The following is a 142,226-nucleotide window of genomic DNA, read 5'->3' as shown; positions in this document are numbered from 1 at the left end:
ATTCACTCAGGACTGGATGATTTCTAAGATCACCTAGAACACAAACCTTTCACCTACCTTTCATAATACACCAGGGGGAGAAGATATCTCTTTTTTTTAAAGTTAGGCCATAAACATTTATCACAATTACTAGTCCCATTATAGACATCTAATGTAGTAAAAACAGTTCAAACAAACAAACAGACTTGAAATGCAGAAACTAATCTGATTTATTTTTCTTGTTCCCAACTAGATGGAGAGTGGCTATCAATAAAAAGTAATTGACAGACAGAAATTGGGAAATTAATTTTTAAAATTGAAGTAATCATGTTAATTTAAATAATCCTGATTATTTAAACATCCATATCAGATTTCAAGTTCATATTAACACCATTGCTTTGTATTCCTTTGCCCCCACTGCTGCTATTCAGTATCTATTCAATGATGTTGTTTGGATGGTTAGCATAGAATGTTGTCATAGTATGTAGAACAGCTGCTTTAAAATTCCAACACTATATAATTGTATTACTTCCATTGTATTATAGAGTTGACTTTTGAACACTCTGATTAATGGTGAGTAAAACTACCACACAAAGCAGGGTGGATTCTTTCCTTATCCCTACTGCAAACACAATAACAAAAACAACAACCACTTATTCACCAAACAAACCTGTATGTAGCGCCCAATCCTGTAACTCTTTTTAAAACTGGCAGTTCAACTGAAGTCTACTCCTGATGGCTTCAGCCTTTAATTATGCAATTATTCTGCTTTTATTATTTCTTAGTGTTTGACTACTGGCATGAGTAAGAATTACTATTCCATATGTAAGGGTTGCAGGATAAATCCCATAGTTCAGAAAATCTGCTAAAATATTTTGTGAAATTATATGGTTCAAATACTTCTAGTTGAATTAGAGATTGAAAGTATGACCTGAATTACTCAACGCCCTCCACCGCGCATATATATATATATTAATTGGATTGTAGAACTATCCAGCATGCTTTATGCTTTTTTTCCCACATATATACTGTGTATGTGCTGGACACCTGTATTTGTGGAATCAAAGCTCTTTCAGTGTCCTTCTTATTGTGAACATGCTGAACTATTCTATAATTTGTTATATAGGAAAAATCAATGTCTTTGCAAACATCGTGCAAACTGAGACTTATGCATGGGCTTAACTTTAAACTGAGACTATTCATGAGTTTAAAACTAAGCATTTGCACAAGTCTTCACAGGATATGGGTGTACCAACTCAATAAAGATAGAAAACATTCCTCACATAAAAATGGGTATCAAATTGGTGAACATTATAGTTTGTAAATTTAAATTGCATAGGCATATACATATTTATATTGTCCCTGGCGTGTGTATACGTATGTGTATAATATGTAGTGTGTAGGCAAGGGAGTGTGTGTGTAATGATTCTAACCCATTTGTCCAGGAAAACTTAAATATATACAATACTAAACATGGATTTTTTATAATAGTATTTTTATATCAGATGAATTGCGGAAACTAGTTAATGTTTGTTCAGGATGTTTACAGATGCTAATGAATATTTTAAATATTTATAATTTATATGATGCAATACCAGGGTTTTTGATTGTTGCCATCTAAAGAATTCTTTAAAATTCTTGGTGAAATCCTGGCCCCATTCAAGTCAGTGGAAATTTTTCCATTGCCTTGAATGGGGCCAGGATTTGACCCCCTCTGAATGTATTGTTTACGAGCTGCTTTCCTAAAGGGACTTTTTTTTTTTTAATAAGTGAAATATATTTATTTTTCTGAATGTGAATTTTGCAGTTATTTTTTGGATTTTTCTATAGAACCTGAAAATACAGCACAGGTGGGAATGTCTGCATTGTAGAGCATTCACAATTTGCATTGTTCTGTTCCTATGATAAATTAATAATGAATTCTAAAATATTTTTTCTAAAATTTGTAAAAATTAATGTAGGATCTGCACTTAAAAAGATCACATTTCTTATTCTTCCCCCTACATAACTGGCCTGCAATTTTAAGAAACACCTTAAAATTATTTCTGTATTAGAGGTTTTTGTCTAATTTCATTTTCATACTCACAGATTTCATATCGTTCACTTTGTTTCTTGTTTTTTTTTATATTTTCTATTAGACACTTTAAAAACTCTTTTTGGATCAAAAATACACTAATTTAAAACTATAATTCAGACATGGGGTGTGTTGAAAGTCCTTGAGTGGAATTTTTTCTTTTCATTTCAGATAAATAAAAATGTATTACATAAATATGCAGTGGTTGGGCCAAATGTGGCAACCAACTAAAATGAATATAACTACTCACAATGACTGAAGGATCAGGTCCTTGATATACACCAGTAGAAGAGAAATACAATAATGTAGTGCTTCCTGAATCCCTTCTAAGGGGATATATGAACCTGTGTGTACATTAGGCGGATGCCTCACACTACTTGCTATGAAAAGATATTATATTGTGAAACATCTACATAAATACACCATAATACATTTAATGGAACCACTGTGCACATTGACATCTGCTCATTTAAAACAGATCAGTGTTCATTTGTCACAGATGATCATTGGTGAAGAACCTACAAGAGAGACAATAGGGTTCTTAAAATTATGCATCTATACCTATGTTATCAAAAGCTGAAATAATGTTATCAAAAGCTGAACTGAGAAACTAAACATTTTCCTTTGACAGGGATGTTCTAAAGGTATCTATACAGACTGTCAACTATTCACTGATGTTTATTTTAGAAGGAAAAATACTTAGGTTCATACTTTTTTAGGTTTTTTGCTTGTTCCCTCCAATCTTTTGATAGAAATGACGTTGGAAAACAGCCTGATCTGCAGCCCTGATAGAACGTACTGGGAGTTTTTTCTGCTTGTTGCTTGCAGGATCAGACCCAAAAAGACTAAACATAAAGGCCCTGATTCTGCAATCAGGCCTGCAAGGATGACCACTGGGCTAGTGCAGAGACTTATTGAAGCTTTCCATGGGCACACCAGTCTGCCTAGATTCGATCACGCCCCCACTGTTGTCAATAGAAAAATTCCCATTGCCTTCAATGGGAGCAGATTCAGGTCTAACTGAGCAGATAACTGTGCTACACATGTTCATTATCTTTCTGTAATTATACTTGGGAATTGAGAGTGTAGGACTCCATACTCATCATCCTAAAGGATAAGACAAATCAAATCTCAAACTAGGAATAGAGTGAATGAGGAAGTATAGTCCAGTGGATAAAGCACCAGGCTGGGAGTCGGGAGCCCAGGATTATATGAGTAGCTCTCTTCCACTGACTTCCTGTGTGACCTTGGGTAAATCACCTAATTCCTCTGTGCCTCAGTTTCCTCATCTGTAAAATGGGGGTAATAATACTTAACCATCTTTGTAAAGCACTCTGAGATCTATGGATGAACAGTGCTAAATAGGTGGCTAAGTTTTATTGACACTCTTATATTTAATACAATTCAGCTACTTTGTCCATAACCCTGCAAAAATTGCTTTTCTTAAGTTTCAGTTCTGACAATCTTGTTAATAATTAAGGACCTACTGCATTTCAGGTGGTCAGTTTCGAAGCATAGTAATGCTGTAGTGCTTATTTCTAAGAGTAAAACACACAGTGGGCTCTGTTTGCTGCAGAAAAGAGTACAACTTTAAACTGCCTGAAAAACTTGCCAATGAAATATATCTAACAGAGCAGGGTTGTAACTTTTGGCTTTATTTACTTTTAATAATGGTAAGGAACAGTGAGTTTTGTTTGTTTACATACTGTTTACAATGGCACAGTTTTATTTTTAATATATAAAACAATTGAGGTATTTATTGCATATACTATTTTAAAGATGGTTTATGTGTTTTCACCTTTGGAATATATTGTTACATTTCCTTGTACAGATAATTTGGGTGGCTTTGTTAATATAGTTAGTAATTTTTATGACTACTAAGTGACCAGTTTTCCGTGCCTTTTTATTGTCGGATGCATGATTACATATTTATTATTGTATGGAAGTCACTGAGATGTGTATTTTTGTATTCTGCTGGAAGCAATGGTTAAATTTATTGTACATTATCAGAGATGCCTCCTGTAATGGGCACTCACTTGAGATCTTCCTTCTCAAATAAACAGAATGCATTCAATGTATGTAATAAGTCTTTGGGTTCTTTATGTGTGTGGGATAGTGACTGAAGTCCTAAACAAAGTAATAATTTCCTGAGATTTAAATGTTAGTGGGAATGCATTTTTAGTTGCTCAGCTGTGAAATTGAGAACTTGGGACCTTATCAATGCCATCTCTTTTGAAGCAAAATCCCCTATTTAAATCAGTAGGACATTCTGCTTCAAGGCTGTTGTTGGCACAATGTGAACCTTTGTAGTTTAAAAGAAAACTCTGTAAATTCAAATGGAATAAAATTTGCATGTGTGGCTATCATGCATCACCTCCCTGCAGTATGCCACACAAAGCCCTAAAGTTATTGTAAATTACAGTCTTTAATTGTGACTTTTTAAAAAACTGGGTTTTATGCCTACGTGCAAGCCAGCATGTAATTTCTAAGTAGGTCACTGGTTGTGTAGGTGTTTACATTTACAGGGATCTTGTGCTAGATGTTGCTGACATACAGCAAATTAAATGTAAAAAAAGGATGCAAGTGTAAATCTAAAGTAACAACAGACTTTAAATTAGAACATACGAGAATGCCCATTTTTCCAAGGTAAGTGACAGTAGTACAAACAGATTTCTTCTAGAGATACATATTGAACATCTGAAACGCCAGCCCAGCTAAACTGATGAATGACCTGATCTCTTGTCAAGATTCAAAGGAGACTTCAGCAGACTATGACTAGCTTTTGCTTTCTGTGTTAGTGGGCTACTGGTTTAGTATTCACAAGGGACATGATGTGAAAGTAGCTACACTGACCATGGTGTATGCAGAAAAGAGTCTAGAAGTATATTATACTTCTTTTTTTCCATGAAAGTTCAAGAAAGGCCAACGAAACATTAACCAGAGTCAGTTCTTGGATTTACGGGCTTGCTCCTGAGGTTGTGAGCAATTCCCATTGTCTCCAATTTGACAGCCTTTGCTGGGCATAACTGAAATCATGAAAGGAATTAGGAATGTATGGAATCAGCATGTATGGAATCAGAAAGGCATAATCTCAGGTAACTCAGATCCTTTAAAGGTCAGAACTGGCAGCCTGAATACAATGGGAGCTCCAGGTGCTCACCTCCTCTTGGGATACTTTTCATGTATTTATTTATTTTTGTGTATTTTTGAAGTAACACAAAATGATTTGTTCTAATATTCAAAGTTTAACTTAAATCCCAATGAACAATTAGCCTGAAATGGCAATAATGAAAGAAAATATGAGACATTAGATCCTAGACAGCATAAGAGTCGATAGATCATTATGATAGTATAGCTCACTCCTCAAGATACTTTGGGAAGGCATCAGTAACAATAAGCCTTACTAACATGTAGGTTTCACAAAAAAAATCTCACCATCACCTTCTTTTACGTGTGTCTGAATAAGAAACGAAAGAGTGTGAATAAGATTAATAGTTTAATTATAACACTCTCCTCTTGCGATATGCAGGTAGCTCTCTGCAATTGCCATTTAAAAAAATCTGCTTTAAGTATATATGATTTTCAATATAAGTTGAAAACACTGTAAAAGATATTTTAGTGCTTCTGACAAGATAAATGTTCTCTTGACTGTCTGTCTAGTTATTTATCTCATTCTTATCATCATGGTATTGAAAACAGTAAATACCACTAAAGGACCTGAAATTATGCTAACATATAGTTCTGACAACAAAATTCACCAAAATCCAAAAACAACATGAATTAACGGACATTGAGAAGCAGGAACTAAAATTATTGCACAAATAGAACTTTCATGAACAAATCTAAATATTCCCACATTTTCATTAGTGCTGTTTAGCGAAAATGGTGATAAGGCATCTGGTCTAAAGTTGAAACCAAATGGGGATTGTTGGGGTAGGATAACAAAAATATAATAGGAAAGGCAAAACCAATGGCACTATGCACGTCAGTCATTTCACATTAATGTTATGAGTGGGTGTACTGCAAAAATGAGAAACAAAATTATATTAAAGTGACGCCATTCAAACCACTAAAACAGAGTCTGCCTGTGCGTAGGTTAAAAATCTGCCACTGTTCTGGAAATAGATGTGGGAGTGTTGTCTAGTTATGCATTTAACTACTTGTTTCCTTTGGAGCTATTACAGTCTATTTTCTAATTACATAATTGCAGCTTTGAACATATATATAAGTACACCCTTAGAAACAAAAAACCTTTAAGAAATAAATAAATGTACTCAACTGCTGTGGCCGTCTGATGGCAATGCAGGCCTATGGCTCAGAGTTTGTATTCCGAGCACATCAAGGTGTAAGGGACTTGGAATCTGACTTTACAGATTCCAACACTTGAGGGAAGGCAGTACATCATGGGACTCTTAAGCTGTAGACATGACATATCTTGATTTTAGTAAGGCTTTTGACACAGTCCCATATGACATTCTCAAAACAAACTAGGGAAGTGTGGTCTAGATGAAGTTATTATAAAGTGGATGCCAAGCTGGATGTGCACTCAGAGTTATCAATGATTTGCTGTCAAACCGGGAGAGAGCCTCTACTGAGGTCCCACAGAGTTCTGTTCTGGGTCCAGTACTATTCCATATTTTCATTAATGATTTGGATAATGGAGTGGGGAGAGTATGCTTATAATATTTGCCGGTGACAGTAAGCTGGGAGGTGGTATTGGCATTTTAAAGGACAAGATTCAAATTAAAAATGATCTTGATAAATTAGAGAATTGCTCTGAAATCAATAAGATGAAATTCAGTAAAAGCAAGTGCAAAGTACTGCACTTAGGAAGGAAAAGTCATATGCACAACTGCAAAATGGGAAATAATGGGCTAGGCAGTAGTACTGCAGAAAAGGCTCTGAGGGTTAGAGTGGATCATAAATTGAATGTGAGCCGACAATGTGATGCAGTTGCAAAAAAGGCTAATTTCATTCTGGGATGTATTAAAAGGAGTGCTGTATGTAAAACATGGGAGGTAATTATTCAGCTCTGGTTGGCACTGGTGAGGCATTAGCTGGATTACTGTGTCCAGTTTTGGGTGCCACACTTTAGGAAAGATGTGGATAAATTGGCGAGAATCCAGAGGAAAGCAACACAAATGACAAAAGGTTTAGAAAACATGACCTGAGAGGAAAGGTTAAAAACTGGGCATGTTTAGTTTTGAGAAAAGGCATCTAAGGGGGGACCTGATAAGTCTTCAAATATGTTTTAAAGAGGACAGTGTTCAATTGTTCTTCATGTTCACTGAAGGTAGGGCAAGGGAGATTTAGGTTAGATATTAGGAAAAACTTTCTACCTACAAGGATAGTTAAGTACTGGAATAGGCTTTCAAGGGAGGTTGTGGAAGTTTTAAAGAACAGGTTAGATTAAACTTGTTAGGGATGATGGACTTAATGAGTTGTTGAAGTACCTTCTAGGCCTACATTTCTATGATTCTTTAAGCTACTTATCTTCATTTTAAAGGCCCTTCACAATCTAGCCTCATCCTACCTATCATCTCTCATTCAGTATCAAGAAGTCAGAGTTGCCTCCAATTGGCCCATGATGTCAACTTCCATTGCCCACTTGTTAAACCTTCAAACAACCACATTCCCTTTTATCATGATGCCCTACTTATTTATCCTCTTGCACCCAGACAATGGCCCTGGGCATCTACAATTGCTAGAAGTCCCTGCACTTCTCAGAATCAGTGCGTATTGTTTAGGGTGACCATATTTCCCAAAATGAAAATAGGACATTCTGTGGGGCTGGCCCAAGTCTGAGCCCCACCTCCTCACTGTGTGGCTCACCCGATTTTCCTTCCTCCCCCATGCGGGGCTCACTTGAGCCCCGCTGCCCAGAGCAGGGGCTGACAGCCCAAGCCCCGCTGCCTGGTGTTGCTGCTTGCCCCCCTGAACATTCCTCCAAGGTGCGCCTCACTTTTCTGGCAGAACTGGGCATTTGTCCCATTTGCTCTTGCCACCTGATGATCAGACAGCAAGAGCAAATGGGACAAATGCCCCGTTTTGCCAGAGAAGTCAGGATGTCCAGGACAGGGCTTAAAAAGGGAACTGTCCTGGCCAAAACAGGATGTATGGTCACCCTAACATTGTTCCAAATCCTTTACTGACTTCCCAACCAAGTTCCAGGATTCCAGTTGGATGCATTACACACTGCCTTTCCATCTCCTCTCCTCCTGCTTGTCTCCCTTACCATGAGCCCCCACTTCCTCTTGCTTCTCCCAGACTCCAAACAATCCTAACTAATTACATCAACACCAATAACAAGCCACTCCTTTTTGCCTCAGTTCCACCAGCCACCCATGCTGATCCCCCAGACAATCACTAGAATCTATTTATCTAGTTAGGTATTTATATGGCCTACATCACCACAGTATCTGAGTGTGTAATAATCATTACTGTATTAACTCACAACACCCCGTGAGGTTAGGAAATTTTGTCTTCATTTCACAGAAAAGGATAATAAGGCTGTAGAAGAGTAGAGTCGCTGCTAGATTTCCCCTTGTGGCTAGATATGGCATAGCAGGTTTTCATCTAGTGTCCCTGCTGACAGTTGCTCTGGCCCTGTGGTCGTCATCTGCCTAGTTTCATGACTCAACTCTCCATACAGGTCATGCTTTAGTTCCACCCCTTCTGGGGTAACAGAAAGTCCAACACATAAATAGACCAATGTCCTTACAAAAGATCTCAGCCCTCACTCTGGTCCTCATGCCCTTCTCTCAGGGGCTCTCAGTCCTTGTCTCCTTCCCAGGGGCCTCACAGCACCTTCCCCAGGGTCTGGTAGGGGAACACAGGCACTCCCACTATACTGGATTCCAGTCCAGGGACCTTATAACCAGCAGCCAAGGTCTGTTCCATCAGCCTCCTTGCTGCTCCCTCCCTAGACGTCTTCCTACCGTAGCCTCCTTTTTCAGGCCTCTCCTCACAACCTCTCTAGGTTCACCCTTTTTTCATGGCCAGGACTCACAGTGCTCTCCCCGGAATCCCCCAACAACATCCCAAATTAAAAGTACCAACTTCTGTCCTCGGGCTTGACCTTTCATCCCTTTTACATTTCCCTTACTCAGTTCCTCAGCTGAATGCCTCCCTGGACTCTGTCTCCTCGGAAGTCCCAATCCTGCCCTTTTATCCAAGCTTAGGCCTCACCAGTGCCAAGTAGAGTGGAACAATTACCTCCCATGTCTTTCGTATGACACTCCTGTTAATACACCCCAAAATGATATTAACCTTTTTTGCAACTGCATCACATTGTTGGCTCACATTCAATTTGTGACCCACAGTAACCCGGTCCATCAAATTCTTTCCTGCAGTATTATCACCTAGCCAGTTATTCTCCATTTTGTAGCTGTGCTTTTTATTTTTCCTTGCTAAGTATATTACTCTGCACTTATCTTTATTGAATTTCATCTCGTTGATTTCAGACCAATTCTCCAATTTATCAAGGTTGTTTGGAATTCTAATCCTGTCCTCCATAATGCTTGTAACCCCCCTGTGCTTCCTGCCTTTACAGTAATCACCCAGCTACTGGCCCAGTTTTAATTAAGCCTAGCCCACCTAGGTAATATGATTAGATTCTCAGGCCCACATGAATCCTTTCATTGCCTTTGTGACATACGCTCCCCATCACAAAGGCCCAGATCCACAAAGGGATTTAGGCATCTGAGTCCCAGATTTACATTCCACTGCAATCCACAAAACCTCTGCTCAGTTGCCACCTAACCCTGTGAGCAACTAAATTAATTAAATAAATTTCAGCTGTAAAAGTTCCCAAGGCACCTAAGTTTCTGCTTCTGGGCATACGCACTGCTGCCTTGGGCAGGCATCCAGGTGCCTATCCCTCAGTAAGATCCCCAAACTAGGTGGCAATAGGTGTTCCCATCTATCTTGCCTGCAGAACCCAAGCTGCTAGATGTGCTCAAAACATGACTAACTCCACACGAAATGACTTGGGGTAGTGGAGAGGGAACTGGCCTTCCTTATAAACTTTAGCCCCGTGGTTAGGGTATTCACCCAGTGTGTGAGAGACCATGGTTCAGTTCCTCTCCTGTGCCTCAGCAAAAGTGATTTGAAGAAGAGGTTTCCCATCTCTCAGGTGAGTGCCTAGACCACTGTGCCATGGGATATTCTGATATGGTGCTTCTTCAGTCTCTTCTGTTGAAATTGTTCCCCTTTGGATAATTAAGTATTAATTGGGCCAGAGAATGTCTCTCTAGTCCAGTGGTTACCCTGTTCACCTGAGAGATGGGAAACTCATATTCAAACCCCTTCGCCTCATCAGATAGAAGGGGGAATTGAACCAGAGTCTCCCACAACCTAACCACTGGACTAAAAGTTATGAGGGAGGCTGCTAATACCACTTCCTCTCTTGGAGGGGTGATGGCTGTGGAATCTCGAGCAGATAGAGAGATCTCCCTATAGCCCAGACTCGGGCACCTAACACCATGAGAGAGACAAGGCTTAGGACACATCCCTCTCCTCGGTGTCTCCTATTGGCTAATTTAAGTGGCTCCCCGCCTACTCTGTTGGTTTTTGTGGATGTCATTCTCAGATGCCTATCTCTCCCCAGACCTTGTATAGGAAGCCTCGGCGCCTAACCCAGGCTTTGTAGAATCCAGTGATGTTCTAGGTGCCTGAAATTACTGGAGGCAGACCCTGTTTTTGGAAAAACGTGTGGGGATATTTAATGTCTACAGACAGCAAATAGCCTGTTTTATCTCCCTGTCACACCATAAAATGCATGGGACTCAGTTTGAGTTGGATTGTAACTTAATTACGTATGTACCCTTGGTGGCAAGAACATTAAAAATAAATTCTTTGGGCAGGGGAAAGGGAAAACAGTCACCTTATCCGTTCCCCAATTCTATACTGCTCCTGATCTCTGAGTGTGCATGAACATGTGCGTGCACCAATAAAGTATAGTGTAGCGTACTTTTGCGGTGAGCCCCCAGATGATTGCCCCATAAACTCTTATCTGGGAGATGGAAAAAAATCAATGAATTAGTTGACATTCAGGACAATAAAGATAAAAATTTGTTCCTCTAAGAGTTTATAAAAAAAATTAGAGTAACTGATCAAGGGAAAATAAAAACTTTTACTCCTAATCTGTTCCACAACTGTTTCATGGGTCAACTAGAAATATAATTGTTCAGAGTAAAGTAAAACTTCAACAGATCTGTATATGAAGAAATATAATACCTTAAAAAAGAGATCTGAATTACTTTATTGTTAATATTTTGAATATAATTACATCTCCCTGTGGCCGCTTCACCATGAAAACAATTACTTTGTAATTCCCAGAATCTTGAGCCTATTCAAATACTGATAGTAATACTAACTGTGTCTCCAAAACTACTGGAAGAGGTAGCCCAGCCAAGTGAAACTAAATTCCTGAAAATCCAATAGCTGTTAACTGTACAAGGCCATTCAGTTATCAATTATTTCTCAGTCAAGAACTATATTTAATAGTTGATTAAGTTCAACTAGGTTGAGAAAGTGCTTCTTTTTAAATAGAAGTTAAATTACTAAACCATATCAGTTCACTAGGGGAATCATCAACAATATGTCATAGATATTCGATTCACTTAAATCCCTTCTGAAAATACATAAACTACAAAAGGAAAATTAATTGCCCCACATTTTATTAGATAGCCAATTCATCTTACAATTTAAGAAAGATTTTCCTGTTGATGGACTATTGGGAAACAGTTTGAAGAATAAAACTCTGTGTTTTGTCTTTGCTAAATATAACTTGGGTTGTGGTGTTTCTCCCATACACAAAAATTCATATGCAAAACAAACCTAAACATGAGGATTGCCCGGGTGAGTGGTAAGACAAAGCAGTTGGATTCTCAACTAATGTAAATTAAGCTAATAGTCTCAATGAAATGACACTGATTTACACTAGCTGAGAATCTGGTTCTCGCTGTGTTTCTGGGCTGGGAGAAGGAATTTATGTGGGAGGGGACACTGGAACATGTAATGGAGAGATGAGGATTTCCACTCTCCCAGCATTTTACTAATCTGTTGATGTCCTGGCTGAAGGGCTCACACCCAGCTCCCACTGTAAATATGGAAAGGTAAGAAAATGTATCTGAGGGCCCCACAACTTTGTTGGATCCTGGCCCCAGTTAACTTTAGTCCTTGCTCAAGCATCATAAGTGATCACTGCACTAGAAACTATCTTCTGACCTGAGGTACGTAACAAAGCTGTTATAATCTCCTGTGTTTGAATTGCTTAATATTTCATCAAAGGCTGGCTAACTTTCAATATTAAATGAATAGGCTCTATCTAACTGTTCTGGGCCTTTTTTTTTTTTTTACTGTACTCACCACTGTTGTATCTAAGTGCTTTTTTAGTGTATTGTCCCTAAAACTAATTTGCATGGAATAAAAGTAATTTTTTTCAGAGCTGTGTGAATGATGACATCTACCAGGAGTTACTCTATGGGCTGCTTTGAAAGACATCCAAAATCTCTTCCTATATGTTGCCCTTCACTCTGGGCCTTCTTTTCTGTCTCCCTCCCCCTTCTAGTTCCCATGTCCATGACTGAATGGACCAAAGTGAAAATGATGTAAAGAACAAGTCTAATGAATAAAGCCAGTGAAAGTGTTGTTGAAAGTGCTTGGTATTTCCTCAATAATCTTAACATCATCATGTGATTTATAAAGTAGTTAAGTTATTTTGGCCAATTGTACCTTACAATCCATCACTCTTGCTTGCATACTGGAATAGATGAAATTTCTAGTTTCTTTGGAAAATAGGCCACCTAGTGGATGCACAACTGTATCACCATGAAAATTGAAAACTGCTGTGAACAGATTTATTTACTCCCTCCTGTGCGCACCGTAGAAATACATAGCTACTGATTACTTCATAAATGATAGATACAGTGACTCATGCGATAATTACATAGAAAGAATAGAACTTTTATAAACTGAGCCAAATTAAAATCCATTTAAAATAGAAACATTAACATGTCCTGTACCAAGCCCAAAATGCCACTGAATGAAAAGTTAAACTTGAGGCACCATTAGGAAAAAACCCCTGTAGCAATACTATTAGAATTCATGAACTAAACAGGCTCTTCATTTGGATGGGACAGTCACATCTCCGAAGAAAACTGAAGAGGGTAGCTTGGAGTGATGTAGCAGTAGCTGTCACTTTTCCCTCTAACTCAGTATGAAAGATCCTAGGGGCCACTTTTCTGCTAGAGATTTTGTTTTTCTGAGAAATGGACAGGATACCTGACCACCTGGGGTCATTAAAAATTTTGTGGCACGTTTCCTAACACTAAGGGTATTTAACCCCAGTTCCCTGACCAAATTTCAACTTGGGTAAATTATGTCCTTCCTAGCTAAATTCTCCCCGCAGTCTCAAGTGGATATGATATTCTATGTCGCCTTCTGTCCTGCTGTTAAATTGCTATGGTGTTTCAACCCAGAGAGAGCTGCATTTCAGTAATGAGTGAAGAGATCACTAATGGCTCAATTTTGCAAGTTGCTGAGCAACTCCTAGAGGTGTTGTAAACCCTCAACTTCCATCAAAGTCAATGGGTGCTCAGAGGTTTGCAACATCAAGCCCTGATTGCTTCGGAATCCTTCAGAATGAAAGGTACTGTATAAATAGATGTTGTTTGTCACTGGTTTATTACAATATCCTGATGGCATCGTTAGCCAGTCAATAATTGAGATTGTTGAGGTTTTTTCAATTAATGCAGAGATTTAAATCCCTTTGTTAAGGATGAGTGATATTTCACCTCCAAAATTACACCATTGACTCGTGGTAAAGATTTTGTTGATGTTGTTACACATAAGTCTGCTCAGTAGTTTAGGAACTGGAAAGTGTTAATAATGGACCCTTTTTGAAATGTTAGGGATTTTGTCTAATGTTTGTCAGATCTCTCTACTTTAAAAATAGATTTAACTATTGAAACTTTAGGTAGATAAAGATCTGAATAAAATCTCATCCACAGGCTAATTTTAAAATAAAATAAGAATAACAAATTTTTTAGCATTTTTTAGCATTATTCACCATTCTGCTTCTATTTATGCCATGGAAGATGATGGGGAAAATAATATTAATCCAGAATTGATGAGCAATATTTTCAGTGTCAAATGCCAATGCATGCAATGCTCTACAATCTACATCCAAATGCTGGCATTTCAGAATATAGGTTAAACACTCAAAAGCCGGGTCTCTGCTCTGACTGAATTTAGGAGTTTTGCTAGCCAGTTACCTTCACCAGTTCTGGCTCTTTGTGACGTCTGCACCCAGATATCACTTAGTAGCGCACAATGTCCTGAACAGCTAGAACAAGAACATTTTAAAATCAACAGAACAAGGGGCCCCCTTGGTCCTCATGCCTTGCATTCTGCAATGTCCCCTGCCTCCCTAAAATTAAGATGTAATTAGGGCATTGAGAACTAAGGAAGGGGGTAGCCAGGTTGCCTATGATCCCCCAGTGGGCTCAGAAACTCAAGGACACTGGGATCAAAAGGTACCAGCTTGATCGTATTGAGCTACTTGAAATCTGCAGCTCCTACAAGCAAGTTAGCTCTTAAGTGCGTAAGTGCATAAGCACATAAAAGTCTAGGACAAGCTTTTCCAAAATGGGTGCCAAATATAGGATCCTAATTCCATATTTAGGCACCTGAGTTTGAAGCCTGGTTGGCAAAGGTGCTGAGCACCCTGGAGTGCCCACTGACTTCTGTGTGACTATAAGTGTCCATATGTGCAGATCAGGGCAGAGAAATAAGGCTTTAAAAAGACAAAAGCAGCTGAAGAACTGGGAAAAGGGATACAACATACAAGCAAAGCGATCAGGGTGATGATAGGAACATGTCATTCATTTCATGGTTGTTTCCTCTTAAGCTATGCACAGGGAGTTCTGCTCCTCTCATTTTCCTTCCTTTATTTAACCCCCTTGACATGCCTCACAGCAATTTCCAACTTCATATCCGGTGTCCTTATATCCTTTCCCTTCAACATTAGATCAGGGTAGTGGTAAACAAATTGAAAAATTGTGTAGGGAAGATAAATCAGGTTCTCCATTTGCCCTTTCTCATAATGCAAGAACAAAGTGGTATTCAAAGAAATGTAAGGGGATCATATTTAAAATTGATAAATTGGCATTGCTTTATTCACAGCCCACACTTAGCATGTGAACCTCACTAACACAAGATATTTTTAAGATTAGTCACGAGGGGCCTGATCTAATGCCCATTTAAATCAATGGGATTTATTGGATTAGGCCCATATATGAAATAGTGAGAACATTTATAGTCACATTAGATAGGATATCTTTTTCAATGAAAAGAGAGATGCACTCATGCTTTGAGACATAAAATGATTGCTAAAATGTCAGTGATTATGAAATATGCAGTGGTGGTGTAGCCATATCAGTTCTAGGATATTAGAGAGACAAGGGGGTGAGGTAATATCTTTTATTGGACCGACTTCTGCTGGTGAGAGAGAAAGCTTTCGAGCTCCACTGAGCTTCTCCTCAGGTCTGTGTAGCTTGAATGCTTGTCTCTCTTACCAATAGAAGTTGGTCCAATAAAAGACATTACCTCACCCACCTTGTCTCTCTAGAGATGATGAAGAAATTTTCCCTATGTTCTGAGTATTCTGTAATTATTAGGTTTCTTGCACTTTTCTCTGTAGCAGCTGTAATTGGCCACTGTCTGGGACAAGTTACAGGAATATATAGATGAGTCCAGTATGGCAACTCCTATTTCCTGTGACGAGGTGAAGGAAGGGAAAAGAAACGGATCGAATGAGACTGTTTTGCAATAATTTTTTGGGACTCCTCCATATTATAAAGTCAGCCTTGCACTATGCAACAGTAAAGTGGTAAACTGTATTCCAGTGGAGAGGACTTCATGTCTGCTCTGCATAACCTCTTACTTATCAAGGAGCTATTTCAAAAGAGATCTTTTATGTAAATCTGATTGAGTATTTTGTTATTACTAAAGAAATGGTCCGTACATACTTGGATAAAAATTCTCTATTACCAGGCCTCAATGAGTTTTTTCAGCAAAGTCCTGTCAGTAGGATTTATAATCTCCCACTCTTCTTGAACTTTCCATAGTCCAAGGATGTTTGATGAAATAAGATGGGTATGATCATTTCTGTGTCATTTCAAATTAAAGTATTGGAGTTTTTGCCTGATGGATGCAGTCCAAAGAACAGCACAATCTCCCTCGTGTCTTATTTTAATAAGTACTAATTATATAGTACATATAAAGTTTCTCTCCTTAATGAACCAAAACACATCTTAGAAATAGCAGTATAGCAGTGCATGGGGACTGCTGTGCAGTACTGGATATTTGGAGGGATTATTTTTTGTACCTCCACCCCCAGTATCAGCAGCAAGGCTGTGAAGACAGCAGCAAGTGGACCATCATCAAATGGTGGTCAAGAGGTCAACTACAAGCAGACACTGAATTTTCAATTACATGTTTTCTACTTGGCATTGCTTTGGGAATTCCATTTTATGGTGCCATGTGCACCACGTTCTGGGTGGGAAATTGGTCGTGGGGTGGGAAATTGGAGTTACTCCATTGGACAATCTAGGGGGTTCTTAAGACAGTGGATAGCCTGAGCAAGCTGCTGTCGTTCTTGGTAGCAGCGTACAGCTGAACATGAGAGGAAGATAATCGGATCAGGAAAGAAGATAGGTGAGGAAGAGAGCTTACCCGTTCTTGTCATTCCAGTTCCTGCTTTCCTGATCCCGGTGGGTTTCCTGGTTCCTGATCCAGACTTATTCTTGATCCATTCCTGTGTGATGGTGACATACTGATTTTCGTTTGTTTTATTGTACCCATGGGTTTTGTTTACAAGGCATTGGGCCCTGGCTTTAAGCCTCTTGGTTAACCTTTGAGCTATTCTATTTTACCTTTATTCTTGTCAATAAACTGTTACCAGTTTACACATTCACATATTGTTGTGGCAGTGACTAACATAATTTTCCTACTGGTGATTAGATATGGGATAGGCGATGGACCTAAGGGAAAGAGGGGTCCCTGATAAAGATTACCTTCCCTTAAAGCACTCATTTTACAGACCTTTCTGTTGTAACACAAGGTGTTGGAGTTTAAATTTGGAGTTCAAGAAGGATTCCGGGACAAAATAGATTCTAGAGAAGCTGGAAATTATAGTTTTGGTAAATGTCATGGTTTAAACTGAAACACAGTAAAATTTCATGGTCAGGAAAATGGCAAACTGACCAGCTGAATCTCCAGTTACTATCTGTGAGAACTTTAATTACCAGGGCTGAGATTCTGTAGTGCAGCCTATGATGACTTGTGCGCTTTTGATCCTGAGGTGCTCTGCACGCTGGAGAGACCTCTAGTGTAACGTAGCCTAGGCTAGGGGTCTGTCTAAATTGCATCAGCCTCTTTATTCTATAGTCTACAGCCATATAAACTATAGTTCTGTCTCAGTGCTGGGGACTGGACTAGATGACCTATCGAGGTTCCGTTCAGTCCTATATTTCTATGATTATATAGCATTTTTCAGAATCTCCACAGTGCGTGAACCGCAGCGCTTCCTCATATGTGTTTCTCCCACCCACAGCTCCATCCCAGCACAATCCCTACACGAGGGCTTGCAAGGGAATCCTTGGGAGACAGCTTTATGGCCATCTTCCACAGTGCCTGCACTGGGAAAATTCTCCCTTGACCAGTTGTGGGGCTTTCAGTTTGTTTTCACACTACACCATTGTGGCACTTTGTGCCTCAAAGCAGCATCCTGAAACTCCATTTTCACCACTGTCATATAATTACGATGTGTTTTGTAAAAAATATGCCTTGTAAGGTATCATTTGAAAAGTCTTGATCAGCTAAACATTAATATACTGTTGGATTGTATGTGCTATCATTGTATGTGAAGTTATAAAGTACTGCTGTATATGTTACTAAAATATGTTGTGAAGTGGGAAACACCCATAGCCAGCCTCTTAGGTATAACAATGAAGTAGCCAGCCATTGTTAATGACTCACCAACACACATCAAGGAAAGAATCCACTATCCCAGGGACTATTTACAAGGAAGACTTCACAGAGAGAGCATGTAGGCAATGGACACTGCTTGTCCAAATGGGGGCAGACCCCCATTGTTATAATATAGATCTTTCTAGGAAGCAGGAAGAAGCTATAAAAGAGGGGAAGTGACATCATCATGTGGTATCACTCCCCCCACAACTCAGCACCTGGAAACATGGCTGGAGAAAAGACTCTTGATGTGGGGAGGGGGTCCTGGGGAGGCGGTCCTGTGTATTAAAAATCTGTAACCTGCTTGTATCATCTGTCAGGGTGAAACATTGCTTGATTTAAATCCTGTTTAGTTTGTAGAACTTAGACTGCAAATTTACTTTTGTTTCTTAAGTAACCAACTCTGATCTTTTATGCCTACCACTTATAATCACTTGAAATCTATCTTTCTGTATTTAATGACTTTGTTTTATATTTTCCCTAAACAGTGTGTTTTGATTGAAGTGATTGGGAAATCTGCTCAGATTACAAAAGCTGGTGCATGTCCACTTTCCTTTAAAGAAGTGGTGAACTGTATAATGAACTTACACTGTCCAGGCTACTGACCAGTGCAAGATGATACAGTTCTGGGGTGGAAGACTGAAGAGCTGGGGGAAATTTGCTGGTGTCTCTCTATTGTTGGTTCATGAGTGGCTGGGAAAAGCATTCATGTAACTCAGTTGGGTGTGTCCCTGCCTGTAGATGTCTGTGTAAGTGTAGCTTGTTAACAGCATCAGTGTCAGGCAACCCAGGTAAACATTCATGTGATCTAGCTGGGTGTGGTGCTCCACATACTGTTATGTGATAACAGCATCTGGAAGAGTTTGCTGTTTGTCACTAGCAAGACACTGTGAGAGACAGCCCAAGCTGGATAGTTGAGGGGGCACAGTGGTCCCACAGTTCCAGGTTGTACCCTTGGGGATCCCATCACAACCACCCCTTGTACACTACCCAAAGGAGCTGAAACAGGGATGAGGATCTCATCCCAGAATTTCAAAGATATTTCTGATCTTGGTGCCTCCGGTATCTTTGAGGGAAATCAAGGAAGATTTTGTGAAGATCCCTGAGTAAGTGATCCCACTGTTGTTGAAAAAGGTGTTCCCAAACATTATTGTAGTGTGTTGGAATCCGGTAGTATCCCTTTAAATAGTTTGTGAGCCTTCTACTGTGTACAGTGTTGTCTGTATCAAAACCTTCCAGATCAGCAGTGTGTATATGTAGCTAGGCTTTGCATACTCTGTAAAAAGCAGAACATACAACAATTGTCAACAAGGGGATATCTTAATCCAGGAATACAGTGAAATAGTGATTGCCAGTCCTAGGAAACTCAAAAGGAAACTGCACCCTGCAGCCACTGGAACTGAGTTAAGTGCTTATTTAGAAAGAAAAGGGTTTAAAATATCTTGATAGCTTAGTAGAGGAATGGCCTATCTGTGTCAAGGGTATGTTCCAGTACATAATAAGTAACAATTCAATTGATGCAAAAAGGGTGGTGGTTTTATGGAGCATAATGGGCTAAACTTAAACTATGCAGCATCTTATAAATGCTCATACTAAATTCACAGACAAAGTATTTGCTGAAATATGGAAATTCTACAAAATCACCTATCCTCAAAGTTACTGGCGACTTCAAATATACTGAATCAAAGAGCAAATGAATATGTGGGTAAATTAGAAAATTAACAGCATTTGGTGCCAGAGCCCATTTGGAGTTTAAATTACACATTAATTTAAAGGCCTGGTAGGGGTGCTATGTAAATGAAGCAATCAAAAAACAGTTATTGACTGAGGCTGATATGACCCTAAAATGTGCACTAGAAATTGTCTTAATCGAGACAGCTAGTAAAGATGCAAGGGGCTGCCACAAAGCAGCAGTAGGTATAAGTAAATAGCCCTTGCCTGATATCTAAAGAGAAAGATATACAACAATTCTGAAATCTGAAACTATTTCCAATGTGGGTTTTAAGTCCTGTTACTCTACCTCAGAATTCTGTCCAAATGGATTTACAAATTCTTTAGCAGTAGTTAGTGAGGTAGCTGACACTAGGGCAGCGTAATACCCAGTAGATTGTGGTCTGATCAGCCAGTCTTATTTATATTAGGTTAGATATAAGTTTTGTTTGTCTTTTGTCTCTGAACCCCTGTATTTAAAATGGAGAAATGCATTGAATGGAAAAGCCAATTCATTATTCACTTTCTTTCAGGTTGCTCTAGTGCATCTAGGAATGGAAGATTCTAAACTATAAATAAAATTACCAACTTCTGAATTTTCAGTCATTTGCAATGGATACGTTTGTCTTTTTTCCCCATGCATACATGAAAAATAAAACTAGATTTGTCCTATAGGACATTGTTTTGGGGGCTCAGAAGCTGATGCTGTGAGATATGCTTTTTATAATCAACATAGAGAATAAGAAACATTAAATAACTAACCAATTTTCTTGTGTAATCACAAAGGCAACATTTAGATCAAACTGTTAGCTATCAAGAATTCAGTACACTCAATTTCCATTTCTAACATGATGTATAAAAACAATTTTCTGGGCAAACAATGGTGTAGTAGTACAAGTTGTTTTCCCCGTAGTCATAAATCCTGAATTTCAAAGATTTGGCAAAGTGCCATAAGAACTTATTATGTCTTAATAGTCTATAGAGAGTTGTAGAACAAAGGGAAAAGATGTCAGAGTTTATTTTTAAAGCTTCTCTTCACATATTTAGTTCCTGTTTTGTTCTGGAATGTTTTTACTTTGAGTAAGTTTTGACATACAGAAAAAGCCACTCTGCTAGAGTTATCAATTGTCCTGAACACTGACAGGTATTTTAAGCCAAAGAGGTTGAAATAATAAGACACCTTTCTTCATAAGCTTGTTAACAGAGTTTTTGAAACTTATTACAGTAGGGATGACAAGTTTACAAAATATGAGGTTCTCTGGGAGCATTTCCTTAATGGATACTGTCAGGTCAAATTTGTCTTCAAGTGTAACTCTATTTGATGTCTCCCTTCGTACTCGAGTGGTGGAGCTTTTTTGTCCCACCTAACTGGCTCTGTGATCTCTTTAAGACCAATGGGCTTCTGGTTCTTTTTGCTCCAAACCCCAGAATATGTACTGATTCTGACTTGCCAGATTTCCTGGACTATACATGTTAAGATGCAAATGGTAATAGTAGGGTAAATATATGAATGTGTAGCCTCTGTGATCTCTAGTGTGGTAATTATAATGCATCTGAGAAATACCAAATGATGAAGGACAAAACAGCAGTAAGAAGAAACACTTTTTATTAAGGGAAAGGATAGGGTGAAATTAAAAAAAGTGGTATGGGTGGAAATCAGGGATGAAAGGGCAAAGGATGGAAATCTCGCACTGGCAAGTAAAGTAAAAGAATAACTTAACCCAAAAACAGCAATCTGTCCCTCAAATAGCCGTAATCTCACAAGTACAAAAACAATGTGGGTGCAACTCTGAGTCTCCCCACAAGGCTCAGTTTATGGGTGGGATATCTCTTACTGTGAAATGGGCAGGTCACTCTTAAGAGTCTCCTAGTACAGGGGAAACCGCATGGCTGGAAATTGGTTCTTTCCTGGCTAGTTAGATTGGCTCTGCATTTTCTCAACCACTGCTTGTTCAGGCTCAGTGTGCATGTTTGGGTGGCCCCAACCATATGCAGGCTGTCTTGGGTCAATAGTTTGTCAGGTCCCTGGTTCTGTAGTTCCTCCTCCTCCCCTTAGGTCAGGAACCTGGGATAAGCAAACCTTTGGGGATCCTGGGAGTCCTCCTTCATTCTGGAGTTTCTCAGAGGATCCCTGCTCAAAGTTGTTAAGCAACTGTTCTACTTCATGTCATTTCTTCCTACTGCTGCTTGTGTTGTGTCTATGGGAGCTCATGCTTATAGGCTGCTAAAATGATAGGGAAGCCAATATAAACTTTTTATTAAATCAATAGATGTTTCCTTAAAATGAAAAACAAATCCACCTAGAACACCATATTTTGAATACACATTTAAAAAAAGAGCAAGAGCCCCTGCCATATTTGCAGTCAAATACCATATCATTTTAACAGTGCATGAGAACCTGAAAGTGATAGACTAAACCATGATAAGGTGAATATGTCATCAGTCTTGGAGTACAGGTGGAAAACTCTCTTGCAGCACTGAATTTAACAAATGCTTTGGGAAGAATGAAAACACAGGGGCTAAATTTGAGAGAATGGGTTGAGACTGTGCTGCCATTGCCTCAGTTTGAGTGTCGCTTGAGAGTAGACTTCCCATGAACGAGATCTTTTGCTTTCTAGTCTCCCTGGAGCGTGGGCCTGATTCAACTTTCAGTAATGTCAATAGGACTTGTTCTGTTGAGTTTAGGAGGAACTGGGGCAGGCCCTATCTGAATAATCTGGAAAAGAGATTGGGCTTTGTAACTTGATTTGTGCTTACTGTATCTGAAGACATATATCGCGGGGGGGGGGATATCTGACTGCAGACCTCTGAAATCAAAAGCACCATGGGAGGCCTGGCTAGAGCTGAAGGAACTGTGAAGTGTTTGTGTGGGAGTCAGTTGGACTCAGCTCCAATGTGCACACAAGTTCCTTCTTCTGAATGCTCTGTTGTTTGTGAAGCTTTTGAGCATTTCTATATTCTCTGTGTACGCCTATGCGTTTATTAGCAGACTTGTGATTCGCTGGCTTTGGTTTTTTGCCAGCACATGGCTGTTTTTGCAGCCTTCCAAATTAGTTTGAGGGCCAGGGCCTCCACGTGGGGGGGGGAAGGTACACTTTACTGGGGCCCTGGAAGATGTGGCCCAGGCTGCAAGCCCCATTACCATGAGGAAAAAAATCTTTCATGACTCATGAGAGTCTATGTATGGAACGAGGGACTGTGGTAGGTGTGTAGGAGGGGGCTCGGGTTACAAGTTTATACTGGGCCCGAAAATATTTTGCTTGGACCCTGTTGAAGGCGAGCAGGATCCCGTGACACACAAACTTCCAGGGGCCTGTGAAAAATGGGGTTGACACAACTGAACAGCCCCCAGGACGGGTGGTCATTACAGTACAGGGGGAGCCTAATCTTGGCAGGGACATTCCTTGCCCCTGGTGCCACATTCACCAGCCCTTGGCAGCTCCTGCGTGCGGGCCCGGTGAGTGCCTGCCTGGCTCCAAGGCAAGGAGACTGGGCTAGAACTGGCAGAAAAGGTCACGCCGGATCCCCGCTAAAGCGGCCACCAGGCCGAGCAGCCCCCTGAGGGTAAGGGCAGGACAACCCCCCAGCAGCAGCGTGCTCCTTTTCCACCCAGCCCCCAGCTGCATGGGGTGGGGGTGCCCGGCCAACCCCCAGCTCAGACCCACACGTGTCGGGGGGGGGTTGCTTCCCTTTCTACAACGCCCCTAGCTTCGTGCTTGGGCAGGGCCAGCTTCAGGGCGCGTGCCCAACACAAGCGCAGCGCCCCTCGCGCGGCCTGTCAGCCTGCGTTGGTCTCCCGGGACGCTGGGAGAGGGGCGCGAGCCTCCAATCCCCGCTCTCCCTTCCCGCAACGTTTTCTCGCTCCCGGGGGGGCCTCCAGCCCCGTACCCAATAGGAAGCGGCAGGGCGACGAGGGCCACTGTCACATGACCTTGTTGCCCTGCGCGCGAGATTGCGGCCCGGTGGCGAGGGCGCGCGCCATCTAGTCGCTCGCGAGGGTCGGTTGGAAAAAAAATCTCGCGAGAGCGGTGTGGAGGGGCTGCTGCCGACTGTCGCGGTGGGAGGAGAGAGCGCTTGACGTTGCGGCGGTCTCGCGTCGAGCCCGAGCTCGAGCCCGGCCGTCTGCTGAGGGGTGTGACATGGCCGCGGGCGCCTGATGCTGCGGAGCCAGGTACGGGCGCGGCCCCTCCCCTGCGCCCCGAGAGCCCGCCCGAGGTGCCTCACTCCGGCCCCGCTGCCCGTGCCAGACCCGGCGTTTATGGACGGTCCGGGCTGGGGCAGCGCCTCCCCCTCGGTCTTTCCCCGGTGGCCGCTTGTGCGGGGAGGGAGCCGGGGGCGCTTCTTCTCTCTATCGCCGCAAGGGCAGCGTCGTCCCCGCCTCCGTCTCGCGGAGCGCTCGTCACAACCCCCCTGCTGGGAGCTGACCCGGGCAGCGGCCCAGATGCTCGCTCCGGGTGGCCTCGCTCCCAGGAGCTTTCCAGCCTAGCAGGGGGTGGCGAGCTAGTTTGGGGGACCCCGGTAGCGTGCTTTGGAGGCCCGCCAGCGAGCCCCATGGGCAGGGCCTTGGTGAGGGGCAAGGAACCATTCCAGCTGCTGGCAAATGCGAGGATGCTGGGACGGGAGTCTGAGCAGAGACTGCTGCCCCGCTCCCCCCGCCTGTTATAAATAATCTTTATATCCGCTTCTGGTTAGTGGAGGCTGAGAAAATGTGAGCTCTCTTCCTACCTGCGTAATTTGGCTGCTGTAGAGCTGAAGGGTTTTGGTCCCCCGCCCCCCCCCTCCCACCCCCTTCTTTCCCTTCTCCCAGGTCTGGGGCCTCTTGGCTCCTGTGGGGGGCAAAGATCTTCCAATTCTTACTCTCCCAGACTTTTTTCCTGGATTGATCCCCCTCAGTGTCTGCCCCACAGCTGCTTATGACTTTCCCAAGCAGCCAGTTTCACTTCTGCTCAAAAGATATGGAATAACAGCTGTATACCATGCTAGGATCCTGATTTATTATTAAACAAATAATAAAGTTTAAGAGTAGTAAAAATGACTACAGTCTTTTTAAATTCACTCTACTGCTTCTTGGGGAAAGATATGAGTGGTGGTAGAGCTGTTCATCTAAGACTCAGGAAGACAGCATTGCATCTGTTTACATTTGAAAGATAGTTTCATAACCATAAGGATTGGGCATTATAAAAATGGAAACAGAAACTTATTTTTGAGGTCCTAAATTTATTATATTGGACCGCTTTGTCAGGGCAAGGTCTCTAGTCAGTGTGAATGACTAGGCAAGTGGATTTTTCAGGTCTTGATTTTAGGCTTAATTATACTGTTAAATATTCATGCTGTATCATCATTGCAAATTTATGAAATTTCTCTGCCCTGCACAAATTCTATAAGTCTATTCATTTGATGAAAAAAATTGATGGCATTTCTTGTTCTTACTCTGGATGAATAGCAAAAGAAAATAGAACTTTTTTTGCCGAAATTAGTCACTTGTGTGTTGTCACAATCCCTGTTCTTGTGCTAAATTCTACTCACCCAGGGCAAATAAGATTGTTTTGGTAATAACTTCTAATTTTTTTAGCATAATTGTTATGGATTTATTGTTGCAGCCAAACCATATATGAACTTTTTATGTCTCATTGACATTTTTTATATAAAAAAAGACAAATTAAGCTAATGGACCATTTCTGTTCTACCTAATAATCTTTTCAGAAAGATTTTGTGATAATCTGAAATTCCATATCCAGAAGCAATTCCGCTCTCAACATTTCTGATGGTAGTTATGGAATTTTAACAAAGTGATCAAAAAGAGTTTAATTTAAGAAAACATTTGACTTTTCTTAAAATGGTTTAAAAATGTGTATTAGGGTAGGAAAAACCTATTTACTTTTGCTTACATCTACCATTTTACTGCAGGAGAACTGCAAAATAATAAAAAGAATTTTTGTTTGTTCTTCTGGCTCCTTTGCTAGTATTACATAAGATCAGCCATACTTGGTCAGAGCAGTGGTACATCTAGCCTAGTATCCTGTCTTTTGCCTGGGGCCGGGGCCAGTGCCAGAGGCCAGTTAGAGGGAATGAACAGAACAGCGCAGTTATCAAGTGATCCACCTCCTGTCATCCAGTCCCAGCTTCTGGTAGTCAGAGGTTTAGGGACACGCAGAGCATGGGGTTCCATCCCTGACCATCTTGGCCAATAGTCATTGCTGGACCTATCGTCCAGGAACTTACCTAATTCTTTTTTGAACCCAGTTATATTTTTGGCCTTCACAACATCCCATGCCAACGAGTTCCATGGGTTGAGAGTGCATTGTGTGAAGAAGTACTTCCTTTTGTTTGGTTTAAACCTGCTTCCTATTAATTTCATCGGGTGACTCCTGGTTCTTGGGTTATGAGAAGGAGTAAATGACACTTCCCTATTCGCTTTCTTGATACCATTTATGATTTTATAGACCTTTCTCATATCCCCCATTAGTAGTTTCTTTTCTCAACTGAACAGTCCCAGTTTTTTAATCTCTCCTTATATGGAAGCTGATCCATGCACCTAATTGTTAGTGTTGCCCTTCTCTGTACCTTTTTCTAAATCTAATATATCTTTTTTGAGATGGGACGACAAGAACTGCATGTGATATTCAAGGTGTGGGCATACCATGGATTTATATAGTATCATTATGATACTTTGTCTTTTTATCTATCCCTTTCCTAATGGTTACTAACATTGTTAGCTTTTTTGACTGTATCAGTTTATTGATAAAAAATACTATTTTTATTGCTGTGATGCTATTACCTCTGTTGCTAGTACATTACCAGGAAGTAAACACAAATAGTCATGTTAATTTTGACTCTGTTGTTAACATGGGGGAAAAAGATGAGGATTTGGTGTCTACAATGATGAAAGAATGTTTATTTTTAAAATTTTGAGAAGAATAACTAAATTTTAAACATATCGTCCTAGGTAATTATGCAGCTAGAACATGGCCTAAAATGTTATGTTTTGTGATAAAGCATGAAAAAATACACTGCAATTGTAGCAAAGACAGTTTTCTAACTTAATTTCTTGTCAACTTTTTAAAATAGCAGAGTGGTGAGAAGTCCAAATTATAGACTAAAGATTTTTAAGTGTTTAGGTGTTTATTCCCATGTTTTAATGCACTGTGGGTGTGTGTTCTCTTTTTAAGATATGTGCTGCTTATTTGTAGTGTTGTTAAAATGGATCAATTGTGTGTTGAAAATAACCATTCATTTGTCTATAAACTGAAGATTGGGTCTCAGTGTTTTTGACAATTCAATGACAGTAGTAAATCAGCAAATAAAAGGAAAATAGAAAATACTTCGTTCATTTTGGTTTATTTTGTTTTTTTTCAGAAGTTTGTGTTGAAAGTCTTTGACCCTAAATGTTAAGCAAACCTTGACATAAAGAGGATCTTGAAACTGATAACCAGAAGTTCATCTCTTTTTTTTTAAGTGCTATAAATATGGTATTAAGCATACATTTCCACAAAATATGTTTTAGGTTTTCTTCCTATAATTAAGCAAAAATGCAATTGTTGATTTGAAAATCACCATATAATTTGAAAATGACCAACTTATTAATATTCACAATTTAAATTGTTTATTTTTATTGTGTAATGGGGGAAATTTGTTTTTTCTATGCTGATCTTGTCATGGAAAATAGTGTCACTATAAAGCTGCGGTAAACTTTAAGTGTGATATCTATCTTATGACATACTTTGTTATGTCATATCATAATACCTAAGGAATACAACATAAAATTAAAATCAAAGGTAGCCTTTTGAAATTGTCATGAAGATGTACCAATCCATAAACAAAATCTGTTCACCCACCTTTTGCCATTATTATTATTTTTTTTGTTGTTGTTTATTATTATGGAGGTAGTTTGCAGGCCTGTCCACAAAATTTTTTTTAAAAATTGCCATGAGTGAGCAGAATTTTTCTAGACTGCCAGTTTTGCTAGTTAGTGATAGAGGTCACATTAGACATTGTAAAATTGTTAGAAATTGGAGATGGAAAAGATCTAGACTTTCTAGTCTACCCTGTTGCCAATCCAGAATTGTTAAATTTGGTGTTATAGCAGGTGCTTGATAGTTAGTATCTGTTCTAGTTAAGGTTGCAAAAGAGTTAACATTTTCTCCCTCCTTTCATAACTTTCTGAATGGCTCAATAATTAGATTGAAGTTTTTCATCCTTGGTTCCTGCCTAAAGGTGATTTTTTTTTTGCTTTTAGCAAAATTCCTTCAGTTGTTTCTGAGCTGGGGAAAAATCTTTTCAATTTTTAATTCAAAATCTGTCTACACCTGTTGAAACAATGCTATAGTAAAAAGTGCTACAGTGATTTGAAACTTGACATGGACATAATGTCATAGTGAAGGCCAGAAGGGACCACCAGATCATCTAGTATGATCTCTCTATATATCACAGGCCATCAACACCATCCAGCACCTGTACACAAAAGTCAACAACTAAAATTAGACCAAAGTATTACAGTTGGCAGGATATTAGACTATTATGTGCCACAGACAGAAAATAGGAGGGACTGAGGTGCATCAATGCCAGAGGCCCTGCTATGGAAGGGAAATGATCAAGTGAGATATGCCCAGATATTCCTGGCAAGTGACTCACATCCACATGCTTCAGAAGAAGGCAAAAAAACCCTCAACCCCTATGATCACTGCCAGTCTCATCTGGAGGAAAATTCCTTTCTAACCCCCCACCTATGGAGATCAATTAGACTCTGAACATACGAGCAGGAACCAGCGAGCCAAGCACTTGAGAGAGAGAGAGAATGCTTGGTGACACCTCACAACCTTGGCCCTCTCCGTCCAGTGGTCATCTTCAGTTGTGACCATCCCTGATGCTTCAGAGGAAGGAGATTAAGAAAAACCCTTCCAGAAAAATCCTCCAGTTGGTGGAGGGAGTTAATTGCTTCTTGACTCTGGCAGGTGGCTGGCTGAAACCTTGAAGCATCAGCTTTTAGGAACATTAAGACATAAACCAGAAGTGAGGCCTGTCCCCTATCATCACAAGCAACCCTGTTATACAATCACACTCATGAATTTTTCCAGATCTCTCTCAAAACTAATCTAGTTGTTTGCCTTCACAGCTCCTATAGGGAGGCTGCTCTCAAATCTGGTATTTACTTTGTTTGGGAAAAATGGTTTTGATTTAACAAAGATATGTGCAGAATGCACAATTGAAAATGTCCTTATATGTTCCTATGTGCATTTGAACATAGATATGTTGTGTATGTGTGCACAGCTAGTTAAATTGTAATTATTATTCAGCACCAATAATGACAGTGACACAATTCTGGTAAGTTTCATGGCTACTCAGCAACAGCGAAGTGAAATGTTCAAAATAAAGTATATCATTTTTACCAGGCTGTGCTCACCAAGGGAACTTGTCTAGCTCACTGTTGACTAGAAGGGGAAGTATATTGGTTTTAATGATAAGATTTTCAAACTTTTTTTTTTAACTTTAAAAACTTTGTAAACTTTAAAGGGGGTGTATCTTTTCTAAAAGGCAAAATCTATATGGATGATAAACATTTTAAACTTTTTCAGATTTAAGATACCTTGTCTTTTATCACAAAATTGTGGATTCATTCTTTGTTTCATGAAAATTTAGTTTTAATATATAGGTATAGTTTTATATATATAGGTAAATGGAAAGCATAAAATAATGATGTGATAAATGTTTTCCTATAGGTACTTTTGAACTGACTTTCCTCCCTGACTACTAAGATCAATAAAACCATGGATACTTATACCAGGACCCGAAACAGTCAAACGAAGCCTAGAGTGTCAGTGAAAAAGGTAAACAGTTATTTTCTAAAAAAACCTCATTCTTTGTTGTCTGAATCTAGAGTTAAGTTGAAGAAAATAAGCTGGCAGGTCAGGTAAATTTTCATTTTTTGTTTTGTTTTAGTAGACTGAAGATTTGAGGCAAGTAGTTTTCAAATTGCTTTTGCTTTGGTACATTTGTTATCAATTGAAGCACTATTATGTGACTAAAGCTGGGGAACGGAATAACTTAAACCAAGGTCATAGTGGACTTGCCTCTTGCTTTGTGTTTTCTGTAGTTCTTAGGAAATCTAGAAGATTTTTAGAAAACTGGGGCAGAGGGTGGAATTGCAGTTGTTAGATGGTTCTTACCTTATTTAACACACCTAAATATTTTATTTGGGCGTATTCATATTAGTAGGTTTCCTATCACAAAAGAAAGTATAAATATGTTGTTTACAATCAAACCTTACTTTGAAATTTGTTTTAAGGATATTATAATAAGACATATCTACAAAAATTAATTCCACTCCAGTTTCTTGACTGGCTTATGCTCAAGTTGACATGAACTTCTGCTGGGTAGTGCTTTGGTGAAAAATAAAATCTGTCCTCTGTTTGTTATGGAGGACATTTATAACAATTTTGTTTTTGTTTCATTTAGGGTATGACATGTAGGAAGTTTAGTAATGTTGCATGCTTTTTTGAAATATGTCACTTTAGGGAATATCAGAAATCTTTTCTCAAAGATTTTCTTTGTTTAAAGCTAGATTCTTCTAAGTGCTCTAAAATCTACAGTTACTCAGATTGCCTTGAAATTTGGTGTGCCTCAGGGTGATTTGTGGATTCCTTGGCCAGAACCTCACGAGACAGCCTCCCCAAAAAACAGTTTTTCTAAAAGTTGACATCTGGCAACGTACTTTTGCTCACAAATAGAGATCAACCTAGGGCTCAGATCATTGCATCACAGTCTCACATGCTCCGAGTTACCCCCAACAGAGTGCATGGCATCGACTGGCTCTTTGGGGGAAGTCAAATTAAAATGTTTGAAAGATATTTTGCTTGTCCAGTTAGGCTCGCTAAGGGTCATAGGCCTCTTTGCAGGTCTAATGGATTATATTGAGCGTGTGCAGACAGGAGTTAACAGAATTGTTGGCCTTCAAAGTTTCACATGAACTGGATGTTCAGGGAGATAACCAATAGTCCTTTGAACCTGACCCACCCAGGCAGTGCCAGTTCTAGTTGCACCTTGGGCAGGAATGTTGAAAAGGTTGGATGGCATATTGCTAAACTGTGTCCCTATTAGGGTTTTATTTTTATTTTATTTTGAGGGAATATAATACAAATATTTTAATAAAATATATATGTGAAGACTTTTGGCAGGGCAGAGGCATTTCATGGGTGGAGTAGTGGAGGTAACAGGTGAGAAGGATTTGGGACTGCATTGGGAGGAAGAGGATAAATGGGGATAGGTGGTAGGGGACATGAGAGCGGTTGGGAAGCCTGTGTCAGCCCCACATTCTCCCCCTTTTCTGTGTGCGATAGGATGTGTGAAGGGGGGATGAGAACACCCACTGACATAACTGGAGCAAGTCACATGTCTCAGACCTATTGTTTCAGGCTGTATTCATCTCCTTGAGATGTTCTCCTTCATGAGACCATCACATTGAGATGAATGGGCCGTTTCACACCTCTGAGCCTCCTGTACTGCAGATGACTGTGTAGAGCTGTGTGCTGCATCTACTGAGAATATGGGAGGGATGTGAGGGCAAACCCAAACTGACCAAGCTGTGACAGGACACAGCTTTTTTTCAGAAAATTGTCATGGCTCTTAAAAGAGCCAGTCAGATTCCAAGGCCTTGTCCAAGGGGAAGTGTGGGTACTCCAGCACAGAGACACTCAGGGACGTGCTCCTCCTCATACCCTGCCTAGGATGAGTGAAAGCAGGAACAAAATTGTGTAGAGGAGGACAGCTAGACTGGAAGGGACAGGGCTGGCTGGTGGACATGAGAGAAGAAGGGTATAGTGTTGGGGATCAGTGTTCCACTTGACCTGCATGCTATCTACAATGATCACTAACTCCTACAAACACATTTTCTTTCTGTTAAAAAATAAAAATAACACACCTTAGGAAATAAAATGGTGAAAAATATTAGTCCAGTGTTAAGATTTCCTTGTGACCACTCATGTCCTTTCAGAATTTTGAGTTCAGCAAAACTCAGACTTCAGAAAACCAGGAAATAGAGAGTTAAGGTATATGCTTATGTAACCTTAATGCTGCCGTTTGTGAGCAATGACCCAAAACACCCATAACACACATACTCCCACTCTGTCTTTTCACTGTACCAAAAAGGAACTACCTGCACTTGCCCTACATTTAAACACTTAGTCTACTCTTCTGGTAAATACCACACTTGTGAAATATAACACCTACTTCATACTTACTCACAAGGTACCATCTAAACCAATATTTTTCCTTACGTATCAGTAAACGCAGACTGTTCTCACATAGACTCATAAAATATTAAGGTTGGAAGGGACCCCAGGAGCTCATCTAGTCCAACCCACTGCTCAAAGCAGGACCAACCCCAACTAAATTAAATCTAAATCACATCCCATCTCACTACTGACAATTCCCGTGATAAGACATGTTGTCCCCCACACACCCTCCAGTACCTTTGTACTGAGAGAGCCTACCCAATTTTGCAACAAAATGATGCAGACTAACTCCTCCATGTTCACATGCTCCTCTTTACTTTACTCGCATACATGGGATGGGTGCAAATTCTTATCTTCTCCTGTCACAATCACAGCTCTATGACACGCCTCAAATTAATCCCCATCTGCTTAGTTCACAAATACACCTCTACTAACGTGCCCCACCTACTGTCTCCAACATTCAAACTATTCAGTACAACTACAACTCATACACAGAGTGCAGCTGCAGTGCTTGTGGATAATTCCCAGTGGCTGTCAGCTGCAGGGGGGCACAGTCAAGGTTACGAAGGCGTATACCTTCGCTGAGTTTCTTCGTTTTCTGATGTTTGAGTTTTGCTGAAACCGACATTCTGGAAGGACATGAGCTATCACTGGAAACCTTAACTCTGTGTGAACAAATTTTTCCCATTTCATTTCTTATTTGTATTATTATACCACCTCAGAGCCCTAATCATAGACGAGGAGCAGATTGTGTTAGGAGCTGTAGAAACAGAACAAAAAGCTAGCCCGTGCCCCCAAAGAGGTTGATGCTATTATTGAGATATAAAGCTTGATGGTCTTTGCATTTTGTTGTAAATTTTGCAGCAAGCTTTAAAGCTTATTTATGTTGCTTTATGAGAAACCTGCAGTTGAGAAAGGATGGTTTTAAGTATATAAGTTTACTTGTCGCGGTTCTCAAGTTGGATGTCCAGTGAGTGTTAGGAGGCTTTGGCCACCCTCGCTTTATTATCCTTTTATTTTAAAATATTATGGTTCTAGCCCTTATGGTTGTAGAGAGATCCTTAAAAATGTGAACAAACTGAGAACCAATGTAGTGCTTCCTGCCTGAGTGCATAGGTCTGAGAGGTATGTACTGTTATGCTAATCTCAGTCAGGGTCCTGAGGACTCTGCAGTTCTGCAACCATTGAAATTAACACTTCAGATATACTATGAAATTCTTTATTTTTGCATGGAATTCTATGTTTTCATGAAGCCAGGAACCCAACATCATGTTTTCTGTCTGCCGGCCATGCTGGGATCTGCGTACAGCTCTCTCTTGCTCTCCAGATTTCCCCAAAATGGCAATTAACTGAATATAGTGCATGCTCCTTGCGTTGTTCTGTGGAGCCAGCCAGTTTGGTGTTCATGAACTACCCTCCATTTCCTCTCCTATTGAAACCCAGCTTACAGTCTGGCTTTTCTTTTCTGCAGACTCAGACCAAAACACACACAAGAATTTTTGTCAGCTACTTTGGTACTTCAAAGGAGTTTATCGGTATCTGCCAAAAGATTGGGGTGCATGGATGTGGCCATAGGAGCAATGTATTGTTTGGAACCCAAACATCCATCTTTACAAAAGAAATCTATTGAATTCAGGTGAAAGTTTATGGGTTTACTAGAGCAGAAGATTGTTTTATTAAGTAGTAACACTTTAAATGTGAAAGCATTCCAAGCATCATATTTGGTGTCACTGCAAATAGTGAAAGCTGCTAAGCCTCATATAATTGGGGAAACATTGACTATGCCCTGTGTCTGATTTGGTTAGTTTTGTTATGGTTGGTATGTGCTGCAGCTAGTCAGATATATCAGTTCCCCTGTACAGTGACAGTCAGCTGACAAATCCATGACGTGGTTGCAGATGTTTGGGAACAGCTCTTTAGAAGAGTTCAAGAGAGCCAGTAGCCCTTACTACAGTTGGATGAGAGTAGCTTTTGCTCATCTTTTAACATTTGTTCAGTATGAATGGGAACGATCTGCTTTGCTGTCCACTGAGAGAATGTGGTAAAGTTTTGAATTGCTTCTGTAAGCTAGGAAAAGAAGTGACAAGGATTTTCCTTGCTGAATGTAGCTCTGTCCTTGCTGAATATTTCACTGATCAGCACTGTTTTGCTGTGAATCCTTCTGAGGGTAAAATATTAACATCCTCAGTATGACTAATGTGAGTGAAGTCTTTTGTTGATCAGTTGCTGAAACTAGGACTCTTCACCGAACATCTCTCAGGTTTCTGGTTGTCTGTGTGGGAGGAAAATGCAGAACTAGCAAGTGCAGCTTTGAGAATACTCATGTTTTTGCTGACGATATAATTCTGGGAATTGGGGTTTTATGCATTGGTTGCTATTAAGAACAAATATGCTCCTGAATTACTGATGAAGATGCTCTGTCTCTGCCTGAAACCTGAGTTCTCTTTCAAGTTGTTGTACACACATACATTCTACTGCAGGTGTGGGTACGCCCAGTGCACTTGAGTTGAAGACATTTTTCCCCAGCAGTACCACTAGGTGGCGTATGTCACCCCTGTTCTTCTCATGGTATCAGATGAGGGTTTAAAAGGGGCATGTCTGCCACTTCCCTGTCAGATCTTTCTCACTGCTCATAGTGAGAGCTGGAGCTCCCCATAGCATTTACTTAGTTTAGCCAGTGTTTCAAAATTCTTTTAGTGTATACAGTTAGTTTAGTTTAGATAGTATTTTTAACAGTTACCTGGAGAATTTATTATGAAAAAATCCCCATGATTTAAGCAGTTTGCCATATGCAGGGCTGGTATCCCTGTCCTGGATAGGCATAAGAGCTGCTTGATTTCTTTCAGAAAGCCTCAAGTCTAACCCAACAGCATTAGCGCATGCTTGCCTACAGATCCTGGGCCACATGGTCTTGTGCACATATGTAACTCCACATGCCAGACTCCACCTTCACTGTCTGCAGGTCTTCATTCAGTGTATCATCCTTCCATGCACCCTCTGGACATGCGGATTTGCATACCTGCATTAGTGCTTCAGTTTCTGGATTGGTGATTGGATCTCTGAAAGCGAGCAATGGAATTCCGTTTCTGTTGCTAGAACTGACTGTGATTGGTAACAGATGCAACTATCCAAGGATTGGGGGGGAAGAAGGGGATGGTGATGCCCATCTCAGTCAACTTCAGGTACAAGCTTTTTGGTCACTAGGAAATTTTACTCCACATAAATGTGCCAAACAATTCATCGGGCCTGCAAGATGTTTATGTCCACCCCTTGGAACCAAGTTATACAAGTTCTTATGGACAACACCACTACTGTGATTTATCTAAACAAGCAGGGAAGTGCAAAATCATCTCAGCTATGCCAGGAAGCTGTCTTGTGGAATCTGTGTAGAAAAATGACTCCCTCCATCTTCCAGGAGTTCCATCTTCTAGGAGTGTCTCAAGTTGCAGTGGGCGAGGTCTAGGTTGTATAGTAGGAAAAAGCTTTTCACTAGGAGGGTGGTGAAGCACTGGAATGGGTTACCTAAGGAGGTGGTGGAATCTCCATCTTTAAAGGTTTTTAAGCCGCGGCTTGACAAAGCCTTGTCTGGGATGATTTAATTAAGATTAGTCCTGCTTTGGGGGGTTGGAGTAGATGACCTCCTGAGGTCCTTTCCAACTCTAATATTCTATAATTCCATGAGTGAGAAACACAATTGTGGATTCCCTCAGCAGGGTTTTTATAGACCAGCATGAATGGTCAATCAGAAAGGATGTTCTGCTTCAGACTTTCCACTATGGGAGGGTAGACTTGTTTGTGACCAACCAGAACAACAGGTCCAGGAGATTTTGCTCTCGGAGGGTCCGCAGCCTGTCACAGACGCCTTCCTTCTTCCTAGATTCAGTCATCTTTTCTGTGCTTTCCTGCCAATTCCTGTCATTCCAAGGTACTCAGGTAACTGGAAAGAGACAAAGCAATGTTTAATCCTTGTCATGCCAGTATGGCCAAGACAGTATTGGCATTGGCTCTCTGTCCGGTTGCTAATAACATTAACTGCAGACAAGTATCTCCTGTCTCAGAACCAGGGTAAGTCTCTGCATCCCAATATCTCCACCTCATGGCATGGACAATCTCTAGGGGGTGGATTAATTTAAATCAGGGCAATTTAAATAACCAAGTATAAAGCCTTTATTTAAATAATTGAGTTTAATTAACTTTTCCATTTGTACTTCAGTTATTTTCTAATGAAAAGAGCATTCTCATTGATTGGTATAACCATTAAAACATGTTGATTTATTACTAAATAGAGCCTTTATACTAGATTTGGTACATATTTTTTTGCTACCTAGCAGATTACACTTTAATATACATTTATTTAAAGCAATTTTATAGCTTGATTCTGGTTGAATTCTCATGAGAAATTGTTCTCCTGAGAGTTCAGTTCATCTTGATGAGCAGCAGAAAAGAAATCACTAGAGCCACATATGCAGCAAAGTGGAAGAGATTTTCAATTTGGGTGTGATCTCAACATTTTATTGCCGCTTCTCACAGAACATGCTGGACTATCTGCCGCAGCTGAAATCATGAGGCCTTCTGTCAGTCTACCTGGCTTCCACTTCTGCACTGCATCTGCAGTAGTTTCTCCAACCCTCTTTTCCCAATTCTTGAAAGGTCTATTCAACATTTCCCTTCCTGTGTTTGATCCTGTATCTCTATGCAATCTCAGTCTAGTCCTCTGCAAACTGATAGGACCTCTCAACACACTCCCCCTTTGAACCTAAGGCTATAAAGATGACTTTTCTGGTGGCAATCACTTCCACAAGGAGAGTTTCAGAACTTCAGTCTCTCCTGGTTAACAAGATTTCCCTTAGGACACAGGATAAATTCATGCCTAAGGTAATGTCAGCTTTCCATCTGAACCAAACTATTAATCTCCTGGTGTTTTTTTTCCTGAAATCCCTTTCTTCCAGAGCTGAAGAAAGACTTCATAGCTAGGATTTTCATAGAGCTTTGGCATTCTACCTGGACTGCATTAGGTCCTTCAGAACATCTCCCAGACTTTTTGCAGCCTTGCAGAGAGAGTTAAAGGCCAGTCAGTATCAGCTCTGTTAATCTCACATTGGATGTCTGACTGTATTAAACTCAGCTATGGTCTTGCTAAAGTCTCTCTTCCACCAAAAACAATGGCTCAATCTACCAGGGCTCAGGCCACTTGATCAGCCTTTCTGAGCAATATCCCTATAGCTGATACCTGCAAAGCAGCAACATGATGCTTTTTCCAGCCATTATGCCATCAGTCAAGCCTTTCATGACAATGCCAACTTTGGGAAATTAGTGTTACAGTCTCTGTTCAAATAATCCCAAGTCCTTTTAACTGTAAGGGAACTGCTGATGAGTTACCTACAGCGAAGTGTGCACAATCACTTGATGTAGAAAAAATGGTTACTTACCTGTGCAGAAACCATTATTCTTTGAGATGTGTTGTTCATGTATATTTAACAACCCTCCTGCCTTCCCCAATACTTTGGATATTACATACAGTTGAAGTGAAGGAAAGGAGAGAGAGGCAAAGGACAGACCCCTTTTATGCCCTGATCTGAGAGCATGAGGAAAGCAGAGGGCCATACGCCACCTAGTGGTGCTGCTAGTGTGAGTCTCTGACTTGAGTGCACTGGGTGTATATATAGCTGCAGTGGAATTTATATGTGCACAACGCATTTCAAAGAAAAACAGTTACTGCTCAGATAAGTAACTCTCTTTTCTAAGCCTGGGGACTGTGACCAGACTGCCATTCCCATATTGCTAAATAATGGGTAGGGATCCCATTATGAGAGAGCTGAGATTCACTCTGTAATAGGGAATTTAGGAAGAATAATAGCTAGGAGCCATCCTAAGTAGTTTTCAAACTGTGGACTATTGTTGGTCTCCCAAGAATTGCCAGATCACATGGTGTTGGCCTTTCCATATTTCCAGCTGCATCTGTAGGTGTCATTATTGACTAGTTAATGTAGAAACTGAAAATGAGGCCAGCCTAATTTTCTCTGCTAATGAGACTCTATAAGCTGTTGTTGGGACTGGAGTAATCATAGATGAGGAATGTCTGGGGAAGTAGGAGAACCAGCCAACCTGTGTATGGGAGGAGGGAAAATGAAGGGACCAAGAAGGTGGACAGGATGTGAGGGGAGAGGAGCAGATGGGAGTCGGAGATTAAATGATTAGCAAAATAAAACAATATGACTTATGATTTATGTCAATGGACAAAACATTTGCTGTATTAATTACATTTTAAAATATCCCACTTGCTTACTGTTACCTTTCTATGTAAATAACTGTTTTAGTTGCTATTGGGATGTTGTACGATCTCCAGTGGGAGGGGAAATGATCCAGGAGACAAGCATTCTACCAAAATGTGTTCCACAACTTGTATCTAGGCTTATATTTTCCTTTTGTCTGACTGTTTTGAAGATGCTACCTCAATCTCCAGTATCGGGGAATAAATACAAAGATAATAGTGCTGGAGTTATCAAGCATCTTATGAAGTGGCATGTCATGCCATTTTTCTGCAGCCATAGTTAAGATTTAATTGTAAGACGTGAGACAAAACTTTACCATAAAGTGATTATTTTTTCCTGTTGGGATGGATGTCAGCAGCTTGAATATTCCTTGATTAAATTTGGTTCTCTGCTACTTCTGTTATTCTTTCAGAAGCTATTCAAGATTTACCTAACTTTGTTGTTAATTTTGTACTTAGTTTAAGTAGGTTCAACTCATTTTTCACTTCATTTTTTTGCACCAACTTTAGATCGTGTTGATTAGTTTTGTAGACATGTTTTCCAGTTACTACTTAATTGCAGTTCTCTGTTTCAGGAATTCTCTTACCACTTCTTACGTAAATAAAGCAGACCTAGTTTTTTTCAAAATGATGTCCTTCTGCAAAGTATTTCTTTCTTGTTGTAAAATGAGATGCCATCAAGCTTTTTCCTGACCCGAGAAGCCAAGCAGTTCTGTTTCCTTGTGTTCTGTCTTGCCATAATTTTTTCCTATAGATTTTAAATTCCAGGTAAAATAAACAAGTCTTTGATTCTTTTGTTCTTTATCTTAATTACATTTATATAAATTATCAGATTCTGCTGGCTTTTAGGTACCTATATTACAAACATTTATAATGGTCTTCTGTTCATACATGCATCTCCTGCTAAATATTTACATCAAGAAATGCATGCATTGAATCCTGTTCTTTCATCTTTTTTCAGTGGCTGCGTCAGAGACAGAATTAATATATTACTTGTTAACTACTGAAACCTCCTCATTTTTTGTGTGTGTTTGTTTACCAAAGAAAGAACAATTTTAAATAGTTCTCATTATTTCCCAGGGCAAGCCTATGCAAAAGAAATGTGTATAGGTTCCATTTACAGGTTCAGAGTAATATGAGAGGCCTTTCTTTGTACCTATCTGGTTCTTTATTCCCTGTTCATCCTAAGAGTCCAGATATTGTTTGAACTAATCCCGGGGTGGCCAACCTGTGGCTGGTTGGTCATACAAATGGGCTCACAGCTGTTTGCTGTTTGTTCTTTGCAGCTCTGTGCTCTTTGAAATTGACAAGCTTTTTGGGGTAGGGTAAGAGAGGAGGGGAAATTGAAAAGTGAAATTGACAAGCTGCTGTTGAAATTGAGGGTTCAGCACAAATTTTCAGCGGAGGGTAAGGTACCAGGGGAAACTGAAATGGTAAATGTGGCTCTTTGCGGCTTTTGGCCTCTGACTGGTTGGACACCCCTGAACTAATCCGTAGCAGCTCCCTGTTTTCTCTCTACTGTTGTTATAGGCCATCTTAGCTAGGACTTCACATTTTAAGAGAGAATGTGGCCTTTTTGCTTTGAGGGGTATTCTTTTGCTTGGAGAGAAGCCTAGATAATCATAAGCAGCCTTTACATTTTGCATCTGTTGGCTGGTGACCTATACACACAATAGATGAAATAGGGCTCGGAAAAACAATTGTACATTTGTGGAAAAAATTTAGAATTATGCTAAACTTTTTCATTTTCTATACAGTTATGTGTTTCTCCATTGACTTGCAGGATTTCACTGGTGGTGTGCTGCGCTCTGTGAAATCATTGCTACGGAGCAGAAAAGAATTATGCAACGTGTCAGCTGAAGAGTGTTTAAAGCAGGAGGAACAAGACAATTTTATTGAGGTTTGACATAGCATGACCACTTACATTTTTGTACAAATATGAAGGATGCTTTTAGTTAGCAGCAGAATTAGGAGCTGCAGGATTGTATAATGTGTATTAGAACATGATTGTGAATTTCAAGTAAACTCTATTCTCATACTTAATTACTTAGTTTTAGGTTTACCAGAAAAGTGAAGAATGATGGAGTTGACTAAAAGAGTAAACATTTGTGCTTTTTGAGAAACATCATGTGGTCTAAAGTCTAAGAAATGATTAATTAATCCAAAAATGGATGAAAGGTTCTTGTGACGTCCTAGCTTTGTTTATATATACTTCTATAAAGTAATTTAGTGAGGACCAATCATCAGATATTTCAAAGAAATGTAATCCAGCTTTATGCAGATTAACCTTTTCTAGTACAAACAATTATATTTTGTCTCAAACACTTTTTAAACTGGCCAGGTTAATTTAAATCATACTGTTTCATTTATTTAACTAAGACAACTAAATGATATTATTTATCAATCAAATAGATTAAAACATAGTTGATTTTCTTTTTAACTTTAACAGAACTTTAACTTGTCCTAATCATTTTAATGTAAAACATAGTAAACTTTCTTGACATTAAAAAGTTTTTCAGTCTGCAATCTGTCAAGTTTAGTACAGCATACAAGGTATTAAATTGTGTAATTTAAGATTGTACCATGAATGTATTTGAACAAGTTGTGTTTTGTGTTACTGTGGCTTGCCACTGAAAGTTGGTAGATACTCCTTACAGTATACTTTTAATGTCTTTGTCCAGTTTGGTTTTAAATTATTAAGGATATAACTCGGGGGATTTCATAGTATCTGACAAGAGAGTAACCTCATTGTCAAGATCTTGCAGGACATATTAGAGATGATAGCAGCCTTCCTGAAATTAAATTTGCCTGTAACCAAAACAGAAAGAAGAGTGGATTCATTGTAGAGATTAGTTCTCATCTAAAAAGTGATTTTTAAAAAAAATGGTATATTTTTGCTCAATAGATCAGTTACCTGTGTGCATTCATAGTCATATCTGCTGACATTACTGACAGTGTAAGTTTATTCCTGTTTCTGTAGGGATAATACAGCTATAAGAATTGGAGCTGGATTCTCGTCTGGCTCATGTATCATCAACAGCGGTTTTAACAGAGTTTTAATTGAAGGACCAAATTTTTGCCTCTGTTATATTATGCAATCCTGGTGAAGTGTAACATAAATGTTCCATAGATCTATTTAGGGTATGATTTGAATAACATGGAAGTGCACAGGTATAACTAATAGCAGAATCTAGTTTGTATGAGAAGAAAAAAATCCAGCTTGATTTTCAGATCAGGTGAGTTTGCAATTAGGCAGTTAGAATAGTCATCTACTTTTACTTGCAAACTAAGCAGATTTTGTTTGAAACCATGAAGACAATGAATGTGGTACCCCACAAACCAATTCATACATTTGTCAAAATAGAATAACAGAGTAAAAACCCAAGAACAATTTTTTGAAAAAAGACATCAGAAGTTAATTGATTCCCAAAATACAGAATTTGGGAAACGATTTAACTCACAAAGATTAAGTCCAAAAATATAAATTTAGTTAAAACCTCTTCATTCACAGGCCCCCCTCCCTCCCTGGGGCCAGATGATTATGCCACTAGAAGTTCCTTGTATTTTGATTCTATAGTTATAGAAGAGAGCAGTGCTTTTGTGGTATTGAGTCTGTTTGTGAAACAGAGTGGGGGGGAGGGAGGTAGCCACTTGTTACATTTATTGGACAGAGGGTCTGTGAATGTCTGAAATAGCTCGTTGGCTCAAAGGTGAGTCTGCCCATGGGGCATTTGTATTGCATTTTGGACTAATAAAGTAAAATCCAGATTAACTTTTAGAAAACTGCTTGGAAAACAATTGGGCATGGTGCTGTACTGGTGTTCAACTAACACTAAACTGCTGATGGGACTGAGATAATGTGGACATGTGGGTGATAAATAAGTATCTTGAGAAGCAGCATTATCTGGAGGACTGAGCACAGAACTGGTAATCTGGAAATTCTGAGCACTAATCCCAGTTTTACATGCTTTGTGACTTTAGTCACATCACTTAACCTCTCTGCCTTAAATTTATGATCTGTAAAATGAGAATAATAATAGAGATCAAAAGCATGGAGGATTCATTAATAAATCAGTAATTTGATGTTTTTTTACATGCTCATAGCACTGATACAACACCATTTATGTAATAAGTGAGGAATATTAATTAACAACATCTTTTCCAATAAAATGACTGTGGTGGTATACTGTGTGACATGTACTTTTTAATAGATAATGAAGCCAAAACTGTTCGGCTGTTTGATATTTAACTAGTTAGTGTAAAACAATAGCAAAGATACTAAATCTTTTAACATAAAGGTTAGATGAATCCAAATTAAGAAAAATAAATATTATTTTATATTGGCAATATTGTGCTTGAAATGAGCTTGTATGGTTCTCTCCCTATTTTTCTTGCACAATGTGAATCCTGTTTATCTGTCTGAAAATAAGTGCTTTCATGAGTCTCTCCCCTCCACCGATTTACTCATCATCCTGTTCTTGTTGTCATTATTTTGAACTCCCTCAAAAATTGGAAATAGTTAAGTGTTAGTATGAAGTGTATTTGTGTTTAATAACATTATGGAACATGCTACCTCTACTAGCATTTTGGAGGACATTTTTAGAATTAAAATGATCTTGATAAATTGGAGAATTCATCTGAAATCAATGAGATGAAATTCATTAAGATGAGTGCCAACTACTGCACTTAGGAAGAAAAAATCAAATGCACAAATACAAAATGGGGAGTAATTGGCGAGGCAGTAGTTGTGTCAAAAAGAATCTGGGGGTTAGATTAGATCACAAATTGGAATATAAGTCAACAATGATATGCTAATGTGTTTGCTGTTTGGTTTTTTTGTTTTGTTTTTTGTTTTTTAAAAAGTTATTCTGAGATGAGGTTGTATGTAAGACAAGGGAAGTAATTGTGCCATTGTACTTGACGCTGATTTAGATCACAGCAGGAGAACTGTGTCCAGTTTTGGACACCACACTTGAACAAAGGAGAGCAATGAAAATTATAAAAGATAGGCTGAAAATATTGGGCATGTTGAGGCTAGAGAAGAGAAGGCTGTAGGTGGTTGGTCAGGTATGTGAACAGACACAGACACACACCTTAAAATATATATAAAGTTGTAAAGAAGATAGTGATAAATTGTTGTCCATGTTCACCGAGGTGGACTGGAAGTAATTGGCTTAATCTGCAGGAAGGGAGATTTAGGTTAGAATCATAGATTGCATAATAAGTATAACTCACGCCATTGAACTTCCCCAAAATAATTCCTAGAGCATATCTTTTAGAAAAACATCTAATCTTGATTTGGATGGATCCACCATGATCATTGGTAAACTGTTCCAATGATGAATTACTCTCACCATTAAAAACGTATGCTGTATTTCCGATCTGAATTTATTTAGCTTCAACTTCCAGCCATTGGGCCCTGGTGTAACTTTTTTCAGCTGGATTGAAGAGCCCTCTATTAAATATTTGTTCCTCAAATAGATACTTAAAGACTGTAGTCAAGTCACCCGTTATTTTGTTAAGGTAATCAATTAAGATTTTTGAGTCACTCACATAAGGCATGTTTTTTAATCCTTTAATCATTCTGGTAGCTCTTCTCTAAACCCTCTCCAATTTATCAACATCCTTGAAATGGTGGCACCAGAACTGGACACAGTATTTCAATATCGGTCACACCAGTGCCAAATACAGTAGTAAAATAAACTCTCTACTCCTACTCGAGATTTCCTGTTTATGCATTCTAGGATTGTGTTAGCTCTTTTGGCCACAATGTCACACTGGGACATAAAGTTCAGCTGAGTATCCACCACAACCCCCAAATCTTTTTCAGAGGCACTGTTTCTCAGGATAGAGCCTCCATCCTGTAAGTATGGCCTACATTCTTTTGTTCCTAGATGTATACATTTACATTTAGCCATGTTAAAATGCACATTATTTGCTTGGACCCAGTTTGCTGAGCAATCCAGATTACTCTGAATCAGTGACATGTCCTCTTCATTATTTACGATGTGTCTAATTTTTGTGTCATCTGCAAACTTTATCAGTGATTTTGGGTTTTTTTCCTAGTCATTGGCAAAAATGTTAAATAGCATAAGGCCAAGAACAGATCTCTTCCCCTACAGTTACATTTTAAGCCCTATTAACTAGACAGTTCTTAATCCATTTGATGTTTGTCGTGTTAATTTTATATCATTCTAGTTTTTAAACAAAATGTCAGGTGGTACTAAGTAAAAGTATGTTATGTCAATAGTAGGTATATTATATCAACTAAACTTGTAATCTCATCAAAAAAAGTTATCAGGTTTGACAGAATTTGTATTCTGTAAACTCATGCTGATTTGCATTAATTACGTTACCCTCCTTTAATTCTTTGAGTTCCATATCAACTGCTTTATTATCTTCCCCGAGATTGATGTCAGGCTGACAGGTCATCCAATTCATCCTTTTAAAAAATTATCATAAAATTAGCTTTCTTCCAGTCTTCTGAAGCTTCCCTGGTGCTCCCAGATGTATTGAAAATCAACGTTAATGATTGCAAAATCCTCATTCAGGTCTTTTAAAACTCTTGGATGCAAGTCATCTGCACCTGCCAATTTAAAAATGTCTAACTTTAGTAGCTTTTGTTTAACATTCCTCAGAGATGCTAGTGAAATGGAAAGAGTGTTATCACTATATGATGAGACTGTATCATCTGTTTTCCCCCAAATACAGAAAAGTAATATTTATTGAATACTTCTGCCTTTTCTGCATTATTACCGATAATTCTACCGTTTCAATCTGGTAATGGACCATTACCATTGTCAAGTTTCTTTTTTGTTCCGTATTGTCCTTAACTCTGCTGGCTATAGATTTATCCTTGTGTTCCTTTGCTTCCCTGATCAGTTTTCTAGAATTCCTAGCTTCTGATCTATATTCGTTATTATCAACTTCCCCTTTCTTCTATTTTTGTTTATATTATTTTTATTAGGAAAATGTTTTTTTAATATTAAGGATAGTTAGGCACTGGAACAGCTTACTAAGGGAGTTGTGGAATCCCTGTCATTGGAAGGTTTTAAAGAACAGTTAGACAAACACCTGACAGGGATGGTGTAGGTATACTTAATCCTGCTTCAGTGTAGGGGAATAGATTAGATGATTTCTTGATGGTGTTTACAGCCCTACATTTCTATGGTTCTCTGACGAATGCTGTGATTAAAATGTTAATTTAATTTGCATGATTGAATTTCAACAAAAAATATACTGAAAAAGTTTGGGTAAAAAGCAACTTGTGCTGTGTCCTGTTCTTAGTATATTTCAAATCTTTCAGTGCAAACTGCATTCATTCCAAACCATTTGAATTTTATAAATGCAGTTTCTTCAAATATAGTATCCTATGGCAAGTAAAGGAGACAGAAAATTGTACTACAAATCTATGCATATTGGCTGAATTGAAGAGACATTATCAACTTCAGTGTTCTATGCAAATACCACCTTGTTTAAAAAATCTGCTTTTTGCCTGTATTTCGAGTATCTGCTTATCTTACTGATAGTCTTTTATTACCTTTAACTTCTGTTAGCACTGCAGAACAAGTCCAATTATTAGAAAGTGAGCTGAATTCTCTTTGACTTGCTTATCAATATAATTGTTAATCGAGGTCCAATTTCAGCATCTTTATTATTAGTGACATGTAAGGTAAAGAAAAATAATAGCTTGACTTTCAGTTTCCAGGTTGATTTTTGTTTATTATGTACATACTTAAATATTTTCCTAGTTTAAATTTGTATATTGTAAACACATTACATATAAATTCCAAGTGCTGTACAAATACTAGCTGTCAGTTTTTCGTTCAGTACTTAGTTTTTTAGTCTCATTTATTTTGAATACTTTTGCATTTAATCTTTAAATAATTATTCTACCTTTTAAAAAAGGCTTTCAGGATTATGATTGAATCTTTGAATCAATATTACAAACTAAGGTCTTTTCTCTATTTTCAAATGAGTTATCTCTAGCCTCTTAAAGTGATTTAATATTATAGGCAGGGCTGATAGCATTATTATTAAGTTTGCCTGAGACTTCCCATTATAAAAACCTATTTTCAGTTGCTTATAATTTTGCTAAACTTTAACCATTTGGATTTAAATTTTTCACACCAAGTATCTGTTTCAGGCTGAATTTTTTTTCAGCCAAAATGATTCAGCCATTTCCAAGGACGAGGCTACGGAAAAATAACATTTTGCCCATGTTAAAATATTCTAGTGACCTTTTCTCCAAAAGGCTGAAGTGCCTCCATGGTTTGGAGCAAGGACATGATATTTGACAAGGGGATGGCTTTGGCCATCCCTGGGAAAATTATAAACTTTGAAAAATCACAGTTCGCACATGCTTGGTAGAGACTTCTTAGGCCATGTCTACATGGTGAGTTGCTGCACGGCAAACCAGGGTGTTAATCTACAGTGCACCATCTTGCTGTGCAGTAACATCCTGTGGGGACACTGCTACAATGTAGTGAAAGTCCCTGAGAACAGCTTAGTGTACTGTGGTTTTCAAGCTGGTACCTTGTAGAGTCACATCTTGGCTTGCTGTGCAGTAACTCAAACTACAGAAGACCTTGCCTAGATAGTAACAAGTAAAAATCTCTGAAGAGTCTGCCCTCACAGAGCACTCTTGAGCCTCTCTCAGTTCCTAGTGTTGACCAGACTGTTCATGCTCCATTCCCACAGAGCAACTGAACATATTGCAGCCTACGGGTATGGAGGTGAAGCTAGAATTTCCTTATAATGGGTGCTTCCAGCTGCTCTGTGCTGGGCACTGGAAGTGAAAACAGGGAGCCTGTCTTTTCTGGGAGCCTGCGTTCTCAGTGACTGACACCAACATTCTCCCCATCTCTGTCTCTCTGGGAAGTGTCTGCTTCAAATGCAGAGGGGACAGAAACCAGAGAAGGGAGAGGCCAAGGAATAGATTGATACAGGGCATCTGGTGAGACTAACTGGCCAAGGAGAAATGGGACTAGAAGTTGACTGGGGAGAGGCCGGGATTGTTTGGGCAAGTATACGGGGGTATGGTGAGGGAAATTGGGGGGAGGGTACTGAGAGTGAGTTGGCTGGGAGGGGCAACGAGACTGGGATTAGTTAAGCAAAGATACTGGGATAAGGAGCTAGGGAGGAGGAGGTTAGGGAAGACGAAGATTGGATGAAGAGCCTGGAGAGAGTAGGATTGAGAGGTAGCATGGAGGGAGACAGATAGGATGAGGAGCCAAGAGGGGAAAACTGTGATTTGGCTGGGTGAGGAGATTGGGGGCAGGGAGTTGTTGCAGGAGGAGAGTGGGACTGTCCGAGCAAGGATACTGTGAGTGGGGGTGTAGCGTGGGAAATTGGGGCTTGAACAGTGAGCCCGGAGGGAAAGGCTGGGCAAGGAGACCAGGACTGGGGTGATAAGCCTGAGGAGTGGAGACTAGGACAAGAAGTTTGAAGTGGGGAAGAGAGGACCGAGTCAGGGACAGGGTGATGATAATGAGGCAGAAGAGGTTAAGTTGAGGTGGGAGGGATGGGTTTGGAAATGGGCAGAAGAGTCTGGGTCCACTAAAGCACACTCCTTCCAAGTCTGGAATAGAACCAGAAATTCCTGAGTGTCACTATTGTTCTGCTGTCATTAAATAGCTGTGAAACCCGCTGGCCAAGTGCGTCTCATCTCCCTCCAGTGCTGGTCCACACAAAGGATGACAACCTACTACTGTTATCAGTTGCTTAGTGAGCCCCAGCGACTGAGGTTTGTGTGGTGGGTCTTAAGGTTCCAGCTCTGCTGATGACCCTTGTGGGTTTCAATATGATGCCATATGATGGAGTTTCTGGAGGGTTTTTTGGTTTCCTTTTTTGAAAACATAGGAAATTATATTAAAAAACAAAACAACCCTCTTCGTCCCCAAATCCTACGTTACAGGAACATTCATTTGCAAAGTCAAACTTTCCATACTTAGGAAATGCAAGAGACAACCTTAATTCAGCCACCTTGTGCTTATATGTTACAATGCCAACTTTGATTACATTCTGTTTTTTCTACAGGACCCTTGGCTTATTCAGTGCACAAGATGGACCTGTTCTGGGGATGAATCAAGCCTCCTGCCTCATATATTCCAGAAGTTGGAAGAAGTGTGGTGAATGAGGCAGGAGGAGAAGGGATGGCCTCCTGGCTAAAGCAGCTGAATGTTGCCCTGTAGACTGTTTCCATCTGTAAAATAGTGATAATTATATCCCCTCATCTCACCGTGTGTCTCTCTTAAGTCATTAATGTTTGTGAAGCACTCAGGTACTATAGTGATGAATGTCATAGAAAAGCCCATGAGGAAATGAATAATTCTGCCTTGAGATCAGGGTTTCTTATAATAACGTGTGGTAAATATAGTACGAGGCCACACACTGAACAATGAGGCTAAAACGAAATATTGAGTAGCTTCTAATTAAATGAGCACTGTCTATCCTGTGCACTAAATGAAGTCTGATCCTGTGAATAAAATAGCATGTGATCATGTAATTAAAGATATTTCAATGCATATGCACAAGGTGGCCAAATTAAGGTTACCCCTTAATTTTGGCATTTCCTAACTTTTGTTTACTTGAGTTTACAACTTTAATAATCTTAACGTAGTTTTTTGTGTAGTTAAAATATAGCTGAGATGGTGGTAATAGCTTTGAAGTCTATGACCAGTGGTGGTTACCAAAGTAAACAGCATCAAATTCTTTAGATCTTGGATTTTTACAGAATAGATGCCTGTATCACAGCTTTGACTTTAATATCAAATTGCTGTGTGACTCTTATTTATTTTAGCAAACATTTTAGCATCACTTGTATTGAAATTTGTATTGTTCGTTCCCAGACAAAAAACAAACCTATGTTAAAATGGAATTAAGATTGGGTGTGTGTGTCATGGTTACAGGTCAGCTATCCCCTTCCTGATGTCTGAGTTTATGTTCTCAGGTGTTATGTCTATGACCTTTACCTGTCTTGGGGTGGAATCTCATGATTCTTCCACTCCTAGACTGCTAGTCACAAATAAGAGTCACACTGCTAGTCTAGCAGTGGAAGAATCATGAGATTCTGCCAACTGCTTACACCCTGCAGCTGTGAGTGGGTTTCAGGCATGTGTGTTTCTTTCCTTTGGGAATCAGTGACCATTGAGATTGACCAAAAGCCTTTCTGAAACAGTATTTTTATTTAGCACTTGGAACAAAGTCTTAGAAGAGACTTTTTTTCTCTAATCTTATGCTTCACTATAAACTGCTAGATAGGCTGAATACTCTTAAGTTAGAGGAACAAAACAGAACCAATTTACATTCTCCTAGCAAGGCTGTTTCTCCTGGCATAATGGAACTCAATGATAGCAGAATGAAGCTTAATTTAAACAGAATCAGTTAAACTTTTCAGTTCTAAGCAACTTCTTCTGTAATTAGAAAACCAGAAGACTCTTTCTGGAACCTCTATTTCAAGATGTTTGTATGCTTGTTTTACAGATCACATTTCTAGGTTTTGCTGGAGAGACAGATGCTGCTCATACGCAGGTAATACATATACAAGATAATGACTTTGTCTCCAGCACTTGAGTTTCTGGTTTGTTATAACTGAGATATTTAATGTTTTTGGTGCGGGAGCCTTAATACTTATTTTATTTCAAGAACATGTCTTGAAACATACTTCTAAAAATAAATTGTCTGTTAATTTTTTTAATTTTAGTATGACCTCCAGTGTTTTGTATTCATTTGGAATGCAGCATCCTGGAAAATCTTAAACCTCCATTTCTTCTGAAAACATGTAATTTTTTTGTTAACTTGAGGGCCAGCCTTTGACATCTGCTTTTTGAAATACCTGTGGTCAGATCTTAAGACATTCTTAGGAGAGTTAGATAAGCAGTTTTTGGTTTTAAAACAAAAGTGTAACAAAAGTATGATGGCTATTTCATGCAACTGTAAAGAAAATTAGGGATTTAACCCTTTTTCATGTGTATTTAGTCTCAGGTCTGGTTTAATTTTAAAAGTGATGATAAATCAGTACAACTGTGTGTCTGAACACTCTTGTAAACCATAGGTGCAAGCTAAAACGATATAAGCCAGGTTTCAAATAACTTAAGAAACTCTATGCACAAAATTGTACTATTTTAACTAAATCTGTTTAACAACTTACCTTTCATTAAATGCGTGCAAGTTCTGTGTTGACAAGCCCTTAAATTAGTTTATAGTTCCCTCTCTTCTAGTTCTCCAGGATGTTATAGGTCATGTATTAAACTACTTTGCAATTCACTCACTCCTCCTTCCCAGTATGCTATAGGTCATGTCTGTTATCAAAGTAGAACTTTTGACTACTGTGCAGTTAGTTTTACAAATAAGTGAAAAATATGATTTACTTATAATTTGAAGCAGATTAGTGTGAAACAAATATTAGAAGTATCACTGAGCTGTTGATTTTATTAGTACATTGTGGTTAATTTTTAAATTATTTTGGTTTCAGGGGGTCAATATTTGCATTTAAGTGCGTGCAATAAAGTGTAAAAGAAAATACGTAGCTATAAAACTTGTTTTGTATCTTTTAGACATTTTATTTATTTTTTTTTTGTATCAACATATAAGCATTACTGTGTTCTTGTAATGGAAAATAATAGATGTATCTTGGAAAAGAACACCAAAGAGACTGCTGATTAAGTCATGAACCTCAAAATGACCTATCCTCTCCACAGGTAATATAAAGCACAAAGTGTATGGTGGAAGGTGTTAGTCATTAAATATTGAGGCTTTCATAATAACAGTCCATTAGTATATAAAAACAAAAGGATAAATAGTGTCAATCAGTGTGCTCAGACTTGCAATCAGTGCCACATACACTAGGGGCGCTGTAAAAAATAGTCGCTCTACAGATACTGTTCTCAGCACACAGGTCCAAATCTTGGGTTCTCCACTTGAGGTTACACAAAGAATTCTGTTTACTAAGAGAAAGATGAGCCAACTGTGTTTAATAATTTATATTAGATTAAGCATAATTTTAAAAATTTCTCAATATTAATGCTGTATAAAACCTAAGTAATATAATAATAAACGCTCACATTTTTTTCGGTACATTTATTTTAGGTAAACCTAATTCCATGTTAACCAAGATCCCAGTTAAACATAAGCCTCAATTAATTATTTAAAAAAAATATTCTGCACAGACACAAACCTGGTAATGGTGAACGTACAGCATGTGGAGATTACCATATGGAAACAGTTGCATACAAATGTTCCCTTTGTGTGTTTACATACCTGCTGCAGTTTTGCTGTTGCTCTTTACTACTCCCAAGTCTCTCCTTTGTGCTTTAAAAGTTTTTCTGAACCATGAGAGGCAATGATATTATATTTCTTCTGGTAGAGGTATCTTAAAATTCGAAATAGAACTCAGTGGCAAACTAGTCTTTAAGCAGGATTGCAATTTGGTGTGGGAATATAATTGCAAAAATGAAGGGAAAAAGAGTTATAATTTTGACAGATTTAGGGACTGGCAATATTTATTTATTTAACTTTCTGGTACTCCAGATCAAAAAGTTTCCTTACCATTAACATACTAGTTTTGTGCTTAGTGTGTGAATTTGTGTTTGAATCAGGAATTGGCTGCTGTTTCTGTAGAGCTCCCAGATGTTCTGAAATCGCTCCATTTCTGCAGTCTAAATGAAAATGAAGTCATTTTTCTGAAGGATATAAATAAACTCACAGAAACCAGTGATGTCCCTAAACATCAGGTAAAATTCCTAATTCTTTTACATGTTCCACGGAATATTATTATGTTTTTGCAGTTTCTCCATCTTTCAAATGGGTGTTATAAAGTAATCATTGCAAAAACCTTGCCAGGTAGTGCTACTTTTTTATGTGTTTTGAAGCTATATGTTATAAAACCGTGGTTTTTTTAGTGTTGTAGCTGTCTTGGTTGCAGGATATTAGAGAGACAAGGTGAGTGAAGTCATATATCTTTTGTTGGACCATCTTCTGTTGGTGAAAGACACACACTTTCGAGCTTACACAGAGCGGTATAAACATTAGACTGTCTAAAGGCATTTCTGCTGCAATTTATGACATATTAGGAAATGCAAGGTATTTTATCAGAGGTGCTTTCCTCATTCCTTCCTTATACTAGGAAGATACTCTGCTGAGGAAGCCATTAGCACCGAAACAGGCAGTAGCAAATTGTGCAGGAAAATGCTCCAAAAGATGCAGCAGTGCCCTGAAATGTGCTGGGAACAAGTCCCTATGGGGCCCTTTCTCCCTCCATTTTCACCATTCAAAAGTCTAAGTCATCAAGGTCTAAGGAAAAAAAATACTTGGAGCTGTCCCCAGAGTGAACCACAGTTGACTGTGTTGAACACATCTGAGCAATCAGCAGACTAGCCTGACAGCGAGCATGCAATGAAACCAGTTGGACTGCACGCTCAGCTTCCCTCTGCAAAATGCCTGTGTGCTCATCATGGCCCATAGGCCTCTGCTACCCTCACCATAGTCCTTTTGTACTGCCATTTGAAAGGAAGATGAAACTGGTTGAATTAGGTCTCGTCTACACTACAGAGGTAAGTGGACGTGAGGCAGCTTACGTCAACCTAACTCTATAAGTGCCTATATTAAAACATTACTCCTACCGATGTAAGTGGCCCACTACATTGACTTAATAATTCCTCTGTAATAATTCGTTAATAATATGTCTCTGTGAGAGGCATAGTGCTTAAACCGATGTAATTTTTTCAACACAGTGTCCATGTAGACATTGCATTGTGTGCATCGCCTGTTGCCTCTTGGGGCTGATACGTGGAACCCCACTGCCGCCTCCTGGTAAGGGGTGGGAGTGGGGTGTGGGAAGGAGAGTCCGAGCCTGGGCTGCCTCCTGGTGAGCGATGGCTGCGGGCAGGGGAAGGAGAGCCTGAGCCCCGGGGGGGGGGGATCTGGCTTTCAATGCCCCACACTAAATCGGTGCAAATGCTCCCGGTGAGGATGCACACTGCCGACAGAGCACAGGGTGGATATTAAAAATTGAAATAATTACTGAAATGGCTGTATGTCAACTTAACTTAAGTTAACTTAATTTTGTAGTATAAACATGTCCTTAGTCTTCTCAACTCTTCTCAGATATAGTGCTATTCCTCTGTCAAACAACAGAAAAGAGAAGTTACAGGATAGGTTAGGTGCACGCAACATTTGATACTTCCCATTTCCTCTCTACACTGAAGTTTGGATAGCTAGAATTTGTTAAAACTATTTTAACTAATGATGTATAATGAAATAATTGTATTACTTGCAGGAGTAAAACTACTTAGAACAAACCACTGGGGTTTTCTATATATGGTTTTTTTTATTTAGTGTAGTGATTTATTCATTTTAAAGAACTTCTATATTCAGTAAAGAGGATAGGAGTGATCTCTAAACCCTCTCAAAACTTAGCTCTAGGGATCTTGGGTAAATCATTTTACCTCTTTACCTCGGTTTCCTCATCTGTAAAATGGAGTTTGTTTATAATAGTATTGAAGACTTAAAGTATTGTTATTCCTTTTAAAATTACAGTAGTATTAACAAATGTCTTTAATGAGACAATTTCACTACAGTTTATATCCAAGATCTGTGCTCTTGTTGTTGTTGCCATTTTAAATGATTCCAACTTTACATTACAAGTGAAAGTATGTTATTGAGAACTGTTTTCTTGTTTTTCTTTCTCAAGAATCACCTTTCTGGAATTCTTTGTGTGATGAGATTGTCTCCTTCGTTTCCAAAGATCAAAGTTGATTCTGTATTTACCTTACTGAGCAAATACACTACTGGTGTAAGATATACAATGGAAGTATACTCATTACAGAAACATGAACCAGAGATGTCCCATGCAGAGGATGATGACACTAATCAGTCAGTGTCTTCAATTGAAGATGATTTTGTCACTGCTTTTGAGCATTTAGATGAAGATGAGCCTTCAAAGACACAAAATGCTGGTTAGTTTTCATGCCCTGTTGAGATAGATTGCAGAGCTCATTTGTTGCAATTTAGGCTAGCAAGGGATTTGCATGCTGTGGTAAACTTTACATAAACCTATATCCAATTATTTTTGTTAATCATATATTTTTAAAGAGGTCTTGTATAATGGTAAATTTGAGATTTCACCATTCTTTCCACAGCAGCAGATTGTGACATAAACCAAAGATTCTGACTTCAGTGTCAGATCTAGAAAAAGTAGAATCCGTGCTATGAAGGCAATAGCTCTTAGTCCTGCAGTAGTAGGGGAACTGTAATTGACAAAATAAAGTATTTATGGAATATTTTATTCTTTAAAATTTGTTCTCGTCTTTAAAAGATCCTCTAACATATTGTAATAGTTACAAATCCAAATGTTGCTGTCAAGATCATTTACCCAGTTTGCTATTTTAGTTTCTCATGTTTTGAAAGTATTTTCTTTTTCTTTTTAGGCACAACTTGTACTAAGAATCACCGGGATGCTGCTTCACAGACCATCCCTGCTCATTGTTTAGAAGTTATTGACTCAAAGATCATTGTTAGCTCTGGGCATCGAAAATCACCTGCAAAATCTTCTGCTTCTCTCATAAATATCTTGGGACTTAAAGAAATCTCCTCATCTGTAAAGAATTCAGTCACAACTTCTATTTCTGATCCTTGGATACAGAGGAGTTTCTACAAGTCATGTAATTCCTCTGATCAAGGTGCAAATTTTTTGCATAAAACATTGTTTTCTTCCTCTCCTGCTGAATCATCTGAGTCAGATTGCTCCAGCCCTAGCCCTGTTATCTTCTTAGATGAAGAAGGATATCAAAAAAGCTTGAAGGCAAAACTTCAGCTACCAAAAATTCCAGTAGTGAAAGATGGTATAGAAGACTCAGACTCAGAAGTAAGTGAATTTTTTGATAGTTTTGATCAGTTTGATGAACTGGAGCAGACTCTGGAAAGTACTTGTAAACGTTTGAGGGATCCCATCCTTGGTAATCCACCCCAAAAGAGAAAGATTGCCCTTGAACAATTGTATTCTAAAACTACTACTATGAATCCTCAAAAATTCAAGTTTGATCGTCCCACTCTCCCAGCTAACGTAAAGAAACCAACTCCTCGTAAACCAGAATCACCATATAGCAGCCTCTTTGATGTTCCAGACTCCCCTCGCCCTGTGAAAACAGGAGAAGACAATGGAGGTTTGTTCAGTCCTATAAGATCATCAGCTTTCAGCCCACTAGGGAGTTGTGCTTCCACTGAATGTCTTTGTCGGATGGATATCAATGGAGATGGGATTAATCAAAATCATGATACACTTTATAGTACATATTCAGATTATGCAAACAATGTTTCATTTGAAATACTGGGTTCTGTTTTTCATTCTCAGTCTTCATCAATACAGAAACACGATGAAAATATTTTCGACCTTAGTAGAGTTGTCTCAAAAGAGGAAAAAGGTCAATTTGCAGAATTCGAGGGGAAAACTTCTGACAAGGAGCCAGATAAGAAAGTTCAATCTAAACACACATCACTAATGATTAAAGACAGCATTCAAAAATTTGCAACAGAACTGGTTGAAAAAAGTTTTGGCAGTGCATTTAAAGACCTACAGAAAGGAGTTTCTTCATGCACCAATGCACTGTGTCACTTGGCTGCTAAATTGACTTCTTCAGTCTTTCAGATGGCTTTTTATGAGATAGGAAGGCGGCGAGCCTTGTCACTGAAGGAACGTGCCATTAATGGGCTAGCAAACTTTTTGGTCGGTGAAGCAATAACTAGTGCTTTAAAAGAGCTGCGGTACGTAAAGAAACAAATATTTACTAACACAGTTGCACGATTTGCAGCAGACCTCACTGAGGAACTTATTTTTGAAGGAATCATGGAAGTCTGCCAGTTTTCACATCCATCAACACCCACAACTGCACAGGATTGGAATTTTGATTATGAAGACAAAGTAGTGAGATCATATGCCAAAGATTTGTCTGAATCGGTCATTCAGGAAGCTTTTATTGAATTATCCCAGGTTGATGTGACTTTCACAACACAAGCAGCAATTAGTGTTTCCATGGACAACATAAAATATGTAAGTGCAGAAAGTATGTTACAGTCAACACAGACTTCCACTGCTTTTCCTAATTTTCATGATAGTGCACTTGTGGCATTGAATCCAATGCCAGAATCTGGAAAAGAATATACTGTACAACAAGCCTTGTTTTGTACTTCTGGTGTTGTAAGTTCAATACCAGTGCCCTTAGCTGGAACAGCACTTTGTCAACATCAGACTTTATCTGATGTTTATAAGGCGAAAGTATGGACTTGTCCGACAGTAGATGTCAATCTGAAAATGTACGAAGACTCTACAGAGCCATATTTGACAACAAAAAAGAGAGAAGAGGAGGTGGCTTCTCTTAGAAATATTTACCTGACTGCAGATCACAATCAAAGTACTGAAAGTAGTCCTCAATGTTTTTGTAACCCAAATGATTTCAAACCAACAAATAACAATCCTGGAGTGAATAATATTTCAGAATTAACAACTGGGCCAACAAGCATCAACAGTTTATCTGGAACAATGGTAGATATGATAGTAAATGAGGCTTACGAAGGAATAACCTCATCCAGGGTTACCAAAGCAGTGGAGGAATATACAGATTTTGTAACTAGAAAAACACCTCGTTGGCAGTGTGTTGGTGGAGATATCCCTAAGAATACTTTTGCTGATCGTTTGTCCAAGTATATTGTAAAACAGTCTGTAGATGAAACTAAATCTATATTATCCCACACAAGTGAAACTTCAGCATGCAATGGAGGCTTACAGCTGAACACAGACAACTGTAAAAAAGAACTGCATAGTGTAATAAAGAAACAAGAAACTGAGAGAAACAGATTTGTTCCTATAATTCTGGAACAGCAACAGCTGCTCCCGAATAACCCACTTCAGTTTCTTGTTACTCCAGTTCACACTGCTCAGTGTTTACTTTCAGTACCTAAAGATTGTGTTCAGGAACGAAAAGGACATGAAGTATGTAGGTTTTCTTCAAGCTCACCACCGTCTTGTTCTACTGTGACTCTTGCTAGGTGTAATGTAGAAGAGTTTACTGATTCAGGAAGCTGTTCAATAAAATCCCAAAGTAAACCATTGAAAAAACATGATATGCAAAAAATAACACTGGGTCCTTCAGCTTTTGGGCAGGAAAACTGTTTTGTACATGCAAGTAACCTTTCTTCGGTGATGTTTGGCTGTGAAGATGCTTTGCAGATGGAAGATAAATTAAGCATCAGAGATGGAAATGTCTGTGCAGTACCTGATACACCGCCACCAACTCCTTTAGTATCATTTCAGACTAGTTCTGAACGGAATCTAAGGAAGCTAACCAAGAAACTCAAGGGCGAATTAGCAAAGGAGTTTGCCCCTGCAACACCACCTTCTACACCTTATAACCCATCTGCTGCTGCCTTGTCTGCAACTGAACATGACTCCTTGGAAAAGGAAGAGTTTATGTTGAAACTCATGCGATCACTTTCTGAAGAAGTTGAAAGTAGTGAAGATGAAGAGCACTCTGAAATGCTTGTGGAGAAAGTTGAACATTCAGAAAGAACAGTGCAGTATGCCGATCACTTAGCTAGTCATATCATTTCTATGGCAACAGAAATGGCTGCTTCCCATTTAGATGATCAAACAGTTAAAAGAGAAGCCGACAAACACTGCCAATTAAATGCACAAAACAGAATATGTGGGTATGCTGCATTTATAAATATCCCAGAAGAAACTTTAAATTCATTGTGGAATTATGCAGGTGATATGGCTGGAAAGGTAATCAGTGAGGCTAAGAAGATGATAAAATCAAGGCATTGCAAGCTGCTGAGGCTGAAGCGGGTTAACTGTCATGTGGATTGTCTTTCTCTCAGAAAAGATTATAAAGACTGCAGGTCAAACGAGAGGTGGTGTCCAGTGGTAGACCAATGGTCCAGAGAGGTAGATGCATCTGTACTTTCTTTACCTCAGAGTTTAGGAACAACAGGTCTGACTTCCAGGTATCCAAGCTGTGAGAGCGTGACTGATGAATATGCAGATCACATCATTCGAGTTCTGAAAAGAGAAGGTGGCAACAGTGAGTTAATAATGGATCAGTATGCTAGTAGACTTGCTTACAGATCTATAAAATCAGGCCTACAACAAGCTGCCAGGAAAATCAAACTGAAGTACAACAGAAGAATATTTCCTGTACAGAACACACAGGTAAATGGTAAGCATGAGCTGTTCAAGATATTGAGCAAAGATATGGATACAAAATGGCAAATGAAAAGTGGTGTTCATCAGTGTGGAGGCCAAGCTTGTGAAAAAAATAATATACACAGAACTGAAGGTACAGAATTATTACATTTTTCTGAATCCCTTGCTCGTAGCATAACTTGTGATGTCAGAAGAAAACTGAAAATGTCAGCAGTTTGTTTGCCAAAATCCTTAACAGATTCTTGTCTCTATAGAAAATCTAATTTTGATGAAGCCACTGGAGATCTCATTAAAACAACATTTTCTAAAACAGTTCTTCCTTTCTCACAAAAACATAAACTGTATCATAGTACAGGCAGTTTAAATGAATATGGCTACCGAGAAGGCATCTTTCAAGCTATAGAAGAGTATGCCAGAAGAGTAGTGGATGATACCTTAGAAATGAGTTTGGAGTCTGCTGTTCTCCAGGCTGCTGAAAACAGGAAAAATGGGGATAGATTCACTTACACAGAAAAGTTGTCTCCTTTTTCTGGAACAGCCTGCAGATACTGTAGTATGAAGGAATATCGGTATTGTACTGGAAGTTCAACTCCACACCTGCCTGGACAAGACCTCTCCCCTAGAATAAGGCAGATACCCAATTCAGCATTGAGTAGTATCTGTCAAAAATCAAGAATTTTTCACCTGGATATTCCCAAAATTCACATCGACATGGAACAAAAGACATTATTTTCTGAGAAGGTGGTTGGTGCAGCTATTGAGAGAGCAGAGAGAGAGCTGAGTAACACAAGTCTGGCAGCTGATAGTGGTATTATGCATGATGGAGTCAGCTTTGCTGAAAGCCTTACTACAGAAATAATGACTTCAGCTATGACTAACTTTGGTCAAGCTGTTAACGTAAGGTAAAATTACATTCTCTCCCTCTTATTTTCTTGCTGTTGTTACCTGAAAATGGCCCCCACTTTGCCTAATTTATTAATCTGAAAATCTATATGGTCAGAAGAACATTTTGCCAGAATTACATTTTGGAAATATAATTCTATATTATAAAGTGTATTTTGGAACCTACTACTGATGGCCTCCAGGCTGCTTGGAATTTTTAAAAATAGTGATCTTGTCAGTTACAGGAGCTCAAAGCAGTGCAACCAGTTTCTATCCTACTTCAGAATCTACCTGTGCTCTGATGGGTGACTCCAGTAAATGAGATTCTGTGATTTTTCTCTAATATCCTGATCAGATTGTTTTTATCGGTGATGTAAATTACTGGAATTTAGTTGACAATTCTATTGATTTTTGAGCTACAGTATAATCCAGTTCTGTCTGTAGCTTCATTAGCTCTATAGTACTGACAGAAATACAAACTACATATACAATATACAAACTAAATACACAATGTAGCTTGCGTATCTCCCATTGATGTACCGCAGTGTCTTCATGACTCTGTCGATGGGAGACGCCCTCCCATCTATGCAGCCTATTTCTTTCAGGGAGGTGGATTACTGGTGTTGGCCGGAGAGGCCATCTGTGGTCGATTGAGCAGGTCTACATGACCTGTACAATCAATCCCACTGCACTGATCGCCGTGGAACCCGCAGTGTAGACATACCCATAGTCTTTTTTTATTTATTTTTTATTATTGTAACTGCACTTTAACACTCTCTTAATTTCTGGAAGGAAAACATTTGAAAATAATAGAAATATGAAATAAAATAATTTTATTGTTATATATGCTTTTTAGTTGATAAAAGATTATTAAAACAGACTAGAAACTGGTTTGCAGACTCTTGCTACATTTTTTATAAGGGCTAATGTATTACAAGCCCTTAAATTATACCATATTTTTAGGTATAGTGAAAGAAATGAATGTCTTTAAATATCTTGATAGAAGATGGCACACTATGGTTGAATTAGTAAGTAGGAAGGTACATTAATGTCTAGTTCTTAATGAAAATAGACTTTACAGAGATCAGTGACTTCAGTTATCCCCATTTTCATGTGCAAGACCCATCTCTTCAGTGTAGTTTTTCTGAGTAATAATGATTAATAACAATGTGTTTCCCTCCACATGGTTTTGGGGTGGGATTCACTTGGCAATAAACTATTTTATTTTATTGGGTCTAAGATAGTGTGGTCATATATAATGTAAATACCTCGATATCTTAACATACCATGGTGGTGCCTGACAGCTACAACCAGGTTGGTCTCAGTTTTTCAAGACAAAATTATTATGTGTACAAATGGATAATAAATGATGGTCCCTGCCCTGAAGGGCTTATATTCTAAAACAGTGGTTCTCAATCAAGGGTACGCATACCCCTGGCGAGGGGTATGCAGAGGTCTTCCAGGGAGTACATCAACTCTTCCAGGGAGTACATCTAGATATTTGCTTTTTACAACATAAAAGACTGTATATTAAAAAGTACTAGCAAAGTCAGTATAGACTAAAATTTCATACAAACAATGACTTGTTTATACTGCTCTATAATATAAGTACAATATTTTATTCCAATTGATTTATTTTATAATTATAAGTGAAAAAGTAAGCAATTTTTCAGTAATAGTGTGCTCTGACACTTGTAATTTTAGATCTGATTTTTGTAAGCAAGTATTTTTTGACTGAGGTGAAACTTGGGGGAACGCAAGTCATGTCAGACTCCTGAAAGGGATACAGTAGTCTGAAAAGGTTGAGAGCCACTTTCTAAAAGAGATTTTTTCAGAACTGCTACCAAACTCAAGGAACCTTGCCTCTCTTTTTTGATGGCTTTCTAGTATAGATCTTCCACTAAAAGTTACCACTAGCATATAAAGATAGAAGACTGAGAGAATTCATATTACTTGGATCTTGCACTTACGTTATTTGGAATCCTTATTCAGCGTACATGTAATATTAAATGAGAATATGCCTTATAAATAAAGTGATCTTGAGTTATACCGTTGATGTCAGAGATGTCACTTTTCACAAAGAGGTTCAGAAATGCAGCTTTTTAATCAAAACTTCATGTAAGGTTTTGAGCTTCATTATGGTAGTGAGATTCCAAGGAAATGCTGGATTGGGAAAGCAGCTATGCACCATTCCAACAATGTCAGAAGGAAACATTGTGACTATAAGGTGTACAGACTCCAAAGGTTGCAGTGGGGAGCATATTAATCATTTATACTTACTACAAGGTATAAAAAGTGTGTGTCTGTCTCTCCCTCCCTCTGCCTAGCACTCACCTGCTAATACTATTAATGTGGTGGGAAAGGACTCTTGCCACACCTCAGAATCACATTACCTCATTTAAAATGGAAGTGTTACCTCCAGCATAATCATGGTCATCTTTGTACACAGCAGCCATATTAGGACTGTTTCTTTTGAAGGGGTGGTGAGCGGATAGGACTTCCTATACTCTCTAACCATAGTACACCTCCACATGGGCAGCCACAATTTGTCCCTAAGAGTACAGTTTATATGCACTTGCCATCCAAATTTGCAGACTGAATTATCCTGTAAAATGTCCACAGTTTTCTTTGGAGTTATTAGAATGGACCTGATGAAGGGTTTTAGAAATACCTTTACTGTAAATTAAGCTTGCTGACTTGAGTTGTTTGGTTTCTTGTGCCCTCAATCATAGTGCAGAGGGAAAAGTCTATAAAATAAATGGCTATTTATTTTTATGAAACATGGAGACTAACCCTATGTCTACACTAGGATATTTTTTCTAATGTAGAGACGGCTGTAGATGGCCAACAGTTTTAAGCATCATGTTGTCTACCCTTGTGCAGTTCTGTACAATAGGGTGCTTAAAATGCCAGTGACTGTGTTAGCTTACACTATCACTGATGGAGCTGAGTTGGTCAGAGCAACACTGGGAAACTTTAGCTAAAATTTTGTTGTACACAAGTCCAAAGATGCCAAGTCCTCTCTATTTAGGGATGGTCACTGTAGTAAATGTGAAGTCTGCAAGACTGAACGTCCCAGGTGCCAGTGCTATGCCAGACTAGTTTTTCAAATTTGAGCGTTGTGTCCATGCTATTACCCAAGTTCTCCAGTGAAAGATTGTCCTAAGTGGTGCTCCCAGGTTTGAATCTCTGCAAAAGTGTAATGTGTGTTTGTGTGTGTCTATACATACAGAGAGAGAGTGCCTCTGAGAATTGTAAATCCATCAGATTGCTCAGTTCCCTATTTTGGGAATAGTTGGGTTGATTGACAAATGTCCCATACTTTGCAGGGGACTTCGTACCTCTGAAGTATCATTTAATTAGGCTAAGTGAATTTTTGCAGAACAATGTGAAGTACATCAGTGATGCTGTCATTTTAAATTTTTGTTTAGTTCTATAGGAAGAGAGGGATTTCACTCAGCTGAATCTGTAGTTAGCCAGCAGATGAGTCTCAGTATTGGTGATGATAGCACTGGCAGCTGGTCCAATCTAAGTTTTGAAGATGAGCATCCTGATGAGAGCAGCAGTTTCCTTCACCTCAGTGACAGGTAACTATAAACACGTGTTTATCTACTTACACAATCACCTCATGTTGATGTATGTTGATCTGGTTTCGCTTTCTCTCTTTCATCAGAAAGCTTTATTTTCCATAGAACAGAAAGGTACTTTTTTGCAAAAATTGGCTTCAGCATTATGTTTAAATCAGTATTGCCCTTCAGAAGGGATTTTTCTGATGTGAATACCTACACAAATTGTATATTAATAGTTAAGTTATGAATTTAAACTCATGGCAAGAAATAAAGTTAGTTTTTATAGTAATGTTGACACGTCGTGAATAAAATCTAAATATTGTATATAATGACAGACATTAATATATGAATATATACATTTTAAAAGCAACACCGGAGTGCTACATGCAATTTATAGGTAATATAGCATGGTTAACATGAATACAGTAACTTTCATTTTCTTAATTTTTAATGTTTAAATTCTTAATCATTAAGATTTTCTTTTTAAATTTGCCTATTTAAAAGAAAAAAAAAGCACCAAAAAAAACAGAATAAACCAAACCAAAATCCAGGAAGAATTCAGTGCTTTTTAGGCTTGAAGAGCTCACACATTCAGTGGATTTGTTGATTGAATTTATAAACTCTTTCAATGGAAATTATTGAGCTTGGAGAGTGTATAAGCTCTGCTGTTTTCACTATTGTAAGACTGTCCCTTACACTTATTTATAAACTCTGCAGGATAGGAGCTCCCTCCTGCAGACCTCATTTGCTCCGTGGGAGAATTAAGATTTCAGTGCAGAGTTGATTATTTACATTGAACCTGTCTTTGAGAGAGAGTTTTCTGTGTTGTAAACATTATCCAAACATGTTAATTTAGAGCTTCAGTTAGAATAGTAGCTCCAACTTTAGCAAAGATTTCCACTGTACATTTATGTAATTGACTTAATTTTTTTTCAAATAACATAAGAGCTTCATCTTCACTGAGGACTAGACTAGTCAACACGAACATTTCAAATCATAAAGTTTTATCTGGTTTTATTTTATTTTTTTTTAGTTGTAAGAGCAAAAATATATCTCAGGTTACTTAAATTTGGGAAAAGTATGAGTTTTTTACCTTTCCATAACTCATAATCAGGGGAACAGTTTCGGGTTTTTTTCAAACTTTCCTTAGAAATCCATCTGTGGGTTAGGGCTAACCTATGCATGGAAAATTTCATCTGGAAAGAAATATTTTCCAGAAAGTTATGAGCTTCTGAAAACAGGTCATAATTAAAATCAGGATGTAACTTTTGCCATGACAAAATCCTCATGCTACACAGTTTCTATTAGTTCCTAGTGGAACCAACATTTTTGATGGGTTTTATAGCTGTTCAACTCTTATTTTATTTTAAGGAATTGTTTAAAAATTTAACTCTGAAAATTGGAGCACTAAATTCAAATTCATAATTAATTCACAGTTTCAGGGAGGATTTGGTAAGTTTATGTACTTATAGATTCAGTTCCTCATATTTTAATATTTTGAAAAGATTCCTTTGTTTATGTTCCATTGGGGCACACGTTGATGCATTGCTGATTGAAGCTTAGCTGTAGTGAAGGGGAAATAGAAGAGGTTAAAAAAATCATACTACTTTCCTCATCTTTGAAGATTGTGTTGAGATTTGGTATTCTAACTTTTGCAAGCAGTAGGTTGCAGAATGAGATTGACTTGTCAATCATACAGAATGACTTCAGTGCTATGCTCTCTGCTGTCATAGGTATAGATATTTTTATTAGATATAGATATAGAAACATATCCTTGCAACTTATACTTGAAACATAATGAAAAATAGAATTAAATTATTTTAGAAATGGGTTCAAATGGTATAGAATTAATACACTTTCCACAAAAAAAAATACTATGGTTGCCATGTTTTATGTACTAAAGTGAAGCTATTCACTTAAACTTTTTCTTGCATTTGCTTTTACATTATGCTGCGGGATCAATGACAGTGTTAATTCAGAAACAAATTCTGCCCTCAGTTATAGTAATCAACACCCTGTAATTCACTGGGGATGTATGGGTGGAACTAAAAGCAGAATTTTGATTAAGTGTGTGAAGTCAAAATAAAAAAAACATGTTCAGGGAGTTGGAAATAAAGAGTAAAAGCAACCTTTTAAGGACTTTTGTTTTCTAGTAGCATTTGATCCATATGCTCCTAAAGTTTGCTTATAGGTGTTTGTTTCCTGCAGTCAGTTTTCAGTTATCATGGAGGAAGATGGATAGTATAAATATTTATTGAACTATTCAAAATAATTGTGATTGTTTTTCATAGTGTAGAATAGGCTAAACTTTATTTTTGAAGGGCAGAACATTTGGTCATAATAATTATAATGTTAATTTATTAATACACCTTCAAAGTATACTTACATTTTATATAAAAGATGTTCTCTGGGAATTACTTTGGAAAAGTTCCATAGCCTATGTTATACAGGAGGTCAGCTTAGATTTTCACAATGGTCCCTTTTGGTCTTGGAATCATCAATCTACAATTACTGGGGTTTTGTTCAAAACAACATCATTATTGACAGCCTATATAATAGGTGACCCAAGAACTGGCTGACTTTTACTTCAATTTTCTCATCTTTCACCTCTTAGCTGGCTAACTGTTCTTTGCTTCCTATTTCTTCTCAAATCTGAATTTGATATTTTTCTTTTAAGTCTCCTTTCAAAACTGGGTGGTGGATAAAAAATAAATATCCTAGTCAGTTCAAAAGGTTACTAGGAGTAATATTTCATTGGCCCACATGATGCCAAAATATATACAACACTGATGTTTTTATAGCTATTGTATTGTTTTGATTAGGAGCAAAACTATTTAGCTTGAGGCACTTAGCACCAAAGTAAATTCTGCGTATATTACTTTTGCAACATCAAATAATGTAATCTGTTTTCTTTGTGTTGAAACAAGAATGATCACTTTGAACAGTAGAGGGTGCTTTAATCATTCTTAAGTCATTGCGGCAATAGTTTTTTGTAAAGTTTAACTGAACAGGGTTCATTAGATTCCATTTGTTCTATCTTTCTTGTAAGCATCCCTGTGTCACATTTTATAGAAAGAAAGCCATCCGTCAATTAACTAAGTTATGTCCCATCATCCTCAAATACTTCATAAATAGAAGTGGTAAGTGACTTTCCCTCAGTCTGAATTTATTTATTTTATTTATCTAAATATGCATCCCCCCAAGTCCCTTCAAAGCAGTAAGATGAATTGCCTAGGCCCACTTTTAGTTAGACTTGATATTCCTACATTCTCTATTCAAAGTACCCTGAACTTAAAGCCCTTTTGTGGCAGCAGCATCCTGTTGCCCTCTCTTTCAGAGCTCTGAATTCTTCACTCTTCCATTGAAAGGACTAACAGATGTGTGGCTAGGGAGATCTCCTTTACCTACACAGGAGTTCACCCCTTTTTCTGTTTCATCATTGAAGCCTCCTGTTAAGAACCTCTGTACTGGTCATATGTAGACCACATCAATTCAGGAGATTCAGACCTAGTGCTAAACAGCTTTGTTTACTTATTGTTAATGTGTGACTTATTGGTAGAGCAATTATCAAAGATTGTATGTCGGGTTGTCTTGCTGGCACCATTTTTGGCATTTCAGTTCTTATACAAACATTCACTCAGTTCTGAAACTGAATTGGAGAAGTTCAGACTTAATCTTCCTTGTGAAAGAAATGGATAGATGTCACTCTCTCTACAGAACTGAGGAGACAGCATCAACGCACAGGTTACATTTAGTTAGGTTTGGCAGAATTCAATTTTTTTTGCAATTTCAATTATTTGTATCAGTTTTTATTTTTACCTGATTTTGACTATTAATATTTACAGTTGAGGAAAATTATGGTGAGTTAGGGCAGTGCTTACAGCGGAGTTTCTGGGGGTGCCCAGCACTGACAGCAGAGCTGCAAGGGAGACACGGGTACAAGATGCAGTGGCAACAAGTGCCTGACATAAGAACAGCCATACTGGGTCAGATCAATGGTCCATCTAGCCCAGTATCCTATCGTCCAACAGTGGCCAATGCCAGTCTTATTAACCTCTCCTCATATGGAAGCTGTTCCATACCCCTAATCATTTTTGTTGCCCTTCTCTGTACCTTTTCCAATTCCAATATATCTTTTTTAAGACTGGGTGACCAGAGCTGCATGCAGTATTCAAGATGTAGGAGTACCATGAATTTATGAAGAGGCAATATGATATTTTTCTGTCCTATTATCTATCCTTTTCCTAAAAATTCCCAACATTCCGTTAGCTTTTTTTGTCTGCCACTGCACATTGAGTAGATGTTTTCAGAGAACTATTCACAATGACTCCAGGATCCCTTTCTTGAGTGGTAACGGCTCATTTAGACCCCATCATTCTATATGTATAGTTGGGATTATGTTTCCCAATGTGCATTACTTTGCATTGATCAACATTGAATTTCATCTGCCATTTTGTTGCCCAGTCACCCAGTTTTGTGCCATCCCTTTGTAGTCTGCTTCACAGTCTGCTTTCGACTTAACTTTCTTGAATAGTTTTGTATCATCTTCAAGTTTTGCCATCTTACCCTTTTTCAGGATCATTTATGAATATGTTGAACAATACTGGTCCCAGTACAGACCCCTGTGGGACACCACTATTTACCTCTCTCCATTCTGAAAATTGATAATTTATTCTTACCTTTTGTTTCCTATTTTTTACCAGTTACTGATCCAGGAGAGGACCTTCCCTCTTATCCCATGACTCCTTTAATTTGCTTCAGAGCCTTTTGTGAGGGATCTTGTCAAAGGCTTTCTGAAAATCTAAATACACTATATCCACTGGATCACCCTTGCCCACATGCTTGTAGACCCTCCCCCCCTCAAAAAATTCTAGTAGATTGGTGAGGCATAATTTTCCTTTACAAAAACCATGTTGACTCTTCCCCAACAAATCATATTCATCTGTGTCTGATAATTTTGTTCTTTACTATAGTTTCAACCAATTTGCCTGGTTCTGACAACAGCACCACACACCTTTCTGGTGAGTGAGCGAGTGGGGCCATGGCAACAGAGCTGTAGAGGGCTCTGTGTGCTGCTGCAGCGCTGGTGACTCTCACTTCCTGCAATGCAAGGTGCTGTGGGGAGGCTGCACCCACTCTGACTGTTACTGGTGGATATTTTTCATCAATTTCAGTGTTTCAGCTGAAGTTGATGTTTCGATTTAAATTGAATCCTGTCAAGCCTACATTTAGTTAACATTTTGAAGGTTATCTTCATAACCATAGAGCTAGACACATAATTATTATTGGTTTAGGTACTGGTGCAAAAGATGAATTCCCCAGAGAAAGGCATCTGCAGCTCAAGCAGCTGCAGTCCTGTCTTGCTTTCCTCTTATTTATTATACATGCTTCATGAGAAGAGTACATTTTTTGTAGTGACTCTTAAGCAAGTTTCTGACAGTATATATACTTACGTTGATGGGATTTAGAGAGCTTTGTTCAGCTGTTGAATGGAAGAGAGACTGGAATAATGCAGACCCTTTGAAGATGCAGTAATGGGCAATCCACTTAGGGGACAAGACGCCTTGAAAGAGTGGTAATAGTTTACAAAGCCTTATATCTCAAATTTACTGTGGTGAATTCAGATTCAATAGCAATTTAATGGCCTTTGTAAAGGTAGTTGGTAGCTTTTAGTGCAGTGTCTGTGTGGATACATGTACACAATACAAAAGACACAAACATAACAGACCAGCAAGTTTTACTTATTCCACTGGCTCCCCTATCAGTCATAGGTGAGGACAGTGTGAAGAAGCTTTGTAATGTCCTCTATCCATAGAACACGTTGTGAACAGAAAAGGACTTCGGTCTCCAGGGATCTTAATCTAGCAACAGCACAAAATTCACTTTACAAGAAAACAGATAATATGCTACTATACAGTCTAGCCACATGGCTAAGTATCTAGTCGAGTAATTCAAATATTAATGTGACTTGTTTAAAATATATAAAGCTGCTGCCATAATCAGAGCAGTATTATGTACAAGGTAATTCTATTAGATTCCAAGTATCATACTTTTTTTTTCTCTTTTACAATCTGACAGAGAACCTAGTCTCTTTTTACTGATCTCTTTTAGTTTGTTTGTCTTTTAGTTACACTTCAAAAATCTTAGTTGAAAGGTGCTATATGTATGTATAAAGCAGTCATATGAATAAACTCCATTTAACATTTGTGCAGTGAAATGCTATATTTGTAATTCAGAACTAAAAACCTCATATTTTTGTATATATAAAAATTAAAATGGTCACATAATATATAGCACACTGTTGCTTGAGAAATATTTTCACAACAATCTGTATAATAATTAGTTGTATAGCATTGTAATTATCCATGATATTTTAGTAATTGCATGTCCAATACCTCTATGAATTTGAGAAATGGATTGTATTTTTTTTAAAGCTGTGCCATTTTAATTGGTTTGCTGCAATTTTAGAATATAATTGCTTTCTTTGTAGATTCTAGAAATTGCTGCTTTTGTTTTTCTTTCTTTGAATAGTGAACCGACATACTAAAACACAGCATGTTCTTAGTTAGAAGCACAAACCTGGCTGAATCTGAGGTGTGAAACATTTAAAAAAAATTATATTGGAAGGCTCCAGGCATTCAAGTTTAATTAGTATTCACCTCTTTGTTTTAGGGTGGTGTTGTTTTACTCAATTTAACCCTATCCTGCATAGATATATGGAATAAATGCAATCTGTCTGTGGAATGGATCTCCAACTACTAGTGAAATAAAACCTTGTAGCAAAATAAGAAGTCATGTTTTAGGAGTGTTCTAAACAATCAAGAGCAATTTTTTAAAAGTCTCCTGTAAAAATTGTTATAGTTCTGATGAAGTAAAATATTTTTTGCATATTAAGTTTTTCAATTCTAAACTTTTCCTGCTAATCAGACTGTTGTAGATCACTGCTGGGGTTTTGGAATGAGAATTGCAGAGAGATTTTTATTGTGAAGCCTTCTTCACAGTGTATACTTATACAAGCTCTTGCCTAATATTTTATATGAATACAAATCAATGAGACTATTCACACAAATAAAGATCTGTAGATTTGGGCCCAAGGACAGAATTACTGTAAGCAGTGACTTGGAAAATTAGTATGGGTACAAAGTAATCCTTTCATCTGTTTATAGAGCTCATCGGATTGCATGATTGTGCAGTTTGCTATTATGAACAGCCCTGATAGTCATGCTTATCCTCTGTTCCAGCAAACCTATTTAGAAAGTTGCAATGCTCGTACATCAAATATTTTGAGAAAACAGCTTTGAGGAAAATAAAGGTTCTAGTTTGAGCTATTGTTCTTTTCTAGTTCAGCTCTGTTCTCTTCTTCCCCTGGCAGTAATGGTAACAGCAGTAGCTGGAGCAGTCTTGGTTTAGAAGGAGATATGTATGAGGAGAATTTATCCTTTCCAACATCAGACAGGTTGGTCGAGTCCAGAAATTTAAACAGATGAGTTCCTCATAATTAATGCATGAAGTCATCACTTTTGAAGATGAGGAATACAATTAATGTGTTAATCTGATACATTATCAACGTGCTTTTTCACATAATCATGATATGGTTTTCCTTAATGAATTCATACTGAATGGATAAATTCTGCTGTGCTAAAATGCGAATGCCTAATTGCAAAATGAAAAATATCTTTTGTGCATGTTCTGCTTTGCTAGTCTGTAAGTCTTTCATTTACTTTGTCATGCAAACAAAAAAGCTTGCTTCCTACAGGATTTCTGTTTTGTTTTTTATTTTGCTTCAGCTTATGAAAACTTTTACAATTATTTTATAGTGGGGTCTATAATATGAATAATATAAAATGAAAGAATGCAGTAAACTTTTTTGTCTTTTGTAATGAAGCTAAAATAAACTTTCCTGCTCACACAAAAGTAGCAACATGATTTTTTCCCTTTTTAGAATACCTTAGAATTTTTTTTCATATTAATATAGAATTTCTTTATTAGTTTTTTTTAATCCTTGGGAACTTGTTAGCAAATCCAGTTACAATATGAAATGGTGTAAGAAGCAAAGATGCTTTTTCATGGTCATATTCCTTTTCTCTTTAACACTCATCACTGATTCTTAGGATTGGCTCCATCCATCATGAATGTATTGGGTATCTATTAATTCTTTGATATTTTATTTTTAAAATCCAGTGATGGAACAGAAGATAAAGATGAAGACCCCAAAGATACTGTAGAAGGTAATGATGATTTCAGCGCACATTGTAGTTTACATGGGCTATTTTTAAAATTCTTTTACTTTGGTAGTATACATAGAGCAATGAGAAAATCCTGTTATAAAAGATGTTTACATAGCACACATCAAGTAAGTATACATGGATATTATTAATCTGGAGCCATTTAGGGTGTGTATACCCAGCATCTCTAAGAGAGCCTACCAGCCTGGATCCACAAACTTGCAATCTCTGGGGTTAGCATGTTACAATAGCTGTGTAGACATTGCTTTGGCATTGCTACTCAGGGCTTGAGTGCCAGAACAACAACCTGAGTTACAACATCAAACAACGTCTATACAGCTATTTTTAGCATGTTAGCACAAGCCCTGCTAGTGTAAGTTTGTGGACTCAGACTGGGAGGGTCTCTCCAAGATTCATTGTAGACATACCTATAAACACTTTCTAATGCCCTTTAAACTATGGTATATAATACTGTTCAGATAACTGGTATGTTTATTAATATAAGTCATTAAACTTTGTCTAGCTCATTGGAAGTGTAAATTCATGTGTGTCTTCATTCTGTGGAAGATATTTAATACAGGTGACTTTCACATTGCTACAAGGACTGTCTTGAATGAACATTGGTCCAGATTCTCTGCTGTGCTGTTTCCTTTTACTGCAGTACAGAATGGGGCCTGTCAAGGAGCCTGTTACTTATTGATTCTGAGGGTAACTCTGCACTGGCTCCAGCATAGGTGTGAGCTGCCAAAGGATTTTACACCAGCAGAGGATTTTATTGTGTTCTGGGCATGCTCCTTTCCTGTCCCTAAGAAGGGCTACTAGAATGATCCAAAGAATGGAAAACGTTCCTTAAGAGAGGAGACTGAAGGAGCTTGGCTTGCTTAGCCTAACCAAATGAAGGCTGAGTGGTGATATGATTGCTCTCTATAAATACATGAGGGATAAATACCAGAGAGAGAGAGGAGTTATTCAAGTTAAGAACCAATGTTGGCACAAGAACAAATGGATATAAACTGGCCATCAACAAGTTTAGACTTGAAATTAGATGAAGAGCTCTAATCATCAGAGGAATCAAGTTTGGAAACAGCTTTCCAAGGGGAACAGTGGGACCAAAAAACCAAGTTTCAAGACTGAACTTAATATTTATGGAGAGCATGGTATGGTATAAGCCATCCCGATGTGCAGAAAGAATAGCAAATATGGTAAGTGTCCAGCTTGGCTTAACAAAGAAGTCTTTGGTGAACTTAAACACAAAAAAGAAGCTTACAAGAAGTGGAAGCTTGGTCAGATGACTAGGGAGGATTATAAAAATACTGCTCAAACATGCAGGAATGAAATCAGGAAGGCCAAAGCACAATTGGAGTTGCGGCTAGCAAAGGATGTGAAGGGGAACAAGAAGGGTTTCTACAGGTATGTTACCAACAAGAGGAAGATTAGGGAAAGTGTGGGCCTCTTACAGAGTCGGGGAGGCAACCTAGTGACAGAGGATGTGGAGAAAGGTGAGGTACTCAATGCCTTTTTTGCCTCTGTCTTCTCAGACAAGGTCAGCTCCCAGAATACTGCACTGGGCGGCACAGAATGGGAAGGAGGTGAACATCCTGCAGTGCTGAAGGAACAGATCCAAGACTATTTAGAAAGATTGGACATACACAAGTCCATGGGGCCAGATGCAATGCATCCAAGGGTGCTGAGGGAGTTGGCTGATGTGATTTCAGAGCCATTGGCTATTATCTTTGAAAGCTCGTGGCAATTGGGGGCGGTCCCTGATTGCTGGAAAAAAGCAAATATAGTGCCCATCTTCAAGAAAGGGAGGAAAGAGGATCCAGGGAACTACAGACCGGTCAGCCTCACCTCAATCCCTGGAAAAATCATGGAGCAGGTCCTCAAGGAATTAATTTTAAGGCACTTGGAAGAGAGGAAGGTGATCAGGAACAGTCAACATGGATTCACCAAGGGAAAGTCATGCCTGACCAACCTGATTGCTTTCTATGAAGAAGTGACTGGCTCAGTGGATGTGGGGAAAGACGTATTAGGTTGTTACACGTTATTATTAACAGAGTAGGTAATTGGAAAAGCAGTGGACGTAATATACCTTGACTTTAGCAAAGCTTTTGGTATGGTCTCTCACGGTATTCTAATCAGCAAATTAAAGAAGTATGGGTTAGATGAATGGACTCTAAAATGGATAGAGAATTGGCTAGAGCATAGGGCTCAATGAGTAGTGATCAATGGCTCCATGTCTAGCTGGCAGCCGGTCACAAGCAGAGTGCCCCAGGGGTCGGTGCTGGGGCCGGTTTTGTTCAACATCTTCATTAATGATCTGGAAGATGGGGTAGATTGCACCTCAGCAAGTTTGCAGATGACACTAAGCTGGGGGGGAGTGGTAGATACCCTGGAAGGTAGGGATAGGATACAGAAGGACCTAAACAAACTGGAGGATTGGGCCAAAAGAAATCTGATGAGGTTCAGCAAGGACAAGTGTAGAATCCTGCACTTAGGACGGAAGAATCCCATGCACACCTACAGACTGGGGACCGATGAGCTAGGCAGCAATTCTGCAGAAAAGGATCTGGGGGTGACAGTGGATAAGAAGCTGGATCTGAGTCAGCAGTGTGCCCTGGTTGCCAAGAAGGCTATTGAGCATATTGGGCTGCATTAGTAGGAGCATTGTCAGCAGATCGTGGGAAGTGATTATTCCCCTCTATTTGGCATTGGTGAGACCTCATTTGGAGTATTGTGTCCAGTTTTAGGCCCCCCACTACAAAAAGGATGTGGAGAAGTTGGAGAGAGTCCAGCAGTGGGCAACAAAAATGATTAGGGGGCTGGAGCACAAGACTTATGAGGAGAGGCTGAGGGAACTAGGCTTGTTTAGTCTGCAGAAGAAAAGAATGAGAGGGGTTTTTATAGCAGCAGCCTTTAACTACCTGAAAGGGGGTTCCAGGGAGGATGGAGTGGTGACAGATGACAGAACAAGGAGTAATGGTCTCACGTTGCAGTGGGGGAAGCCTAGGTTGGATATTAGGAAAAAGTTTTTCACTAGGAGGGTGGTGAAGCACTGGAATGGGTTACCTAGGGAGGTGGTAGAATCTCCATCTTTAGAAGTTTTTAAGCTGCGGCTTGACAAAGCCCTTGGGGGGATTATTTAGCTGAGGTTAGTCCTATTTAGTCCTGCTTTGAGCAGGGGGCTGGACTAGATGACCTCCTGACGTCTCTTCCAACTCTGTGATTCTATGATATTGCCTTCAATGGCATGTGGCTCATCTCTGACTGCTAGTAGCAAATATCCCCAAACGCCAGAGATGAGACACTAAATGGGGAGGGCCCTGAGTTAATTCTTCACTAGGTGTCTGACTATTGGGTCTTGCCCACATGCTCAGGGTCCAGCTGATCACCGTGTTTGGAGTTGGGATGGAATTTTCCCCTGGGTCAGATTGGCAGAGTCCCTCAGGTTTTTTGCCTTCCTCTGCAGCCTGGGGCACGGGTCTCTTGCCATTTAAACTAGAGTAAATGGTGAATTCTCTGTAATACGAAATCTTTAAATCATTTGAGAACTTCAGTAACTCAGCAAGAGATTATGGATCTATTACAAGAGTGGTTGGGTAAGGTTCTGTGGCCTGTGATATACAGGATGTCAGACCAGATCATCATGATGGTCCTTTCTGGCCTTAAAGTTTATATATTTGTGAGCCCTGGACCAGATAAAGGGAGGGGGAGTTGGTGTTAGCACTGGTTATCACAGCTCTGTGCCCACTAATAGCTCCTATATAAATGGGAAGATGTTTTAGGTGGGACCAGAAGGAGTTTGCTGGCTGACCAGGCCACTGAAGTGTGAAAGAAGAAAACTCCAGTTAACTCTTTCCACTAGGAAGTGAATTTCGCTGCACAACTTCATAATAACTACATATGGGGAAAACATACTTTCTGATGCGCTTTCAGAGGGACTGCAGAATACAGTCAGTCTTTTGAAAGAAATAAATGACTAGATGTTAAGGAAGAGTGAAGAGTTTGCTACTAAGTATCTGCAAGAATCTATGGGAGATGATTGATTACGTTAATCCTGCTTCTCTTGTCTGTCTACACAATTATCTTTTTAATAGCTAATACCTTTTGTGTTATTTAATCCAGTTGTATTCTGCTCTGTAGGTATCATGCAGTGCCTTCAATATTAAATTTAGATTTCCTTGTGCTTCCTCCTTGATTTAAAGAGCCTTAAACTGCAACATCCAACAAGTGGCTTATAATAAGTAAAACAGTTCTTGATCTTAGCTCTTTACACAATTCCAAAATGTTTTCCAGAGTTTAACATATTCTTTTATTATGGAATTTTGCGGTCTATTTTTCTAGCACAGTTAAGTTCCATTTGACTAAGTCATACACTCGTAATTCAATGGAGAGGATTGTTTCTTATCATTTATTGCTTGCATTATGGTACTACTTGAAGACCACAATCAGGATTGCAACCCTTTGTGCATGTTGCTTTGCAAACACACAGGAGGATAGCCCTTGCCCTGAAAACTATTATAGTATGTCTTCCGGTCTACTCCGCACTGATTAGGGCTCAACTGGAGTATTGTGTCCAGTTCTGCGTATCACATTTCAGGAAAGATATGGACAAATTGGAGTAAGACCAGAGAAGAGCATCAAAAAATGATTAAAAGTCTAGAAAACATGACCTATGAGGGAAAATTGAAAATATTGTGTTTGTTTAATCTGGAGAAGACTGAAAGGGGACATAACAGTTTTCAAATACATAAAACGGTGAGAAAAATTGTTCTCCTTAACCTCTGAGGATAGGACAAGAAGCAGTAGGCTTAAATTGCAGCAAGGGCAGTTTAGGTTGGATATTAGGAAAATCTTCCTAACTTTCAGGGTAGTTAAGCACTGGAAATTTTTAATAGGTTAGACAAACACCTGTCAGGGATAGTCTAGATAATACTTACTCCTTCCATAAATGCAAGGGACTGAACTAGATGATCTCTTGAGATCCCTTCCAGTCCTACGATTCTATGTCAGTCACTAGTTCTGTCTTCTCTAAACTAAGATGGGTGAGGTAATATATGTTATTGGATCAACTTCTGTTGTTGAGCAAGACAAGTTTTCAAGCTTACACAGTGCTTTTCTTCTGATCAGAACTCTGTAAACTCAAAAACTTGTCTCTTTCACCAGTAGAAGTTGATCCAATAACATGATGCTTGTCATATTAATACGGTAACATCAAGCAAGAGTAGGGCAATGGCTGTTGCCTCTCTATCTGGCATTGGTGAGACCACTACTGGAATAGCGTCTAAGTCTGGTACCCATACTTTGAAAAGGGTGTTGAAGAATTGGAAATGATTCAGAAAAGAGCAGCAAATATGGTTTGAATTCTTGAAAACATGTCTCATGATGAAAGGTTAAAGGAACTCAGTCAATGTAGTTTTTTGTATTGAAGGTTAAGAGGCAGTTTGATCAGTGTGCAACTTGTACAGAGAGAAGTTACATTCTACTAGAGCATTATTTAATCTGACAGATGAGGGTTTAACTACAGCCAGTAGTTGGAAATTGAAGTTAGCAAATTTCAAACTGGAAGTAAAATACAGATTTTTAACAATTAAGGTAAGTAATTATTCAAACATATTACCAAGGGATGTGGTAAATTTTCCATAATGTGGACTCTTTAAATCAAGATTAGATTTCTTCCCCCCCTCAGGTATGCTTTAGTTCAGCCACAAAGTGTTGAGCTAGTGGTACTTTCCCTCCACCCCTTACTCCCCAACCTATATAGAAGGATAGGGCGCTTTCAGGCCAGTGTGTTTTTTCTAATCTGTGCTAGTCATCAAAACATTTGTTAAAATGAGTGGGGGGAAATGAGGTATTTAATATTTACATTCTCATAAATGTCTTAGTTTCATTGTCTCAAAAGAGTCTGTGGTTGACTTACAGATTTGATCATTTGTATTGTATTTTTAATATTAGGTATGGGGCGGGTAGGAAAGGCATTGCTAATAGTGAATGTTGACATGGAACCCTGTATGGTGGATCCCCAGCTGAGAACGACACTGCAGTGGCTGGCAGCTTCTGAAATAGAGGTGTCCGAGCTTCGTTTTCATGACGCTGCTACAAAGGATTTCATTCTCGTGAGTACTGCTGTGTTGCTCATGTGATTGTAAAGTGTGATGAGATTCATTGTGTTATTTATCTGTTTCTACTGTGTTTACCATATATGGTATTCAGAGAAATTACTTAATTATTTTAACCCTAGAGAGAATGAGAGCAATTTAGTCTCTGTGTATAGTATATACAGAATTGTATCAAATGCCATTAGCGTGATTGGTTAAGATCAGTTAACCATATATTTTAAAGACTTGTTTCACGTGCTCAGATAAAATATAATAGCTTCCTTTTAACTGAATAGACGGGATTTTCAAGCATTATTTATACAGCATTTGTTTCAATTAGCAATAAATTGACCCTTTACACAAGTGAACTTAAATTGCAATTATTCGGTTTATAGCTTAGCTTGTTAAAATTATGATTGTGCAAAACTTAGGACAGTTGTGAATGTACATTTATTAGCAACAGAATAAAAAGTTTAACTTCTAATTAAACTTGATTTTAAGTGTATTTTCATTCCAGAGGCTATTACAAAGCAAATAGTTAGTATGAAGAAACAGCCTGATAAAATAGATGATCCAAAATTTCCTATGTAAATAGTTCTTTGATTGTGTGTTTGTCCACAATGCATTTGATATAACCAAGCAGGTTAAAAGAAGCCCATCTGACATCAGGATTTTGCATGTGCCTTTGGAGAGAGCCAAAGTATTGTAATAGGCCTGGTCTTCACTGGTGGCTTAATTCGAATTAAAGTCCCTTAATTCGAATTAATTACTCCCACGTCTACACTTGCGCATTGTTAATTCGAATTAAGGAGTCTTTAAAATCGAATTAATAAAACCACCTCTGCAAGTGGATTAGCGCCTGAAGCGCATCAGTTAATTTGCATTAGTGTGAGTGTGGACGCAATGGGACTTAATTCGAATGAATTGGCCTCCAGACTGTATCCCATGATGCCCCATGTCAGTACCCTCCCGCAAAGCAGCCCCGGGAAGATTTAAATCTTCATTTCCTGCAGTAAATGGGTTTAAAATCCAAGCTGCGATCACCCCCCCCCCCCCCACACACAGCAAGCCCTTTGCAGTTTCTCTCTTAAAGAGTTTGAAAGATTTCACCCCCCCCTTGTGGTGAATGCATTTTAACTGCCCAGCAAGCCCTTTGCAGTTTGTCCCTTTAAGATTTGTCACTTTGAAAGTTTAGCCCTTTGCAGTTTGTCCCTTTGAAAGATTTCGCCACCCACCCCCCTCCCTGTGTGGTGAATGCGTTTTAACTGCCCGGCAAGCCCTTTGCAGTTTGTCCCTTTAAGATTTGTCCCTTTGAAAGTTTAGCCCTTTAAAGTTTGTCCCTTTGAAAGATTTCACCACCCACTCCCCTCCCCACGTGGTGAATGCATTTTAAATGCCAGCAGTGAAAGGAAATTCTTTGCTACATTGTTTCAGTGGCCAATCATGGAAATTGATACTTTCTTAAGAGTTTATTCACAGTGCTACATGTGGATACATTATATCATGCTTTCTATCAGTGAAATGGAAACATTTGTATCACTATCAATATACTAACTGACTCTCTTGTTATTTATCTTACATTCTGCAGACACCTGTAGAATGAAAATCAAAGGCAAGCAATATACAGGAGGTGGTAGGGGGAGCATAAAAGGCAAACAGAATACAGTTCTAAAGTAATCTAGGATAAGCTGTGATGTATTTGTCACAGTCAAAATGAGAGCATAGTTCAACTGGCTCCATGTGCCTGCAGCAATGGCGATCGGGGGAGTAAAAAAACAGCATGAAAATCCTTTTCCTGTTTGTTTGGGGGTGGGGGAAGAGGGTGGGGGAAGCAGCGCTGCATCCTGGGATGATGACACTCGTCACAACAGCCTATCTATGGTTAGTTGCACTGTAGGATAGCTTCCCACATTGCACTGCTTTCTAATTCGAATTAAGGCTGGCCAGTGAGGATGCAAGAAACCAGCACAAACACTGTAGTGTGGACAGTCTGCACGCTTTCTATAAATCGCTTTCTGTAATTTGAATTAAACTAATTTGAATTAGTGCTGCAGTGTAGACATAGCCATAGAGACTGATCTGGAGATCCCTCTGTTGCAGACAGGCTTTGGAAACGTGTTCCTCTTGTGCTCCTGCACTCAGAAAAGATTATGCAGTTAAAATCATTCCTTTTCATGAATAAATACTGTATTACATATAAAAATGTATAATTATAGTTTTTTGAGTCACCTTTACAACTACCTTTGGGAAATAGTTTGGGAAATGTAACCACAACATTACTATGCTATAAGAAGTTAATCATTTAATGAGCGTGGACATTTTTTGTTTCTAAGTAGTGAGATCAGTAAGATTGGTGTCCTGCCAGGTGTTCTACTTTTCATGTTGTTGACATGTAAAGAGAGTGATTACCATTCATTTTAGAATGAAGATCTTGGCAGGATAATTTGTGATAAATGTATTTGTATCTAAAAAAAGCATAAGATTGCAGTATTTTGGATTGTTTCAATTGCTAGAGAGATTGAGATTTCAATTTATTGAAGTTCAAGCAGCTAAAGCAGTTTTGTGTTGTCCCTGGAAAAGCATATAGGGGAAAAACCAGTGTATATTTCTAAACTCTTTATGTGGAAAAATTTGTGTACTGATTTTAAAGAAGTCCAGAAGATTGTAGAATAATTTATGGGCATATTGAAAAATGTGTATTTGGTATTGCATTTCTTGAAGATAGAAATAATTTAAAGATAACATTAAAACTCATATTTCTAATGAAAATCAAAATATCAGGATTAAGAGTGCATTTCATGTCTACTGTGAACTCAAAAAGAGATCTGATCAAGAGGATTTCTCTTTTGCATTCTGTTAGCCTCCATTAACTGTGGAGATGTTATTCAAATGTCATTTCATTTTTCTGTTGTCTTGGTAAGTTTCCTCGGTGCTTTTTGAATAGTTTTTCACTTTCAGTTGTCATATGCCTTATGCAAAGCCCATTGAAGTCCGTGATAGTCTTTGCATTGACTTGAATGTGCTTTGGATGAGATCCTACACTCATTTCTGCTTGGGGAATCTGTTTAGTTTCATTTATCATTCTTTCCCTTCCTTTCATACTTGTTTTATTATTACTTGTTATATCAAGGACTTATATAGCACCCATGGCATGGTGATGGGACCCGTATAAATGCCTGTAATTATAGTAACACATCTTGTACTGAGTGTACATGAGAGACCAGAAACGATCAGTTGGATGGTAGATGCTTATGCATGCTTAGCATGTCTCTCTTCTACCCTTATCCCTTTACCCTCTCTGATTTCTTTAGGTGTGAGACTTGGGGTTCTAACACTTGAGTCCTCACAGGAAGGGATCTAGATCAGATAGTATTAGATGCATATTCAGCCAACATTTATTCTATCTTTGGATACCTCTTGTATGTAGAGAAACACTCTGGAAAAGAGGTGAATCTACGCCCTTAAAGATTCAGGAGAGAGGTAAAATAGTACATATGGCATATCCACATGACACTTCCACTTCTCAACTTTAAAATGACACTGAATTGACACATTCAGATACTATATACAACTTGCAGGTATTACACTCCCAGACCGGGATGGTCTTAAAACCTGAATTTTATTACATTTAGAATAAAAATCCCAAACACAGTTTGCACAGTCTCCACTCCAGCACAGTCTCAACTGAGCACATCAGACTTTCCTGGGACCACCCTTTGCTCCCCAATTGTGTAATTTTCAATCTGTTCAGCAGAGCTCCTAACCCTTAAAGGATAGAGCAACAGATTTAAAGGGACGGGGCACAGGTAAACATAATCCTGGCACTCCATTATGAGTGTTACACAGGGGAGGTAGTGTTCACACAGTCCAGAAAGCATTAGAATATGAACTGACTAATGAAACCAGATATTGTATATTAATTAAGCTTTGCCAGTATGTTATTTTGAAGTAGGCTGAAATACTTGAATTACCAAGTTGACATTAGAATATTATAGTAATATATTGGGTGAAACCAAATGGGATAAAAATAGGAAGTCAGAGGATATATAGAGGAAATAGTGTGCCTCTCACAGATTTGTAACCTTTTTCATGCACCATGTGAGATTTATGCTTGAACTTAATTAGCAAACCACAACCAGGTCAATATGATCCAATAACTCTCATCATCTTCCTGTGGTCTGAAGCAAAGTAGCATCATTTTCAGAGTACTTTGTTTCAGTTTGAAGAATGTGATAGACGAAAGATCAGAATGTATTCCAGTACCATTTCTGGATAACTCAGAAAATTATCACCAAATGATTGGCGGCTTAGACTCTAAGCCTTAGAGAATGAAAGATTTTTCCATAGTGATACTTAACGTTTCATTTGTTCTTATTCATTTAAGCCTCATTCCTGTGATAAATGCCCAGTGTGGACAGAGCTTGTCCAGAGCCCCACTGCAGGATCAAGGCATTATTCTAAATTTCCAAATTTCCTTTAAAAAAAAAAAAGCCACTTTTATTCCTATGCTCTGTTTATTCATCTGTAAAATTGGGATGATGTTGTTTATCTAGCTTCAGAAGGCACTTTGAGATCCGTGGATAAAAAGTACTATATAAACAGTAATTGTTTGTTGTTGTTTGTTAACTTTATTTCTTCCAAATATATTCCATAAAAATATTTTAACATTTCCAACAATCAATCGTATATCAACCAGTGAGCACCAGGTATACTGGTCCTAATTCATCCTAGAGTAACTCCCTTAATTTCAGTTCTTTCAGTGAATTAAACACATCAAACTTACAAACTCTGTGCATTTCACTTCTTTAATCTTTTATTTATTCTGTTTGCTGCTGTTGTGCGTAGGAACAGGGTCCCATTGTGCTATCCTCTGTACAGTAGTAGTGGTATGCAGAGAGTAGACAGTCCCTGCCCTGAAGATGATGTAATATAAATAAGGTTTAAAGTAAACAGGATAGTGTTTTAACCCCACAATATCTTTTTATAAAGAATATGTAATTGTTTAAATACAACGTTGCTTAGGAGTTGGTTTTCAAAAATGGGTGCCTAGATTTTTATGTATCTAAATCTTAATTTAGACAATTAAGTTACCTAATATTCAAATCACACAACTCCTCCCTAACTGTCCATAACTTGAATCCCAATACATAAATAGAAGTATCTCTGAAGTTAGCTGACAAGTGAGATGTCACCAAATTGGAATTGACAATTCTTGACACCAAGAGAACAGAACTCCTACTAAAAGCCGGGAAGCATGGATGTGAATGGTTGGACAAAACAGTACTTGCTGCTTGCACTGAGAGGTCTGATAAAATCTGAACGTATGACTGATATCCTTCCCCTTTTGGGCTTACTTTCTTGGGGCCTATCCCAGTGAATTTAATACATGTTAGATCAGGTCTTAAACCATTTTTTAAAAGGAAAAAAAATTAATTACCCCTAAAAAGACAGCCAGCTTTTAAACCAAATAACTCACTTAATGAAGATAATTCTTATCTCTGTATCATACATACATAATCCAGCTACCATATCCCTTTTCCGTAAACCCAACAAAAAAATCCATTATTCTTGACACTTGCCACCACTCATCAAATGCAATAACAGGCAGTTCAAGAATGGTTTGGAAAATGCATCATTAAAAAAAATATATAGTGACCAATTAAATAGTTTTTAAAAATATGACAGACATGTATAGGGGAAAAATAATTACAACTGCACAACTGCTGACTCCAAGGAACAAAATTGGACCTCACTACTGTAGGCATCCTGGCCTCCATCCACCCATTTAAAAATTTCCCATTTCTACTTGAGTAAACCAAAATATATAACTGTTCTGATGACAATAGGAAATAGACCAGTCTGGTGAAGGTTTGATCTTTGAACCCTGAATTGAAACAATAAGACTTAGAAGAGCCAGATGCTGTGTCTTCGCATCTTTGTTTTATTATATTTTGACTTTCCCAGTATATGAATTACAAAATACAATATATTTACTTAGCCAGTAGAAGATAATCCTATTTCAGAACATCAGCCAAATTCATATTTGGAGTATGAGAAATGAGCAGCCTCATTTCTGGAATCTTCATTAAATAGTTATGCTGTATACTATAAAATTTAGTTTAGTCATTCTGCATTATTTTAAATCTGATGCCCAGATAATTACTAGATAGTCAGCTTTTGCATGTATACGTGCATCGAAATTGTGTCCTTGTTATAGGTTTCTATAGGATGTAAAAAAAAAAAAGGGGGGGGGGGGCTGTCAATTAATCAGTTAACTCAAAACAAATTGCTTAAGTTAACTTGATTTAAAAATTAATTGCAGTTTTAATCACACTGTTAAACAATAATAGAATACCAATTTAAATTTATTATAAATATTTTTGGATGTTTTTCTACATTTTCAAATATATTGATGTCAATTGCAACACAGAATACAAAGTGTACAGGGCTCTCATTATATTATTATGGTTACAAATATTTGCACTGTAAAAAAGATAAACAAAAATAGTATTTTTCAGTTCATCTCATATATAGATTTTACTACAGTGTATCATGAAAGTGCAACTTACAATGTAGATTTTTTGTTACATAACTGCACTCATAAACAAAACAATGTAAATCTTTGGGGCCCACAAGTCTACTCAGTCCTACTTCTTCAGCCAATTGCTAAGACAAACAAGTTTGTTTATGCTTTCAGGAGATAATGCTGCCCACTTCTTATTTACAATGTCACCTGAAAGTGAGAACAGACATTCGCATGGCACTGTTGTAGCCGGTGTTGCAAAGTGTTTACATGCCAGATATGCTGAACATTCGTATGCCCCTTCATGCTTCGGCCACCATTCTAGAGGACACACTTCCTTGCTGATAATGCTCATTACAAAAATAATGCATTCATTAAATTTGTGACTGAACTCTTTGGGTGAAAATTATGTCTCCTACTCTGTGGTTTTACCCACATTCTACCATATACTTCGTGTTTGGCAGTCTCTGATGACGACCCAGCACATGTTTGATTTAAGAACACTTTCGCTGCAGATTTGACAAAATGCAAAGAAGATTCCAATATGAGATTTCTAAAGATCGCTACAGCACTTGACCCAGGGTTTAAGGATCTGAAGTGCCTTCCAAAATCTGAGATGGACGAGGTGTGCAGCATGCTGTTGGAAGTCTTAAAAGAGCAACACTCCAATGCAGAAACTACAGAAGCTAAACCACCAAAAAGAAAATCAACCTTCTGTTGGTGGCATATGAGTCAGATGCCGAAAATGAACGTGCATCAGTCCACACTGCTTTGGATCATTATCAAACAGAATCTGTCATCAGCATGTAAGCATGTCCTCTGGAATGGTGGTTGAAGAATGAAGACACATACAAATGTTTAGCATGTCTGGTATGTAAATACCATTCAACACCAGCTACAACAGTGCCATGCGAATGTCTGTTCTCACTTTCAGGTGACATTGTAAATAAGAAGTGGGCAGCATTATCTCCCGTAAATGTAAACAAGCTTGTTTGTCTCAGCGATTGACTGAACAAGACGTAGGAGTGAATGGACTTGTAGGCTCTAAAGATTTACATTGTTTGATTTTTAAGTGCAGTTTTTTTACCTAATTCTACCTTTGTAAGTTGCACTTTCATGATAAAGAGATTGCACTACCATACTTGTATGAGATGAATTGAAATACTATTTTATTTTTTAAAATGCAGATATTTGTAATCAAAAATAAATATAAAGTGAGCACTATACACTTTGTATTGTGTTATTTAAAGCAATATTTTTGAAAATTTAGAAAACATCCAAAAATATTTAAGTAAATGATATTCTATTATTTAACAGCGCAATTAATTTTTTAAATCGCTTGACAATCCTAAAAAAAAATTTGATAATTCAACATATTTTAACAGTAATTTCTGTAGAGCCATATTGGCTTTATTCCTGCTGAATTCAATAGGAATTTTACATGAGGATTTTCACTTTGGTTAGTGTATGAAAGAGAGCACTCTTTTGGTTTGGAACTGGAAAAAACCAAAACAGTTTGGTTTGAACCAGAAGTGAATTTTTTCAGTTTTCTTGTCAAAACTAAGAACTGAAAGTTTTTTTGTTTTGGGGTAAATTAACCATTTTATTTCATCAGAAACTGAATTTTTGTTTTGTTTTTTTGTATCAGGCTGTTTTTGTGTGTTTTGCACTCTTTTTGTTTGGTTGTTGTTTTCTTTTTTTGTTTGTTTGTTTTTTTAAATGAGCCAAATTTGTAAATGAAATGCTGTTTCAAAGTGAAAAGTCAAAAAAAATTGTTTAAATTTTTTTTCCATTTTTTTTGTTGGCTGTAACTATTTGCAAAATTCGCAAATAGTTTTGGTGCCTTGTAAAATAATTTTTTTCAACAAATTTAGTATTTGCCAATTTTTTTTAAAGTTGCCCACATCTACTCTCTTCACTTAAATCTATTTCTTCTATATTTTAACTTCCTTTGATCCACATGTGGAATATTTGTTAGAAAGGGGATTCAGGCTGAAATAACAGCCTTCAGTCACTCAAGGCAAGCATGGATGAGCTAAATGTAAAGAAAAAGAACGGTCACAGTGGTTAAAGAAATTTTAGACCAGAATAAAAGGTTGTAAAACTTGAGGCTGGCAAAATATGTTAATTTGTCAGTGTCTCACGGGGCTTAGTATATATCTAATATATGAGGTTGTGGACAAGAGAAATTCCTTGTTTAACCTCTGAGGGAAAAGCAGTTTCCTACTGCACTGACTTTGCTTGTAAGTGGAAGTTTAACGTATGCTTTTTTTTGTTTTTTGGAGACATTGAAATTTCCGAACTGGAGACAGTGTTTCCGTTGAGGGCAGAGTTTATATACCAACCAAACCACACTATATGTTGTGAAAGGAAAATCCATATCTTATATTAATCCTGACTTTCTTTTACAGTATTACATGTGTATTATTGGGGGTGGGTGGCAAATGCATCAATCTTGTGTTCAGAATTTCCTGTTTTATGCAACCCCCATGAACCACAAACCACATAGCTGTGGGACCATGTCACTTGAAAATGTCACTCTCTGGGCAAGAAATTTTTATGGAAACTAGCTTTAAAAAAATGTTTGGTCCTTAAGGAAGTTTTGTTTTTATGGCTAAGGAATAATGTTTAACTCTTTACAGCTGGTCTTCTAATATGACCTGATATTTCGAGGAGAATTTTTATAACAGTCAATCATTCAAGCTATTTATTTCCCTAGATTAAATATTTTGTTGTTCTTTCTCTAGCTTTCAAAAAGACTGAGAGAGAGAGACTGGAAAGTGGGAGACCTCTTGCAAGCAGTGCTGAAATACTGTGAAATGATGGAGAAGACTCCTGATGGGGATAAACATCTGAATAAGTCTTTATTTGGTTGGCTTCTGGAAAATGTCTGAAAAATCCAAAGACCTAATATTCTTCCCTTCATTCCTCCTTTAGAAGGAGACATGAAGGACAGAGATGTATAGCGTTAAACTTTAACTGATGAATGTTCTATTAACTATCATCATTTTAAGAGACTTCGGGGTGAAAGTAAATATAGCTGTTCTGTAAGTATTTTGTGACACTGTGTATACAATATGTTCATCCAATGCATATCTTCATAATTGATATCCGGGTATTGTGTCCATCCATGCATATTTGTATTTACTGCTATGTTCAGACTATGTATATGCATATATATATAGAATGTGTATGAAGAAAGATCTCATCCATGGACAGTAGATGACAGGTGATAAAACAGGATATACAGGGTTCCCACTGTATTGGAATAGTTGTTTACAATTGGAGGCATACTATATTAATAGCATTTTTAAGTTTGAATTGCTAAAGAAACTTGTTTCAACTTTACATACAACCATTTTATGACAAATTCTATGTTTTGAACCATCATGATATGTAGATGTGACATATCAGTGTGTTAGAACTAGTAAATAAGTTATTGGAGATTTTCCTCTTGGAATTTTGCCATCTTTTTGCAAAAAATAGTTCCTTATTCCTAATCCTCCATATATGAATGATCTTTGTTTCTCAAACTGATCTTCTGAATAAGGCACACTTTAAAATAGTAACATTTTCTTAAAATACAAAAAGAGAAAAATTTTGCAAAGTGGTTGTCATTTTTCTTAAATACCTTTGCTAAAATTGTTATTTTAAAGGAAGCCATTCAGTCAAGTCTTTGATAAAATGAAACTGAGAAGTTGGCTACTCATTGTGTCTATTTGTCCTGTGGTTAAAGGGTTTGTCTGTCTTCACATGTCTATTGGTTTGTAAGTGCTAATAGTTAATCATCTTGTTTTATTTTACAGCCCCTTTAGGGGGAAAAGCGCTCACTGAGATGGCATCCTGATATTCGTCAAAAGTGATGTCACTGCAAGAGAATCATGGGGCCTTATCTATTTTGGGTGGATATAGGAATTTAAACAGCCATCTGACTTTAAAGGACTGTAGCTGTTTAAATCACCAAACTTAGGACCAGAGCCTGAGAAGTTGAGCGTTTACAACCATCTATTGGCTTCAGTGGAAATTACATATTCTCAGTAACTCTTCGGATTTCATCTTTGGTTACAGATTAGGTTCCATGCACAGAGCTGGTGAGCCCAGCAGCACTTTCCTTGCAGTGCCATTGTGCTTTGAAAAAGTATGCCAGTGCTCATCATGAAGCTATTATCTTTATTAGCCATTAGAATAATCTGGGTTTAAAAAGAGACCTTCCATTGGAATATGGTGAAGATATTGATCCTTCTTCAAATCAAACTGAAAAGTTACTTAACTTTTTATAGGAGTTCTCGTGTGCATGCGCTGACACCATTTTAAATTTCCACAGTTTCTTATGTCTGCTCAGGTACTGTTACCTGAGTTTAATTTCATGTCACTGTATCATCTCATTAATTAAAAAAAACAATTGGTGCCTCATGGCAAAATTAAAAGTCTGTTTAGAGATAGTTTTGTTTCATGTGGGTAATTTGGTCTACTTGATTAAAGCATAGAACAAAGAGGCAGTTCTAATCCTAGTTTTGCTTCTGATTTGCTGTGTGCTCTTGACCAAATTACTTAACTTCTTTGTTTTAACTCCCTCATCTGTATAATGTAACTAATGATGATTGTTTTAACAGTGCTTTGCAAATACGAAGAATTATGGTTTGTTGTTTTGTCATCCTCCTGCGCATCCTTTCCCCTCCCCCCATGATATTTTTAGGGGGTTATCTCTTCCTGGTATGTGTGCATTTACGTGATTTGTTGGTTGTCTTTTTTGTTTTTTGAGGACATGGGCTCTTTCTCCTTAGTCCTTATTTGAAACCAAGCTCTGTTTGTGATCTCTCGTTTGCCACAGCAATCAATAGAATTATCGCAAATAGAAAATTGACTGTAAGTGATAAGCAACAAAAGCCAAATGAACCTTAAAAACAATTACTCTGTGCTAAATTCTGCTCTGATTTACACCTTGGCAATCCCATTAGTGAAGTTTCAAGGGTTGAAGAACAGGACAAAATATTGGTCCAGGTTTCCAAGTTCCCATAAGTTTCTCAAATTAAAACGGAAGAGGAATACAAAAAATAATATAAATACCCAACAGTCTGTACAAAGAACAATTTTTCAAAAACTTCTGTACAGAATCAACAGGTTAATAAACTTGTAGAATATGATGGATTTCTAAAAGGTTGGTTAACAGATTATCACTTTTTTATTAAGTTAGTTTTCTACAAAAGGTAGATAGACGAGCAAGTCTTTGGGGTTTATAAAGGTTTAAACAATAGTTAAGCAGGAAATACATTACCATTTTAATGTAAATGAACTAACTTTTTAAGTGATTCTTGCTTGGAGACTTTGGCCCAAATATATTCTTGGTTAATCTGCATTGATTTAAGTGGTGTTACATCAGGGATGACTTTGACCTATCACCTTTTTCTTTAAGTAACATACAGCATAGGTTTCAAATCTACACGTGTAGAAGATTTTTGATGAAAAATACTTAGTTTTTACTTTAAAATATATAGGTTTTTTTACAAATCTTTAAACTTCCGCTCAGGCATTGTCATCTGGCTTTAGGACTCTTTTGAATTACCAGTTGGATATTAAAAAAAGAGACAAGTTACTGATAATTTAACCTTCATGCAGTTGTATCATTAAATAAACAAAACTATATAACTACTAGTGGGAATCCTTATTCTGAAGAAATCTGACTGATATAATCTGCCCTGTTAATGAGGAAAATTGTCTTCTATTCTGAAATGAAAGGTTATGTCATTAACCAGTTTATTTAAACTGTTCCCTTCAGAGTACAAGTGTAATGAAATGAAAATTCACTGTGAATAAGACAGTGGGCCAAATGCTGATCTCTTAAACCAGAGCAAATCTAAAGTAGCTCAAGGATTTAGACCAGGTTAATAGAGCAGAATTATCACATTCAGTGTATTGTGTGTATGTATCGGAATACTGAAATTAGGGGAAGCTGTTTGGTGATTGTTTACTTTTAGATTGATAGAAATATATGCAATAGCTACACTTCAGAACACCATTTAGTTACCAAAATTTAAATACATCTTTGGTACGTTGAAAATTGGTAATATTTTGTAAGATGCTGTAGTTGAAGCATATTGAGAAGGGTCCCTCTATAAAATAGCAGTGAAAATGACAATGTTTAAAGGAAATATATTTCTCTTCAGATTTGTAAAATGTGATGCAAACAAAAGCCTTAATATTAGGATTTTTTAAAAGCAGTTCTAACAAGCCCATATGGTAAAATGCCAATAGCAAGATCTAGTATTTCTCTTTCAAAATGAGAACATGAAATAACTCAAACGTAGGCATATTTAAATGTGATATAAATAGTACATCTATCCTTGGTGCTGTTTGAGCTAAAATATTATCGTTCCAGGACTAACTATGTTTCTCAAAGATATGTCAGATTTTGAATGTTACATTTTTCTAATGTAACTGTATATATGGGACCTTTTCTATGAAGAGATGCTCATTCTCGAGAAGGTGTGAACGCAGTAAGTAGTAAACACTGTCACCAGCACAAGAGGAGCTAGTATTTGCATTAGTTATTTACAAAGCATTATTTGAAGGAATAAAATATTGGTTTCAGCACTTTGTGTTGTTTTAGTTTAAGAATTTCAGCTTTTTTAGCAAAAGCCACTACTGTCAAGCTTATACTGTACTTGAGCTTTGAAGAGGCAGGTACAGTGCCTAGCCACTGTCGTCACTTTATTTTGTACCATCGTTGTACATTCCTGTTGTATAGCTGGAGTTGTAGTTCTAGAGGGTCACTGTTCTGTTGTAATGTCTGAATAGTATTTAATACCAAACTTTATTGTTGTTAGCTGTAACTGCTACTTATTTGGTTACTTGTGCATTCTTACGATAATTCACAGCCCAGTTTAGTGACTCAATTGTATACCAAAAGCAGATTAAATAACTTTTAAATGTTTATGTAACTATGCTAAATGAATACAATATGAAGGTCTTGTACTGTATAAAAGTGACATCTTTTGCCATTTTAGTAATTTGATAATGTATTCAGTTACCAGATTATGAACTTCAGGTTGCACTAAATTTGTCCTTGTTTTAGCAGTGGCTTCAAATAAAACAAACACAATCTTGTGTATTGTAATGCTTTCAAGAGAACTGTCATTTATTGTAAACTCTTAGAATTTAATTTTTTTTTCTTTTTAGCTCTCGCAAACTAAGTAGGATTGGTCCTGGTCATGTGAAAGAACTCAAAGAATGGGACAGTAATAATGCCATAGTAGATGGTCTTCTGAGTTATCACTAAATCAGTCTCCCAGCAGGGTGTCAAAAATGTTGTGGTGCTCTCCTTGGGATGAGAGGTGGAAACCAAGGTTCTGACGGTTTGTAGTAAAGATCTCATGGTCTTTTTTTATGAAAGTTAGGGAAGTTAATCCTGGTTTTCTTGCCAAATTCCAAGTTGGGAATTGTATCCTGCCTACGTAAGTCTTCTCTATGCTTTCAGTTCAATATAGTATTCTTCACTTCCTGTTCTAAGCAGTTGTATAGTGCTGTGTGCTTAGCAGCTCCCTGAGGTGTTGACAGTTCAGTGCTTGGTGAAGTGATTCCTGCATAGATTGTGCAGTATTTGGGGAATCTTTCAGGATGAAAGACAGCTATGGAGTCTTCAGAATAAATGCAAGAAGATATTGTGTTGATGAAAATATATGCATATTGATTAAAACTATTTAATTGACCTTGTGTTACCTGGACTACTTCTGATTTGCTTAACTTGTCAGACAAAAAGAAACTGCTTTATTATAAACTACATCAAAGTGACTAGACTATATTAAGTCTAAAGACTCAATATGGAGAATGAGTCAAAGATTCAAAGAAGAATTAAATTGCATTAAAAATTGTTGCTAAACAAACCCATTGAAAACAGTTGTTTTGAGGAGCAGCGGTTTGGGGAGCTTGTAAATAGGATTTGATTTCACCATTTTTTTAAAATAAATATATTTTTAGCCAAAACAAACAAACAAAAACAAACAAAAAAAACTGAAGTGGCCTTTATGAATATTGAATAGGCTATATTTGTATGTACTTGATTGTTTTGTTTGGTGACATTCTTTGCTTCATTAAGAAATCCATTAGCAGGGAGACTTATGCCTTTGATTAATGTCTCGTTCAATTGAATGAAAATCTCTACTAAATGACTTGAAAATATATTGTATACACTCTCTTGCTGCATTACATGATAAAAACAAATAGGGCAAAAAAGAAATTTGGTGGGGTGGGAAAGGGTGGATATATTATAGACTCAGACATTAAGGTCAGAAGGGACCAATATGATTATCTAGTCTGACCGCCTGCACAACACAGGTCACAGAACCTCACCCACCCACTCTTGTAATAGACCCCATATCTATGACTGAGTTATTGAAGTCCTCAAGTCATGTTTTAAAGTCTGTAAGGTGCAGAGAATCCACCAGCAAGTGACCCCATGCTACAGAGGAAGGTGGAAAAATCCCAAAACCTCTGCCAATCTGCCTTGGAGAATTCATTCATGATTTGGGGAGGTTCTGGTTCTCCCTGACTTTTGCTCAGCTATGTAATTATACAAGGTCAGTCTGGCAATGTCTGTTTAACCCAGATATACTAAAACTTCTGTGTTGCCCTCAGTTATATCCTACTATTCCCCTAGCACATATCCTGCTCCTGCTCCTTACACTTCCCTTGTTTGCTGGCTGGCTTCTCCTCACTCCATAGCTTGTGTTCTCAATGTAACTGACTTCCATGCAGATTACTTCTGTGAGGATCAGATTGAGAGGTGGCCAGGGAAATGAGTCATGCTAGGACTACAGGCTGATGTTGAGATTGAGGGAGGATGCCTTGCTTGCTATTCTGGCTAGCTATCAAATGCCCACTTCCTCCCCTGAAATCAAGACAAGTTGCAAATGCTGTGATCCTCAGAAACAAATGAACTATCTATGATGAGCGTGAGACTAGTGTGAGTGGTAACAGGAGTTAAGAATGACAATGAATCAGGGCCTTCAGGATAAAATATCAGATCCTTCTCTTCAGCATTGTTTCCCAGAAAAATGATAAAGAGCTTTGTGCCTTTTTGTGGTAGAGAGAATCACTATTTAGATCCATAATTTGGATGTATATGGTTGTATAAGGTGTTTAGATAGGATAATGAGCATGAGATGGGTTAAAGTACTCATGCCTGGGTATGCTCCTTTGTTTTTATAAGAGGCCTATTACTGTGGTATCTTCTCTCACATCAACGCCCTTACCTACAGCCACACCTCCCACTCTCACTATCCGCCCTGTGACTGGCCAGAACATCTCACTTGTCCACCAGTGTACCTCCTTGTTCCCTCCTACTTCATTTGTGTCATTGTCCCCACTTGATCAGCACTGTTGTCTTCATACTGGTTTTTTCCTGACCCCAGCCTGTTGTCCTGATGTGACTCCCACTCTGCTGATCCTTGGCCAGCAGGAGTGGTTAAAAACCAACAACGGGGGAGACTTCTCAGTTGGGAGGGTAAGCTATGGAAGGAGAAACCATCAGGCAGCAAAGCAGAAGAACCAACCTTAATTATATATTCCCCCCACTCTTAAAATAATAATAATCTGGTTGCTTAGGTTTGCGATCTATTTCATTACTGTCAAACCTCTGACATTTTATTCTGACTAGCAAGCATGGCACAGTAGCTACAGAAGTATAATGTAAATTTAACATACTCTATTTGCACAGACAAAGCAGAGTTGTGCTGTTTGGTAGCTGCTCCCCTGCATAGATACAAGACCAGATTCAGACTTTGTTGTTAGCAGGCACAATTCCAGCAAAATCAGTAGAATTGCATCTATTTATATCAGATCTGTTTGACCCAGAATGCTTAATAACAAACAGTGGATATGATTTTTGATTTATTTGTCATGGAAAAAGGATATGTTTCCATGATGATCACCTCTTCACCTTGTGCTCTAAGTAGACATTACAGCCAGAGTGGTTAACCACACAAAATCAGTTATGCTTTTCCTTCTGCTCCAAGAATGTTAGTGTAATATGAACAGAAATACAGTAAAGGGCTAGCTGTCCATCTTATCACCATGGAAACCCTAGATTCACAGGAGATAAATATTTCCTTTGAAGAGTGGTATATAAAAGAAATGACCAAGCAAGAAACTCTCCATGGAAAATAAACTGAGGAAGAAGCTAATTGTAACAATTGCCTTGGGAAATCACTTCCAGAGACCTGGTAACATTTATTAACTGTCATGTTAAGTTGAACTCTTTACATTTATTCTATTATGTAATATACCCATTAATTATTAAAACAGTGGAGTTTGAATTTTCATGTAATAAATTCATTTGATTTTAAAGGAGCTATGCTCTAGAAAGGGTTCCAAGCCAGTTCCTGCTGTACCGCAAGACAATTACCTAGCATCGCCGTAGTAACACAAGGGTACATATTTCACACAACATTGATTTAGGAGCTAACTGAATCTGTGTCTCAATTTAAAGTTGGAATCCAGAGAGCAGAAAATATTTAATTGCTCTGATGTTGGGAGTAGTAAAGGGTTAAGCTAGAATATCCTGACTAGCCTAATAAATGTTGGCATCTTCAGTGAAACCTCTCTTCCTGTGACTGCCTGAGAAAATAAAGAGGTGGGTGTTGGAAATTCCCAAAAGCGTCTGGAGGGCCTCCATGTGATCAAAGTGCTTTTGAGGAGCTGTTTGTAAGGCTTATTATAGACTTAGCTTTAGAGGAGGACTACAGATCATTTTTGGTTAAAGAGCCTTTTTGAATATTTTCCTTCTCCTGACACAGTCTTTGAGTGCTTGTCTTGTAGTTATGGTATTCTTAGGATTAAACTTGTTTTATATTTTTTCTCAATGTAACAGCTTTCCATAATTATACAGAACAATAATTTGAGTAAGGGAAGCAGTCCTATGCTAGCCACCCACAAAACATGCTGCCCTAATATCATAGATGAATTGGCAGATTCTCTCATTAAGGGTAACTTTCAATCATCCTACCAAAAATGCATGTATTATCTACTTAGTTTAGAAAGCAAAGACTTTATTCATTATATTACCCTAATGATCTAGGCATCTCAGTTCATTGGAATATAGATTAATTTCCTCTCACGTGTCCTGTGTTTATAACAGGTATGTGCGAGCACACAGTCATGCAATAAATTCAGTAGCGCAGTGTGAGTAAGCTCTGGGCAATCAAGGGGATAGGTGCTATGTGTCTCAAACCTTTCTAAAGATGGCTGCCATCGTGGTGTGCAAAAACAACTGAAGAGGCTGAGATTTCTTTGCTACTTTGCACCCCAACATTGCACTCCATGTCTGAGTTTCTCTGTCATTGAGAGGAAAGAGGGAAACAAAAATCTGAAACCATTTCAATTATATTTTAATGGGTTTCCTCTAGCAAGGTTGCAGGGGTGTATGGTTTGAGAGAGGTTGGAGAGTGTGTGCATGTGTGGGATGTGTATATTCACACACACAATCAGAATTGTATATTTCATACTTGAAAAATGAATCCAGATTACTTGGTAGAAGGAGAGGGAAGCCAGGGACTGATGGAGGGTTGGAGAGCTGCTTAATTTTCATTGTACCGGAACAGCAAACAGCATTGCCAACTCTTGCAAGTCCTACAATGTGTTTTTCTTTAGCCCCGCTCTGCCCCCAACTTTTGCAAACAAGTGAATACATCATAACCTTAGATTTCATTCTTTTTTTTTTAAAGGAAATTTCTAGCCATCATGGTTGTGGATAAAAGCCTGAAAATGTACACTATGTGCACGTAGAAACAAAGTGCAAAGAAAGAGAACCACCTAATTTATTATTTTTAAAAATCTGATGCCTTTGAAGCCAGTCTCGTGATTTGTGTGTGTGTGTGTGTATGTGTGTCTGTCCCGACTCATAATTTTTGAACACATGGGTTTAGCATAATGATCCAGCATATCTCTTCGTCCTGGATTTTATATAGTGTCACCTTCATTGTTGTAGCACCAATGACCTTAGCGCCAAAAACTGCTGCATTGTTAAAAGTATGGAGATTTTTCACAGAAGCCTTGAGAAATTTCCTAAAAGCATGAGGTACCATATGACCCTTTTCGCACATGCACCATTCTCCTAAAGGCATAACATCTGTGTTATAGTCAAAGCCTGGCAGGTACTATAACCTGTAATCTTGATTGTATCTATAAAACACTGCTGGGAGCCAAAAGAACTGGTGGGTCTTTGAGTGCTGGTCCCCATATGTATTCCACATGTGCTCCATACACCTCAGACCAACAAATATTGCAAGTAGTGTTCTTGGCCCACAGCTTATGCCCTGGATCTCCTCCTGCTCAGTACCGAAGGCATAAGGGGAGTGCCCATTGACAGCCTCTCCAGTTTCTCCTTTCCACAGAATTCTCTGAATCAGCATCCTCTGTGGCCAAAGCTATCCTTGCATTGTCTTCATCTCTGTAACTATAATTGTATATCGTTTGTTAACATTTAATAATATTCGATATAGTTAGTGTAGCTTAGTTTCCCCCCAGCGTTGGGACACTTTCCATCCTCCCTTCCAGGAGCATGACTGTGCCTAGCGTTCTTGGAATAAGAAGAGGCTGCTTACTCATAACTGGAGGTTCTTCGAGCTGTGTGGTCCCTATCTGTATTCTAAATGTGGGTGTACATGCACGCTATGTGCCGGAGCCTGAAGATCTTTGTAGCAGTGTCCGTTGACCCGCTCGTGTGTCATATGTAACCTCGTGTTCTAAGTGAGGTTATATGAGACTGTGTAGATCAACGTCCCTTCAGTGACCCTCTTACCATTGAGAAGTGCAGTCTGCAGCAGAGGGTGGATATTGGAATGCAAATAGGAACCACACATCTCAAAAAACCTCTAGTTACAGATAAGTAACCTCCTCCTTTTCGAGTGGTGGTCCCTATATGTATTCCAAATGTGGGTGAGTAGCAAGCAGTGATCAGTGTAGAGGTGGGTTCGAGGGTGCAAGAGGTATCAGTCTGCAGGGCGGCGCAGCCTACGGCAGCATCTGCCACCCCCTGGGCGATGGTAATAGGTGGTGAAGATATGTATGGAGTGCCATGTCACTGCTCGGCATATGTCATGCCAGGAGTTGTCCACCAGGGAGGTGGATCTGGCTGCCTGTGCTCGCGTTGAGTGTGCCATAATCCTGCCTGGCGGTGGGGTGTTAGACAGTGCATAGCACGCTCAGAATAGTCCAAAATCCCACTTTGAGATGCGTTTGGAGGAGAGGGCTTGATCCTTGCATCTGTCTGCAATGGCAACGAATAGCCATGGTGAGGCATGAAAGGCATATATTCTGTTGGAGTAGAACACAAGGGCAAAACAGATGTTGAGAGAGTGCAGGATCCTGTCAGGAGAGGCATGCAGTTTAGGATGAACCAATTGGTTGAGGTTCAACTCTGAGACCACCTACAGGAGGAATTTGTGATGCAGGCATAAGGAAATCTTATCTTTGTGAAAGACGATGCAAAGGGGGTTGTCCTTCATAGCTGCCAGTTCGCAGAAGTGATAGTCACAAGGAAGCTGAAGTGATAGTCACAAGGAAGATGACCTTCATAGAATCATTGGGTTGGAAGGGACCTCGAGAGGTCCTCTAGTCCAGTCTCCTGCACTCATGGCAGGACAAAGTAATATCTAGACCATCCCTGACAGGTGTTTGTCTAACCTGCTCTTAAAAATCTCCAGTGATGGAGATTCCACAACCTCCCTAGGCAATTTATTCCAGTGATTAACCATCCTGACAGTTAGGAAGTTTTTCCTAATGTCCAACCTGAACCTGCCTTGCTGCAGTTTAAGCCCATTGCTTCTTGTCCTGTCCTCAGAGGTTAAGAAGTACAACTGTTCTGCCTCCTCCTTGTAACAACCTTTTATGTACTTGAAAGCTGTTATGTCCTTTCTCAGTCTTCTCTCTTCCAGGCTAAACAGACCCAGTTCTTTCAGTCTTGCCTCATAGGTCATGTTTTCTAGACCAGTGTTTCTCCACCTTTTAAGTAGCAAGTACCCTCTAACTTCTGAAAATTTTAATAAGTATCCCAACACCCAATTTTCCATGGGATTTTATATTTACAGACTAATGTGAGCCATATGTTGGAAGAAGGACTGAGTATAATATAAGGCCGTGATATGACAGATGTCAGATCTAGTGTGAGTAGAGTTACCACCTTTACACCAGGGGTGCGCAACTCAAGTATGTACCTGGGCTAAAGGTGATGTTGGCCAAAACTAAGGAGCTTCGAGTGGCATGTCAATGCTGGGGAATATAAAGTGCCATGCCAAATTTTTTGCCATAGATTTGAGAGGAGGAAGGGTTGAGAGAGGGAGACAGGAAAAGAGGGTACATGGTGAATTCTGGGGCTGTCAATTTCACTGCTCAGCTAGAGCAGTGAAATGAACAAGTTTTCTGGGCACTGGGCTTTGAGCCAGGGAGGGGGATTGCCACCTGTGCAAGTTGCAGGCGGCTGCCGCCTGGCTGCCAGCCCGGAAGGTGGGCGACTGCCACCCAATCCGAGCTGGGGCAGAGGAGGCTTCCGCACTGGCTGGGACCCAGGGATGTGGGCAGGCAGCTGCTGCCCATCTTCAAGCCGGGGCACAGGAAGCTGTCCCTCAGCTCAGAGCTGGGGCACGGGTGACTGCCATCCAGCTGTGAGCCCAGCTTGCAAGATGCAGGAGGCTGCCACTGGGCTCCCAGCTGGGAGCTGCGACCGGGCGGGAAGCTGGTGGCTGCCGTGTGCCTTCCCCAAAAGCCGGCGGCTGCTGCCTGCCTCCCAGCTGGGACTGGGCGGGAAGCGGGTGGCTTCCTGGGACTATAGCAGCTGCCGCCCGCCTCCCAGCTGGGAGCTGCCGCCTGCCTCCCCCAGAAGTCAGCAGCTGCTGCCTGCCTCCCCTTCATTCTATTTTTCCCTGGGTACCCCCTGCCTGTCTTTCGTATCACAGGTTGAGAAACTATATTCTAGACATTTAATCATTTTTGTTACTCTTCTCTGGACTCTTCTCCAATTTGTCCACATCTTTCCTGAAATGTGGCACCCAAAACAAGACACAATACTCCAGCTGAGGCCTAATCAGCACAGAGTAGAGCGGAAAAATTACTACTCGAGTCTTGCTGCTAATGCATCCCAGAAATCATGTTTGCTTTTTTTGCAACAGCATTACACTGTTGACTCATATTTAGTTTGTGGTCCACTATGACCCCCAGATTCCTTTCCGCAGTACTCCTTCCTAGGCAGTCATTTCTAATGTTGTACGTGTGCAACTGATTGTTCCTTCCTAGGTGGAGTACTTTGCATTTGTCCTTATTGAATTTCATCCTATTTACCTCAGATCAATTCTCCAGTTTGTCCAGACCATTCTGAATTATAATCCTATCCTCCAAAGCACTTGCAACCCCTCCCAGCTTTGTATCATCCACAAATTTAATAAGTGTACACTCTATGCTATTATCTAAATCATTGATGAAAATATTGAACAACCAGACACAGAATTGATCCATGCAGAACCCCACTCATTATGCCCTTCCAGCATTACTGTGAACCATTGATAACTACTCTCTGGGAATGGTTTTCCAACCCGTTTTGCACTCACCTTATAGTAACTCCTTCTAGGTTATTTCCCTAGTTTGTTTAAGAGAATGTCATGTGGGTCAGTATCAAAAGCCTTACTAAAGTCAAGATATACCACATCTACTGCCCCCCCCCCCCATCCACAAGGCTTGTTAAGTAAATAAACACTTGAAATAAAATCATCATATGCAATCCCCCTTGCAAATATTACCCACTCAGTAAAGCCACAGAAATATTTTTTGTTAAATAGCAGAACCACTCTCTTGATGGTGGTTTGCTGAACGCCAGTGGGCTGCCCTCAGTCAAACGTCTGCCATGCTTTCCAGACTGTTGCTGTGCTGGTCAATGGTTGAATCTGAAATGCAGCCAGGCTTGTGCACTGACTCAACATCATGCCACCACAACCTGTTTTATGACATCTAACTGTTGTTATGGTTTGAGTGGCATGCATTGCACCAGTTAGTTTGTCTCCTCTAGAACAGTGTCTGTATTTCATAAGCACCTTTAAACTGAGTGATTTTATTCACACTGCACAGAGCCCTTTCCAAGTCTCCTGCTACAAGACAAAATGGCAGACTTTGAACTCTGGATTCAGCATCTTGCTCTGGTTGGCTAAATTTCATCCAAATGTTCAGCTAGAATTCTCTCCCTAGCTGAAACATACATAGTTGCTGTTAGCTGTTTATAAATTAGCAAACAGTTTCAGTTCTTTTTCGAGTGCTTGCTCATGTCCATTCCATTACAGGTGTGTGCACGCCTCCATGCACGGTTACCAAAACTTTTTCCCCTTAGCAGACCCCATTGGGCTGGCTTTGGCACCCCCTGGAGCTCCACACACATGCCGCAGTACGTAGAATCATAGAATATTAGAGTTGGAAGGGACCTTAGGAGGTCATCTAGTCCAACCCCCCGCTCAAAGCAGGACTAACCTCAGCTAAATCATCCCAGCCAGGGCTTTGTCAAGCCTCAGCTTAAAAACCTCTAAAGATGGAGATTCCACCACCTCCCTAGGTAACCCATTCCAGTGCTTCACCACCCTCCTAGTAAAAAGCTTTTTCCTACTATACAACCTAGACCTCCCCCTCTGCAACTTGAGACTGTTGCTCCTAGTTCTGCCATCTACTACCGCTGAGAACAGCCTAGCTCCATCCTCCCTGGAACCCCCTTTCAGGTAGTTAAAGGCTGCTATCTAATCCCCCCTCATTCTTCTCTTTTGCAGACTAAACAAGCCCAGTTCCCTCAGCCTCTTCTCATACGTCTTGTGCTCCAGCCCCCTAATTATTTTTGTTGCCCTCCCCTGGACTCTCTCCAACTTCTCCACATCCTTTTTGTAGTGGGGGGCCCAAAACTGGACACAATACTCCAAATGAGGCCTCACCAATGCCGAATAGAGGGGAATAATCACTTCCCTCGATCTGCTGGCAATGTTCCTACTAATGCAGCCCAATATGCTATTAGCCTTCTTGGTAATCAGGGCACACTGCTGACTCATATCCAGCTTCTTATCCCCTGTAGCCCCAGGTCCTTTTCTGCAGAACTGCTGCCTAGCCCGTTGGTCCCCAATATGTAGCTGTGCATGGGATTCTTCTGTCCTAAGTGGAGGACTCTGCACTTGTCCTTGTTGAACCTCATCAGATTTCTTTTGGCCCAATCCTCCAATTTGTCCAGGTCCCTCTGTATCCTATCCCTACCTTCCAGGGTATCTACCATTCCCCCCAGCTTAGTGTCATCTGCAAACTTGCTGAGGGTGCAATCTACCCCATCCTCCAGATCATTAATGAAGCTGTTGAACAAAACCGACCCCAGGACCGACCCCTCAGTTCCTTCTTTCCACCTGTGACGGTTGCTGGAACTGCGTCAGCTTGCAATCACACGTGCTCTGTCCCTTTGTTTTCAATCTTATCATTTCTTGTTTGTCTTATTTAGGTAGATTAGGACCTTAAATATTGTTAATAGTGGTAGTTGCTTAGGATAGTCCCAGCTGGGACTTTGCCAGGAGCAGGGCATGCCCCAGTTTCTGGGCTTCAAACTGTGTGCCTCCTATGGGAAGGCTTTCCCGCTGAGTGACCCCCACGATAGCTGCTTGAAGTGCCAGGGGGAAGCTCACCGTAAGGACAAGTATAAAATTTGTAAGGCTTTCAGGCCTTGGACTCAAAAAGACAGAGAAAACCATCTGAAAGCCTTACTCATGGAGGCAGAATTTAGACTGGCCTCAGAGCCAACCCATTCTGCTTCGGTACTGAGCCTGGCATCAGTGCAGAAGCGCACCATCAGCACCGGCTCCGCCTCAGCACCGGACTTCATCCCCACCGAGGAAGAAACAGTGGAAACAGCGCATGGAGTGCAGACACTCCCCCGCACCGTCTAAGAAGGTGGGGTCAAGCACCAGACTGCACTGAAGCCAGACTTTGGAGACCCAGTCATCGGAGCCTGTGTCGCCAGCCAGGAAGCCACCCCCAACTTCTGGGAGTGGGGAGGTGTCTTTGCATCTACCGGTGCTGTCGACATCGGAGGCTTTTCAGGCAGCAAGGGCCTTGTTGGCTTTGCCCATGCCGCCCTCGCCCCTACCTCTGCCCAGAAAGAAGAGGCTGGTGTCTCAGGGGAAGCCTGTGTTGGGACCCCCTGAGTGGCTCAGGTGATCCCTGGTATGGGGAAGAAGATCTCCGGCAAGCCAATCGCCTAAGGTGGAGGAGTCATCTGGCGCCGCTTCCCTAGAAGTTGCTCACGGTCACCAGATCACTCCGCATCGATCAGACGGACTGAGGTTGCCCTCCCGATGCCAGTCACGATCTCTGGCACTGGGAGAAGTTTGTCCCAGAAGGTGGTGCCTGTCTGGATCGCCAGCAGGGGACCGTTCCTTGGAAGGAACTTGGCACTGTTCCTGCTCCCCAGCACCAAAGAATTCACCCGCCCAAGGTGGTGCAGAACCTGGTCACCAAGGCTGACTTGGCACCAAGAGGAAAGTGGTGCCACAAGTCATCAGTGCCCAGGCGATGCTCTAGATGTTCCAGTTCGTGGGAGCATGATTCCATGCACCGGCACTGGTCATGGTGCTGGCACCAGGTCTCGTTGTCTTTGAAATCGTTGACATCAAAAGGCCAATCTCCAGAGTGATGGAGCACCCACAGATCGGGCCATCACTCCCCCTCAGCTTTGTACCATGCGGCGGGAGCCTCCGAGGCAGCCCCGCTGTGGTCGTCTGATAGTGACTCAGTGTCCTCCCAGGAGGATGACCATGGGGCGAGGCATCACCAGTGAAAGGTGCCGGAGCCCTCGGTGCAGGCAGCCCCTGAATGGCCTCAAGGACAGTGGGGGTATTGGCCTGCAGTCGTTTAAGTCGTCGGGTGTGCAGTCCATGCCATTGGCACTGGAGAAGGGCCATCGTTCGCCTGTTGAGGACGATTCAGAATGGACCTCTGTTGGGACCTCTTGTCAGCAGGAGGGGTTGCCACCACCCACCACGCCCCTCCAATCCTCCTCCTCTTTCTCAGATGAGGCAGTCTCCCAGGAACACTCGACGCCCCTGGATGATTTTAGAGCACACCAAGAGCTGCTCAAAAGGATGGCTTCCAACTTGGGGTTTGGAGGTGGAGGAGCTGAAAGAGGCGTTGGACATTTTGTTCAACATCTTGGTAGTGGCCGCCCTAGCCCGGGTAGCCCTCCCCATGCATGAAGGGGTTTTAAAAATAGTGAAGGCCCTGTGGCAGACCCCTTCATCAGTGGCCCCGACATCTAAGAGGGCCGAGGAAAAATATTATGTCCCAACCAAGGGGTTCGAGTACTCACCCTTCTCCCGGGACTCTGGTGGTAGATGTGGCTAACCAGAGGGATAGGCAGGGGCAGCCCAGTCCCACAACAAAAAACAAGGACAACAAAAAATTGGACCTGTTCAGGAGAAAAGTTTATTCAACTGCAAGCCTGCAGTTTAGAATTGCCAATCAGCAGGCTCTCCTGCAGGTACAACTTTAATTTCTAGGGTTCGCTGAAGCACTTTGCGGATGCTCTGCCCCAGGACAAGGCGCTGGACTTTAACACTATCGTGGAGGAGGGTACCATGGTGGCTAGACCAGCACTGCAAGTGTCCTCGGACGCAGCTGATTCAGTGGGCAGAGCCATGGCCTCCGCCATCTGCATGCGCAGGTCCTTGTGGTTACAATCCTTGGGGCTGTCACAGGAGGTCCAACAGTCCATCCAGGACCTCCCCTTTGATGGGTTGGCTTTGTTTTCGGACCAGACAGATGCAAAGTTGCATGGCCTGAAGGACTCGAGGGCCACGCTCTGCTCCCTGGGTCTTTACACGCCCCAGACCTCTAGGCGCCAGTTCCGTCTTCAGGGCCAGCAACAGCAGAGGTATCAGCCACGGCCGTTCATGCCCTACAGACAGAGGGACAGAAATAGAGGGTCTAGAAGATGCCAGCCATTGCCAGGTTCCTCCTCAGCCCCCCAAGCAAGGGTTGTCTAGGCGGTCTGGTAACCAAAGGAGGCCATTTTGATGGTGCGCCCGAGGGCAACGTTCCAGCCTGTTTCCTGGATCCCTTCCGTCCCTTTTTGAACTGCCTAGCTCCCTTCCGGTCCAAACGGGCCAAAATTACTTCAGACTGCTGGGCCTTGGCATACTTTCAGCGGGCTATGCCCTCCAGTTTGTTCTACCCCTCCCAACAACCCTCCCTCCCCATCCCTACTCAGGGACCCATCTCACAAGCAACACGTCATGCAGGAGGTAGAGACCCTTCTCAGCCTGGGGGCCATGGAAAAGATTCCACTGGACATGATGGGGAAAGGGTTTTACTCGAGGTACTTCCTCATTCCCAAAGCAAAAGGGGTCTAAGGCCCATATTACACCTGCGTTGGCTCAACAAATATCTTAAGAGACTGAAGTTCCGCGTGGTCTCCCTAGCCTTCATTATCCCTTCCCTGGATCCAGGAGACTTGTATGCTGCCCTCAACCTCAGGGACGCATACTTCCACATTTCTATTTTCCCCATCCACAGACGCTTCCTTTGTTTCATGGTGGCTGGCTCCCTCTATCAGTTTGCAGCTTTGCCTTTTGGCCTGTCTTTGGCCTCAAGGGTGTTTATGAAATGCATGGCAGTGATGGCGGTGCACCTGAGGCGCAAGAGGGTCCAAATTTTCCCTTATCTGGATGATAGGCTAATCAGAAGCAGGTCCGGGTCCAGGACAGTGTAAACCTGACATGCACCGCCTGCTGCTGGCTGGGCTGCTGATAAACAAACAGAAGTCCACATTAACTCCTGTACAGCGGATAGAGTTCATTGGGGCGGTCCTGGATGCTTCCCAAGCCAGAGCCTTTGTACCCCAGCCACTCTTCGAGGCGATGTCTGCCATTATTGCTCACCTGCATCTATGCCCAACGACAACAGCCAGGCACTGTCTGCAGCTGTTAGGCCACATGGTGGCCTGCACCTACATGGTGAGGCTGGCTCGCCTAAAACTCAGACCGCTTCAATCATGGATGGCCTCAGTTTATACCCCGAGCAGGCACTCCCTGGATTGGGTGGTCACAGTCCCTCTTCCCCCCCAGATTCTAGCCATTCTAGACTGGTGGTGGACCCCCAAGGCAGTGTTGGGGGGTGTGCCATTTGAAGAGCTAGTCCCCTCGGTCACCTTGATATCAGATGCCTCAGACCTAGAGTGGAGGACCCATATCAACGCCAACCTCGGCACACAAGGGGTCTGGTTGGGGGAAGAGAGGCATTTGCACATCAGTGTGAAAGAACTGCAGGCTATTCGACTAGCATGCAGAGTGTTCCTTCACTTTATTGTGGGCAAGGTGGTGCAGACAATACAGCGGCCATGTATTACATCAACAAGCAAGGGGGAAGCCCATTCTTCAGCCCTGTTCAGGGAAGTTATTTGTCTGTGGGACTTGGCGGTGAGGCATGATTTTCACATGATAGCTTCTCACCTCCCGGGGGTGAGGAACGATGAGGCGGACCGCCTCAGCAGCTCATTCTTACCCCACCACGATAGGTTGCTGCATTCGAAGGTGGTGTCTGATCTTCCGAAGTTGAGGCTCTCCCCAAGTGGACCTGTTCACATCAGTGTGGAACAAGAAATGCCTGCAGTTCTTCTCCCTCCATGGTCTGGATGCTGGTCGCTCTCCAACGCCGTCCTTCTGCAGTGGTTGGTGAGTTTTATGTATGTGTTCCCACCCATTCCCCTCCTTCACAGAGGAAAATAAAGAGGGACAAGGTGGACGTTATCTTAATCACACCGGCCTGTCTGCGCCAGCACTGGTTCAGCATGCTGCTGGACCTATCGATTGCCCCCCATCTGGAGCTTCCAAGATCTCCTGTCCCAGGATTTACGGTTGCCTGCTACACCCAGACCTGGACTTCCTGCACCTCACGGCGTGGAGGCTTTGTGGCTAAGCGCAGATGAGCGAACCTGTTCGGCGCAAGTCCAGCAAATCCTGTTGGGTACCAGGAAGCCTTCCACACAGGTCGTATATCGAACTAAATGGAAGCGGTTTACCTGCTGGGCAGAGTCCCAGGGAATCCCGCCTGGTGTCTCGCCAATACAGGTGATCCTGGAGTATTTGCTACAGCTAAAACTCCAGGGGCTGGCCGTGGTCTCCCTGAAGGTCCACCAAGTGGTATATCAGTTTTCCCCACCCTATGACTATTAGGTTCCTGAAAGGGGTGGAAAGGTTCTATCCACAGGTCCATGACCTGGTGCCTCCCTGAGATCTCAACCTGGTCCTCTTGCAGCTCAAGGAGCCCCTCTTTGAACCCATGGCTACATGCCCTTTACTCCTGCTTTCTTGGAAGGTGGCCTTCCTGGTGGCCATTACCTTGGCAAGGAGGGTCTCTGAGATTAGGGCGCTGACCTTGGAGCCTCCTTATACTGTGTTCTATAAAGTTCAGTTGCGGCTGCATCTGGCCTTCCTGCCTAAGGTGGTTTACCAATTTCATTATAACCAGGATGTTATTCTCCCCATGTTTTTTCCCAAACTGCACGGTTCGGAGAAGGAGAGAAGGTGGCACTCACTAGACATAAGGCGGGTGCTCGTATTCTACATCGAGGGCACGAGACCGTTCCGAAGGTCGATGCAGCTTTTCGTCGTGGTGGCTGATCAGATGAAAGGTTTACCTGTTTCCGCCCAGTGCATCTCATCACAGATAACTTCCTGCATCAAGTTCTGCTATGAGCAGGCAAAGGTGCCACTTCTGGGGCTGATTACAGCCCACTCAACCAGAGCTCAAGCTTCGTCTACAGTCTTCCTAGCAAGAGTGCCTGTGCAGGACATCTGCAGAGCCACCACCTGGTCGTCGGTACACACCTTCACGTCCCACTACGCCATCGTCCAGCAGGCGCGGGAAGGAGTGGGCTTCAGCAGAGTGGTGCTGCGGGCAGTTCATCCGTTACTTCAGCCCACCTCAAAGGTATTGCTTGTGAGTCACCTTCAATGGAATGGACGTGAGCAAGCGCTCGAAGATGAAAAGACGGTTACTTATCTTGTAACTGCTGTTCTTCGAGATACGTTGCTCATGTCCATTCCATGACCTACCCCCCATCCCCGCTGCTGGAGTTGGCGGAAAGAAGGGACTGAGGGGGGTGTAGGGTTGGCAGCGCCTCATATATCGCGGCATGTACGCGGGGCTCCAGGAAGCACTGAAGCCAGCCCTATGGGGTCTACTAAGGGGAAAAATGTTCTGGTAACCGTGTAATGTAGTGCGTGCTTTTTGCCTGGCTAACTAGTCAGAATTTATTTGCTAGAAATGCACCATGTGGGGGTTTTGTGGACTTCCTGTTTTCAGAACAACAATGAGGACAAGTGATTAATCATTTAACATGTGCAGTGATGAGTCAGTGTATGTGGGCCAGTTTTTATCATGCAGGATTTTCCATATTTCATTTTTCTGGAATCACATATGTGGTTTTATAATAGTTCTATTAGTTCAACTTCAAGCTAGGAGTTGGCAGTTTCAAGGCACATTTGAGGGAATCAATTAATCGAAATTAGGAGCTTTAAAATGCTCTCATAAAACCTGGAAACTTGCTCAGCGCTCCCATTCCTCTTCCAAGGCACACTAGTAGAAGTTTACGATAATTTTGCATGTACTTTCTTTGCCTGGGTACAATACATACAGTAACAAAGCACAATGATTGAATAGTATACAAATTCTTCTGTATCATAAGAAGCAAACACTTTCTGTTGAAATTCTTACACTTAACTGTATCTTTAAGGAAGAATCCCGTTGGATTTCTCTGTTTCAGGACTTTTAGTGATGATTTTTTTCATGTACTTTGATTATCTACATGTACTGCAAGTCGCTTTTTCTTAAAATAAAGAAAAGGGGGGGGGGGGGCGGGGGCAGGGGGAAATCTGTCGTCAGAGGCAATTGAAATAATCCTAATCCTATGAACAATGTTTAGGGACCATATGGTGTGTAAACTACAAATGAGCCATGTGCTTTATTTTTTGGCTATCTACATGCATCATTTTTATTATCTTGTTGTCAGAGATGACAGTAAAACTTGGTTTATCACCAAATGTAAAGCCTACCTTTGAAATCCCTGCTTTGTCTTGAAGACACATTCCTCTCCCTTATTCCCTCCACCCCAATATGAGCAGCATTTCCTGATTATAGGAGGATATTGATTTGATGATACATTTTATGACTAAGAATGTGAGTTTTGTGCCAGATTCAGAAGAAAGCACATTTACATAGATGACAGCGAATAAAATTCCGCATAGGCAAAATTAATGTGGGATTCAGTTTTGAGCATAATTATTTTATGGGGTCTTTCCCTAATGTTTAATGCTGCAGAAGAGAGTGGGAGGAGACCAAAAATGAAATGTAGGTAAGGTCATTCATTATCTTATCTACAGATACAAGCACCATACATAATAAGGTCTGATTGCTGAATTTCAGGGCCGTGGTTCACAGAAAAGGGGTGGTTACTGAAATATAACAGAGAGGTAGTGGAACTAGGGAAATCACTGGGACGTCAAAATAGTAGATTATGCAGCTTATCCAAAGGGTAATGAAAGAAAAAAACTAGGCAGCTTTGTTGTAAAGTTAATGATGAATAATCCTGAGTCCAGAGAGAGAGAAATATGCATATTTTGACTAATGAGCATAAGCTTCCAAAAACTCAATCAGTGTAAAACTAAAGAAGAACATAAATCACCATTGCTGGAGTGAGAAACCAAAGCTCCAGAAACACATCTTTTAACTTGTGTCAGAAAACAGCAAACATAAAGCAGGCAATTGGTCAGATTTTCAAAGGTGGATGTGCATGCTTGTGCTCACACCTATGAGCATGCCTTATTTAAATTCTTTTGTGGGCTGATAACTCAGTAATTTGTATAGACACAGCCCCAGTTGGACTCCTAAATGGCCACATGTGCATGCAAATACCTGATTTTATGAACATACTGCGTGGGAGAGTGTAAGAATTAGTATGTATCCAACTTTGCATGCCTAATTTTAGCCCATTGTTTGTATTAGTGTCAATGTGCAAGTCTGCCATCTTAAAGTAGAGTCTATATAGATTGTTTTCAGAAGCCACTTCTTTGTATTTTGATGCCCTTTTAAGAGGGAGAGGGTGAAGCCTGATACTTAGGCTACATAAGGCTTTTGACTTGGCCTAGAAACCCTGTTTGAGTAGACGCTGATACTCTATAGTCAAATTAGGAACAAAACTTCCAGGTGCATTATAATGAGCCTGTTGAAGTTACCTGGCTGAAAGTCCATTTCTGACTAGAACTTAATAATAATAAAGCCCAGCACTTTTCACAACACACTTAATCATTTCATACACTGAATGGTCATTTATGTCCCAAATATACTATCCACCTGGATGTATGTGTTTTACTGGTAGCGATATCTCTCAGTGGTGGTGTTTGCTGGGACACTGGTGAATGCCCAATATGTATTTACAAAAGATGATGTATTGGTAAGTAGTCAAGTCCCATTGGAGCTCTCCCTCCCCACCCCCACCCTCACCCCTACCCCCAGGCTTCCACACTTCATCCTTATTTGCCAGGCTTCAGTGTCTTTCCTAAAAGTAGATGCAAGTCTCTGGTGGAGACTGTTTAACATCATTTTACGCTGCCACTGGGAACATAGTGCCTGGTGTGTAATTATCAGCAATCAGTAGCAAAATGCCCCAGCATTCTTGTCTTATACTAGGACTCTCTCAGTTGTGCAAACTTTTTCTTGATCTGCTTTATTTCATTGTCCATGAGAGACTTAGCAACCGGCAAGAGTTACCTGGCTGCTTAATTCATTGTCAAGTTAAAAATCACTACCCAACGTCTCATACGTTGCTGCCAAGATTAGGCTGCTAACGCCATAGAGGGGTCACCTACAGACTTTACCGGTAAGAAAATATTTAAAATAGCAAGATGTTTACTACTCATACTCCAGTGCCATCTGGTATGAGGGACAAGTTGATTCGTCCAGAAGATGTTAACATAAGCCCTCCTTGAGGGAAAAAGTACACGTCAATCCCGGGCATACCCGTAGCTGACTCTGTAGATCTAGCACTTTCCCCAGAAGATGCGGCACAGCTGTTTGACGTAGGCTGGGGACAGACAGATTTCCTACAGTAAATTTTAATGCAGACAGGAACCCACTTGGATGATTTTGCCGTGGGCGCCAGATTTGTTTGGACAAACCCTGATTGAGAGTGACAGGACAACACTTGTTCTGGGAGATTTTTCTCTCTTACATCATCCCTCTTTCATTCACTTTGTTACATTTTTGGCTATTTTGAGGCAACAGTAAAGTTCTTCCAAACCTCCTTCCCCCAGTCCAGTCACTAGACAGTTCAACATTTTTGGGCTACAAAATGAGGTAATGTTTTCAAAAGTGCGGAAGTCCCATTTCTAAAAATGATTGGAGCATTTAGGACCAGATCCACAAAGGTACTTGGGTGCCTCAACCCCAGGCTTAAGTACCTAAGTTCCAGTTTTGGTTCCATTGCGATCAGAGATGACTCATGCCACCTAATGCTGTGGTTGGAGGGGGCACAAGGTGAAAGGGTGGGACACGTGACCGCCCCGTGTGTCGCTTCTGGGAGGAACTTCCAGCCCCACCTTCCATGGCCAGGGCAGCCAATCCCACCGGCTCCTGCGGGCTGGGGCCACAGGAGCAGGGAACATATGCCTCCTGGGCCTGGCTGGGGGTCCAGGGAGAGACACAGCACCAATGTTTCCCCACAGTTCCCGTGCCCTCGCGAACACCACAGCGGGGAGGTGCGGGAAATCGCTCTACCTCCAGCTGAGCAGAGGCCAGGGAACCTGCTTGCAGTACCTTCCCCAGTGACTCCCCTGACCCTCTGCCTAGCCTGGGGTTGCCGCACTCTCCCTGCCTCACCAGAGTTACTTTCGGGGCGGGGGCTCTGTCCTCCTCTAACTGCATCTCCCCTCAGTATGTTTCTGGCTCATTCAGTCACTCGCTCACTCGTTTCTGCTCTCCCTGGCAGCCGGGCCGTGCTGGGGAGTTGGATGGAGCCACTTCTCCCAACCACTGAAGGTGGCCGCTCCAAGTCATTGCCTCTGTGCAGCACAGCAGCTGCCTGAAAGAAAGCCCAGCTGGGGAGGTGGTCCACCCCTTCTGCTCCCTGCCTGGGCACAGCTGCCAGGGACAGGGGCTGAACATGTCTTTGAGAAGGACAGAGCCCTCATCCTTCCCTCCCCCCCAGCAGGCTGAACAGAAATCTGGCAGGGGCACTTGACCCCGCGTGCCCCCCTCTCCTCTCTCGCCTCCCTGCCTCTGACCGCTACCCACAAAACTTCTGCCGAACACTGTATGCGCCTAAATTCACTCAACGCCTACGTTTTCAGGGTAAACGTTCCCGAGGTGCCTACTTTTCTGCTTCTAGGAGTGTGCACTGCTGCGTGCCTCGAAGCACCCAGGGGCCAATTTCCTGCCTAAGCCCCAGAGTGATTCATGAACTGGGGGGGAGATAAATATTTGACTGCCTAACTTGTGTGTGGTGCCCAGGCTGGTAGGCATGCTCCGAGGCTGCCTTCTGGACTGAGTCCCATTCAGATTCCAGGAGCAGAAAGTGATGGTGCCCACCTTATAACTTTTTAGCCCAGTGGACTGACAGAGTGACAGAGCACTCACCTGGGCTGTGGGAGACCTGGGTTCAGTTACCCCCTCCCTGCCAGAGGGTGGGGAAAAAGATTTGTCTTCCACCTCTCAGGTTTTTGCGCTAATCACTGAGCTATGGTGTACTCTGCTGTGCAGCTCCTTCATTCCCTCCTGATATAGCTGTTCCACTGGGGATAAATAATAGACGAGTGATTGGAGGAAGGGGATGGGACCCAAGGTCTCCTGCATCCCAGGTGATTGCTTTAATGACTGAGCTAAAAGTTAGAAGGTGGACGGTGGCAGCAGCTGCTGTTGATGACACAGCCATTGTGTGCAGAATGAGGCAGATGCCTAACTTATTCCCACAAGAAATGCCTGAAGCACCTAGACTGCCTGACTGCAGGCTGCTGGTTCCTATTCATGGATTGCTAAGCAGAAATAGGGGCCTCCCTGCAGCCTGGACTTGCGTGCCTGTCACTGGGGGGGGGGGGGGGCAGGGCTTAGGAAAAACACCTCTGGTCAGCATCTCCCACTGGCTAGCTTAGGTTATGGAGTGTAGACTATGGTGCCTGTCTCTCTCCATTCATTGTATAGGAGCCTAGACGTGTAACGCAGCTTTGTGGATTGCTGTGACGTTGCTGTGATTGTCTACCACCGAAGGCTAGTTAGTTTCTAGGATCTAGTTAGGTTCTGTGATGCCTAGAGTTGCAATGCCTAAGTCCGTTCATGCATCGCACTCGCAGAGCCTGAAATCAATGGAAAGTAGGCTCCAACGTGCCAAGTCACTTTTGAAAGTGGGGCTAGCTGCTTTTGAAAAATGTATCTGTGGTTAGCAGACTGTTCAATACACACAGGTTGTTTTGTGTGGGTTTTTTCCAGACCTGATGATTCAACTATATCTTTTGAAATCAGGAAATCCCAACTACTTAACTATATTTGCACTGAGACAAAAATTCAAGGTGCCTATAGCGATAGCATAGGGTATAAACAAAACAAAAAACAAAACAAAACAAAAAATGGAGCTGCGCTCTGTTTTATACTACTCAATTATTAATATTTTTAAAGTATAACAGGTTTTAGAATTTCTGAAGTTTTCAAAGTGAATTATCAGTAAATAATATCAAAAGTGGAAACTTCAGTTTGGTAGGTATATATACACATGCAAGGATGGGTGAGTTACATCACAGTGAGGAGGGCAAGTGTTAACGAGGTGAATTAAATCAGGGTGGATGAGGCCATTCACAACAGTTGATGAGAAGGTGTGAATGTCAAAAGAGGGAACATTATTTTTTGTAGTAGGCTAGCCACTCCCAGTCTCTATTCAGACCTAGTCTGATAGTGCCAAGTTTGCATATGAGTTCCAGCTCTGCAGTTTCTCGCTGAAGTCTGTTTTTGAAGTTTTTTTGTTGAAGTATGGCAACTTTCAAGTCTGTTACTGAGTGTCCAGGGAGATTGACGTGCTCTCCTACTGGTTTTTGAACATTACTATTCCTGATTTCCAGGTGCAATACCTTCCTTTCCAGGTGTAAACAAATGGACATCATACCAAATGGACTGAAGGTCAAAAATCCATTACAATTGACATACTACACAGACTATAGTGAGAGATTGTCACACACACTCAAAAAAACTATGGAACCACTTGATCAGCACCCTGTACAGCAAACAGAAGAGGATCAAGAAATCAGAAAATATCAACAGTGGTATCAATAGCTGAACTCATTTTACATATGAAGATTTTTTTAAAGGATGTGTTTTTGAGGTAAGGAAAGCTGTGCAGCACAGGAGCAGCATAACCTAAGAGGCCTGGCATGGGATTGTAAACCACACACTTCTCCGGGTGACTTGTAAAATTATTAGTTATGTGTTGCCAACCCTAGGCATTCCAAACTCAGGAGTCAGGCCCCCAGCACATAATGAAATTTACAATGTAATAAACATTGGTTTGTTTTTATTTGCTTTCTGTGCTTGAGCAGTTAGGGGTTCACTTTTTCAAGCTTTTCCCCCACAATCATAAGTGCTAGAAATTTACCTTTTCTTTTAACTGGAAACTGATATTCTCAGGTAATAACCTGATTCTAGCAGTTGGGACTGTAACACTAAATATCACGAGTCCTACAATAAAATCGTGAGATTTGGAAACAGCCATTTTGAGTCTGCAACTTTTTTTTTTATTTGCAAATATTTCGTGAACAGACCCTCATGATCATGGATGTATTTGTTATTCAGAAATAGAGATACTTTGAAATTGTCCATCAGTTTTTTGATGGAAAATGTGTGTCTGGAAACATCAAAATTTATTATAGGAAAATGTTAAGTTTTGCCAAAATTATTTAATTTTCAGTCAGGCAAATCTAAAGAAAGTATTTTGTTTCAAGATGGTCTGACTCAAATTGTAAGGTTTTGTTTTGGATCAGTTCAATGTTAATCTGCAATTACCTGAGCCACCACAGTGCCTCATGGGAGTTGTATTTCGGTTGCAGAAAGCCCTCACTATTCCCTTTGGGGCTTGCTAGCTGGACTACATTTCCTATGATGCACTGTGATGTCTCCTCTGGCTGAGCTGCTGAGGTGCATCATGGAAGTTTCACGACTGTGGTGTGTCATTGAAGAGTTAGTCTGGCCAGGAAGCCCGATCCATAGGGGAGCACTTGAACTACGACTTCCAAGAAGTACTGAAGCAGTTCAGGCAGAGCTCAAAACGGACCTGAAAGAAAATGGTTTGACATCTTGGATTCAAAATGTTTGGAACTTTCAATTATATGGTTATTCTGACTTTTTATCCCAATTTGAGATGCAAAGAAGCATAAAAAATCTCAGGATTTCCTGTAAAATAGAAATTCTGTGTTTTGATCAGCCATATTCATGAGTATTTGCCAAATAGTACATGTGAAGAAATTTCAGCTCATGGATTGTTTAAAAATTATTTAGTTTGCTTATTCACAGTATGTGGTCGGTCACTTAAGTTACATTTTTCTTTCTGATTAGAAACAATGTAACTATGACAATGACAAACAACAAATAATGCTCTTCTGGTATGAATTTTCAGATGAAAAATCATTTGTGCTAAAATGCTTGAAACTTCTCTCCCTCCCAACTTGCATCTCAGGGGGGATCCTTAAAGGACCCCTAGCCTTTTCCCCCACCAGTCCAAACAAAGACCCCACCCCACTTTTTGATTGGTTACAGGGATTACATTCTGTCAGAGGGAAACAGCTCACCTCCTCTCACTCAAGCGTATTGTTCCACACAGTAAGTTGGGGTTTGTTTGTTTATTTTTTGAGACCATTCAGTTCCTGGATTACGTCTTGCATCAAAACATAACAGCTGTGTCCTGACCTGTTTAATGATATGATATATATCCACAATGTGCTGTACTCTATGGACACTGACACTGAATAACAAACCATAAATAGGATAATGGATTTCCTCAGTACATTATCATTATTCATAAACAAAACCTCAGCTGTTTTGAGGACCTTTTTGGTTTCTCTGAATTTCCTCATGGATCTGGCTCTCAGTGGTCTTTACTAGTCATATTGTACTTAAGTGTTGACGACAGAGGTGTGCATTTGCTGTCATCCTGACCACGAAAAACTCAGTGCCCTGTCTGCGGTACATCACATCCGCCTTATGTCTCCTATTACCGTTTTCTGCACTGTGATGACCAGTCTTCTGGCATTCTGTCAGAAGGAAATGCTACAGCTCCCGTCCTCTCACTCATGCATGTTGTCCCGTGGTGTGGGTTGGATCTTTGGTTGCAAGAAAGAAAGATTCATTTCACAGCTTATATTTTTCAATAAATAAATAAGGGAAAAGATAGATCTCTTTCTCTCTCTCTCAAAAAAAGGATTTATTTAAGGATGCTGTGAAAACACGAACAAACCCTGTTACCTTTAGGTGCTAATTAGGATGTTATTAATGTTATTACTTGGGTTTTGATTGATCAATTAATCCCTGATATAAGCAGCACATACTTACCCCAGGGCTGAATATAGCACGTCACCATCATCCTACCCATAGGTCTTTAACTGATGAAGAGCAGATTTTCAGAATTGCTTAGCACCTGCAATGGGAGCTTCTGGAAGTGGTGTGCTTTCAGAAATGTACTGTAAATGTACTATATTCTAGGCAAATGGAATTTTGACACTGTCAGTCTTCGTGCAGATGAAATTCGTTTGTTTGAACCTTGTTTTGAATCAATGTGTGTGTTTGCAAATTAGGACATGGTGATTGGGTTAATCCAGATCAGGTGACAGAGAATAAAACACTTACAGAGTTGTCACTGACTTTTTTTTTTTTTTTTGAGCAAAAGAGAACTTAACCAAACACTTCTACCATCAGCACAGATAACTCTCAGGCTAGGTCCCTTGCCGGCTGTTGTCAGTGTTTCCACCAGCTGCTGAGGGAAGCGGGATGAGAGGGTTTTTTTTAACTCATGTAATTGAGCCGCTGCCTGTAGATCATGAGACGCCCATTCTGACCATATGTCAGTTCTAGTGTCTGGGTGTCGGTTGGCAGAAAGAAACTGTGGCTGTAAGATTTCCAGGGTGTGTTTTTGTGTTGTCTTGATTTGTCTTCATTTACTCAGGAGATGGGACTTCACTGGTGTGTCAAATGTAATTCCAGATTCAGGCCATAAATGTATTTTTAATGAAGCAAACAACTGTCTGATAAGATCTATAAAATCCTTTACAGATAATAGTTGCCCCAAACAATATGTTAGTGAAATGGTGGTGTGCTTATTATCTTCTGATTTTAAATTATAAAACCCCGTGGCTGTATCAAATGTAGAATGCACATTAACTATGGGATAAATAACATATTAGCTTCTCTATATGTTTTTCACTAGTGCAGTTAATGGGAAGATTAATTACTGTATGTGTTTTTTTTATTCTTTTACTATAGAAAAATGATGACAGCCCAATCCGCTCTCAAACCTCCCTGCCTGCCAGAGCCCAACCTCTCCCTTGTGATTGAAACCAGCACATCATCCATTTTCCGCACCCCATTTCATGTGCAGCTTGCGAGGTTGGCTAGAACCATTACCTCAGTCTCTGAGCACATCACAAGATGGTCAGGAGCCCTTATCATGGCCCTGGTTCACCTTACAAAGTTGGCAGACGCACTTGCTTCAGCCTGTTCCCCAGATGACTACAGTTCAGTAATTTAGCTGTGCCTGCATGCATTGTCTTTTCTTCCTTTGGTGCACATTTAGGGTCTGACCCAAAGCCCCCTGAAATCAAAGAATAGTTCCTCACTAACTTCAGCGGGCTTTAGATCAGGCCGTCATTGAACTTAGTAAAAAATAATAAAATCTACTTTTGCCTAATACATGCTGATGTAAGCAAGGTCTGAGTGGCCCTCCCCTCCTCAGCTAGCTGAAAGGGGAGGGGCACTTTATTTGCATGAGCTCTGTATTTGCATGAGTACAACTCAGTTCACAGCATGATTGCACTGTATCTGCATAAGCTCACCTAGGTGCTGAGCATGATGGGAAATGGTCAGTCTGGCTGGTACTGGGTGACAAATCACTTTAGTGTTAACTGCAGGGGTGATGAAAAGTTGTCCTCCTATTGTCTGAACAAATGGCAGCAAAACTGTGTTTAGCCTGCTCTGATGAAAGATTCACTCTCATCTAAACAGAATGGTTGCTAGAGCATTGTAAAAGCAAGCAGGGAGGGGGTGACGGTCATCCTGCTGAGGCTGCACCAGCCCTGACAAAGGGCTATCCTCAGGCATGGATTGACTATCTCCTTCCACTGTTAAAAGGTAGAACTAATGATTCCTCTTGGAGTCTTTTTGTTTGGTTAAAGAGCAGGGGACTTTCTGCTCTGTCAGCAGCTGGATCCGTCTGTCTGAAGGGAGCCCCAAGACTTGGAGGAGGGACAGTGCTCCTGTGTCAGCAGGAGGGATTTCCCATGGACTGAGAGCTGAAACTCACTAGAACTGAAGTTGCTGGGGGAACTGGGAAACCCGGAGGGATTGACAGCAGAGGAAGCCCACAGGTGGTGGGAGCCAGCAGCAGTCGGAGCCTTCAGGCGGCAGGGGCAGCAGAGGGGACCAGTCAAGCTCGCATCTGACAGGCAGCAGGAGCCAGCGCAGGGGACTGGCTGAGCCCCACAACCGAGAGATGGACAGTGCAACTATGACAGTCAGTAGGGCAGGTGAAAGCAAGAAGGGAGAGGCTAAGGACATGCCCACATACTCTAGGGTGGGGTGGGTTCTGCTCATTGTGTTCATAAATTCTGTTTGCACTGTTTTCCCAAACCAGTGCTGTGTTATTTCCTTCCTTTTATTATAGGGTTTACTTTCTACACTCAGACTCTGTGCTTGCAAGAGGGGAAGTATTGCCCTTTGGGGGCACCCAGGGGATAGTGTGGGATTTCCCAGGTGACTGGGTGGGGGCTCAAGCTGGTTTGGTGTTGTATCATTGACAGGAACCCTTAGATATAGAATCCGGCCCTTGCTGCTGCTGACTCTGTCTGGCAGAAGGGTTACGCTTATCACATGCGGATCACTTTTCAGTCAATCAATCAATTTTCAGCTCTCAGAAATTTTCTGCTCATCAACTTTCTCCCACAGAAAAACTCAAACTGCTCTGTAATGAGTTCTAAAACCATGCTGACTTTCCACTTCAAACCATTTAGGTTGCAGAGCTTTGCCTCCCCCCAAAACAAACGAACAAAACCACACATCCTTTTTTAAGGAATGGGAGTACTGTATGCCCCACCTCCCCCATTAGTTTCTTACATGAAAAGTGCTGAATCATTTTTGCACCAACTTTCAAGAGTAAATTAATCTTTGGGCAGAGAACAAGCATGGAAAATTCCAGGCCCAGAGCTGAAACTGTAGAAAGTTATCAACAGGTGAATAAAAGAAGTCAAAATGGAACCAATTTATGCAGCTTTAACTATACTGGATTATAACCAACATCCTGCTACATCATACTTTACTCTAAGACAGAGAAAGACATGACAATTTGGAACAGGGCGACCACTATACAATATAATCTCAGTGCTGGAATGTGGAATCTTATTGGAGTTAATTATATATATATATATACATATTTCCACTGACTATCTAAAACCATTGGTGTGCACATGGGGTGTGCCAGGTGTGCCTAGACACACCGTAATGCAGGAGTTTCACATAGCAAGATACAGGGAGGTGCTGGCGAAATGCATGGATCAGTGAGATTTTTTTGGTGGCAGACGAGGCGGCGGGAAATAGTGACGCGAAATTGACTAGCTGCCGCAGAAATTGAAGGCTCAAGGTGATTTTTCGGGGAGAAAAAGACTGGATGGGAAACTGAAATGTGAAACTGGCAAGCTGTCTCAGAAATTGAAGGAGCGGGCAGATTTTGCAGCCGTGGCTGAAATTGACACCCCTGAAAATATCATGAAAATTCCCTCGGTGCAAACCCTAATCCCTGGGTGCACACCCTAATGAAATGTGCTGCACATGCCTATGTCTAAAACTAAGGTTTATTCAATAAAAAATACTGTTTGTTGCAGATATACTGGACAATCAGCGAAATGTGAAAGGCAGGGCCCAGTGACAGTGATGAATGAAGAAAGCCTGGAAAAGATTTGCCTAGACTTTTTCCAGTGTTAGGTTATGACATCTTGGGTTCATGGATTTTGATGACTCTTATTTTTAAAAAAAATGCTCATTTTGAACAGGATTGGTTGCCAGATGAATCATCCTAAACAACCAGAAATCCCCTAGTCCTGATTTTCATTAGCTTTATGAAATTGACCTGACCTTGAATTGTATAATTCCCATTAACAATCTGAAATTAATTATCATTCAAGATATACCATAGTATCTGCCTTCTTGGAAATTTTGGAGTCATGAGCCAATAAGAGGTGATTGGCTCACACGGTGCAGCACCGTTTCCTGCATGGGTATGTTTAATGTCAAACAGTGTAGTAGCAGTCATATTATCATTACTATTGATTACTTGTAGCAACTGGCATCCACAGTCAGAATTAGTTAACAGTCTTTGTTAATGACAAGGTGCAAGAAACAAACAGATGGGTGGGGTTTAAAGATGGTGCGGTAACAGTAATGTGAACATAGTTTGGGTACACTAGCTGAGTGCAGATCAGTTAATCATCCTACCTGGAGTCATAACAGCAGAAGTAAGGCTTACGGAGGGACCTGTGGTGTACTAAATATACTTGCAGCCATGCTGTTGAAGTAAAGAACTCTTTTATTCTTTTTTTTAAAATGTGTCTGATATAATTTTGGATTGTGGATACATGAATGACCAGTTGGAAGTGTCCTCTTAAACTTCAGCAAGTTGAGGGGCAGGCCATATACCAAATAGGTGCAAGTCCTTAAAATGTACATCAGCTTTGCAAAATGCCTATAAAAATGCCATTGTGTAGTCCCTGTTCAAGTGTGTCTCACTGATTCAATAGCAAGCGGGTAAACTTTTACTTGTAAACTGCCCATATTTGATGAAATCAGAGATAGGGACAAACATCGGAATCTCATGTCATTTTTACAGAGTAATTTTTTCAGAGCAGAAAAATTGTACTTTGACTTGTTCCACTGTGCTTGCATTAGGTATTGCAGACATTTCAGAAAAGTGTGTCTTCCCATCCCACAGTAGGTACATGTAGCCTAATTCAGTGGCAGGGGTTATGGAGGGCACCCTCTCCCCGAATTGCCTTGCTTTTATTAGTTAATTCATAATGTTAAAGTTGTTGCAGCATAATGTTGAGTATAATAGAACAGCACATGCTGACACATGAAGGACTTCCTGTGTACTCATCATCTACTTATGAATCTCTTTTCAACGCTTTGAAGGCTTTTAGAATACAAATAGAAGTTGTTTTAGTTATATATCTCTTTGTTAAAGTTGTGGTCTTTGGTTGCTCACTTACTGCAATAGTCTTGATTGGGAGCATGAATAGAAAGTTTCAAGAGATATTAAAGTCTGCTATGTCACTTATTGTGACAAAACTCTTCTTCTACCTCAGTGGGTCCAGTGCTTCTTTCTAGCAGTAGCTGAGGGAATTGCTTCACACCTTCGTGTTTCTTTCATCCTCCAATGGTGGGTGAGGGCAATGCAGCCACTCTAAGATGGCCGCTCCCTGCTGGCTCCTCATCCTGTCTCTGGTTCTCACAGGCCCATGCCCTTTCACTGAGGCTTTTGCCCCTCCAGTAAATGATAGGGAATGCAGGGGGGGGGCAACCCAGGGACCCTACAAGCCACAGCCTCACGTTTGGCTTCAGGAAAGCTGCTAGCTTCTTTGGGTTAATTCCCCGTGCCCCTTGACTTAATGTCCATACCCTGTTCAGACAGGGGCCCCTCCGGGCCTCCTTGCCAGGGAAGATTCTTGACCTCTGACAGCCCCACAGGCGTGGTAATGCCCAAACCAAATGTTCAGTTCAATTTTTCCCTTCTGGCAGGGTCTCTTCCCTTAGGCCTCCAGGCCTGGGAAAGTTCCTCTGCCCTCTTCGGGTAGGATTTTCCCTCCCCCAGTCTTTGTACCTGCAGAGTCCTCTACTGCCAGCGTTCTGCTCCTTCTTCTAAACCCGCCTGGCTCTTGACAGTGTCTTGCCTTGCACACTCTTTGGTACCTCACCTCACCTCACCCCCACAACTCCAGCCTCACCCTTTCTCTGGAGGGGAGGCTTTTAAACAAGTCCCGGGTGAGGCCTTGATTGGCTCCAGGTGCATTAATTAACTGGGAGTAACCCCTGCTCAGCTACCATGGGAAAAGAGTCTTACTGATCCTGGGTCTGTTGTATCTGCCTTCGAGCACTCTCTGGTAGCATCTGTTCTGACTCTGTCACAATATTAAAAGTTATGGGCTAGATTCTGATATTTTAACTCATATTAACTAGCAGTTTATTCTAAGGGTATGTCTACACTGCGGGTGAAGTCGATTTAATTTCAGTCGACTTTCATCTACTGAACTTACGAAGTTGGCGGTGTGTGATCACACCACACGCATTGCGTCAGGGGTTTACATCCCAACCAGCCGCACGTACATCGATAATCAGAGCAATGCACTGTGGGTAGCTATCCCACAGTGCAACTACCCACAGTGCCTTTTGGGAAGATTGTCTTCCTCCCATGATGCAACATGCTCCCTCTCCCCCTTCTCCAAAACAAAGAGACGAATGTTTTTTCGCGCCATTTTTCCAAACCCATCTCTGCCACGTGCATGCCATTGCCAGAGAGGCATGGAGCCCACTCAGCTGAGCACTATTATTGTGAGCATCACAAACACCTCCCAACTTATTCTGCAGTATTTTCAAGGCTGAGACAGGAGCTGCAGCACGGAAAATTGCGATATTACTGAAACTGCCCTGTTACAAGCCACAGAGTGAAACAGTTCCTGTTTGCTGCAGGCTGTCACGCAACATCTGCAGTCGGTGGAGCGCTGGTTCTGGTCCCGGAAAACAAGCACAGACTGGTGGGATCACATTGTTATGAAGGTGTGGGATGATGAGCAGTGGCTGTAGAACTTTTGTATGTGAAAGGCCACTTTCATTGAACTTTGCGCAAAGCTCTGCCCAGCCCTGAAGCACATGAATACTTGCTTGAAACCAGGTCTGACAATGGAGAAGCAAGTGGCCATTGCTCTGTGGAAGCTAGCAACGCCAGACTGCTACCAGTCAGTTAGGAATCAATTCAGAGTCAGTAAAACCACCATGGGAGCTGCTGTGATACAAGTTTGCCGGGCCATTAATAGACTTCTGCTAAGAAGGTTAGTAACTTTGGGAAACGTGCAGGACATAGTGGACAGGTTTGCCACAATGGGGTTCCCAAAATATGGTGGGGGATAGATGGCATCTATATCCCTATCTTAGCATCGGACCACCTTGCCGCAGAGTACATAAACCAAAAGGGATATTTCTCAGTGGTGTTGCAGGCCCTTGTGGATCACAGGGGATGTTTCACCGACATCAATATGAGGTGGTCTGGAAAGGTGCATGACACGCTCATCTTTAGGAACTCAGGTCTGTTAAAAAAGATGCAGGCGGGCACTTTCTTCCCTGATCAAAAAATAAATATTGGCGACTTTGAAATGCCAATAGTGATCCTGGGGGATCCTGCCTACCCTATGCTCCCCTGCCTAATGAAGCCCTACACCGGGCACCTGGACAGCAAGAAGGAGCGTTCAATAATACGCTCAGCAAGTGCAGAATGGTGGTGGAATGTGCATGTGGCCACTTAAAGGCAAGATGGCGCAGTTTGTTCACTAGGTTAGACCTCAGTGAATGCAACATCCCAACTGCAATCTCTGCCTGCTGTGTGCTCCATAATGTGTGAAAGGGGGAAAAGTGCCTGCAGGGTTGGGTTGTGGAGGCTGATAGACTGGCCGCAAATTTTGAGAAGCTAGATTCCAGTGCTATGCTGAGAGCCAACCGTGGAGAGCTGCGCCTCAGGGAAGTATTGAAAACCCATTTTTCCAATGAATTGCAGTAATGTACATCTCAGTGCTGTGCCTTGCCTTGCACCCTCGGTCCCCTCCCCTTCTTTCCCTGCCGACAATCCCCGAGCTCTCAATGAATAAAGAGTAATGTTTTTTAAAACAGTACAGTTTTATTGGTGATCCGTTACAGTGTGGGGAAAGGAAGATCATTTAACATTCTCATAAGGCTGCTTGGCCATCCAGAGCAAAGTGTGACTGTGCAAACAGCAAAGCGCACATTCCCAGTTCTTAAATGGGCCGTCGCCTCTTTCGGCTCCCCTCCGCCGGCGTGGAGAGGAGCATGTACTGCACCTTGCTCAACCTCCTCCTAGAGCGCTTGGGAGGTGGGAGCTGGTATGAAATAGCTTGTTGTTTGAGCATTTGGGAGGGGCTGCAGAGGGAATCTGTCCTGCCGCTGCTCTTCCTGGAGCTCTACCAGAGCATGTCAGACTGATCCCTCAGAAAACGCAACATCTCCTGTTGCATTGCACACTCCTGCTTCTGCGCTGATTTTTGGTTTTCCATGTCCATGTTTAGTTTCTCTGACAATGTTATCTTCCAGGCTCTGAGCTCTGTGTCAGCAGCCATGGGGGCATTCATTAGTTTGTTGAACATGTCATCCTGAGTTTTTGGGGTTTTTTTGCTTTCTAATCTGGGAAAGGCACTCTGCAGGAGTAGAAGCTGTGGTGAAGGCTGAGGGGTCCACTGTAAGGCAAGCAAAGCATAAATTTACCATTGTTAGCTGGCTCCATGGATGAAAAGAAATGTTACAATGTAAAAAGAACTCCCTTTCATATTCACAAGGCAAAGCCAGACCTGCATACCAATCAGTACCTATTGCATGGGTCGGAGTGGCGTTCCAACCATGGTAAGTAAGGGGCCCTTGCATCCATTATAGGGAGGTCTCTGTAGCACTAAATTCCCCAATCCACACCTAACCAAGGAGAACAATCATTGGGCTTCCCTTTACCACCCCAAAGACCGGTTTGGGAGGAGATGATCCAAAGGGATTGGAGGAGGGTGTGGGTGAAGTATCGCTGGAGAAAACATAGGGGCATCCGTTCCCAGACCCCTAACACCCATGCCAACAATATCATGGCTAGGAATTGTCTATGTTGGGGCCCAGGACACCATCTACAGCAGGGGAATAACATGAAGTGACTATATTGGTCGGGTACTGTAAACTTGCACCATCTTCCCTAGGTGACCATGTGTGATATCAGTCTCCTGAGGGTAACGCAGATGGAAAGGGAAGATTTACTGCAAGCATTGGGGTACAGGCCTGGCCTTATGCTGCTATGCTGTGTTCTGCAATGAGGCCTGCTCATTTAACAGCAGAGTGGCGGGGGAAAAGTGTCCTATCATGGTGGAAGAAGGTGGAAGAATAAGGCTGCCCTCCCCAGAAACCTTCTGCAAAGGCTTGCAGAGTACCTACATGAGTGTTTCCTGGAGATATCCATGGAGGATTCTTGGAGCATCTCTGTACACATAAATAGTCTGTTCCAGGGATAACTCTCTGCTTCAGTGGAGAAATGAGATTTGCTACACACTCACCAGATGTGCCTTCCCGGGTATCTCAGTCAGTACTGCTATCCTGTGTCCGGCTGGCCTGCTCTGGGTTAATGAACAGGTCCTGGCTCTCGGGGAGAATGAATACCCCGCTCTTCTGCCCCCTGTTCTCCTCCTTCTCCTCAACCACAGGGACTGGGATTCTTCGGGGGTGTCAATGCTGCGTGGTAGCACAGTGGTGGAATCACCACCGAGAATTGCATGCAGCTCCTCATAAAAGTGGCATGTCTTTGGTGACGAGCCAGAATGATTGTTCGCCTCCCTAGTTTTCTGATATGCCTACGTCAGCTCTTTGATTTTAACACAGCACTACTGCGTGTTCCTGTTGTGGCCCTTCTCCACCATACCACGTGATATCTTCTCGTAGATATCTAAATTTCTTTTGCTGGCTTGGAGTTGAGCCAAAACAGACTCTTCACCCCATAGACTGATGCGATCCAAGACCTCAGGTCGACTCCATGCTGGAGTGCGTTTGGGGTGTGCAGTCACTATGAGTAGTTCGGCTACAAAGCTCTCTCCATGCTGACCAAAAAGGAAATGGGAATTAAAAATGGGGCTTGAGGAGAGGGACTGTTTTTTGTGCATATGGCCGTGGTGCAGCAGAGTGCGAATGTCCAGAGCGGTCACAACAGAGCATTATGGGAGCATCCTGGAGGCCAATGACATCAATTTGCACTTTGCCTACACCGACCCTCACTTGACCCATAGAATTTGACTTCAGTGCTATGCCACTTGCGGAGGTGGTTTTATTAAGTCAAATTTTACCGCAATTTAGGTTGGTGGAACTGACACGCCAGTGGAGACATATACTTTATGTGGTGGATGTAAGCCACATTACGTCGACCTATGTTGTCAGTGTAGATCAGACCTAAATGTACTCAACTGAAGTAAATGGGACTGTTTGCGAAGTGTAGTATTGCTTAGTTTGAGTTAAAATTATAAGACGCTGGTCCTATTATCATTGCACTTCAAGTTCTGCCAATGCCGCAAACAAGATTGCTCATCATGTCCTCCTCTGAGTAATGTAAGTGAACATTTTTCAAAGAACTCTGAACAGGAAACAAATGGGGAAAGCCACCATTTAACAGTCCAGTGTGGTACAAATGTCATATACAATACCTCATTTGTGGGATTGCACAATTCAGGGTTTTTCAACATATATTGACACCTTGGTATGAGTGGTGTTTTCTGATGCAAAGAAAGGAAATGTTGCGGTTTGATTTGATCTTTTCAGAAGACTGAGAGTTGTGAAAACTTGTTCTAAGGCAGTCTCAATAGTGACCCTTTATTTTTTGGAAATCCCCAGTGTAAACACTGCAGATGGCTTGTTGCTTCCTATGAGCATCAATATTCGGAAACCACTAAATTAATTTGTTGTTTAACTTTTATACTTTTCAGTGAACAGGAATGGCATTTACTTATCAATATATAGGTGTGTGTGTGTATATATATTTTTAAATCTGTAAATTATCCTTTTAAAGATTTGATCTCAATGTTTTGTAACTAGACTACTCTTTCTTCAGGATCAAATACAATATTTCTCAGCCCTGGTTGTCAGCCTCTGCTTTTCAAAACATATTAAATACTTGATTTTACTCTTTTCACATGTACATTTCTAATTCTTCTCAAACTTGGCCCTGATTCATGAAAACATTACTTTTCAGAGCACGTATTATTTTCCTGAAATGGGGCCTGCATATGGATATTTTAAATATGTCTAACTTCCCAGTTAGGAATCTCAAGGCCTTTTATCACTGAATTCCCCACCCCAAGTATTCAAAAATAGTGTCAGACCCAAAATTCATAATTAGCTTAAAATCATGATATTAAAAATAAACAAACAAATACATCCCATTGTACTTCAATCTGTCTTCAGATTTTTGAGCCTTTAGTGGAAACCTTCTTGCCCCTAATTTGTGTGTGATCATTTCAGGTTGTAAATTCAGCCTTAGTGCACACAATCCACCCAGACAGACACAAAAATACAAATGTAGGCATCTACCAAACATTCTAGGAAGGGGACTCCACTTATTTTTTCCTAAACCCTGAGGTAGGAGTACTGTCACAACTTCTTCATACTCTATTCTTCTGCATTTCCTCCTGCTGGCTCTGCCCCCACCCCACCTTAGTCTCTTGCTCCTATATTCATAGAATCATAGAATATTAAAGTTGGAAGAGACCTCAGGAGATCATTTAGTCCAACCCGCTGCTCAAAGCAAGGCCAACTCCAACTAAATCAGCCCAGCCAGGGCTTTGTCAAGCCATGCCTTAAAAAGCTCTAAGAATGGAGATTTCACCACCTCCCTGGGTGGGAGAGGTGGTGGAATATTATTCTGTTCCCACCCAAATCTTCTACTCTGCCCATTTCCCTCGCCCTTAGTCACCCTCACTCCTCACGCATCCTTCCTTCTGGTTTGGTTTGCCCGTTAGTTTCTCTCCTGCCTCTCTCCCTCCCTCCTACCCTATACATTTCCCATGTCCCCATCAGTCTACCTCACTGCCCTCACATGTTACCTGTTCCCCTCCATTCAGGCTGCTAATTGGTCCACATTCCTGAATCCCCCTGGCCAGCAAACACATGTTTGTATACTCATTTTCTCTTGCCTGGAACACACAGATAAAACAGAGGGCCACCATCTTCTGTGAGGGCAGCCCATTTTCTCATTGAAAACAAGAAGAGATGGCATCCATCTTCACAAGTAGCACCTACAACTCTACCTACAAAGCTTTTGGAGATTGGGCAGCCATCTTTAGTATGGATAGCCTGGCTTCATTCCCATTAAAAGTAATCGGAAATGGTGGCCATTCTGAATGAGTGTAAATGTTTACACAAATGTTGTGGGATTTGAAGAGATCATTAGAACCTTTAAAAAAAACCCTTATTTAATATTGTGAGTCTCAGAAATATCATAACAGTTGGCTAATCTGTATTTAAGGATTATGTGTATGATTATTTACTACAGGGGTGCTCAAACTTTTTTTTTTCTGGGACCCCCTTTGAAAATATTTCAGGCTGTGACGACTCCTCCAAAAAAGTAGCGACCCCCCATGCCATGCCAGCTTTACTTCTGCGCTGCTGCTGGGGCTGGTGCTGCCTTCAGAGCCCCCAGCCAGAAGCCGCTGCTCTCCATCCACCCAGCTCTGAAGATCTCTGGCTGTCAGCCATGCATGGGGCTGACAGTCATAGCCATGGCACGTGCAGGGGCTGAGAGCTCGTGACCCCCCCCCCCAATAACCTCATGACCCCTTGAGGGGTCCCGACCCCCAGTTTGAGAACCCCTGATTTACTATCCATAAAGACAGGACAATTTTAAAAAACAATTTCCAGAAATATTGGGGGCTGGGGGAAAATGTATTAGCCTATTTTCAACTCTTGTGATTTTATTGGGAGTCTTGCAAGAGTTGGTTTTTTTTCTTGAAGCCCTGGAGTCTTGAGTCAAATTAATATAACAAACTCTCAACTTTCATTTGAAAAATATATCTAGCCTTCAGTGTTGCGGAGATAAGATGGAAAGTATGAACCCTAAAGGTTTTAAAGGCAGAAGACTAATAAAAAGAACCCAACAGTAATGGTTTTGAAATCTCATGATTTTTTTAAAACCAATCTCATTATTTTTGGGGCCTCTTGATTTACAATTTTTGAATGCCTGGGGTTAACAATGTTGTTAAACAAAAATATCTCAGATACAATATAGTTTAAATTAAGGGAGCAGCACGATAACAACTGTGATTACAGTATATGAGTAATGGAAGAATGTAAATAGCATAGTTTGGGATATTTAACACTCAACTGGCATTGGCAGAGTGGTGGATTGGATAAGCTATGAGTGCCTTGCTGATTCTTACTTCTAGGATTCAGTGATCTACAAGGTCACTCAAACAGAATTTAAGAACTAGTTTTTCCAAATACTCATCCAAAAATGTGTGTGTAGAAACAGGTAATTACAAATATAAAATATGCATTTATACATGTAAAATGGGCCCATGTTTGCACAAGTATACATTTGTGTGCACAGTCACTAATTTTGTATGCAGAATTATTTTTTGGCATTTTTTGTGAATGCTTCTTAGGCGTTTATATTTTATAATATGACCCTTGATGTACCCAGTCATGTTTGAGAACTGTGCTGCTTTCCACAAGCTGCAAAAATTTACAAAAAAATAATTGCTCGGTATTTGAGATTGCACAGATATGTTTAACTCGTATAATATACTATTGTTTTCTTTGCTAGTTATAAGTAATAGAAACATATGCATGTGTTATTGTGAAATAACACTTTTCCATTGCTGTCATTAACAATTTTGCACCAAGCTTAGGGTAGCTCACTGAACTCAAATGATAGTAATTGAATTTACCAGTTTGTGAAATTCTGCTTGAAGTCGGTTAACCATTTTGACTGTTGACATTTTATACTTTCACCCCTACACCTGCTGAACATTTTTTAAAAACATAAATGGACACTATTTTGCAATCATGAATTTGTTAATTTCTTAAGCTATAGTTACATGCTAGTTTTCAAAATAAAGATCTTACCATATGAATTTCAAATAAGTTTTATTTTGAGATTCATTTTGGTAGTAGGGATAGCCTTATTGATACAGTAATATGAATCATCTGAAGATTTTAGACTAGCAACATTAACACAAAATTGTACACATTTTTGAGCCTAAAGGAGAAACCTTTAATGGATTAATTACTTCATTCTAATGTGATTTGTAGCATTCAAAAACCTGCTCCAGTCATCAAGCCCAGCCATAAAAATGTCAAGTAAGTTATGGCAATTTCATCACTTCCCTGCCTTTCTTACCATTTAGATTGCTGCAGATTTAGTTAAATAATTCTGATTTTATTTTCTTTGTCTAGGGTAAGCAGATTCTCCCTTTCTCTCCTGATAAAATCTGTTGTGTTTCTGTAGAGAGACAAGATAGGTGAGGAAATATCTTGTGTATCTGTAGTCCTTTGTCATGTTGCATTGAAACTTCTCTTATTATGATTACACATTTGATTCTTTTTTTCTTTAAGGTTTTGCCCTACCCCATCATTTTGGTCATGGTAGGTAACCTCCTCCATACCCTTTCCAGTTTATTAGTACCTTTAATTTAATATTGTGCCAATTTAATGCGCAATTTGAGCTATTACCTCACCCGTGCTGAATACTGGGGAGCAATTCTAAATTAACAAGTAGAAATGGTTTGTTCATTACTCTTGCAAGTTTCCAATGTACTTTTTCTTAAATATGTCCAGGAGAAGATGAGGCTTGTAGATTTTATATATAGTGTTTATTTTCCTAATATATTGGCCAGACGTGTCCTCTTTGTATCCACAAAGTCCTTTAGGCACGTGGTAAACACTATTAGGAAACAACTCTGTGGATAAGCCATCTGTCATTTGCCAGTGGAAAATGCACTCAGTAGCATATGGGTTCGGATAATTACCATCTTTAAAGCTGTAGGCGTCCAAGATGGCCACAAACAGAATTTGTGTGAGATGCTGGACAATGGGAAACTCTGTGCTGTCTACAAATTTAGAAATGCCTTATTTTAAAAGAGCTTGTTTCCTACACTGAGGGCCCGATCCTGCAAACACTTACTCACGTGCGTAATCCCATGGACTTTGAAAATGCCTATCCTATCCTATCCATTCCTTCCATTTCTTTTGTTACCATAGCATTTATAAGGTAGATACCAAAGGGCAAGATTATAAAATACGTTAGGCATGCAATTTAATTTACAGAAGTATGGGTGCATTTGTATTGGTAACGTGTGTGCCCTATGGCAGTGACTGCCTACCTAGGTTGACTGCCTGTACACACATCTAGCTAGTCCTGGTATTTTGCACATGCAACTACCTGATTCACATGTGCACTTGCACTGTGCACTGATTACTTGCACAAATTAGGCATATAATTGTACATGTATTTTTGCACACACGGTTGCAAGCTTAACATATTTTGAAAATCTGGCCCCTAATGCGTCCATATGACTACTTGCTTGCTAATTTATATACTGTCTTTAAACGTCTTTCTGAATAGGGCTGTAGCCCACTTGTGTGATATACATTTACTTGGGAACACAGTAGACAGTGTGTAGCACATGAAATCTCTAGAACTGTCCAGCTGTTCTACTTAAGTATTTTTATCCATCTTTCTGGTCTACACAAGATGTTTTTGAATTACACAGTCCGATCATTGATTTGCATGTCTAACTGCTGCTTGGGGTCATGAATGCATGGTTCACTTATTCTGCTCTTTGCAGTAACCTCATCCCTCACCACTAATAGAGGCTTGTGCTACCAAAATTAGGAAAGTGCTGTCTTCTATTAAAAACAAACAAACAAACATACAAACTCTTACCCTTGTAGAGAGATCTGGATTATCTTCCTGCAGAATGTTTCTGAAGTACCTTCCATTTGGTTCGATCTGGCAGAATTATCCTTCTGAGACAGAAATAAAACCCATCCCAATTTAGGATGGCTCAGCACAGTTCAGCAAGAGGGTGGCCCTACACAAATGCATCTCTGACATTGAAATGGGATGAAAAGGAGGTGAGAGAAAAGGGGTGAGAAGCGGAGGTGGCTGTGTTTGCCATGCACAAATGGATGAGGAATAATGAGTTCAGCTGTGAATTATATCAAAGAGATTTGCTCATTGACTGTTATTAGGAATATAAATATCTATGCAGCCAATAGTCAAGATCCAGAGTCACTTAACCTCTCAGCACCTCAGATGGGATTATTACCTACTTTAAACAGTAGATGACAGAAGGTGACAGAAATTAATGTTTGTAAAGCACTTTGAGATCCTCAGATGGAACTAACTAAAACAGAGCAAAGTATCATTATTTATTAAAAAGCAACATAACAGTTAAAAGAAGAATATTATTTAGGGCTCTGTGTGTGAAATAGGATTTAAAGCCTGCTTACGGTTATGAAGAGTTCAGTTCTGGTTCATTCAACACTGCTAAACCTTTTGTCCTGCTTCTTAACAAGTAAAATCCACTCATTGTTTCTCTATCATCCTCTGCCAATCCCCACACCAGATATGGAGATGTTACCTATTTGACTCCATCTTCCCATGGCTCTGCACAATCCTAGATGTCATGGCATAGGAGTCTGGGACAGGTGTGGGAGAGATGGTCACACACTGAATCACAAGGCCTTGCAAACCGAGGCTTCCAACTGAACAGCTTTGCCAAGGCCCCCAGATGTGGTTGGCTTAATGTCACTGGCATTCAGAGAGCTGAATTCTCTGGTAGAAAATGGCATGAGTGATTGAAAACAATGGCATGGTGCAAATTTACCCCATCAGAGAAACTGGCTCAGAGACATCCTGTATTGTGTTTCAGTGTGAGGTGTTTTTACTTACCTTAGCTAGCTACCACTGCAAATACAGATTAACCCATCTGGCTGCACATACATAGTTATTCAAAATGGTGGTTTTGTTCCCATGACAACTGCTGCTTCATTTTCAGGACTCATATCCAGGAGGAGAGCTGTATGAGGTACTATAGCTTCAGTATAGCTGATTTAAAGGGTTTTGAAATAGGTTGCTAGGGTTCTTATCTGGTGGGCTATATGAAAAGCCGTTTGGGATATGCTAAAAGATCACAGGATTCTGGTAAAAGGTACGAATTGTACTTAGGCACATTTTAGGCACCCACTTTCTGTCTACGCCAAAGCTATGTTTATTACAAGTCATGCCAAAACTTGGAGACTTGACCAAAGCGTATATAACTGGGATCATCATTAGCAGATAGAGAACAAAGAAACATTTTCATGAGATACTGGCAAGCTGACAAGTGGAAAATAAGGAGTAGATTGTATTGATAGCTAGTGCTGCCTCATTTATTTATAATATGCAATATGGTTAAAAATATTTGGAAATAATCAACAGTTCTCCTAATTATGTGCCTGATCTTGCAACCCTTTCTCACGTGCGTAGATCCATTGAAGTCAGTTGGATTACTCATGCAAGCAAGGATTTATTCACATGAGGGCTTACAGGAGCAGACCTTATTTTTGCACTCATATCTTGAAGGATGGAGATAATATTTATGTTGTGACTGGTGTTTTAGATTTGCCTTGTACTATTAGCTTTAGCAATATTTGTGTACACGTTATACATTTATATAGTATAAATGCTTGCTTGTTATATGGTATATGTTAAATTTCATTTTCAAAAAATTCAGAGTTTAGAAAAGGAACTGGGCTGAGTGCAGAAACGTGTTTTTAAGAATATACTATCCATTTTCTTTGATATATGAATAAGTTTTCAAGGAAAAATAATATTCCTTTACATACATTATTTTTTGCCATAAAGATTAAAAACAGATTTAATGAGATAATTAGTTTATTTTTCTTTTCAAATGAAAGACTTACAGAATGAGGCAGGAAAACTATGTGTGGGTTGATGTTTTATGTTGTAGCTACTTATTACTCAATGAGTCACAGTAAGTTTCCAGAGCCTACCACACCTTAAAGTTAAGCTTGCTCAAACCAGACAGTGAACTATTAGCAGAGGTATTTTGGATGATTTATTTCCAGAGTTTTCTTTAACTTTATATTGAAAAGAATATTTATTTTAAAAGCGTACAAAACTTTGAATTCTGTTTTCTTGAAAATCTTTTCCTACCCACTTTTTGTTCACCAATAACTATTATACAAGAATAAAAAATGAAGTATTTTTACTGAACACCAATGCTATTTGATTTGACTGGTTAGCATAGTCTCTTAGGAAAAATCTAAACTAAAATTCTTCATTATAAAAAAAGAAGAAAATGCCAATATTTACACTGCACAATCACACCTTGCTCCGCATTACCATGTCTCTGGTGTGAAAAGTGCTAGCAATATTTCCAATTTTATTGGAAATGTTACAGCGAAGTCATGCTGAAAAGGGCACTTAAAACTATCAGAAATACTGTGTAATTAAAAAGAATCCCATCCAATGTTACAGGTCAGGAGTTGCTAAAAAAGCAGTGTTTACTTTTTCGTTGTTGGGGGCCATTGTGTTTGTTGCTATAGTGTTGAATAAAGCTGAATGAATATGCAACAAATTGCTTCCATGAATATTTGCTCAAATTGAAATCACTTTTGGCTGTAGTTGGCATGCCACTTGTATTCAGCTTTTGTGAATATCCTAGAGAATTAATTTACTAGCAGAAATGTTAATAGAAAAAGCAAATTTTAGGCAGATTGATAGCAACAATTATAGCAGCCCTTAGGCTGCGTAACATTTTCTCTTCTAAACCTCCGGTTTTCAGTGATTTCAAACTTTTGGAAACTTCCACCTCAAAGTGAAATTTTCTGTGGCTGGTCTCTGCTGATAGGTGACTTTTTGGGGGGGAGAAACGGGATGTTTTGATCTATTTTTGAATGGTTTGAATTGTTGTTTTCCCATTATAAAATATATTTTGCAAGTTTTTCTTTCTGCAGCAGCCCCACAGCCAAAAAGGAGAAAATGAAGCAACACTAATTAAAAGGGAAGGTGAATGTTGCAAAGGTAGTGAAAAGTGTTTTCATTGTCATGCAACAGAAAGTGGGGAAAGGGTTCATAAAGCAAAAACCCTTCATAGTGAGGAAAAGGAAGGAGAAAAAGAAAACTTGTAAATAAATGGATTTATTGTAATATATAGAGAGAGGATCCAGTATTTACCTATTTTTTCTGGCTAGCTACATGTTCTTTCTTGCATTTGCAGGGCAAAGACTAGATGAACTATGTCTAATTTCTGTGGTTCTTCGATTTATTTTGTTGCCAGGCTGCTGTCAGCAAATGTTGCATACTAGTACTACTCCCACAAACTGCTTCAAGCCACTTCACTGAGAGATGATCCATGTAAAATTTATTTGATAATAAGTAAACCAAGAGTAACCAAGTGCTCCTGGCAACATTTCATTGTGGACACCTGTTCCTGCAAATGCTTATACAGATACATAATTTTATTTATGTGAATAGTCCCACTGAGCTGAGTAAGACTATTTGCCTAAGTAAAGTAACACACATGTATGTTTTCAGTTTCAGGTTCCCTTTTACCTATCAGACTAAAATGGTAGTGGAGTTGTTTGCAAGTGTTTATCTTTGGCTTGGCTGTTTTCAGTAGCTCCTTGCAAGACTACTTAAACCATTTGGGAATTGTGTTATAAAGGCTGAGAGAAACCACCTCATTGCCAAAGTCTCCAAATGCAAGATGGGGGCTGCAGATGTATCTTACCTAGGACACAGGGTGGGCAATGGGTTGGTTCGCCCTGACCCTTTAAAGATAGAAGCCATTTGGAGCTGACCTGCCCTTCAAACCGAGAGGCAGGTCCAGTCTTTTATTGGTCTTTACCAGAGGTTTGTAAAGGGGGTTAGTGACATTTTGGTTCCTCAAAAGATGAGAAACCAGACCGGGAGGTATGGACAGAGAGGCCCGTGAGAGAAGCTTCCAGAACATAAAAGAGGCTTTGTTTAAAGAGCCTGTTTTGGTCAGCCCTGATTTCAGCAAACCATTTATGTTGTGCACTGACGTTTCTAACGCTGGGTTGGGCAGAATACTGATGCAGGATGGGATGGGGGGCAAGGGGCATCCCATTGCCTACTTAAGCAAAAATCTGACCCTGCCTGAACAAAACTAGGCGTATTCAGCAGTGTCAGTGACACATCTTCTTATTCCGGTTTAGTGTTGGGGGTATGATGCTGGCAGGCCAGGTGCTTGCTCTTGCCTAGACTGCAGGCATTAGCTAAGAACTGACAGCCTCATAGCTGGAGACCAAACCAATTCACCTGTATGTTAGTTTTGCTCAAAATAGGTATTAGTCTTAGAAGAATGTAGTTCGTATTTAGACTCCATGAAATGCTTGTAAATTGCTGCATGCATTAATCTCACTTGTAATGGCAGTATTCTGTGCTATAAGAAAATATGTAAGTTTTGCTTTATAATTTTGAAAATGTTTGCTCTTAAATTGAGAACCAGGCACAGGAATTGTCCCCGCTGCCCATCAAGGACTATCAAAGTCAGATGGGCCGTCAAGAAACATCGCTATAGAATGGATTGGTTAATAGCCCTATCGCACCTTGGAAATACTATCTGCAAGGAAGTTTGTCCTGTGGACTTGGGAGTTGACTGAAGAAAATAAAACAGTCACAGGAAAATTGTTCATCTGTCTTCGTCGTTTGAACTCTGATAGGGCCAGAAATCTACACTGAAGCCAGAGATACCCAGGGTTTACCTCCTGAGTCCTCCCAGAAAAGCCCTTTGAATTGACAGCTCACTATAACTCTGTCTCTCTTGTGATTTAGGTGGTAACTCATCTGTGTGTATATATTGGCTTGCTTTAACCTGTAAATAACTCTTATTTCTTTTTCCTAGTTCATAAATCTTTAGATTCTTTATTACAGGAATGGCTACAGGTGTTGTCTTTGGTGTAAAATCTAGAGTACCAATTGACCTGGGCTAAATGACTGGTCTCTTGGGATTGGAAGCAACCTGAATATTGTGTGATTTTTGGTGTAAGTGACCATATATCACAATATCTAGTTTGTCTGGGTGGCAAGATAGACTGGAGGTTCTAAGTGGACTGTCTGTGACTCCATGGTAAGACTTACAGTGATTTAGGAGGTCACTTTTGTTACTGGCATGATGAAATCTAATTATAGAACACACCACCAACTTGGGGGGGGGATATCCCCTGTTTTTGACAGTTTGCTCTGAGGTAGGCATTCATGGTCTTGAGCCACCCTACACAGTGTGACAGACCCCATGGAGAACCCCCCCCATCACCCCAAGGAAAAGGAAGGGAACCCACAACACCCCGTAAACAAAAACAGCAAGTAATAAAACAACCAGAGACTAACAGAAACATGGCTCGTGCACACAGCCTCACTCTCGATACATCTACACGGGGATAAAAGACCTACGGCTCAGGTCAGCTGACTCAGGCTCATGGGGCTTGGGCTGTGGGGCTAAAAATTGCTGTGTAGACATGGGGGCTTGGGTTGGAGCCTGAGCTCTGGGACCCTGCATTTATTATTTAGACTCCATGAAATGCTTATAAGCTGCCACATGCATTCACCTCACTTCTACTAGCAGTATTCTGTGCTATAAGAAAATGTGTAAGTTTTGCTTTACAACATTGAAAATGTTTGTTGCAGGGTTCCAGAGCCCAGGCTTCAACCCAAGCCCACACATGTATACAGCAATTTTTCAGCGTGGAACCCAAGGCCCGAGACAGCTGATGCAGACAAGCCATGGGTTTTTTTATCCCTGTGTAGATGTACCTTCAAAAACTAGAGAGCATCTGACCAGCCAACGCATAATAGCCCAGTGGTTAGGGCATTCATCTAGACTGCGTGAGATGCGGGATCGAGACCCTGATTCAGTTTAGGAGCTTGAAACTTGATCATCATAGAATCATAGAAGATTAGAGTTGGAAGGGGCCTCAGAAAGTCAGCTAGTCCAACCCCCTGTTCAAAGCAGGACCAACCTCAACTAAATCATCCCAGCCAGGCTTTGTCAAGCCGGGCCTTAAAAACCTCTAAGGATGGAGATTCCACCACCTCCCTAGGTAACCCATTCCAGTGCTGCACCACCCTCCTAGTGAAAAAGGTTTTCCTAATATCCAACCTAAACCTCTTCCACTGCAACTTGTGACCACTGCTCCTAGTTCTGTCATCTATACCACATCCCAGATAAGTGCCCTGACCATGAGGTCATTAGTCTCTTCTGGGGTGGGTCTCAATCTATCCCTGACTAGGAATTCCATCCTCCACCTGAGAAACCAGCAGAAATTGCATCACAACTGACCCTTTCCTGCAAAAAGTCTTGGCTTTGCCAAATCAGCATTTTCCAATGAGAAAAGGTCGTGTTGAAAAAATTGCAACCAGATACACTTCTGAATCTGCATATCTTTTTGTATTGCGCTTCCTCTTTTTCTCATAATCATGGGTCGTGGTTCAGCTGCCTCTTAAATGTAGCTCTCATTGTGTAACTGTGAGCACAGGAGACGAGAATGATTTGAATTAGGTCCTGTCTACACTAATGAGCTTACAGTGGCACAGCTGTACCGATACAGCTGTGCTGCTGCAAGATCGTTCATGTAGCTGCTCTATGCTGATGGGAGAGAGCTCTCCCATCGGCATAATAACCCACCTCCACAAGCGGCAGTAGCGATGTTGGCGGGAGAAGTTGTCCCACCAACATAGCGCTGTCTACATTAGTGCTTCTGCTGGTGTAATGTATGTGGCTCAGGGGTGTTTTTTCATACCCCTGAGTGGCATAAGTTATACCGACTAAGCCCTTAGTTTTGGTTAGTAATGAACACTTCCACTTTGGGTTAGGATGTCAACTTTTATTATAGCTTTCAGATTTTTAACAACAATCTCCTAGCAGTCTGAGTAGTAGGAGACATCTTTAGAACTGGCAGAGATTCTGAATGTTAATGAAGAGAGGGTCTACACAGTGCTAAGGAAAGTACACAGTATAAAAAGTATACAGTATTTTACTCAGTGATTAGTTTCCTGATAATTTTATAACTGGCACAATCTCCCATAAGAAGTGTTGTTGTATATCTAGGAACACTGATTCACCTGCTCATGGGGACGTTGCAAAAATAATAATTGTACTAGCTTCACCCCCCCTGGTGCACCAGAATGGAATGCTGACTTTCGGGAGGCTGGGGGGCAGGAATTCACCCTCGTGATGGAAGTATTTCAATATTTGTCTTCTCCAAGGTGCTCCAGCAGTGAGGGACTCCTATAATCTCCACCAACAACTCCATAGCAGCCCCGCCAGCAGAGATTGAAGCAGAGACTCACTGAATCAGTAGATTCCCCTGTTGTCCTAGATGTATCCCCTCTTCAGCCAGCCCCACACACCTTTGAGCAGTGTTGGCTCTGCAGATGACACGATTGCGGTCACCTTGTGCCATATACAGCTCCTTCTTGCCAGGTTCTTTTGCTCCTATTACTAAGGCACATATTACTTTAGTCTCTAAATGCCAAGCAACAGTCATGAAGAAAAGGCCTGATCCAATGGGCACTGAGGTCAAATGGATCAGAGCTTTCCAAAAGCTGAAGGGTGTTTGGAAGTGAAATTGCAGCTTGAGACCATCCCCGTTTCTACTAGCATGGATAGAACAGTGTTTTAGCAATTTACCCTTCCAGTTTTATTAGCAGAGATTCATTCTAAGGAACCTGCCTGCTTTCTTTCTCCTAGAGTTTTCAGCTTTTTTCCAGCCTCCCATTTGCCAACTAAAGTGCCTGCATGTGTCTGATAATACAATATGAAATGTAATGCAGCTCCGTACAAAGAAGCAGCTAAAACTAACCTTTTGCTGGCTAGGAAATGAACACTTTTACTAGAGAGTCAACATATTGCTGATTCATATCCATGAGCAAAAGAAAACTACCTCATGCCCCCCCTCTGATATCGACACAGAGGAGAAAATGAATGGAAAAAAGATAGGACAATTTCTGTTTTACTGCATCTGGAGAAGAGAGCCGATATCTCTCGAAAGCTTATGTCTACAAATATTAAATTTGTTAGTCTTTAAAGTGCCACAGAACTCTCGTTGTTTTAACCAGGATTGTTTACTTGGCTTGTTTTCTAAAACTAATTTCTGGTATGTCTCCTGCATCAGTATCAGCAGTGGCCCAAGTTTCAGGAAACAGACTGACCATGGCTTAAGTGGTTTGAGAAAGATCTCGTAACAGCTTACATTCTGAACAAGTTGAACAAATAAACATATGTGTAGTTTACCCCCTCAGCAGCTTTTCATCTGGACCCCCTGCAGCTGGTAATGGAGTCAATGTTTAATAGCAGTGTGCCAACTCCTCGTATGCTTTCTGCTTTGCTGCATGCCTGAACCTCATCATGTATGACTTTCCATATGATGAGAGGATAAGGGAAAACAGACCGGGTTCAGCCTGATAATCTGTGGTCACTTCAGACATTCCGGGAGTGCCTGAAAAAGAACTGTAAGAGTTGTGGAAAAGGAAGGAACAATTACAGAACAGAAACACTTACAACTGTCTTGCTTCACAGTGGAAAGTTAGAGATTTTGCCTGATTTAAAAACTTCACTTGGAAGGGAACAACAAACTGCAGCATGCATAATTTACAGAAGGAAAGCGACACCTAAACTTTTATTTAAGATCCTGATCTGACTCCTACCAATGTCTCTGGAAAGACTTCCAATGACTTCAGTGACAGAATCAGGGCCCAACAATGAAAACTCTCCAGGGCAAGTTTTTGCCTGCTCTGTTTTGAACATGATGCAGTATGGGTGATACCTGCTGCTCTGGCTCAAATCATATTCAATTTTTTCCTGTCCACTTTCAGATGTCACCCTTGTCCCTAGGCAAAATTTCTGTTCACAAAAAGATCAACAACAGCCAGAGACCCAAATTTCCTCTAATAGTCTTTTTCTTTTTTTTATTTTCTTTTTTTCTGTTTGTCCTAAAGGTAAAAGTAGAGCTGTAGAATACAGAAAAGTAGAACATGATTTCAATGTTCACAATAGATTTAAAAATAAAAAATTGAAAAACCTACATTAACAAAGGACAGTGTACATGGTTTCTAGGGATGGTGACTTGAAATTTATTCAGGGGTGTGTGCTCAGTTTCAAAATTCTCAACTACAGGCAGAAAGAAGCACAGAATGCTTATCTCATTCAGACTTCAGATTCAGACAGGAAACTAAAGGCTTGCACCAGGAATTTGTGATGCATTAATGTAATATATACATCTGGATAACAAGCCAGTAATTATCCAGGCAAAACTACTTATATTAAGGTACCTAAAGACCTGATTCTGCAACTGGTGCTACTTGGGTGCACCTTTGTAGGTCCAAGTTCTAAAGGGCTTGATTTTTCAGATATATTAACCAGCTCCATTAAGCTGTGTGTGTGTGCGTATAATTCATCTATTATGATCACTAGACAGTAGTTACAGATATAAATGTGTTCTGATGATCCTCATTTTGAAACCGAATATGAAACATTTCTGTCAATATACTTGTCAATTATAAAGTTAATTTTTCTTAGCGTTTTGTTTAGTAGGAAGAAGTGGTAAATTGTTTTCAAGGTTTGTCGAAAACACAGGTCATTTAATAAGATGATGAAGATGAAACCTCAGATTCCACTACATTCAGAAAGGTCAGATTGAATGAATGAGTCTAAATATAGCTCATTGTGTGACACATGCCTATGCTAGATACTGTAGATTTTTGGGAATACTATTGGGGGGCAATTATATAAGTATGGGTTTGTGAACAATGTCATCGAGTGACAATGACTGGGGTAATCGTCTTAAATATTAGTGATCTATTTAGCCAACCACGGAATTGTGAAATCCTGGTCATGTTAAGATTCAATGTCCCATGTCGTTCCTTTAATTCATAATTTCCTGACATCATGGGTCCAGTTCTCAGCTCCAGCCAACTTCTTTTGCTCAACGTAAGCCCTGGGGAGAAGGATGGCAAAGGTGGATGTATGCTATATTTATTTTCTCCTCTCTCTTTCTAGTGGAGCTGCTCTAATTTTCACCTGACTACAAGGCCCATCCTGGCAGCTGAGAGAGTGGTACTCTGGCTATCCCCTATGCCTGGGTCTGAAAAAGAGATAAAGGGGACTGATATTTAAAAGCAGAATCAGGCCCCAAGTGTCAGGAAATGCATGTCCCTTTGTAAAAGTAGGGTTTGGAATGGAATGGATCTTTCCATCTCACACACTCACCTGGCTGTTTGAAGCCAGTGCAAAAGGTCTGCAGTGCACCTGAGAATCAGACCATTTGTGTCTAAGTTCTGATCCTCCAGAGTGCATTAGCAATGTAAGTTTTGACACTTGCTCCTGCTGGAGAACGATCAGGCCCTTTAGAATTTTTGCCCTGCCCAGGCCTTTTAAAATATTGACAGGATGTTGATAGTGGCTGTTCTTGGTTTGGCTTGTGTGGCTTTTCGTAGCGGTATCATGTCCTGACCTAAAACTCTTCTTCAGTCTTCTCTTTTCTGTTCTTTATTTATCGGTCTCTCCCTCAGCCCAGAATCTCAGCTCATATTTAAAAAAGCCATTTCTCAAGTGTGCAATAAGTCCCTTTCCTGTGATGCCCTTATTACCAAGGCATTATAAATATAACTGATAAACAGTGAGAGACAGAACATATCCCCACCCTAAATACTGGTATCAAGTTGCTTTACTTTCCCAGAACTTTCGCTATGGGCGGATATGCAAGACATTGTCTGGAAACATTCTTAGGAGGATCTGTTCAAGTTCACATCAAGTTCACGAGGGTCTGGATATCAAGAACCATGAGAAATGGTTATTTTGTAACATTTACAAGCATCTTGATAAATTACTTTTTTCATCTCTGTTGAATATTAAAATGGAAGCTTCAAACAAGAGATGACTCTGTTACTACCACAAAGTTTTGGTCATCTAAATTTGCAACATGAAGCAATTATACACCAATACTTTGAGTTAATAAATAGTCATCTCCTTCACATGCAGTTGTATATAAAATAGTGCAGATTCAATTTGAAGACGTTGATTTGCAGTTTAGAATATGGACTTTGTGTCCAACTTAGATAATATACATTGTATCCCGAAGTCCTTGATGAGCTCTTACCCAGCAAAATTCAGCGTTGCTTAGTAAATACTTCAGGATGTGGCACTATGATTCTAACATGACATCTTACAAATATAAAAAGCAAAGGACAGAGTTTCCCATAGTGGTATATTTTAAAAGAAATATTGCTGTCAACAACTCATTGTTTTAATATTTAGCCAAGAAGTGATCAATGTATAGTTTGT

At 40.2% G+C, this 142,226-nt stretch overlaps 1 protein-coding gene across 6 annotated transcripts; it reads left to right on the top strand.

The window, feature by feature from the left end:
* Positions 1-23,163: 23,163 nt before the first annotated feature.
* On the top strand, positions 23,164-91,485 carry AKAP11 (A-kinase anchoring protein 11). 6 transcript variants are annotated; one of them, XR_010922625.1, is made up of 13 exons: positions 23,164-23,969; positions 29,515-29,622; positions 40,080-40,196; positions 49,781-49,828; positions 51,895-52,029; positions 53,988-54,252; positions 54,724-59,395; positions 62,807-62,962; positions 70,317-70,400; positions 71,126-71,172; positions 77,125-77,285; positions 86,538-86,837; positions 87,597-91,485. XR_010922625.1 is itself a non-coding variant. In XM_067563167.1 (12 exons), the coding sequence occupies exons 2-12, from the start codon at positions 29,563-29,565 to the stop codon at positions 86,682-86,684; spliced, it is 5,892 nt and encodes a 1,963-aa protein (XP_067419268.1). In that variant the 5' UTR covers positions 23,164-23,969; positions 29,515-29,562; the 3' UTR covers positions 86,685-91,485. The 6 variants fall into 6 exon arrangements, 5 of the variants coding, with proteins under 5 accessions (XP_067419268.1, XP_067419270.1, XP_067419272.1 ...); XM_067563167.1 differs by having other exon boundaries at positions 86,538-91,485; XM_067563169.1 differs by lacking the exon at positions 70,317-70,400 and having other exon boundaries at positions 86,538-91,485.
* Positions 91,486-142,226: the final 50,741 nt, after the last annotated feature.

This window comes from Emydura macquarii, unplaced genomic scaffold (assembly GCF_026122565.2).
Source record: "Emydura macquarii macquarii isolate MOO-44397 ecotype Brisbane River unplaced genomic scaffold, CSIRO-AGI_Emac_v2 contig_2473, whole genome shotgun sequence".
Classification (NCBI taxonomy): Eukaryota; Metazoa; Chordata; order Testudines; family Chelidae; genus Emydura; species Emydura macquarii.
This window is presented reverse-complemented; position numbering and strand designations above follow the sequence as displayed.

Bases quoted from the DNA above. Each gene is read 5' to 3' on its own strand.
- AKAP11 (XM_067563167.1), top strand. From the start codon at position 29,563: ATGGATACTTATACCAGGACCCGAAACAGTCAAACGAAGCCTAGAGTG. The intron at 40,197-49,780 runs GTTTGACATAGC...CTTGTTTTACAG, and splicing joins AACAAGACAATTTTATTGAG to ATCACATTTCTAGGTTTTGC. The intron at 52,030-53,987 runs GTAAAATTCCTA...TTCTTTCTCAAG, and splicing joins GTGATGTCCCTAAACATCAG to AATCACCTTTCTGGAATTCT.